General features: G+C 47.0%; 4 protein-coding genes and 1 pseudogene across 9 annotated transcripts in view; 2 read left to right on the forward strand and 3 right to left on the reverse strand.

Annotated features, from left to right (window-relative positions):
* The first annotated feature begins 2,477 nt into the window (after nucleotides 1-2,477).
* Nucleotides 2,478-84,556, forward strand: RFFL (ring finger and FYVE like domain containing E3 ubiquitin protein ligase). Of its 3 annotated transcripts, none has more exons than XM_062215946.1 (7): nucleotides 2,478-2,592; nucleotides 63,545-63,732; nucleotides 70,577-70,981; nucleotides 75,434-75,517; nucleotides 76,433-76,643; nucleotides 78,863-78,886; nucleotides 81,964-84,556. In XM_062215946.1, exons 2-7 carry the CDS (start codon nucleotides 63,553-63,555, stop codon nucleotides 82,143-82,145), a joined length of 1,086 nt encoding a protein of 361 aa, XP_062071930.1. In that variant the 5' UTR covers nucleotides 2,478-2,592; nucleotides 63,545-63,552; the 3' UTR covers nucleotides 82,146-84,556. The 3 variants fall into 3 exon arrangements, with proteins under 3 accessions (XP_062071930.1, XP_062071929.1, XP_062071931.1); XM_062215945.1 differs by lacking the exon at nucleotides 2,478-2,592 and adding an exon at nucleotides 25,563-25,693; XM_062215947.1 differs by lacking the exons at nucleotides 2,478-2,592; nucleotides 75,434-75,517 and adding an exon at nucleotides 25,563-25,693.
* On the reverse strand, nucleotides 73,441-73,961 carry LOC133777385 (large ribosomal subunit protein eL21-like; annotated as a pseudogene).
* Nucleotides 84,557-86,626: 2,070 nt separating the features above from the next.
* Nucleotides 86,627-114,089, reverse strand: LIG3 (DNA ligase 3). 3 transcript variants are annotated; one of them, XM_062215943.1, is made up of 20 exons: nucleotides 113,996-114,089; nucleotides 111,801-112,357; nucleotides 104,725-104,868; nucleotides 99,186-99,386; nucleotides 98,355-98,506; nucleotides 97,468-97,634; nucleotides 97,298-97,375; nucleotides 96,679-96,847; nucleotides 95,092-95,247; nucleotides 93,445-93,576; nucleotides 93,066-93,145; nucleotides 91,453-91,540; nucleotides 91,091-91,168; nucleotides 90,745-90,868; nucleotides 90,034-90,176; nucleotides 89,667-89,741; nucleotides 89,186-89,332; nucleotides 88,610-88,805; nucleotides 88,126-88,247; nucleotides 86,627-87,041 (listed from the first exon to the last, which is right to left on the reverse strand). In XM_062215943.1, the coding sequence occupies exons 2-20, from the start codon at nucleotides 112,351-112,353 to the stop codon at nucleotides 86,808-86,810; spliced, it is 3,039 nt and encodes a 1,012-aa protein (XP_062071927.1). In that variant the 5' UTR covers nucleotides 112,354-112,357; nucleotides 113,996-114,089; the 3' UTR covers nucleotides 86,627-86,807. The 3 variants fall into 3 exon arrangements, with proteins under 3 accessions (XP_062071927.1, XP_062071926.1, XP_062071928.1); XM_062215942.1 differs by lacking the exon at nucleotides 113,996-114,089 and having other exon boundaries at nucleotides 111,801-113,502; XM_062215944.1 differs by lacking the exons at nucleotides 86,627-87,041; nucleotides 113,996-114,089 and adding an exon at nucleotides 87,048-87,931 and having other exon boundaries at nucleotides 111,801-113,503.
* An 11,800-nt stretch (nucleotides 114,090-125,889) lies between these two features.
* On the reverse strand, nucleotides 125,890-127,364 carry ZNF830 (zinc finger protein 830). Its single transcript, XM_062216924.1, has one exon. It carries the CDS (start codon nucleotides 127,333-127,335, stop codon nucleotides 126,217-126,219), a length of 1,119 nt encoding a protein of 372 aa, XP_062072908.1. The 5' UTR covers nucleotides 127,336-127,364; the 3' UTR covers nucleotides 125,890-126,216.
* A 136-nt stretch (nucleotides 127,365-127,500) lies between these two features.
* Nucleotides 127,501-141,053, forward strand: part of CCT6B (chaperonin containing TCP1 subunit 6B) — a 42,573-nt gene continuing 29,020 nt past the window's right edge. The window contains exons 1-4 of one of the 2 annotated variants that reach the window (XM_062216392.1): nucleotides 127,501-127,637; nucleotides 129,439-129,502; nucleotides 130,044-130,178; nucleotides 137,466-137,639. In XM_062216392.1, the coding sequence (XP_062072376.1) occupies nucleotides 127,501-127,637; nucleotides 129,439-129,502; nucleotides 130,044-130,178; nucleotides 137,466-137,639 (510 nt within the window). The remainder of the gene's footprint in view (nucleotides 127,638-129,438; nucleotides 129,503-130,043; nucleotides 130,179-137,465; nucleotides 137,640-141,053) is intronic. The other variant, XM_062216393.1, reaches the window with a different exon arrangement.

The raw sequence follows: 141,053 nt of genomic DNA on the forward strand, positions 1-141,053 counted from the left end.
AGGCCTCCCTGCTCCAGTGATAGGCACATTATTTAGCAGCACTCCAATGATTTAGCTGTAATATGAACCAGAAGGCCCAGAAAAAAATTATTTTCATGGGGCGCCATGAATCCAGAGTCCAATTATTGGGTCCCAAAGTGGAGGCAGTGCACTCCCTCTCAGCAGTGGGCACTCACCTGGCCAAACTAAGTTCACAGAAAGACATTTCTGGGTTTCACCTCACACTCGTGGCTGGATTTATTAGTTCTCTGTGGCTAGCATTTGTATCGGGAGGAGAGACGGTGGAGAACGCCGTGCCTTAATCACAGCCGCTGAGCCCTCCGCAGAAATGCGAGAGGGTGGACGTGGTCCAGCACCGTGAAAGGGACCCGGAGAAGAAGAGACTGCAAATGCCTCTGAGGGAGGAAATAAAGCTCTGGAAACAGACGGGAGATTGCATCAAGGAAAAGTACAAAAATAGCCAAGTAGGAGAAAGGTTCAGGTGCAGGACTGGAAGGCCAGTCTGTCTGGGCTGCCCAAGCAGTGGGAAGAAATGGCTTCCCATTCCAGCTCTGCTCTTTCCTAACTGTGGCTTTGGGTAAACGACTTCACGTGTAGATTCTCAGAACATGGGAATAACAGCACTCAGTTTGCTGCGTGGTTTGGAGGTTGGACATAACAGTATTTGTAAACTGACAAAGCTTTTATTTTAGTTTTAAGGTTTATTTATTTGAAAGGCAGAGTGACAGAGAGAGAGATTATCCATCTGCTGGTTCACTCCCCCAAGTGGCCACAACACCCTGGGCTGGGCCAAGCTGAAGTCAGTAGCCAGGAACTCCATCCAGGTCTCCCACAAGGGTGCAGGGGCTTCCCAGGGGCATTAGCAGGGAGCTGGGTTGCGAGATGAGCAGCCAGGACTCTACTGAGCCACAGTGCGAGGCAGGGAGGGGGGGGTGAGTGGTTGTGATATTCCTTGTTCAAAATACAGATTGCTTACAGGAATTCTGGGAGGAACCTGTAGGGACTGAAAGCACAAGAAAACTCCGTGTCACTGGACCCCAGGCAGGGAATGGGGGTGTGTGTCTCCTCCCAGCTGGCACCTTCGCCCCTGCTGGTTCCTGCCCCACTCCTCCAGCGCTTTACAGTTTATAATGCACTTCTGTCTATTTGATCCTCGGGCCGACCTGCACGGCCAGGGTGAGAAAACTGGAGCTCTGAAGTAAGGTACACAGCTGATGAGTGGCCAGAGTGGCTCCTCTTTTCATTCTAGACAGCCTTCCTCAGCGTCTCCTCACCTTCCCACAGGCAAGTAGCAAAGCCTGGGGGTTAGACCAGGAAATGCAAGAGGCAGGAGGAGTCACAGTGAGAGGGGTAAACCCACTGACTTACACTCATCTTGTTTGATAGGCAGAGAGAGAGAGAGACATCTTCCATCTGCTGGTTCACTCCCCAGACGCCCACAACAGCAGAGGCTGGGAGCCTGGAACCCCGTCCAGGTGGTGGTAGGGGCCCAACTATGTGAGCCATCACCAAGGTCTGCAGGAAGCTGGGAATCAGGAGCCCACCTGGGACTCCAGCCTAGGCACTCCCTGACCAGACCGAGTCTTATGTTAACCATTGCCCAAAGGTCTGGCCCAAGCCCAGGTTCTGACGTCTCATAGGCTTGGCTCCTAATGCCTGCCACCTTGAGTAAGCTAAGCCAGTAAACCCTAATGAGCCCGATGTCCACAGAGATAAAAGTGAGGCAACTTTCTTTTTTCTAAAATATCTATTTATTTATTTGAAAGAATTACAAGGTGGGGGGTGGGGAGAGATTCCATCTGCTGGCTCACTCCCCAGATGGTCTCAACTGCAGGGGCTGGGCCAGGCAGAAGCCCGGAGCTCCATCTGGGCCTCCCACGTGGGCACTTGGGCCATACTCCGCTGCTTTCCCAGGCCTTTGGCAGGGAGCTGGATTGGAAGTGGAGCAACAGGGACTTGAACCTGAGTCCATATGGGATCCGGCATCCAAGGTGGTGGCTTTACCGGCTCACCACAAGGTAGGAAACTTTCAAACTTTTATCTTGGAACAAGTTCAGAGATGTTAAGGGACTCGCTCAAGGTCACCAGGCTAGGTCTTGGCTCAGCTGAGACCCCCCAACCTGAACCCTGCAGCCGCCCCCACATTGTTGCCGGACCAGTGAGAAGGGCAGAGACCCACGCCCCGACATGGGGGAACAGACGCCCCTCCCGGCTCCGCCTCCGGGAGCCTCGACTCCGCCAGGGGGCGCGCGTGGAGGCCACGCTCTAGCCCGCCGCGCGCCTCGCTCCTCTCTATGGTGGCTCGGGCGCCGCGGGAGCCGCGGCGCGCACTCTCTCGAGGGGGCGGGGCCGGCCCGGGGGCGGGGCCGCGCGAGGGGCGGGAGCGGCCGGGCTGGGCCGCCAGGGGGATGGGTGGGGGGGCCGACTTCCTGGGGCCGCCGGCGAGGATGTCGCGACCGCCCCCCGGTGCCCCTGCGCCCTGGAGACGCCGCCGCGGCGAAGCCCGCAGCCCCCCTGCCTGAGGCGTCCGCGGCCCGGATCCGGCCCCTCCCCTCCCCTCCCAGGTGCGGGCCAGGCAGGCGGCCGCGGCAGGTGAGGAGGCGGCGGCGGCGGCGCTGGGGTCCGTGGGCGCCCAGCCTGGGGTGGGGTCCCGAGGGAGGATGGGGGGCGCTCCTCGGCGTCCAGCGCCCACAGACTGTGGTCTGAGGGTGCCTCCTTTGGGGGCACGGCCTGGGACTCTCCCTGCCCTACAGGGGGTGGCTGAAGCCCCTTCCTCACAGGGAGCCTCGGCGTTCAGGGCCACCCCACCTGTCTCTTGAAAAGTCCTAACGAAGAAAGCGTTTCGCGTGAGGGGATGGTCACTGGGGACGTGTTTCTCCACTGAGCCCCAGCGCCTCGCAGCCCGCAGGTCCTGCCGGCTGGTGGTGGTGGTGGGGGGTGTCCGTTCATACGGCCGGGGAAACTGAGGCAGTCCTTCCTGGAGGAAGACGGAGGGAGGCTGGATGGAGAAGTTTGAGAGTGCGCCCCCCCCCCCCCCAGGGGCCACCAGTCGCTCTCGTGGGAGTGGTCCTCTGTCCACGACGGTGCGAGGTCGCCCCTGGGCGGCAGTGGCCGAGACGGAGAGGGAAGTGGGGCCTCCCTCTCTTCAGCTGGCTGCCCGGGAGACATTGGACCGGGCGCGGGGCAGTCTGGCTGGACCAGGGCGGCCGGGAGCCTGGCTGGCATGTGTGTGCCCGGAGCTGCATTTCAGGCTTGGCAGACGAGAGCAGCGCACTTTTCTCCTCTCTGTTGATCTGTCGTTTGTTCCAGGGGAAAAAACTCCTCGTGTAATCAAGGGAGAGCGGACCACGCTCCTCCCAGTCTGCCACGGGGAAGGGTTATTGCTGGCTTGGAGACAGGGCTTTCCCTACCACTGTGTCTTTGCTCCCTGCTTAAAGGCCCGAGTAAGGAGGTGATCAAACAGCCCGGGGTGCATGTGGTCTAATAAGTAAGTGCCTTCTGTGTCCCTTTGGCGGCTGGCAGGACAGGGACTTCCTGTCACCACTGTTGATACAACTGTTTGAATTCTTGTGGTTCTCCCTGTGACAGTTCCATCTGCTGAAATGGAGCCAAGGCTCTCCCTCTGTAGCACCGTTTTTCTAGGAATGGGAGTGAGCCGGGGACCGCGGTGCTGGGCTGTGAGTTTATAGACAAGAATTCCAGGGCTGGAAGCTGGCACTGATGCTGCCTTTCTCTTCAGGGAATTTTCATTAATGACTTAAAAAAAAAAAATCCCTTCCCCTGATTGCCTTCTGTTTCACATTCAAGGAGATAGATGATAACAGGTGTTTCTGAAACTTTATTGCCTACTTCCTAATTCTGGATGTCAGCGTACAATTCATAAAATTACAGTTTCTGTAAAGGTGTTGTTTAAGTCTGAAAAGGTTTGGTTATTATGTGTAATAAGTACACAGTGATATGACAGGGTTAAATAACTTGATTGTGCCAAGAGAGGCTTTCCATGTAATTTGGGGTGCTTGCATGCAATGTGTATCTAATTATTATTTTTTATTTTATTTATTTTTATTTTTGACAGGCAGAGTGGACAGTGAGAGAGAGAGAGGCAGAGAGAAAGGTCTTCCTTTGCCGTTGGTTCACCCTCCAATGGCTGCCGCGGTTGGCGCGCTGCGACCGGCGCACCGCGCTGATCCGAAGCCAGGAGCCTGGTGCTTCTCCTGGTCTCCCATGGGGTGCAGGGCCCAAGCACTTGGGCCATCCTCCACTGCACTCCCTGGCCACAGCAGAGAGTTGGCCTGGAAGAGGGGCAACCGGGACAGAATCCTGCGCCCCGACCGGGACTAGAACCCGGTGTGCCGGCACCGCAAGGCGGAGGATTAGCCTAGTGAGCCGCGGCGCCGGCAACAATGTGTATCTAATTAACCCACTACAAACTTCCATATTGATCAGGTGGACAGCTGATAACCCTGATTGTTTACATAGGATTCAGGGGTTGTAAGACCTTTATACAGACCAGTTTAACTGCGAAAATGATATGCACAAGAGAAAGCTGCCCTCAGAAAACTTAAAAATTAGTTTTTAAACTTTCTGCCAAGGCAGTTGACATAGCTCTGCTTAGTTCCCTCTGATACCCTCAAGGGCTCCTAAGTAAAATGGGATGGAAACGTTGTTTTCATCGACTGTCTTTTAAGAAGACAAACAGCAATAACAGAAAAGAGCCCAGTCTCTTTTCTAATGACAAGTGTATTGTGCAGCCACATCCTGAAATTACCTGCATACACCTGGAGAGAGGGGGACTACTTCCACCTTGATTTTTGTTCTTTTAATAGAATATTTAATTAGAAGATTAAAGACCATTACTGAGCTTGAACTGGCCATAGTGTTTATGTTTGGGGGAGGACTTGGCATCTAGACCTTGGACTATTATAACTTTCAATACAGAGTTAAAATGTAATTTAGAGTTTAGTGAGAATACTTAAGTTTCAGTTGATGGTGAAGTCTTGGGAGGAGCTCATTCATTATTACTGTTGTTTGGTAGCGGTTACTAGTTATTTTTGTTTAGATACTGGTTGTCAGTACTTGGTGTTTATGGAAAATTTTGGTAATTATAAGGACTGTCTTTACAAATGCAAACATGTAGACTTCCCATTTCTTTAAAAGGGAAATAGTCTGGTCCGCTTTCTTAAAGTTTTGTGACTTTGTGGAGTTTTAAAATCTTCAAACTAGCTGGGTTCTTAGTGGGGTGTCCTCGTATGTCTCACATAGAAGCCATCTCAGGTGGGTAGCATGAGGCTCCAGTGTTCTCAGCACTCTGTTTCCAGGATTTAGAGGTTGCTGTTGTCAGGACAGTGGTCATCTTTAATCTTGTTACTCCAGTCTTAGTTTAAACCTATTATCTTTCTTCTTGATGAAGACGGTCATCAAGTTCCTCCTGTGCTTTGCTTATTCGGTTGAATATTCTACATTATTGATGCATCTGGGCCTGTTAACATTCTGAAATGGAGCTAAGCAGTTGGTTAAGAGCCTTGCATGTTTTTAAACATTTTCCTTTTATGAAATCTGTGTTTTCTCTAGGAGAAAACTAGCTCTTTGAATCTGATAGTAAAACAAAGCTGTCTTTTCCTGCTTTCTACCAGTGGGCAATCTGTGTTAACTCTTCCTTTTTGATTTTGCCCGGACCCTGACTGCTAGTGAATGATGGCCCAGTGACATTGGGAGATCCTAGTCTCCTGAATCATCAAAGGAAGGTCACAGTGTGTCCCTGCAGCCTCAGCCTGCTTAGCTTGTTTTACTGCAAGGAATTCCCCCAATCCAGTCTTTCCTTGAAAGATTCAGTTCTTGGTGGTTTGCTACTGAGTCACCTGGGCATTCTTTAAAAATGCAGATTTCTCAGTCCCACCTCCTGGAGATTTGATTAATTGGTGACTCTGAACCTGCATTTAAAAAAATCCTCTCTTAGGCCGGCGCTGCGGCTTACTAGGCTAATCCTCTGCCTAGCGGCGCCAGCACACCAGGTTCTAGTCCTGGTCGGGGCGCCAGATTCTGTCCCGGTTGCCCCTCTTCCAGGCCAGCTCTCTGCTGTGGCCAGGGAGTGCAGTGGAGGATGGCCCAAGTGCTTGGGCCCTGCACCCCACGGGAGACCAGGAGAAGCACCTGGCTCCTGCCATCAGATCAGCACGGTGCGCCGGCCACAGCGCGCCAACCGCGGCGGCCATTGGAGGGTGAACCAACGGCAAAGGAAGACCTTTCTCTCCATCTCTCTCTCTCACTGTCCACTCTGCCTGTTAAAAAAAAAAATCCTCTCTTTTATTTCCAAAAAGGTCGCCAAGTGCTTGAGATAGACAACCAAGTTTGTGAACCATGCTTTTGCATGTGTGTATGTGTGTGTATATATATACACACACATACACAAGTATATGCTTTATCTCCTGTACATCAAGTCTTACGGAACCTTGAAAATTGGGGTTTGCGTATCTTCCCCTTTTCTTTTTAAAACCTTAAAATGGCCGGCGCTGCAGCTCACGTGGCTAATCTTCCACCTAAGGCGCCCGGCACCCCGGGTTCTAGTCTCACTTGGGACGCAGGATTCTGACCTGGTTGCTCCTCTTCCAGTGCAGCTCTCTGCTGTGGCCCAGGAAGGCAGTGGAGGATGGCCCAAGTGCTTGGGCCCTGCACCCCACGGGAGACCAGGAGAAGCACCTGGCTCCTGGCTTCAGATCAGCGCAGCACGCCAGCTGTAGCTGGCCATTTGGGGGATGAACCAACCGAAGGAAGGCCTTTCTTTCTTTCTCTCTCTAACTCTGCCTGTCAAAAAAAACAAAACAAAAACACCAAAAATTTAAAATAGAAGTTGTATGCATTGAAATTCTTTATAAATTGGTAACCCCCTTACAGCATCATTATGCTGTCCAGATGTTTGATTTGCTAGAATAGCCCATTTCCTGGTCATGACAGAAAACAACTTTTATTTATAACTTTCATGTAAGTAGCTGCCCGTGAGGCCCCCTCTGCTGTATATCTATCCTGAGTCATGAGGGAGGGTTTTGGTAGAAGTGGCTTCCCTTATCTCATGAGTGGACAAGTGAATGATAATGTGGAAACAACTGGAGGCTTGAAAAGTAGTGGAATCTAGTTAGGATTGGTGTTGGGTAAGAGAAATGCCTGGGAATTCTCCATGTAGGATTTAAAAGTAAAGCCAACTTGTCAGTTTCATTTTTGCACATCGGAGACTGTTATTGGAAATAATAGGTACTTAATAAACACTCCATTACTTTAGTCACTGGCCCTTTGCTGAATTCATGGAAATAAGTAAAATTACTGAAATGCAGAACCATCTGAGTTAAAACAGAAGTAGGCACTTGGTATGTTAGGAGTTTAAATTAGATTAAATTTAGGAAGAGCTTGATAATTTGAGAACTAGACAAACATGGTTTTGAATCCAGGTGTCACCACTTCTGCTTGTGCTATCTAGGAAAGTTACTTAACCTCTGAGCTTCATTTTCTTCAGCTGCAGGATGGAAGTAGTATCTGGTGGGATTGTTATGTGGATCAAAATAGGCAAAATATGCATTTGAGTATTAAAAGAAAAATATGTTCTTTATATATATATATATTGTCAAATCAATAAATGTCCCTTCTTCCACTTCCTCATAGGACTTTTTTTTTTTTAAGATTTATTTATTTATTTGAAAGTCAGAATTACACAGAGATCTTGAGAAGGAGAGGCAGAGAGACAGAGAGATCCGCTGGTTCACTCCCCAGTTGGCCGCAACGGCTGGAGCTGTGCCGGTCCAAAGCCAGGAACCAGGAGCCTCCTCTGGGTCTCCCACGTGGGTGCAGGGGCCCGAGGACTTGGGCCATCTTCTGCTTTCCCAGGCCATAGCCGAGAGCTGGATGGGAAGTGGAGCAAGCTGGGACTCGAACCAGCACCCACATGGGATGCCGACACTGCAGGTTTCAACTTTACTGGCACAGCGCCAGCCCCCTCATAGGACTTTTATTCCATAGGTTTAAGATATCTTTCTAAATCCAGCCTTCTGCATATCTCCTTCCAGGAATATCTACTTAGCCCTTTTAGAAAGAGCATGAAAGACTGAGGACTAAAGAACCAGAGATTATGGGTAAGAAGAGTGAGTCATAGGAAAATTAGCAATTCTTCAATTTTTTTTTTTTTTTCAGAATGACTGGAGTGTGGGCATCTGCCCAGAGTTACTGTCTGCAGGAATAAATAACATACAAATTCTGCTGTATGTATTTGGGCCCAGGAACTCAGATTAGGGGAAGCAGCTTTGAGGGTGGCCCTATTAGAAGCACCTGACATCTATTGTTTCTTTCTCACTTTTGGTCTCCCTCTTTGTTTTCCTTTCCCTCGCTCCTCCTCTGCTCTTTTCCAAGCTGACCTTGCTTTGGACTTCCAGTCTTGTCCTCATAATCACAGGCCAGGCCCCTGGAACAGGAGGCTAAGAGGTTGCTGGTTGCTAACACCTGTCTCCCAGCTAAATGAATAGGCTCTTTTGTGGACGGGATGTTAACGAAGCTAAGTACAATACTGGCTTAAAGGGCCTATTAATACAGTGTATGCAGATCATGGAGTGATTTAAAGCCAATTTAGCAATTTCTTATATATTTATTTCTTATCTTGAATTGTGTCAGTTGGACTTTTTATATCTAAATCAGGAGTCTGTTTATTGCCTGAACAGACTAATCTCTGTCATATTGATCGGAAATCATTGATATTCTAAAGAAGTTTCTACCCTTAAGGGCCTTTGTATTGTTCAGTAAATGTCTAACTAGTGTGTAATACAATTAAAGTTTTGTTCACTGTGTTGCTGACATAATTAGTTTAATTTCTGCTCTTTTATATATTTCTGTTGGCAGCTGGAAAATTAAAATACTAGATATTGAATAAAACTGCTTTTTTGAGTGGTGATTTTACTGTCAGGCCCTCGGGTACATTTTTTAAGATGTCTTATTCAACTTTCCTGTAATACTCTATGTATAGAATTAATGTATTAAGACACATAATTGGCTATTTAAGCATTCAGAAGAGACAGTGTTTGGCCTTTTACCCTGTGATTATACTTCTTCCTAAATCTCTTTTGAGGAAATGTGTGTAATTTTTGGAACCTCCTAAGTGTATTACAGTTACACGAGCATGTGAACTTTTGCAAAGACGGGGGAATGGAGTGGCTTTCTGTGATAAGCAGTACTATTTAATTCCCTCCCCAAATCGTTCTGTTCTTTTTTAGATCATAGCATTTGCAGGCCTGATGTGAAAGTTAGGCTGTGATGCCTGGCAAATCCTCCTCACAATTTTTCTATGATAGATTTCACAGAAATGGCTTTGGTCTTCAGGAGCTATAAGTAGCTCTCAAGGAGACTTGACATTTAATTACTGTAATCCCTTCTTAATTTCCTACAGGATTCTTGGAGAGATTCTCACCAGGCTGCTGATTTTATGGAGTTGTGACCTACATGGGTTTTTCATCTCTGTTAAGTCTCTGTAACATTTTTTTTTTTTTAATGGAAAGTGACCTTGTTCTGGTAATTTCCCTATTGTTGTCTCTAAAAAGATACAGCCAAACCTTGTTGCTCTCTCAGCAGCCTTTTCCAGCCATTATCCCCATGTGCTGCCTTTGTGCATATTTGAATTTTTGATTTTGTTGAGCTCATGGTAGTTGACTTTTTAAAACTGCCCCCTCTCCAGTGCAACAGGTTAAGCCTACATCTCCTATTATCATGTTCACATGCCTTTCTAAAACTACATATAAAGATATGGCTTCATTGTCTCTGGGTTGCGGAGTCTCCCTGGGACAGCCATTTGTTTCCAGCAGGCTGGTTTTAAAGAGTGGGGAAACCCATCTAAATTTGAACTACTTGAAGCCAGTGTGATTTGCTGAAACATTATAACTGTCATGAGCCTCTAAAGAAAGGCTGCTGTGTCATCCTGAAACTTACAGCAAGTCAGGTCAACTGGAGGCTCTCTGCTGGCCTCTGAGAAGTTCAATGCGACTCATTAGTAATCAGCACCATTGTTTATTTGCAACTGCTGGATTATGTTTAAAGATTTGAATGGGGAAAAAAAAAATCCTTAAATGGAGCATCCTCCTCTCCCACCCCATCCTTTGCTTTGCTCTTTTAATTTGCTTTGGAAAATCTTTTCAATCATGGTGTTGATCACACATGTCCAGACAGTGGCACATGAATCAGTGTGTTTTATATTAAAATACATAGGAAAATGTGTCTTCCTCATCCCCTAATTTTCTGAAGATTTTTATTTTGCTTCTTTTATTTTCATGGTGATTAAGATACCTGCTTGAGAAATAACCAACTTTTTTTTTTTTTTTTAAGATTTATTTATGTATTTGAAAGAGATACACAAAGAGAGGAGAGTCAGAGAGAGGTTTCCATCCGATGGTTCACTCCCCAACTGGCCGCAGTGGCCGGAGTTGTGCTGATCGAAGCCAAGAACCAGGAACAACTTCTGGGTCTCCAATGAGGGTGCAGGGGCCTAAGGACTTGGGACTTGGGCCATCTTCTTACTGCTATCCCAGGCCATAGCAGAGAGCTGGATCAGAAGAGGAGCAGCCGGGTCTCCAACCGGTACCTATATGGGATGCCGATGCTTCAGGCCAGGGTGTTAACCTGCTGCGCCACAGCTCCGGCCCCCCCAACCTTCTTTTAGATCTTAACTGGGCGGGTCCATAGCCAGTTACAGTTAGGTTGGATTATACCCTCTCTTAACCATGCCAGATTATTTTACATAATGTGGAAGATTAGCCAGGGTACAAACTTTATTCCAAAATGCTGGGCAAAGGAGTATTCTACTTTGGTGAAAGAGGGCAGAATGTTTTGGAGGGTTAAATTTAGTGGGGTCAGCTGAAGTTCATCTAGTTTGAGAAGTGCATGGTCAAGGATGGCTGGCAGAGGAAGGAGGTCAGCTGTGTCACTTTAGGCAGTTTGTGTTCTGATGGAGAGGTGGAGAGGAACAACTCGGGGCTAAAGTTACTTGAGGGGTGGGAAGGGGTGATCCTGGGGGACAAGGTTGTACCCAGTCTGTAGTAATTCAAGCTGTGGTGTTTGTCTACTTCTGTCTCTACCTTTTGGGCATGAGATTCAAGTATCATTTTTGGCTGTTCAATCATAGCCAAGGGAAGAATTTGCAAAGTCATTCCATGCCAGAGCTGAAGGATACCTCAGCTAGTGTTTACCGAGTGGGTGGGGAGAGGGTGTCAGAATGTTCCTGGAGAGCTTGGCCAAGGGCACTCTACCTTCCTGCTGTGCCCTTGGCTGTATGCTTGGCCTGAGCACTCCAGACTCTGAACCATCACCCCCACTCCCGCTGGTGTAGTTCAGTGTTGTCCAATCCTCTGGACTGTTGACACAGTTGTAGACCAGCTGCTTGAGGAGTAGCAATTGTGAATTCACCTATTAATGGGGGACATAAAAATGATAGTGGTCCTGCAGCTTCACCTCCAGATGGTTTTCATCAAATTTCTAAATTGTGTGTACATGATAAAATCTTTCATATAGGACACCAAGAAGTCTTATACAACCAAAATTAATACTTGAAATGAAAATATGTTGACAATTAGATCTAATTTGGTATAATTTGAGGTACAGGCTATCCACACTGTTACTTGTGGAAATGCTTACCAGTTGCAGCCTGAAATCTTTCTCCTTGTCTCATCTTGTTAGAAACAACACAAGCATCATAAAAATAAGCATTTCGTTTTGTTTGAGAGGAATTAGTACAGAATTCAAATGTTATGGATATCATGTCAGGAAAGCAGTTTTTGATGCCAAAATATTCATGTGTATTTCAATATACTGATTTTAGAACTATTTTTTTTTTTTACTTCTTTATCAGAGATAACACACAGATTGTGGCTTTTTTTTTTTTTTTTTTTCTTAAAGATTTGTTTCAAAGGAAGAAATACAGAGAGGCGAGGCAGAGACAGAGATCTTCCATCTGCTGGTTCACTATCCAAATGGCTACAACAGCCAGGGCTAGGGCAGGCCAAAGCCAGGAGCTTCCTCCAGGTCTTCCATGTGGGTGCAGAAACTCAAACACTTGGGCCATCTTCCTCTGTTTCCTAGGCACATTAGCAGGGAGTTGGATTGGTGCTCCATGGGATACTAGCACTGCAGGCAGAGGCTTAGCCTTATATACCACAGTGCTGGCCCCCAAATTGTGACTTTTTAAAAATAATTCCTAAGGGCCAGCATTGTGGTTAATGGGTTAAGTTGCTGCCAGCAGTGCCATCATCCCATATGGGTACCTCTGCAAGTCCCAGCTGCTCCACTTCTGATCCAACTCCCTGCTAATGTGCCTGGGAAAGCAGCAGAAGCTTGCCCAAGTACTCGGGTTCTGTACCCATGGAGGAGACCTGGATGAAACTCCTGAGTTTGACCCGGGCCAGTCTTGGCTATTGCAGCTGTTTGGAGAGTGAACTAGCAGATGGAAGATATCTGTCTCTGTCTCTCTCTTTCTGTAACTCTGCCTTTCAAATTAATCTCTAAAAAATTCCTAAAGGCTTTACTGAAACTATATAATATCGCAGTAGGTCTCAAGTTTTAGTGTGCAGATTTCTGGTTCCTAGCTCAGAGCTGTAGAATCAAAGTGCTTAGGAATGAGATACTTTATCTGCAGACTCCACTTGGAGAAGGAATTTGTGTGAAAAGGAATCATTATTTTTTAAAAAAGAAAGGTTGAGAAATGCTGAGGTTAGTCAGCTGCCTTTATTTTGTAGAGGAGGAATTTAAGGCACAGAGATAAAGAGGCACACTCACTTAGGGTCTCCAGCTGGCTGGTTGGCTCTTGGCAGACCAGATTCTACCTTAGTACCTCTTTCTTGGTTTCTCTAGTAGCCTCTAAAGCAGAAATTCTTTGATAATGGGGGCACTGGGGCTTTGATTCCTTTGAACAGTAATGATTGGATTGGCCCTTAATAGCATGAAAGGTAGGTGAAGGACCAGCTCTAAAGATTTTTTTTTCACCCCTAGCGTGTTGCTAACCAGTATTTTGGTAAAGTATAACAAAAAAAGAATTAGCAGAAATATCATGCGCCTCAATTGTCACAACAATGCCAAAGTGCTATAAACATTTCTAAATGTGTGCTATGATTCTGTTTAACTTGACTTGGGCCTTCAGCAGACTGACACACTTTGAATGGAGTTGTGGCCTTGTTTTAGGTGCTTCTGAGCACATCTTGGGAACCTACTATCAGAGGTCCTTAATAGTTTCTTCTTCCTGCCACCTATAGCTGAAGCAACCAACTGAGAACTCCTATTCTTGCCTAAGGGGGAACTTCTGTCACTTGATCTTGTCCTAGGTCAGAACCCCATTTTTCTTTCTTTTTTTTTTTTTATTTTTGACAGGCAGAGTGGACAGTGAGAGAGAGAGACAGAGAGAAAGGTCTTCCTTTTGCCGTTGGTTCACCCTCCAATGGCCGCCACGGTAGGCGCGCTGCGGCCGGCGCACCGCGCTGATCCGATGGCAGGAGCCAGGTACTTATCCTGGTCTCCCATGGGGTGCAGGACCCAAGGACTTGGGCCATCCTCCACTGCACTCCCTGGCCACAGCAGAGAGCTGGCCTGGAAGAGGGGCAACCGGGACTAGAACCCGGTGTGCCGGCGCCGCAAGGCGGAGGATTAGCCTAGTGAGCCGCGGCGCCGGCCTTATTTCTTTCTTAAAAGATTTATTTATTTGAAAGGCAGAGTTACACAGAGAGAGAGAGGGAGAAAGACAGGTGTTCCATCCATCTGCTAGTTCACCCCCCAAATAACCACAGCAGCAGGAGGTGGGTTGGGCTGAAGCCAGGAGCCTGGAACTTCATCCGGATCTCTCACATGGTTGACAGGGGCCAAGGACTTGGGCCATCCTCCACTGCTTTTCACAGGTGCATTAGTGGAGAGCCAGATGGGAAGTGGAGCCGCCAGGAATTGAACTGGCACCCATATGGGATGCCAGTGGTATAGCAGGCAGCAGCTTAACCCGCTGTGCCACAGCAACAGCCCTAGAATTCTGATTTAATAGTACTTGAGAGATATTTACCTTTAGTATATTGAAGGGTAAATTGATGGGGCCAGTGTTTTGCTGCAGGGGGTTAAGCTGCTACCTGTGATACTGGCATCCCATATAAGTACCGATTCGAGTCCTGGCTGTTCCACATCCCATCCAGTTCCTTGTTAATGTGTTTGGAAAAGCAGCAGAGGATGGCCAGAGTGCTTAGGTCCCTGCCACCTATGTGGGAGACCTGGTTGAAGTTCCAGGCGCCTGACTTTGCCTTAACCTAGCCGTGGCCATTGTGGCTGTTTGGGGAGTGAACTGGAGAATGGAAGATCTCTCTCTCCCTGTAACTCTGCCTTTCAAATAAATAAATGAACAAATAAATCTTTTAAAAGAAGAAGTTAAAGGGGCCGGCGCTGTGGCGTAGCAGGTTAACGCCCTGGCCTGAAGTGCTGGCGTCCCATATGAGCGCCGGTTCAAGACCTGGCTGTTCCACTTCCGATCCGACTCTGCTGTGACCCGGAAAAGCAGTAGAAGATGGCCCAAGTCCTTGGGTCCCTGCGCCTGTGTGGGAGACCAGGAGGAGGCTCCTAGCTCCTGGCTTCGGATCAGCGCAGCTCCAGCAGTTGCGGCCAGTTGGGAAGTGAACTATCGGATGGAAGACACCTTTCTCTCTCTCTCTTTAACTCTGACTTTCAAATAAATAAATAAATCTTTAAAAAATTTAAAAAAAGTAAATTGATAGACCTTGGATTTTGTGCTGGGTCAGTAGGTGTATTCATGTCTTTTGACAGAACAGTGTAAAGGGGAGGCTTGCACTGTGCGTAGTGAGTTAAGCTGCTGCCTGCAGTGCCAGCATCCCACATTGGTGCCCGTTCAAGTTCTGGGTGCTCCACTTCCAAACCAGTTTCCTGCTAGTGTGCCTGGGAAAGCAGCAGAAGATAGCCCAAGTGCTTGGGCTCCTGTACCCATGTGGGAGACCTGGAAGAAGTTCTTGGCTCCTGGCTTCAGTCTGGCCCAGCTCTGTTGTGGCCATTTGGGAAGTGAACCAGCAGATGGAAGAAATCACTCTCTCTGCCTCTCCCTTCCTCTATAACTTTGGAATAAATAAATCTTCAAAACAACAGCAAAAAACTAGAAAGGAGTTTCCAACTTGTTCTGGTAACAGCTCACAGTCAACAATGATGCTTAAAGACGGGAGAAAGAAAATACAGTTCAAGGGTGTGCAGTGTCTTTGATGCATTTGTTTGCTTTTTTAGAAGCTTTTTATAAGTGGCCGAGCAAGAAACATTATTTGCGTGGCTATAATGTAAAAATTAGTGTTGATTTAAAGCAGGAGTTAGGGGATGGAGGGATCTCTCTGTGCATGCTTTTCATCATAGTTTAGTTGCTTAGTTGGATGAAATGTCAAACTTGATAGATTATTGGAGCTGTTCTTTTGGTAGTTAAACAATAATGAAACTGTTTGGATGTTTGCAGGGAACACAGCTTCCTGTGTCTGGACTTTGCACCAGGAAGGTTTCAATTGTTGTGAAGCAGTCCTGGTGAGGAAATGCAGCTTCTGTGGCTCCTCATCTCCTCATGCAGCTGTCTAAATTACAGGCTATGCTGGGGCCTTTGGACAGCAAGCATCGCCCAGCACTTTTGGAAACAATTTACGTTTCTGATTCCAGAAACGTCTATGGTTGTTCCCTGAATAGTTTAGACAGCTAGAAATGGAAGAAAGGTGTTGCCCGCATCTAGGTTATTCAAGTCAAGCTTTCCCTGCCACTTTGCCTCCTTTCTTTTCTTTTCTTTTTTTTTTTTTTTTTTAGTTTATTTGAAAGGCAGAATGACAGAGAGCAAGGGACACACACACACACACACCTTCCATCTGTTGGTTCTCTCTCCCCAAGTGTCCGCAACAGGCAAGGCTGGCTCAGGCTGAAGCCAGGATTCAGGAACTTCATCCTAGTCTTCCATGTGGGTAGCAGGAAGCCATCTGCCATCTCCCAGGCATATTGTCAGGGAGCTGGATCAGAAGTGAAGAGCAGGGGTCGGCGCTGTGCACAGTTCAATCCTCCACCTGCAGTGCTGGCATCCCATTGGGTGCTGGTTCTAGTCCCAGATGCTCCTCTTCCAGTCCAGCTCTCTGCTGTGGCCTGGGAAAGCAGTAGAAGATGGCTCAAGTCCTTGGGTCCCTGCACCTGCATGGGAGACCGGGAGGAAGCTCCTGGCTTCTGGCTTTGGCTAGGCGCAGCTCTGGCCGTTGCAGCCATTTGGGGAATGAACCGGCAGATGGAGGAGCTCTGTCTCTCCCTCTCACTGTCTGTAACTCTACCTCTCAAATAAATAAATAAAATCTTTATTAAAAAAAAAAAGTGGAGGAGCCACTCTATCCCAGGCACTCCAGTATGAGATACTGGTGTCCCAGGCAGCAGTTTAACCTGTTGTGTCACAGTGTGGGCCCCAGGCCCTTTTCCTTTACGCATTTTGGAACAAACTCCATCCTTTTAACCTAGAAGGCAGTGTTTATGGGGCTCTTGTTGACTCCCGGGCCTTCCTTTCCTGGTTAGTGACTAGGCAGTAGCATTACATCAGCCTGCAAAGGGCTTTGGTTATTGTAACCTTGATTAGGAAAGAGGAATGGGGACCATGAGTGAGGATACAGATGTTTTTGAAAGACTGTTATGTGAAGCCTTGAATTTTCACTTTGAGCATTTCATTTGGTGATGGATGTTATAAAACTCTTCACAGTCTCCTTTCCTAGTGAAGTCATGTTGGCCACAGGGGCTCGGGAGGCATGGGGCATGCTCTGCAGGGTGTATTTTGCTCACTCCATTGTATAAGGTGATATTTTTTCTGAATGAAATTGTATGCATTCTTGGGCAGGAGTTAAGGGAAGACTTATTGTTGTTTAAAAGTGCGAGAATTTTGTGTAGGATTGATCAAAATATTTACATTTCTTTTTCCTTTGTGATACTTCTCAGTTTTACTTTCATGAAAATTATTGACAGTTGCTGTGTGTGTTCCTTGTGCCAGAGGCTTTTTACTCTGTCACCTCATTTAATCCTCCCTGTGAGGTGTGTAGGTACTATTATCTGTGTTCCGCGTATGTGAAAATGCCGCACAGATGACATAGAGGGCCTCAGGCCACACTGTGTTGAACCCAAGTTGTGCTGTAAAGGTAGTGCTCAACTGCTCAGTTGCCTCCAACTATCAGTTCATGTAGTGATTTGGAATGCAGACTTAAGTTCCATGTCATAGAATGTGGGCTTAAAACTACTGTTTTATGTACAGACCTCCTTGTGTGGAATGTGATTGACAAACATAAGCAGTATTTGTTACTTATGTTACTTCTGTTAGCACTGAAGGATTATCTTATAGTTTATTCCTAGTTCAAAAAAGGTAAGTGTATTTGGTATGTCAGTCAGTCACCTCTGAAAGCACATTTGGCTAAATAGCTACAGCATCGGGTTAGAGAAGAGTTTGGGTTTTGGAGACTGCTGCTCCGGATGTTTTTGATGTTGAGCTCTGTACTTGCGGCTACCCACTGAGCTGAAGTTGCAGTGAGAGCTCTGCATGGCTCATTTCTGCTGCCTTCTCTTCGTAATATTTCATTTTCCCAATTTTTTGGAGTGTCTTCCTGTTTGGCAATACACCTTTCCAACAGATGGAGTTCTACATAAGTTAGTTACACATTCATGTGTATAATTGGTTATAGTTATAACACACATTTGTGTGTTACAGTTGATATTAGTGGAATAAATGGTGACAAACTTTTCATTAAGGGTTCCTGCTCAGGATAGAAAGTAAAACTTGGTTATCTGCTTGAGGCACATGTTCTGCTTTCTGTTCGCTGAAATCCCAAGGATGGGCTCAGAGAGGCACAATTTTAATTTTTTCCACCAGCCTCCACGCCTTCAGAATTGGAGATTGCCACTGCGACTTCTGTAAGAAAAACTATTGCAGTAAGAAGTCTGTCACATATGAGGTGTGTCTTACCTGTGACCACATCTTTCACAATTCGTGTGTCTAATTGCTGTGGTTTTCAGATGTCTGTGATACCAAGCACTGTACTTCTGACTGCCTGCTGAGCCGAAATCGCAGTGAGAATTCCGCATGGGTTAAACCTTCTGCCTTCTGACCCCTTGCTTACGGCTTTTGGAGGAAGCTCAGATAAAAGTACCAGGAGGGATAGTGCACAGATAACGCCCGAGTGTGTTTCAGGCAGTTGGGCCCGCAATGATTCATGCTTCAAAGAATCTCTTATTGCCGTAGTAGAGGTTGCAAACTAGTGTGAAACATGCTGTGCTTTCTTTTATGCTTTTCACCTTTTTTAGTTCCCCATAGTGGCTGGACAGTTGACTGGATAATTGTTCTTTTTGTTAACTTCTTGTTTTGAGATAATAAAATTGCATAACATAAAGTTGCAAAGATAGTACTGAGTTCCCATGTGCCCTTCACCTGGTTTTCCCCTGTAGTTACTTCTTTTTAACCACAGCACAACATCAAAACTAGGAGATTGACACTGTCCTCAGTGTGTGTGTGTAGATAGTTCTCTGCCATTTGATCATGGAGGTTCCTGTAAGTACTACTGCAGTCAAGACACAGAACTGTGCCATCACCACAAAGATCTCCCCTGTGCTACGCCTTTTATTGTTATATACTTCTGTTTCCCCAACCCATTCCTAATCCCTGGCAGGCAGTTATCTGTTCTCTGCCCCTGTTATTTTGCTATTTCCAAAATATTATGGAAATGGAATAGTAAGAGTATGTCACCTTTACAGGTTGGCTTTTTTCACTTAACGTGATACCTCTGTTCAAGTTATGTTTAGCAACTGTTCTTTTTTTGCTGAATATAAGCTCGTGGTATAGGTACATATCTCATGGTGTGGCCACACCAGGATTTTTTTTAACTTTTCACTCATCCAAGGGCATTTTTTTTTTTTTTTCAGTTTGGAAGTATTGCGAATAAACCCATATAAACATTGTGTACAGGTGTTTGGATGGACACAAATTTTAATTTCTCTGAGTTAAGTGGGCAGGAACCCAGTTGTTAAAGAAATTGTCAAACTCACTTCCAGGTTATTCCATGCATTTGTACATGATTTTGCCAGCAATGTACAAGATCAATTTCTCTGTATCCTCACCAGCATTTGGTATTGTATGTGTGTGTGTGTGTGTGTGTATTTATATATGTATAAATGTATATTTAAAGTCAGAGATACAGAGTGACAGGGATAGACAGATTTTTTTTAAAGATTCATTTATTTATTTGAAAGGGAGAGTTGGAGAGGGAGTTAGGGAAAAGAAAGATCTTCCATCTACTGGTTCACTCCCCAAATAGCTGCAATGGCTGGAGTTGGGCTGGTCTGCAGCCAGGAGCTAGCAGCTATTTCCTGGTCTCCCATGTGGATGCAGGGGCCCAGGCACTTGGGGCCATCTTCCACTGCTGTCCCAGGTGCATTAGCAGGGAACTGGGGTTTTGTTTTACTTTGTCAAGTATTTTGAGTACTATATTTCTGATAGTTTAATTAACTTAAACCGTTCATTTAAAAATACTAAAATAGGGTATGGTGTCGTGACATAGCAGGCTAAGCTTTCAGCTGTGATGCCAACATCCCATATGGACAATGGTTTGAGTCCCAGTTGCTCCAAGTTGATCCATCTAATCTGCCTGGGGAAGCAGTGGAAAATGGCCCAAGTGTTCAGGCCCCTGCACCCATGTGGGAGGCCCTGGGTGAAGTTCCAGGCTCCTGGCTTTGGCCTGGCCCAGCCCTAGCTGTTGTAGCCATTTGGGGAAGAACTAGTGGATGGAAGATCTCTATTTGTCTCTCCCTCTGTAACTCTACCTTTAAATAAATAAGTAAATCGTTAAGAATAAATACGAAAGTAGCACTAAAGTATATATGCAAAGTAGAGAGTAACCCCCCATTCTTACCACAGCTACTATTAAAATGGTTCTAGACTTTCTAATATATGTGTTTTGTGTGTCTCTGTATTGAGGAAATGTCAAAAAGTTTATGGAAAATGGAATTAAAAGCTTTGAAATCTGTGCATAATTTTTTCAAAAGACACTTTTCCATGAACTTTTTGAAGGACCTGTGTGTCTATTATATAAATCTAAGTATTTATGTGTTCTCCACCTGCTGTTCACAGTGCTTATTTTCAGTTGGGTAATGCATTATGAACATTTCTCCCTGTGAAATTTATTTTAAGCACTTAATTCCTGGGTCAGAGCTTTGAGTTCCTTTCTCTTTAAACCTTGTTTGTTATAAAAGGAATGAGACTGGTACTTTTGAAAGGCCTAAATAAATAAATTTTATTCCCATTGCATAGATCTGGGTTGAAACAAGTTTGTAGTTTTATTTGCAACTGCACCGGTAGAATCTTGGATGTTAGGAGTTATCTACCCACTTTTCTATAACTAATGCAGGTGTGATTTCCTGCTGGGATCTTTTTCAGAGCCTTGGAGCAAGTGAGCATTGTGAGCACAATAATCTTCAGTAAATACACCATCCTTTGGGGATGCATCTGCTCATGGGCCACTTAGGGTGTTTTCTTAAGTGCCACTGAAATGCACAGTGCAGTCTTCATTTTGAAGTCTCTCCTTCTGTCTCCTCTTCCTCTCCCATTACTTTGATTACTTTGATGGGACATTCAAGCTATGCAGTCCTATCCTTCTATTTCCATAGCCTACCAAAGCCAGTTTGAAGATTAACCATAGGTGAACAGGTAATCTTATCTACTTGACTAGAAATCACTCTTCATGGTGAAACACATATCGACAAAGGCCCCCCTAGACTAGGGGACTGAACAAAGGTAACTTAATCCTGTGGCATTTTTAGTGGAAACCAGAGTGAAAGTTTAGGAAGTTTTGACTTACTGAAGGCAAGGCAGGTATGTGAGGGACAGATAATGTGAGTATATGTATTTGAGGAGAAGAATCCAGAGATATACGAATTATGAATTTAGGAAACCTTGAGAATTGAATGGTAGAATCTTTGCTCAGCGAGACAAAGTAAGTAAGGAAACTTGAGCCCGCAGTCACCTTGTGATGAAGCTATTAGAGTGGTTTCTTTGATGGAGTTTGATGGCAGGGGCCCTATCTGTGCCTTTCTTCTATATTAGCAGCTTCAGGGTAAAAACTAAGAAAGAGCCTTGTATAGAAAATTACTCCCCTCAAATGGTTCCAAGATTTCCATTGCCAGGTTTCAGAAATGAGCTGCTTGAGATAGCAATTTGACCACATTGCTGACTTCCTTTTTCTCAGTCTTGTCATCAGGTCCTCAGCCTGGATTCTTCCTCTTCCTGTGTGCTTGCTACTTTTTGAGTTCCTGCCACACAGTTAGCCTGATCTTTCTTGGTGCCTGAGGTAGGCAGTGGCTAGACTTTAGATAGCTTTCCTGAGCTAGGAGGGATTATACCATAGTGGGTAACAAAGTGCCCGCAATGACATGGATCAGAGTCCTGTCGCTGCACCAATGGCGACAGCCTAGGTTGACCTGCCCTCGTGAGGCTCAGGGGTTGTTTTGCAGCAAACTGCTGTGAAGCAGGTTGAGCCTCAGCAGTGCCAGTTCCTGTATCTGAACATGAAAGTGGCTCGTTAAAGATTAAAGGGACTGCCTGGTCCTTCTGGCCCCAAGATACAGTGATCTCTGCCATGGCGACGGCCTTTGTCTCCCAGGAGAGGCCATTTTATACAGCAGGTCTGTGCTTCCAAATGTTACAGTAAGCCTGTGCTGGCTGATGCTGTGGCGATAAGTTGACATCTGGGCACTCTCAAGACATATGAGCTATATTGCATCCCATGGTTAGAATTTCTGGGCAAAAGTGCCTCATCAGGAAGTCAAAAGCCTCTACTTTCAACCTGTGCCTTTGGGGGGAGGTTTTCTTCTTTAGTTCGTTTGACTGTTCTGTTGAGTCAAGTGAACTTTAATTTTCACAGCCATAAAAATTCCATTAAGCCCCTTGTATTGCATCCCAGGTGTGAAAATGTCTCAGTATAGCAAGACTGTGGGTGACAGCTAAAATCCTTAATAGTAGTTAGGATAATTATCTCTGGAGGCTTGAAGAAAATAATGATCCAGCCAGCAAAATAAATACAATTCAGTTGTTCATTGCGGTTCTTGTGGGTGAGGCGAGTGACATCTGGCACCTGCTCAGTGTGACTACTGGGCCTGCCTGATGGCTTTTGAAAAAAAATTTTGCATTTTATTCTGAAGAGTGCTCAGGGAGCACAGTTGTAATGGGTTTCTTAAAACAGGGCCCAATGCCTGTGTGCATCAGAATCGCTCAGGAGAGGGAGCTGCTTATTACAAATTTAGATTCTGGGGCTTCCCTCCACTTCTGGAATTCAGAGTGAGGAACTGGGATGCGAAATGATTGTTTTCAGTGAGTACTCTGCTGATTCTCAAGTACTCTTAGAGTTGATTCTTGAGTATCCTAAAGTTTACTTCATTTTTTTTTTTTTGTGGTTAATTTCTGTGTTATTAGATGATAGATGTTTGGCACTCATATTATCTTTCTTAAATAGTAGGTACTCTAGTTTAAAAAAATACAAGATTGCAGGGGCAGGTATTTGGCGTGGCAGATAAAGGGGCTGCCTGGGACCCCTGCATCCAGTGTGACTGGGTTCTAGTCCCAGCTCTACTCTCCACTCCAGCTTCCTGCTGATGTGCTCCCTGGGAGGCAGCAGCTGATGGCTCAAGGACTTGGGTCCCTGGCACCAAACATGGGAGATCTGGATTGAGCTCTTGGCTTTGGCCTGGCCCAGCCCTGGCCCTTGTGGCCATTGTGGCCCTTTGGGGGAGTGAACCAGATCTCCCTCTCTTTTTCTGTCACTCTGCCTTTCAAATAAATAGATGTTAAAAATAAAGTTTTGAGATTTCTGAACATGGCAGATTAGAATTTAGCAAGATCCTTAATGATGGTTCCAATTTTTTTTAGTATATGTGCTACCGAAGTGAGAAGATCCTTAATAATCAACAAGGTGAGGCAGCTGCTGATTACTGGAAATTTGATTTTGTCAATTCACTGTCTTCTCAATCAGAAAAAGAATGTGGATTAATTTGGTAAAAAAAAAGAATACTTAGTGTCATCTAGGGTGATGGGGTGGGAAAGTAGATAAAAAGTAGAAGCTGAGAGGAAAAAGTGTGAAGGGAAAAAGATTAAAGTAGTTTATATATATATATTTTAAAAAGTACAACTTTAACAAATTTTAAATTACCGAGTATTATTTGGATATTTGCTTGTTTAAAAAAATGAAATACTCATAAAGCTGGAAGTGCTCCTTGACCCCTGCTCCCACTACAGTTTCCTCTCTAGTGTGTGTATGGTTTGGAAGACTAGAGAATCCTGAGAAGTAGTTTTATTTTTTTTTGTCACTTTTTGTTTATAATGTTAAGATCTGCAGGAAAAAATGTTGGCTATAAATGTCATTGCATATTTTTGTCCGAATAAGACTGGGTGTGGATGTGTGCAAGTTATAAATATGTATACACACATGCACAGTTATTAAAAATCTGTTGTGACCGCCCATAAAAATATAAATGTGAATAGCTTTGGGTGGTAAATTACTTGAATCAGTGTATTGAAAGAACTTAATCACAAAGCTATAGATATTTTTATTTCTCACATAGCTTTATATTGTCAATATAACCTCACAAAACATCAAGTGTTATAGCATTTGTTCAGATTTAGCATCTTTTATAAGCTCTAAATGTGTAATTCTCAACCTAGTCTGAAAGAAGGAATTAGGATGGAGTGTTATCTGTATTTTGGGGAAACTGATTAATCGTATCTGATACTCCTTGTATTTTTCAAGAGCTATTTTGTAAACAGATGATGTATTTCTCCATTGAAAATACAATAAAAACAGCAAAACAGCAACAGCAACAACAACTGTATCCAAGTCCCCAAGAGGGATACAAGCTGTGCTAACCATCCTCATCTGCCCCGTTGTCTCTCCTGGCCTAGTGATGGAGTTCTAGTGCTTTTGCCCCCATGTTGCTCTTCACAGAATTCACATTTGCTTCCTGGACACAGTGCTGCCTGGATTTTCCTTATTTCAAGTTTAGTGATGTAGAATGGGTGGGAAGCTTTTCTAACAATAGTGTGTGTGTGTGTGTGTGTGTGTTCAAAGCAGCTTTCATATTTGTACCTTGAAAGTTATTTCATAGAATATTTGTGTAATCATCTACTACAGAAATAGTCTTTAAAGTGTGGTCCATGAGATAATGGTTGTCAGCTGCCATTAAGGTGCTTTTATCATTTGGAAAGGACCAATTAACACAGCTACAGGGAAACTTCTTTAATCTCAGCCATTTTCTGAAAAGGAAAACACTGAAGAGGGGGAATAAAACAGAATATTTTATAATATCTTATAAAAGCTCAATGTGGCTATCCTACTAGAATAATGTAATTAAGGAGAATTGAATGAATTGGAAAAAAATTTTTTTTGAAAGCCCCTTGAAAAGGAGTAGCATAGTTTTTGTTAAGGCCAAATTCTGTCTACAGGTATATTTTCATTAAGCTAACACTGAATGACAAGTTGGGTTGGCAGGAGGGCGGAGGTTAGGTGTGGTGGCCTCCTAATGCCTGTGCTAAGAAACAGCTGATGGCAGTGGGGAACCTTCACAAGCGGGGAGCTTCTGTTTCTCCTTCCCCAACTTAAGGCGCATGGAAAGCAACAGCTTGCTCTCTTGTTTTCTTTGTATAACACCAACGCCAATTCCAGCCTATCAGGGCAAATTCAATAATAATGAATAGTTGTTGATAAGCTAGTCATTTCAGAATTGATTTTTCAATAAGCAGGCTAATAAATGAGAATTGACATAAATTAAGGGACTTTTCTTTAAAGAGCAAGTGCTGGGATGATTTTCACAGGTTTTTATGTTTCTCAAGCATCCAGTAGGGTTGATGGTGGCTGATTTAGCTTTGGCATAGGAAGTGTGGCAGCTGATAATAGCAACAACAAAAAACACACAAAACGCCAAACTCATCCAGTTCCTTTGCCTTAATGTGAGAAGTTCAGTTGTCTAAGGAGGTAGAGAGGTCAGAGAAAGCCTAATGGGAAAAGAGAACTGTGACCCTGGTTAGAGCCAACAAAAATTCACCCTAATGATCCATCTGACCAATTAGAGATGACAGGGCAGGTTCCAGGAGTTCTGATCTGTGAATGCAAAATGGCTTTTCTATTAGCTTCCTGGGGAAATCTTCAGAGCTGTGAACTTGCTGCCTGCAGTAATCTTGCTGTCCCAAGTCCCAGGCTGTTCTCAGATGAAATTTCAGAAACTGGCCGCTGGAGCTTTCCTGGTAATTGCTCCGAGGCTGCCAGTTTCCAGCAGTAGGGGAATGAGGTTCACCTGCCCCCAGTAATCAGCACTTGATTTAAAACAATCAGTGGGGTGCCTCTTCTTTTCTGGGTTGCAGTTGATTGCGGTTGGCTCAGGCTGAGTTGTTTGGCAAGTATGAGTTTTGCCTAGCATGAGTCAGCACTGCCCTGGGTAAACTGCCGGCTCTGTTGCAATCTTGCTTACCAAAGATACGTCCCCAGGCGGCACCATTCACTTTGCCTGAAAGCTGCTGCTGTTGGTTCCTGAAATGATCTCATCTGAACATGGCTCCAGCGACCTCAGCCGCAGGAACTGGAGGCAGCTTGCTTTCTGCGGTGACAATGTTTTGAGACAGGCAAAAAATCAGGTAACTCCAACCGTTTTCTTAGTTTTGTTAGCTGGACTAAGTTGGGGTAGAAACTGGGAGAAATCCTTAGCTGTCAGGGGTGAGTCCATACTTTATCAATTTGGGGATCTTAAAGTCAGTCCTTCAGCTCTCTGAAGGGTGCTTAAGGGGAAAAGTTTCATTTCATTTGGGATCTGGTTGTGACTTTAGACCTAGTTAGACCATGGATTACATAAACTCCAGAGAAGTCAAATACGTTAAGTTTATAGCTTTATGCATCTTTTGCTCCTTTATTTTCTGTTCCTTTTGTGCCTGATGAGAGATCGCTTTCTCAAGCTAAGCTGTAAAGGAAAAGAGGTGAGTGCATTTGCTTGCCCACCAGGTGTTGAATTGTAGAGAACAACGTCTACCAGTGAGTTTGTGCTCATGCTCGATTCAGGCTGCTGCTCTATATTCCTCCTGCTTTTCATCACTAAACTTTGCAGCTCTTCAACTAAAGAGACTGTAGCGTAAGGGAGTCGCCCCCCTCAAAATTATGCTTCTGCTCCTTACAATTACCCCACACGGCCCACGTTCTCTGTCACCTCAGACCTTTACTCCTGTGGGCTTTCTCTGAACCGTCTTCCCCCAACGTAGCTTGGCCAGCTGGTTTTGAGCTAGAAGTCACTCCTTCCACAGAGCTGCTTATTTACCAAGACTGGATGAGTACTCAGGAGACTCCCTATTTTATCCAATCATAGGGGATATTGGGAATTGGGGTCTTTCTCCCCCTTTATTTTTTTTGCTACATTAAAAAAAATTTTTTTTTAAATTTTTTGAAAGGCAGAGTGGACAGTGAGAGAGAGAGAGAGAGAGAGAGAGAGAGAGAGAAAGGTCTTTTGCCATTGGTTCACCCTCCAATGGCCGCCGTGGCCGGCGCGCTGCGGCCGGTGCATCGCACTGATCCGAAGCCAGGAGCCAGGTGCTTCTCCTGATCTCCCATGCGGGTGCAGGGCCCAAGGACATGGGCCGTCTTCCACTGCCTTCCCGGGCCATAGCAGAGAGCTGGCCTGGAAGAGGGGCAACCGGGACTAGAACCCGGTGTGCCGGTGCCGCAGGCGGAGGATTAGCCTATTGAGCTGCGGTGCCCCCTTTATTTTATATATTATTTGAGGGTAATAAAGGTAGAGATATCTTTGATTTGCTGGTTCACTCCACAAATGCCTGTAACAGTTGGAGCTAGGACTGGGCCAGAGGGAAGCCAGGAGCCTGGAACTCAGTCTAGTTCTCCTAGGTAGGTGGGAGGGACCCAACCGCTTGAGCTGTTGTCTGCTGTCTCCCCAGGTGTGCATTAGCAGGAATTTAGATGGGAAGCTGAGCTGAATGCAAACCCAAGAACTCCAGTGTGGGCTATGGGTGTCCAAGTGGCAGCTTAACTGCTATGTCAAATGCCTGCCCATGGAGTCTATTAGAATTGTATCCATGGTACTTGGCACATAGTAGGTTTCCAATAAGGGTAGAATGCAAATAAGCCTGTACAGTACTTTTTCAACTCTAATCTTTTATCAACTTTTTGCCATTTTATCTTTTACTCCTATCACTATACTCATGTTTGGTTTTTTTTTGTTTTGTTTTTTAAGATTGATTTATTTATTTGAAAGTCAGAGTTACACAGAGAGAGGAGAGGCAGAGAGAGAGAGGTCTTCCATCTGCTGGTTCACTCCCCAATTGGCCACAACGGCTGGAGCTGTGCCGATCCGGAGCCAGGAGCCAGGAGCTTCTTCAGGTCTCCCACGTGGGTGCAGGGGCCCAAGGACTTGGGCCATCTTCTACTGCTTTCCCAGGCCATAGAAAGCTGGATCGGAAGTGGAGCAGCTGGGTCTCAAACCGGTGCCCATATGGGATGCTTGCACTTCAGCCAGGGCATTAACCTGCTGCGCCACAACGCTGGCCCCACTCATGCTTTTCTAAACATCACTCCTAATTATCAAACCCAGTGTCCTGGTTCAGTCTTCATCTTACTCAATCTCTGCAAAGATTTTTTTTTTAAGATTTACTTTTTTTTTTTTTTGACAGGCAGAGTGGATAGAGAGACAGAGAGAAAGGTCTTCCTTTTTTGCTGTTGGTTCACCCTCCAATGGCCGCTGCGGCCAGCTCATCGCGCTGATCCGAAGCCAAGAGCCAGGTACTTCTCCTGGTCTCCCATGCGGGTGCAGGGCCCAAGGACTTGGGCCATCCTCCGCTGCCTTCCCGGGCCATAGCAGAGAGCTGGCCTGGAAGAGGGGCAACCGGGATAGAATCTGGCGCCCCGACCGGGACTAGAACCCGGTGTGCCGGCGCCGCAAGGCGGAGGATTAGCCTGTTAAGCCACGGCGCCAGCAAGATTTACTTATTTACTTGAAAGGCAGAGTTTCAGAGAGAGACAGACAGATCTTCCACCTGCTGGTTTGCTCCCCAAATGGCTGGGCCAGGTCGAAACAAGGAGCCAGGAGCTACTTCCAGGTCTCCCACGTGGGTGGCAGGGGCCCAATAATTGGGCCACCCTCTACTGCTTTCCCAGTTACATCAGCAGAGAGCTGGATCAGAAGTGGAGCAGCTTGGAACCAGAGTCCATAAGGGATACCTGCACTGCAAGAGGCTTCTTAACCTGCTGTGTTACAGCACTGGCCCTTTAGCCTAGCATTTAACACTGTTTTTGATCAGTTTTTACCCCCAGCATTCCTCATCTCTTCTCTCCTGAGATTCTGGGGTTCATTTCTGTTCTTCTCTTTTAAGTATCCCGTAACTTTTAAGATGCTCCCACCCGTACCTTGGTACCACACAAGAGTCACAAATATGCCCATAAATAAAAGTTACCCTCATGTATTACTAGCCCAGTGATCTCCCAAATATCAGATCCTTATTTCCAACTGGACGGATCTACCAGGGTACTCAAAAGGCATCTTAAATTCAGCGTATACATATCTGAATGTATTGTCTTACCTATCGTTGTATCTGTTTGTATTATGGTATGTTTGAAGTCTGTTAATTATATCCACCAAGTCTTTTTTTTATTCTTTTTATACTCATATCCTCTAAGCATACTAAATTCATGGTTCCCAAACCCTGTTGATTTTATTGGAATACTGCTGTGGCTGTTCTTCATCTCCCTTTATTGCCTTAATTTACCAGAGTTTCAAAACTACATTTTGTTTAAACAACCAAAGGCTTAAAGTTTTGCTTGTGAATACTTTTAAGCAGTACTTGTACCCTTTAAAGATTTAGAGACTACCATTCTCCAGGATCTTAAATAAGAAAGACTTGACATGTTACCTACTTTTCTCCAGGAACTTGAGTTGGTGGCTCCTGTTTTCAGACCCTTATCAAATGGACTTCTACCACTCCTGTCTTCCCCATCTTATTGCTCTAGTATCTTCCTAAAAGCCAAAACTCATCTTTTCATTATTGGGTTTTCAGGATGCTGTTGATTCTCTATGTCTTACTAATCTTGATGTGTGAAGCCATTCAAATTAGACTATATCCCACCTGTTACTCATCTCATCTCTCCCAACCATTTCTCTCCTCTCCAACCTCACTAAATATCTTGTTTTTCCATTCCCTCTATAGGTCCTTCCAGGACTCTGGGCCTTTCCCTAATAGCCTCCCCTTCTCTGACTGGCAAAGTATTCATCTCCCATAGAACTTATATATGAAATAGTCTCTGACTTCCCCAAGTATAGTGATTCTTTATTTGAACTTTCACAGCACTGCTTATATGGTTTAGTTATTTGATTCAACTTAGTCCCTGGATTAAAGCCTGGTTCCATTCTAAATGTCTATGAATCTTTACAGCATTAGCAAATCCTTATGCTCTCCTGTTAAATGGCATCTTTTTAAAGAATTTTTTAAGCTATTATAAATAGGAAATAGACAAAGAAGACTTTTTTTTTTTAAACAAAATTTGCTTATTTGAGAGAGAGAGAGAGGAGGAGGGAGGGAGGGAGGGAGAATCTTCCATCTATCCACTGGTTTATCCCTGAAATGGCCCCAGTGGCCAGAGTTGGGCCAGACCAGAGCCAGGAGCTAGGAGCTTCCTCTGGGTCTCTCATGTGGGTGCAGGGGCACAAGCACTTGGGACATTTTCCATTGCTTTTCCAGGTGCTTTAGCAGGGAGCTGGATCAGAAGTGGAGCAGCCAGGTCTCAAGCTGGCACCCATGTGGGATGCTGGCATCACAGGCAGCAGCCTAACCCACTATGCCACAGCACTGGCCCCAAATGGCATCTTTTTGATCCCTGTTTGGTGTTTAGAGACCATGGCTGCCTATTCTGTATGTGTCACCTGAGACCAACAGGTAATCATTCAAAGTTGATTGGAGGATTTTTAAAGGGATTGCTGAAATCTAGTTCCACAATACCACCTCATATTTTTATAGTGCTTTTTGTAAAAGTATTTCCATGTATTTTACTTGGCACACACAAGACCCTGTGTTGGGTAGTCTTTTTTTTTTATTATTAAATTTTTGTCTTAAATTTATTTGACAGGTAGAGTTATAGACAGAGACAGAGAGGTCTTCCTTCTGTTGGTTCATCCCCAAATGGCTGCTATGGCCGGTGCTGCGCCGATCCAAAGTCAGGAGCCAGGTGCTTCTTCCTGATCTCCCATGCAGGTGCAGGGCCTAAGCACTTGGGTCATCCTCCACTGCCCTCCCGGGTCACAGCAGAGAGCTGGCCTGGAAGAGGAGCAGCTGAGACAGAATCCGGCACCCATATGGGATGCTGGCCCCACAGGCAGAGGATTAACCAAGTGAGCCAATGCGCCGGCCCCCAGTCTTTATTGTCTTATTTTACCAGTGGTTGTAGAGCTAGTTCTGCCATTGAAGCATACATTCAGATGAGTCTCAGAAAGAAAATACATTCTGCTGTCTCTCCTTCTCTACCTGTAATTGCTTTCAAATAAATATTTAAAAAAAATAGAATGCCATAATTCAGGTGAGGTAAATTTTGATTATAGAAATCAGGACTAGGAAATGATTTGTGTTAGATACTCAGGACATTCAATTTTTTTGTCCTCTTGTACTTTTTTTTTTAAATTAAAGATTTATTTTATTTGCTTCAAAGGCAGAGTGACAGAGGAAAAGATCTTCCATCCACTGGTTCACTCTCCAAATAGCTGCAACAGCCAGGGCTGGGCCAGGAGCCTGGAATTCCATGTGGGTCTCCATGTGGGTGGCAGGGGCCCAAGCACTTGCTGCTTTTCCAGAGGTGGCTTAACCATAGCGCCAGTTCCTTTGCTGGTTTCTTGATGATGCCAGATTTTCAGCCCCTTGCATGTTCAACAGCAATGCTTGTGTTTGTAGAAGACTATGGAGAACTGCGAAGGACAAGCTCTTGAACTTTGCCTCAGAATCAGGAAGTCTGCATGGTCGGGAGAGGCCTGTGGCTCTGGTGACATCATTAAGTCTGGCTCTGCCCCTCTTAACTCTGCAGCTGCACAACAGGACTGTCCTCTTATACTTGAGAGGATAATCTAACATGCTTAAAAGGTTGAAAAATAAGTCTTATCATTACAAATTTTTTTTAGGAAAGATTTTTGCCTAGAGAGGAAAAAACTAAGGAATAGCTTGATTACTATCTTCAAGTATAAGAATAGTTGCCAGGGGGATTTTGATTAATTGTTTTTCTTCAGGAACTTCAAAGATTTAAGAGGAAATGGGCATAAATTGAAGGAGGAGTAACTTTGATGAATATGAAGAAGAGTTTTTTTGATCATCAAAATTGGGAAACATTTAAATGACTGCTAGAGAGAGTGTTGAATTTCTGACTCTCGTTATCTATCACTGTGTAACAAATTATCCTAAAACTTGTGGCAGCACAAAATGACAACTATTTTATATTGCTCCAATTTCTGTGGGTTAGTGAAGACACATTTCGCTTCCTTCTGTGGTACTGATTGTATTGGAGGATCCAATATATTTTTTTTTTCTCACAAGTCTATGGTCTTGGTACTAGCTGGGACTCGGTTCTTCAGGTCTGTTTATCTTGTTTATTAATTTAAACTGGGCGGCCCCTTTTACATGGTTGCTGGCCCATAGTGGAATCTGCAGGGACTCTGAAGACCTGGGTCTGGGAGTCAATATCATCATTGTTGCTCCATTCTTTTGGTCAATGCAAATCACAAGTGTAGCCCAGATTCTAGGGACGGGGACGTGGACTTTGCCTCTTGAAGGGTAGAGAATCAGTGTCACATGGCTGGTTGTATGGGATTATTATTGCCTGTTTTGGAAATAGTTTACCATACTTGCCTCAGAGTTTTTTTGTGGGAATAATTAATACATGTTTATTAAATGTATACATTGGGCATTTGATATACAAATATGGCTACATTAGTCATCTGAGAGTTTTTTATAGCATAGACTCCTAGGTGCCAGACATGTGACTCAATATCTCCTGGGGGTGTTAGCATGGAAGAAGACAGTCTGTGTCCTTTCTCTCGGGTAACTATCAGTAAAAGGAGTGTGGAGGTGGGGAGCAGGTCCAGATAGGTATGATTTACAAGGCAGAATGGTAGATGCCCCAGGCCTGCTGGTTTCCTGCTTCCAGGACTTGGTGAAGCCTCTACCTGGTGAGCTCCTCCCTCTGGTTTGCCTTGTGTAATCCATGTCTCATCCATTCACCACATCATCAGAGCAGAGTTTCTTGATGCCTCATTTTTTTTTCCTCCTCATAGTTTTTAGTAGTTTGCCTTCATAACATTTTTAGTTTATACAAATAGTCACATGAATATTTAATTATAATAGACAAAAATACGTCTACTTTGCTTTCCAATATCTAATAGTATCTGTCTCATAAAAGGCACTCAGTAAGTATATGTTAAATGAGTAAATGGTTGATTGAATGCATAAATGAATGAAGTGATATTTGAATTCAGTTCCAAAGGGTACTTAGAATGTAGGACAGGTGGAGCCAATGGGTAGAGACTCCATTGTTCTGAAGTGGGACGTGTGGATCATACAGCTTGCATAGTTTCAGAAGACTAGAGGGATTGTTTTGGGAAAAGCTGAAGGGTTTGGTTTTGAGTGTATTTACTATGGTACGTTTCAGGTGTGGCTGTCAAGCAGGCATTTATAAATGAGGCACTGAAGAGTGAGGCTGATGCCAGATACTGAGATTTGGGAGTTGCCTGACTGAAGGTTATGTAATCTATGCCTTTGCATGTTCTCAATGAGCTCCCACTATGTGTTAAACAACTGCCTTATATAAAAGGTGAACTGAAGTCAGCCTGATACTTAGCCAGCTCCATGAAGAGTAGGGTGGGAGTGGGGCAGAATGTTCCAGACAAGTAAGGAACCCCAAGAATGCAGGCATTGGGGCCATAAACACTGTTATTTTTGAGGAGTTGACAGGAGGTCTCTGAGGGCTAGAATGAGGTGTAAGAGGGCAAGAGTGGCATGAGGTGAAGGAGCAGGCAGAGTGCACATCACGTGCGGCCCTTGTAGGTCATCTAGGAGGTCTAGATTGTACCCAAAAGCATGGTGGGAAACCATTGACATAGAACAGCAACAAGCAGAGATTTAATTTTTTGAACCAAAGGTTACCCTAACTACTCTAGAGAACAGAGTGGCAAATACGGGACCAGGAAAGAAGTGTTTGCCCTACTTCTTGGAAAAGATCATGGTAGATAGGGCAGAGTGTGGCTGTGTGCATAGCAAGGATGGGATAGTTTATATATTTAAACAGTAGGGGGGCTGGTGCTGTGGTGCCGTGGGTTGATGCCCTGGCCTGAGGTGCGGGCATTCCATGTGGGCGCCGGTTCGAGACCCGGCTACTCCACTTCCAATCTGGCTCTCTGCTATGGCCTGGGAATGCAGTGGAAGATGGCCCAGGTCCTTGGGCCCCTGTACCCATGTGGGAGACCCAGAAGAGGCTCCTGGCTCCTGGCTTTGGGTTGGTGCAGCTCTGGCCGTTGCGGCCTTTTGGGGAGTAAACCAGTGGATAGAAGACCTCTCTCTCTGTGTAACTTTGACTTTCAAATAAAAAACAACAACAGTAGGACCAATTAAAGTCAATGGAGGAGAAAAGAAAAAGTTGGGAGGAGAGGATCCTAGATGATTTTTAGGGAGTAATATGAGGATCAGAGAAGGGGGAAGATTGGCCATGTAAGTCAAAGGAGAGTCCTTTCAGTGGGAGCCAGTGGGGAAGAAGGAACCTGTAAGAGAGATTGAAGGAAGACCATGGGTAGGTGTGCGGGGCTACTGGGAAGTCATAAAGTTTGAATACTTAGGGAACAGCTATGTATTCATGCATCAGCTCGATGATGACCTTGGAGAAAGAGCCTTCTTTAGAGTAAAGTGCAGCTAATTAGTGTGTGATGGGGAAGTGAGGAGTATCGGCTGCTTTATTGAGGAAGTTGGGAACTGAAGAAAAAAGAGACTGCAGAGAACTTGCTTTCCACAAACTTGCCTGTGTGTAAAGAAGTTTTTCAAAAACTATATTGGACCGATATTTAATAAGCACTTTCTCTGTACAGTACTGTGCTAAGTACTGTATAAAGTCTATTCTATTTACTTCTGTCCTCAAACAGTTTGCTAGATAGTGTGGTGACTGCCAGAATGTTTTTCCAAATCCTAGGGATGCCTGAGACCTACCTTTGGGGTATAGAAAGGAAATACTAGAACTAAGTTTTCTATATTTTTATCTTATCCTTTTGAAATTTCTTTTTAGCGTTGTATTTTAGATAGAACATATTACATTTGTGTAGGAATACTTGTCTAATTTGCTGTTAAACATAGATATATCATGGGGGCAGGCCTTTAGGCACAGTGGGTGAAACTGCTGCTTGGGGCACCTTTATCCCAGCTCTGAATGCCTGCTTCAAGTCCCAGCTGCTCTGCTTTGGATCTAGCTTCCTGCTGATGCATCTGCATAAGAAGCAGGTGATGGTTCAGTTGAGTTCCTACCACTTATGTGGGAAACCTGGATGGAATTTTGGCTCCTGGCTTCAGTCTGGCACACCCCCTGCCTGTTGTGGCCATTTGGGGAGTAAACCAGCAGGTGGAATGTTTATCTGACTGTGCCTTTCAAAATTTTTAAAACATAGATATATTGGAGATGTGCTATATTTTAAACTGCTGATAAAAAAATCGCATGCTGTACTGGTCTAAGTGAGTACGGTGTGTGTGTCTGGGTGGGTAATAAACTTTCTAAATTCACTTACTTGAAAGGCGGAGAGACAGAGCACATACACACGTGCTCTCATCCTCTGGTCCAGTCCCTAAAGGCCCACAACAGCTAGAGCTGGGCTACACTGAAGCCAGGGAGCTAAAAAATGCAATGCAGGTCTCCCACGTGGGTGGCAGGAACCCAATAGTTTGATCCATCACTGCTGCCTTCCATGGTCTGCATTTGTAAGATGCTGGAATCAGGAGCAAGGGAAGGAAGTAAATTCAGATACTCAGATGTGAAATGTGGCTATTTTGGCTAGACTAAACATCCATAAGGGAGTTTTTTTTTTTTTTTTTTTTAGTTTTATTTATTTGAAAGGCAGAGAGGGTGAGTGAACACTCTCATTAACTGATGCTCCCCAAATTCCTAAAGCAGCTGGGCCTTTGCCATGCTGAACTAGGAGCTGGGAATTCCTCTGTATCTTTCATGCTGGTGTCAAGGACAGAATTACTTGAGTGATCACCTGCTGCTTCCCAGGGTGCATATTAGCAGGAAATTGGAATCAGGAGTAGAGCTGAGGCTCAAACCCAGACATTCCATGTAGGATGCAGGCATCCGAAGTAGCTTGCTAACTGCTATGCCAAATACCCATCCCCACAAGGGGAATTTTTTTTAAGGAAGAAAAGAGACAAAGAGAAGGAATCAGCATGCCATGATCTACATATTTTACAAATCCTCAAGTGGCAGATGTTTAGCCTAGTGGTTAAGATGCCCATGTGCCCTAATTGGAGAACCTGGGTTCAATGCCCATGCCTGGCCCTGGCTCCTGACTCTGGCTTCCTGCTAATGCAGACCAGTTCCAGCAGTTTTGGGCATTTGAGGAGTAAACCTGCAGATAGGAGTGTTATCTCTTTCTCACTCTCTCAAAAAAAAAAAAAAAAAGTAAAAACACAAAACCCCCTTTTAGAACCCTGTTAAGTCATTTTCCCTCTTTTACAGACAAGAAACTTAGGACTGGAGACTGGAGATTTTTATTTGCCTGAGGTCACACAGCTAGTTAGGTGATAGAACTGGAATTTTAAAAAAAATTTTTACATGATAGATTAGTTATACCTTATTTTCATTTTCCTCCTCCTCCTTTTTTAAAAAAAAAAAAAGATTTATTTATTTATTTGAAAGGCAGAGAGTTACAGAGAGGCAGAGGCAGAGAGATCGATCTTCCAACTGCTGGTTCACTCCCCAATGGCCCCAATGGCTAGAGTTTAGCCAGTCTGAAGCCAGGAGCTTCTTCTGGGTCTCCCACACAGGTACAGGAGCCCAAAGCACTTGGGCCATCCTCCACTGCTTTCCCAGGCCATAGCAGAAAACTGGATCGGAAGTGGAGCAGCCAGGACCCAAACTGGTATCCGTATGAGACGCCGGCACTGCAGGCGGTGGCTTCACCCATAATTGACATTTTAAGCCAGGTCTGTTTTCCTCAAAAGCTTATTGCCTCAATTACTTCTTTTTCACCTCATTAATGCTTTTTCATATTTTTCCATTTAATTCTTAGGGACTCTTTAAGAAACTTAATAAAATAACCGTGTGGCAGCTAAGCAATCTGAGGTGTGGATGAAATGATCAGGACCTGGTAACATAGCTAATATGTGGCACCGGATGCACTCCTGATTCCAGTTCTTTTTTCATGGCCCATAACTGCCTCTTAAAAAACTAAACAAACCCTTGGCCGGCGCGGGCCGTGGCTTAACAGGCTAATCCTCCGCCTTGCGGCGCCGGCACACCGGTTTCTAGTCCCGGTCGAGGCGCCGGATTCTATCCCGGTTGCCCCTCTTCCAGGCCAGCTCTCTGCTATGGCTCGGGAAGGCAGTGGAGGATGGCCCAAGTGCTTGGGCCCTGCACCCGCATGGGAGACCAGGAGAAGCACCTGGCTCCTGGCTTCAGATCAGCGTGATGCGCCGGCCACAGCGGCCATTGGAGGGTGAACCAACGGCAAAAGGAAGACCTTTCTCTCTGTCTCTCTCTCTCACTATCCACTCTGCCTGTCAAAAACAAACAAACAAACAAAAACACAACAACAACTAAACAGACCCATCTTCAACCCAGGTTGAATTGTTTTGTGGAGAAGTTTCTAGTAGCTGACAAAGAAGGAGTGTAAGGAGGGGATTGGAGTTATGGTTGGAGGGTTACTCAGAAAACAGCCACTGTTTCCATATGGGGTGGGGGCCCTTGTTCTTGTTAAGAGTTTGCATGAAGGGCCTCATTTAGGTACTCCATTTACAGAGAGGAAAATGCAACTTTAGAAAGTGAGTCACCTTGACTGAGGTCACACAGGAGGAAGGCTGAGTTGTAACTCCATGCCCCAGCTCCTAAATCCTGCACAATACTGCTTTTTGGGAAGTTGCTGTGGGACATCCCATCAAGTAGAGATGAATAAAAGGTTTTCACAGCCCAGTGATGGCTTGACCCTAGTTGTACACATTTGTTGGGAACCCAATTTAGTGAAGTCTTCCGACTTTTCTGTAATACTTGGTTGCTCAGGAGTGGAGAGGTAGAGGAAGGAAGTGTGGAGGAGAGTGGAGGAAAGGTGTAGAGCAAGAGTTCTAGAGGAAACTATAATCTTAATAAATCATAGGAGCCTAGGGTAGCAGCGTGGTGGACTGCAATGGATTGTTTTGTTAAGGAATATTGTGTTTGAAATTCATTTTTGGGGCCATTGCTGTGGCATAGTGGGTAAAGCTGCCGCCTGTAGTTCCAGCATCCCATATGGGTGCTGTTTTGAGTCTGGCTGCTCCACTTCCAATCCAGCTCCCTGCTAATGTGCTTGGGAAAACAGTAGAAGATGGCCCAAGTGCTTGAGCCCCTGCACCCATGTGGGAGACCCGGAAGAAGCTCCTGGCTTCAGATTGGCTCAGCTCTGGCCGTTGGGGCCATTTGAGGAGTGAACTAGATCTCTCTGCCTCTCTGCCTTTCAAATAAGTAAATCTTTAAAAAAGAATCATTCTCATAGTTAATCCTCATTATGGTTCAACTTGAGGCAAGGAATATTGTGATAATGGAGAAAGAAATGCAGAAGTGGGTAAGATGGGATCTTTGACCTCTAAAAGGTTAGAGAGGGAGAGGTACTTCACCATAGTGCATTGATTGAAGGGTAAGGGAGAAGCAGAGGATGGAAGAGAAGTGTGGGTAAATGTTAGACAACATTGCTGTGGATTGAGAGGGTGGCACAGTAGGCTGGGTAGGGGGTGCCAATCCATCTTCTCAGGAAGGTTTTCCAGGGTTTGATCTCCATCACAAAATGTATTTTGTTGAGTACCTGGAAATAGTCTTTCAGAGACAGGATTATATTTAGACTTGAGTGAGCTCAGGATGGAATGCTGATTTATTGCTTCAGAGTGAAGAATTCCTTTCTGTCAACAGGATTTTGCGAATATATTGTTTTTCAATATCCAGGGATCTGGAAAATCAAATTTAATAATATCAAGGTTGCTTGGTGGGCATGGAATAATAAGATAGAATGGTTTGTGGGAGAGAATATAGTTACAAAAAAGCTGATTATTGATTGCTTAATATCTGCTGAACATTTTATTAACTACTTTGCATACAGTAGAGCATTGAATTCCCTCAGTGTTCCTCCTGCAAAGTAGGCATAGTTATCCTCAATTTATAAATGGGGAAACTAAGGCTATGTTCAAGCTGTTAAGAGGCTGAGCTGAGATTTGAACTAAGTCCCATCTGTCTCTACAATTGAGAGCCTATGTTCGCAGCTGCTACTGTATGCTGTTTGCGTTTAAGCTTCATGACAGAACCATGTTCCACTGCAGAGAAGGCTGTGACACCTAGCTCAGCGTTTCTCTGCCTTGAGCAGTTCTGGAGTCAAAATACCCGTCTGTCTAGATTGTTCCAAGTTTCTTTGTTGGCCACTCTTGCTATAAAGTCACATTTCTTTGTTTAAATGTATGAATGCCACCTTCCAAGCTTTCGTGTCCTCTCTTCTTGCCTTTGATTTGGAAGATGATCTCTCTTTGGAGGGACTTGACATACTGTACACATTGATTTTATGTTGATTTTACTATCTTATGGAGCAAGTTTTTCAGGTTCTTCTGGTTTCTGGCTTGTCAACTTCTCTTCTCTTCCTCCTGCACTGGACTTAAATTCAGATTCTAAGGGTGATTTCTGGATACTCAGTCTGGCTCCAGTCTAGCTATCCAACTTAGCCATAGCTCTCTGGATTGCTGCTGCTGCTGCTGCTGCTTCTTAATACCATCCCTCCCTTGGTGCTTGTCTGTGTCTCAAATCAAATCCAGTTTCTTGCTGTATTTAATGTGTCCTTGTTTCTGCTATGCTTTCTGCCTGGAATGTCGTTCTTTGAATGAAGTTGTCAGTGTTTGATACCTCACTGGGAGTAATCACTTCCTCCTGAGTCTCTTGGCAGAGCGTTGTCTTTTATGTGCCCTTTATGGCATGGTACATTTTGTGCCCTAGATTCCAGCTGTTTGTGTGTACAGGCCTTTATCTGTACTGCTGGCCATAACCTCATTGAGCAAATCTGTCTGTTGGTTCAGTTTCCTGCACATAGTATGAATGAATGGATGAACAGGGTGTGAGGTTTAAGTTTGTTCGTTGCTTTCTATTTTCCCCCTTCTTTGCTGGTCTCCTTCCTTCCCTGTTCCCTTTTCTTTCTTTTCTATTAAATTTGTGTTTTTCTGTGCACTGACTCAGAATTTGTCTTCACCTCTCCCTTCCCTTACCCCGCATTTGCTTCATTCTTTCCCCATTAGCCATCACTGTGTGGGTGTGCCACATGCTGCTGCTCAGATTTTCTCCATCCTTTTGTGACTCTGTCCTCGTCAGGAGTCACATGATCAATGTGGGAATCAAGTGTTGATTGCATTATGATCTGAATAAAAAGAGCCTGGTTAAAGAACAGTTCTAAAGGTTTGTCAATATATATTTCTTTCAAGTGGGAAATTCTGTGATCCACATTTCAAGGGGAAGAAAAAAAAAAGATCCTTGAGTATTTGGGAAATAGATTAAGGCATCCATTTCCTCTGTGAATGTGCTATATCAAAGGCATCTAATTTGACCAAAGAAGTAACGCAGGAAGCCACAGAAACTTCTGCTAACGGTTAATATTGAGTCCCTGAATTTTTTTCTGCAGCTGGAAGAAACATTAGAAATTAGTCCAGCCTCCTGTTTTCCAGACAAGGAAACAGACCCAAAGAGGCTAAATGATTTGTCTGTAACTTGGTTATTTGTTGTCCAGCATTTGCTCCTAACACTGAATGTGGCCTGGGGAGCCATCTGCTCTTTGAATGCAGTGGAAATTATGTCTGAACTGGAGGCTTCAAGTCTCTGAAACTGTTGAGGGCTTTTGCAGTGCTGGAAAACAGACTGTGTTAGGTTGATAGCAGGTTGGATTTAAGACAGTGATGGCTAGAAAGGAGCCTCAATCCCTTCCTTCTGGGAGTTTTCTCCTGGGGACTGGCTGACAGATATCTGTTCCTTCTGCATTTGAAAAGGGGCCAACATTTAATTATAAAAACATTTTCAGTTTTTCTTGCTCTTTTTTTCTCCCGTCCCTTATATTCCAAAGTTTGTTTCAGACTGAATTTCCTTATCTGAGCACTATTTGTATTAAGTTTTTATTGCGTACTTTAGGTCAGATGTCACTAGGAAGCATGGGGTATCCAGAAAGTGTCTTACAGCTCAGGATGGCTTTTTGGTGCTTGTTAGCTGAATGTTTTATCTGATTCATAGAATAATGTATTTTACTGTCACTGAAACTGTCATGATAGATATGAAAGGTGACCTGTTTGTCTTGGCCTGGAGGGCAGCAGTGTGGAGAGGTGGGGCAGCCCCCCAAACAGGAAGTCAAGTACAAACAGGATGCACTTGTCTTTACTGTAGCTTGTGTGCCTGCATTTTGAAACTTGATGTGGTTAAAAAAAGTTAAGACTTCTATGTGAGCTTGCTGAAGAAGTCTCCATTTATATTTTGAAAAGAAGCTAACGGGGCCGGTGCTATCACACCGTAGGTTAAACCTTTGCCTGCAGTGCCAGTTCTAGTCCCAGCTGCTCCTCTTCTGATCCAACTCTGCTGTAGCCTGGGAAAGTAGTAGAAGATGGCCCAAGTCCTTGGGCCCCTGCACTCATGTTGGAGACCTGGAGGAAGCTCCTGGCTCCTGGCTTCAGATCAGCTCAGCTCCAGCCGATGCAGCCATTTGAGGAGTGAACCAGTGGATGGAAGACCCTCCTCTCTATCTCTCTCACTGTAACTCTGCCTCTCAAATAAATAAATAAAATCTTCTTAAAAAAATTTAAAAAAAGAAAAAGAAGCTAACATAACAAATCCTTTAGTGTCCTTGCCTTTATACTTAGACATGTGCATGTCTTTTAGGGAATGGGTCATTTTTCTTCCTGTGGCATGGTTATTTTTCCTAGCTTGCACCATACTGCATCCATATGGTTTGTAAAATGAAACCACCTGAATCAACTGCTGATCTGTTCCTTTTGGTAGATAGACAGTCTGCTTGGCTGTTATTATATTTTTAAGATTTATTTTATTTTAAGATTTTATTTTTATTTTCTAAGATTTATTTTGGGGCGCCGGATTCTATCCCAGTTGCCCCTCTTCCAGGCCAGCTCTCTGCTATGGCCCGGGAAGGCAGTGGAGGATGGCCCAAGTGCTTGGGCCCTGCACCCGCATGGGAGACCAGGAGAAGCACCTGGCTCCTGGCTTCAGATCAGCACGATGCGCCAGGCGCAGCGGCCATTGGAAGGTGAACCAACGGCAAAAAGGAAGACCTTTCTGTCTCTCTCTCACTATCCACTCTGCCTGTCAAAAAATAAATAAATAAAAATAAAAAAAAAGATTTATTTATTTGACAGAAGAGGAGCAGCCAAGACTAGAACCAGCACCCATATGGGATGCTGGTGCTTCAGGCCAGGGCATTAACCCGCTGTGCCACAGCGCCGGCCCCTTTGCTGTTATTTTTTAATAGTAGTAGGCAATTTTAACCTATAATTCATGAGACCTTTTACTTTTTTTAAAGATTTGTTTTATTCATTTGAAAGACAGAGAGGTAGAAACAGAGTGAGAAAGAGGTCTTCCGTCTGCTTGTTCACTCCCCAAATGGCTACAATGGCCGGAGCTAAGCCAATCCAGAGCCAGGAGCTTTTATGTCTCCCACATGGGTGCAGGGGCCCAAGGACTTGGGCCATCCTCCGCCGCTGTCCCAGGGGCATTAGCAGGAAGTGGAGCAGCCAGGACTCAAACCGGCATCACTGCAAGCCGGGGCTTTAACCTGCTGTGCCACAGCACTGGCTCCTGTGAACCTTTTTAAAAAACAGATTCCTTTTGTTGGGTTCTAGAATTTCTAGCATATTTTTTGAGTGTGGTAGTTGACAAATTACTTCAGGGCGCTTGTGATTTATTTATTTACTTTGAGTTCTTGAAAATGTCCAGGAGGCTGGATCTAGTGCTATCTGATAAATTATTTCACCCTCAGGCAAGTCTCTGGAGAACACATTAGATGTGTAATTTGCTTTGGGTCTCTCAGTTGCTAAACAATCTTAGCACCTTCTATTTTCTTTTTAAAGATTTATTTATTTATTTGAAAGCCAGAGTTACAGAGAGAGAGAGAGAGGTCTTCCATCTGCTGGTTCACACCCCAATTGGCAAAATGGCTGGAGATGCGCCAATCTGAAGCCAGGAGCCAGGAGCTTCCTCCAGGTCTTCCCATGTGGGTGCAGGGGCCCAAGTCCTTGGGCCATCTTTTACTGCTTTCCCAAGCCATAGCAGAGAGTTGGATTGGAAGTGGAGTAGCCGGGACTTGAACTGGTGCCCATGTGGGATGGTGGCATTGCAGGCGGCAGCTTTACTCACTATGCTTCAGCGCCAGCCCCAGCACCTTCTATTTTATGATCCCCCACCCACCCCGCTCCTCATATTGCCCATTTCTCCCTACTGTGAAATCTGCCTTATTATATTCTTTAAGGGACTGGATTGGCTATAGAATAACTACTTGCAGGGAATCATCTTTGGAACTTTCTAGATTATTACAACTGCTTGAGTTATTTCAAAACAGATACATTCTGCTAATCTCCAACCATAATACAAGGGAGGGAAAGGTCTTGGTAATATTTGTGTGTGTGTGTGCATTTCATATCCCTGCCAGTTGCAGAGACTGTGGTATGCATCTATCTGTAATCCAGCAAGTAGGCAAAGTAGCATGTCTAGTAACATGGTCTAGTAACTGCATATGGAAGTAGTGAGAACAACATCCTGACCTGATACCAACGCAGGTGTCTTTTCCTTGAGTCTGTCCAGTGGTGAGGAGCATGGGGCATTATGTACTTTGTTGTAGATTAGAAGCAACAAATAAGACCGAAAGACCAAATTAAACACAGATGTTCTTTGTAAGGAATGAGTATGGTCAGAAAGCAAAGTTGTTTTTTTTTTTTTTTTAATTGCACTAGGCTAACTAGAAATCTCCATTTGTTTCTGTTTCTTGGGATAGATACTGGGTATATCACATCCTGGCAGAAGAATACATTTCAGAGAGTCAGCATAATTTTCAGATTGAGATCAAACAAAGCTGAGGGTCTGTGGGGGAGGGAGGTGTTGAGTTTGAATTCTTCCTGGCTTTATCACAGAATCCTATCTGACTCCAGTGCAGTGCAAGCAGTTGTGGTGCACCAAGTTGGGGCCAACGGTGTATATGTCCCTGCTTTTGAATTTGGCAGAGAAGGATTTTTTGATTGCAGAAATTCCAAATTAGCTGGTGTGCTAGGGAGGTGGGTAACTAACTCATTAACAGCCGGTAGAATTGGGAAGAAATTAAACAGCCTGGGGTTGCAAGGAGAATAAAGCATGCCTGACTCCCTCCACTTTTCCAGATTATGTAACTAATTAAGAGCTGGTCGGAGGGGCCTGAAGTCAATTCTGGGGGAGAGGTTTGAAAGGGAGATCGACCCTGATTAAAGGTCTTTGGCTCACATAAAGAAAATAAAAAGCAAATAGGGGATATAACAGATAAGTGTGTCTCTTTAAAGAACCTAAAAAATTCTTTTGGTGATTTTTAGCCAACTTTTATTGAATGTCCATTATGTGCTAAGCTCTCAGTTAAATGCTTGGCATGTATTATTTTATTTTTAAAGATTATTTATTTGAAAGGCAGAGTCACAGAGAAAGAGGAGAAGATAAAGATCTTCCATCTGTTGGTTTACTCCCCAAGTGGCCATAATGGCCAGGGTGGGCCAGGCTGAAGCCAGGAGCCCAGAACTCCATCTGGATCTCCCACGCAGATGGCAGGGGCCCAAGCATTTGGGTCTCATCCTCTGCTGCTTTCCCAGGCACATTAACAGGGCTCTGTATCAGAAGTGGGGCAGCTGGGACTTGAACTGGTGTCCATATGGTATGTTGGCACTGCAGATGATGGTTTAACTTGCTGCACCACATAGCCAACCCCTGGCAACCATTATTTTACTCCTCTCGTTTATTTCAATGTAACAGGTTCTGTTATTTTGAGGAAATTAAGGTTAATGGGGTTATGCCAGATTCCAGACCGTAACACATTGGTCTGCAGTAACTTGTGCAGTCTACTTTGTAGGGCAAATTGCATAATTTTGATTCTAGACAGAATTCCTGTCCATCAGTACTGCCTTTTCCCAGGGCATAGGATCCCAGAAAACAGCTTTCATTGTCCCTGGCTTTGGTTTTTAAAAATGTTTTCTCCTGGTTACCCGTTGCTCAGTCAGAGAAAGTATCTCGTGAAAGCGGCTTCTTTGGGCAGACGGTCCAGAAAGGCTTATCTGGTAAATCCTGTTACCTGCACAGAAGTACCAGAGAGGGATCAGGGTCTCCTTATTCCTGATGAGCTTTGTCATCAGTTTTGATGAGAGAAGGATCTGCAGTAGTTAAACTGCAGGTCCGTTTATTCTGTTTTCAGCATTGTTAGAAGACTTTACTCCAAACTGCTTTCTTTCCTAATTGACTCACCCTTTGGGGCAGAATGCCTGGGCTTGAAATGAAACGTGTAGGTTTCTCTGCTACAGTGTTCAATCTGTCATCTCTCCTAAATTCCACACTAAGAAGCAGCCATTTAATTGGTCAGACCCCGGGGGTGATATTTTGGCACAGCTCCACTGGTTAGAATTACTTTTCCCTGAACTTCGTAGCAGATGCTGAGGTCCCTCTGCAGATATTTGTCATAGACTAGTTGAAACCAGGGAGTTTCTGAGAACATTTATAACCTGTGATTATTATGTATGTTTTTCAGTTGCTTACAGCAGTTATCACTTCAGGAGAAGAACTCACTCACTGCTAAAGGGGAGCAAAATTGCTCTCCTTTCCCCTTGTTCATGTTGTCATTTTAACACTTTGTGCTCCAAGATCCTCTGGTCCTATTCTTAGATCCTTTCATTATATTTCTCCCTGACAAAGTGCCACCCCGATTCGCATGTATCTGGTAGAGGCCGGTGTCTGGATTTCCAGCATATCTGTCCTTTACTTGTGTTTGTTATTTTCTTGTTAATCTATTTTTGCTGTTCTCAGCACAGTACAATTCCAAAGCAGAATGCTGGGAAGGCACTGGAGCCTTCCATGCCTTCTGATTCAGGGAGAAGGGAGGGATGAGCTTATCCCTCTGCCTGGGCTCTCCCTTTCTGGATTTCTATTGCTGAAATACAATTTTAACACTTTTCCATTACTTCTTAAAAGGTCAGTCTGTTACCATGTTCTCCCCTTGTTTTTCAAGTAATCTTAGCAGGCACTGAAAGAGTGTCTTCAGTAAGTCTGATGCTACCCTTAAATTTTTTCTTAGAAATATCACTGTGATGATGCATATTTAATACCCTTACTTTACTGATAATCTTGGAATCATAGTTGTGGGATTTTCAAGCAGAATTTCTGTCCTTTCAAAAAAAAATTCTATTACTGTTATCATTAGCTAAAAATTCAACAGATAGCATGGTTATTACATTTGCCTGGCACTAAGGCTGAGGATAAAGATGTGAAATAAACTCACCCTTGTTTCCTATTTCACTTTCTACACCCTAACATCAAGAAAAATACAGTCAGCTCTCCCTATCCATGGGTTGTGCAACCAACTTAAATTGAAGATGCTTGGGGTGGTGGTGGGGGAATTTCATCTCTACTGAATGTGTAGAAACTTGTTTTCTTGTTATGTCCTAAACAATATGCACCATTTTATATAAGGGGACCGAGCACCCACAGATTTTGTTTTGGGGGGTGGGGGTGAAGGATGTCCTGGAATCAATTTCTATGGATCCTGAGGGACAGTTATTCTTTTTTTTTTTTTTTTGGACAGGCAGAGTGGACAGTAGAGGGAGACAGAGAGAAAGGTCTTCCTTTTGCCGTTGGTTCACCCTCCAATGGCCGCCGCGGTAGACGCGCTGCGGCCGGCGCACCGCGCTGTTCCGATGGCAGGAGCCAGGTGCTTCTCCTGGTCTCCCATGGGGTGCAGGGCCCAAGCACTTGGGCCATCCTCCACTGCACTCCCTGGCCACAGCAGAGAGCTGGCCTGGAAGAGGGGCAACCGGGACAGGATCGGTGCCCCGACCGGGACTAGAACCCGGTGTGCCGGCGCCACAAGGCGGAGGATTAGCCTGTTAAGCCACAGCGCCGGCCTACAAAGAATTATACAGGGTGAGAATTTGGCACAGCTTCGTTGCCATGTGGGATGCCTGTATCTTTTATCAGAGTGCCAGGATGGGAGTCCTAGCTCTACTGATTCCAGCTTCTTGCTAATGTGAACCTGGGAGGCAGCAGGTGATGGCTTAGGCAGGTGGGGACTTGGGAGACCTGGGTTGTGATCTTCGTCCCTGGCTTCAGCCTAGCTCAGTCTTGGCTATTGCAGGCATTTGGGGAGTGAACTAGCACATGAGAGAGATCTCTCAAATAAACCAGAATTGAAAAGAATTATACATATTGCTAGCCAGTGGATTAGATGTAGTGCTTCTAGGATGCTCATTCTCTCAGAGTGTAATCAACATGAGATGCAAGGGCCATGCCTGTTTCTCTTGGCATCCCCAGAGATATTGACAGAGAACGGTGCTAAGTATTGTAGATAATGTGATGAACTAGAGTTATAGGGAGATGTGTGAAATGCTGAGAGAGCTCAGACAGAGGCAGAGAAGATTTCTCTGGGGAAATAAAGGTTGCAGTAAGGGAGGTAGGGTAGGAACAGTGGTCAGGCTGAGGGAGATTCTGAAAGCCAAAGAGGCTTGGCATTTAAGGGACTAGAAGAATAATAGAGTAGCTCAAGCTAGCAGCAAGGAGTAAGGCCCTGAATGCTAAGGATTTACTTTCACTATTATTTAATAGTTACCCAGTGAAAACACTTAATAAGAGGAAGGTCATAGAGCATTAGTTGTATTTGAAACATTAAAGTCAGAAATCTCCCCTGAACAGGAACAAAAGTGGGGAAGAACAGAAACAGAGATACATTGGAAATACCAATCAAAAGCATTATCTTTAGAAAGTTGGGGAGTCTGTCTTGCTAGTACCCTTCAGTTGTAGAAAGTAGGAAATATAGATGACTTGTTGGATGTTTAAATGAAAGTTCTAGATTCCCAGGAATAGCATCTCTTTTTCTTTACAATGTACTCGAGTGTTGACAGGTTATGTTGGTAAGTTGGTACCCCTTTTTGGTATTTTCAGAAGGGGTAATAACTAGTATTAAATATTTCCCTCTTATGGGCTGCTGTAGGTGATTTCCACTGTCTTCTCTCATAGTGAAGCCCTTGAATGACTACTGCCAAGAGTAAGCCATGTGGATGATGCAAGCAACCCTTTCTTTCTGTAGGACCTCAAGTTAGTCAAAGCTGTTGAACTCAAATCTGTCAGCCACTTGCTGGGTATCCCTGGTTCAGTTATTGAACCCTCAGGGCCCAGCCTCTTCATTCAAAAAAATAGCGTTTTAATTCTGATTTTCATACGATTGTTGTGTTAAATGAGACCATAGATGGAGACATATTTCACTTGGCATGTTTTTGATGTTTTGTAGTATTTTTGTTTTGACCTTAAAAAATGAAAATTTCTATGGTCATGTGAGAAGGGACTTCAGGAACCTAGAGTCTGAAAAACTGCCTCTGATGTCTTTCTCTTTGCTGCCTGAAGTAACAGCACAGGAGAGATTATATTGCCCATAAAGCTTCCCTCGTTTTTACTAAATACACCTTGGGGAGTGGAGGAGAGAGGAGTTGACCTCTCAGCCTGTGCGTGGAGGTTCTGGAAAGTGGATTGGAGAGAGGCAGATGTCAGATCCCCGTTAGGTCCAGCCCAGCATTCCCTGAATGTCTAGCTTTGCCCTCCTCCTTTATATGAGATTGAGAAGCCCAGTAAAGCTGTGAGCCCTCTGCATACTCAGCACCCCTCAATGTCAGCTTTGCAGAGTGCAGGTAAGTTTCTTCCTGGGATTCTGAAGCTCAGGGAGGCAACTTACACAACCTCATTCAGTTATTCAATGCTGCAGCCTGGATTTAAGGTCAAATCTGATTCTAAAACCAAGTAACACATATCTGGGAGCAGCTTTTTTAAAACAAAACTGTTCTGACTTTAAAAAATGTAGCCCTAAAGTAAAATTCATATCTGGGAAGTATGTATTGCACATTATTAGTATCCAGAGGATTGCCCTGGAGGGTGAAAAGGGTCCATTAGGAATTAAAGCCTTTGGTTTCAGTCTTGTGAATCATCCCTTGTTTATGTTCAGCCCATGCAATGCTTGAGCAGGGCTGTACATTTTTTTTTTTAAAGATTTATTTTATTTATTTGAAAGAGAGTTACAGAAAGGTAGAGACAGAGAGAAAGGTCTTCCACCCACTGGTTCACTCCCCAAATGGCTGCAATGGCTACATCTGAGCCGACCGGAAGCCAGGAGCCAGGAGCTTCTTCCAGGTCTTCCACATGGGTTCAGGGGCCCAAGCACTTGGGCCATCATTTGCTGCTTTCCCAGGTGCATCAGAGGGAAGCTGGATTAGAAGTGGAGCAGCCGGGACTCAAACCAGCACCTATATGGGATGTGGGCACCACAGGCCAGAGCTTTAACTCCCTGTACCACAGTGCTGGCCCCTGGACATTCTCATTCAGTCCTGGGTTCCAGTGTTCTACCATGTGCTTGTCTCCTCTGTGACTTAGGTGTTCTGAATTCTCTTCTGAAATATCTCAGAGATCATCTCAGTGTCACAGAGAATGTGCATCGTTGTCCTGTACCCAGCCAGTGGGACCAGGTGGTAATATGGTTTACTCTACAGGCTGTTTACTTACAAGTGTAACAGTGGTCCCACTTTCTGCTCATTATTTTGTCACCAGCATTTTAAATCCTCCCAAGCCAGAGTGGATATCTCAGGCAGGTTTACTGGAAGGTTGTAGTTGCTGCTCTGAGATTCTGTTTTAAGAAACCTAAATTTCTTGCCAGGCCAACTTATTTTTAAAAGTAAGCAGCCGTCACAGTTGAGAGATGATTTTCAATTTCAGGTGAGTTCTCAAGATGCAGATGATACTTTATGTATGGTGACATAATCAGCTGTGTCAGATTCCTGCCCTACCCGGGGCCCAGGCTTAGGTGGTAGGAAACCAACCCTTAGATTACCAGAGAGGAGAGGGACCTTGGGCATTAATATATGGTCACTATTAAACATGTAGGCCACTGCTGCTTTAGAACTGTAATATTTTAAAAATCATTTTAATCATTTTGAATATGCTGCTTATGAAATGCTTGCTATAGGTGAGATATTTTATGTATGTTATTTCTCATCCCTGCAATTACCCTCCAGCATGGGAGCTATTACCCCTTTTATACAAATGAGGAAACAGACTCAAAAAATCTGGGGTAACCTGGGGTAGGGGAGGTGATTGGCTCAGTGCTTAAGTCACCACAGGAGAAGCCACGTTGCATGTTGGAGTGTCTGGCTCAAACCCTTGTTCCTCTACTTCCCGTCCAGCTTCCTGCTGAGAGGCAGCTGGTGATGGCTCAAGTGCTTGGGTCCGTGCCACCTGTATGGGAAACCTGAATGAAGTTCCAGGCTCCTGGCTTCGGCCTGGCCCAGCCCTGACTGTTGTGGACATTTTAGGGAGTGAACTAATGGAAGAAAGATCTCTCTATATGTCTCTCTGCCTTTTAAATAAAATGAAAATAAATTTAAAACATGTTTAAAAAGCTTAATTAACTTAATGTTAGCTGTTCTTTGATTTTCTTCTTCATTCCTTTTGTCACTATAAATATTGAGAAAATGCTTTTGGCCTTAAGGAGAAAGAACTAGTACTTACCTCATCAGCTATATTGATAAAATGTTGAATGTTCTCTGACCTCTGTTCGTTCCACAAATCTAGGTACCTACTATGAGGTAGCACTGTGCTGGATGCTGTAGGTTAAAGAAAAAAAAGACACAGGAGTTTCCTGCCCTTGGAGATAGCCTGTAAATCAGCAAACAAATATAATTGCAGCTTTTGGTAGTTATTATGAAGGAAACCAAAAGGCGGTGAGTGAGTACGTGTGACTAGGGAGGACTCCTCTAGGGAGATTTGAGTTGAGACCTAAGGGATGGGCAGGAGCAGTAGACGTAGAAGGGAACAGGTGTGAGAATTGCAGGCAGGCAGGAGGCCAGGGTGCTTGGAGAGCTGAAAGTCACCATGGCTTGAAGCTCAGTGGGTGAGAAAAAGGAGTGCAATATGAACTGCAGAAGTGATCAGGATCTTTTTACTGTGTAAGAGTGATTTTTTTTTAAAAGATTTATTTATTTATTTGAAAGTCAGAGTTACACAGAGAGAGGAGAGGCAGAGAGAGAGGTCTTCCATCCGATGGTTCACTCCCCAGATGGCTGCAACGGCCAGAGCTGCGCTGATCTGAAGCCAGGAGCCAGGATCTTCCTCCGGGTTTCCCATGTGGGTGCCATATACAAATGAGGAAACAGACTCACTGGACTTGGGCCATCGTCTACTGCTTTCCCAGGCCATAGCAGAGAGCTGGATAGGAAGTGGAGCAGCCAGGACTCGAACTGGTGCCCATATGGGATGCCAGCACTTCAGGCCAGGGCATTAACCTGCTGTGCCACAGCGCCGGCCCCATAAGGGTGATTTTTTAAAAAATTTTAAATTTTTAAAATTTATTTGAGAGACAGCAGGCAATTCAATCTGCTGGATTACTCCCCTAATGGCCACAACAACTAAGGTTAGGCCAGGCCAAAGCCAGGAGCTGGAAACTCAATCTAGGTCTCCCAAGTGGGTAACAGAACCCAAATGCTTGGACTATCACCTGCTGCCTCCCAGGGTATGCATTATCAGGATGCTGGAATTGGGAGCAAAGCTGGCACTCAAACCCAGGTACTGTATATGGAATGTGGGCATCTCGTTAGGTGTCTCAACCAGTAGGCCAAAATCTGTTCCAAGAATGAGGGTTTTTTATTCTAAAATGCAATGGGAATCCACTGAAGAGCTTTTAATAATGTGTGTACTGGGGAAAGGATGGGAGTGATAATACCTTATGACGAAGGAATTGGGAAAACGAAAGTTGAAGGCTCCTTTTTCAAGAAGCCATTCTAGACTCTGGATGTTCCCTGCCCTTCCAGGTTTTCTAATCATAGTTAGGAAAGGCAATTCACAAGTAAGCAAATAATATCAACCAATATGAAGTGTTATATATGAGATTAGAAAGTGACACAGAAGCTGAGGGTTGGATGACAAGAACGAGCCAAACATGAAGTTCTGGGGAGAGCAGTCCAGGAAGAAGGAATAAACAGCAAATCCAGAGGGCCTGGGGAGGGAGGTAAAAGCACTAGGTGAAACTTGGTGACTTAGCCTACTGTTGGGTGCAAGAGAGATGGAGAGGGGCTAGTGTTGTGGCACAGTGGTTTAAGCTCCTGCTTGAGACACCAACATCCCATATCAGAGTGCTAGTCTGAGTCCCAGGTATTTCACATCTGACCCAGCCTGCTGCTAATGTGCCTAAGAGGCTGTAGGTGATGGCCCAAGTCTTTAGGCCACTGACACTCATGTAGGAGACCAGAATGGAGTTCCTTACTGCTGACTTTGGCCTTGTCCAAACCTGACTGTTTTGGGGCTGTTTGGGAATAAACTAGTGTATGGAAGGTCTCTCTGTGTCCTCCTTTCTCACTTTCCTTCCTTCCTTCCTTCCTTTTTTTTTTTTAAAGTTTATTTTATTTATTTGAAAGAGTTGCAGAAAGAGGTAGAGACAGAGAGGTCTTCCATCTACTGGTTCACTCCCCAGATGGCCGCAATGGCTGGAACTGCGCTGATCCAAAGCCAGGAGCCAGGAGCTTCCTCTGGGTCCCCCATGTGAGTGCAGGGGCCCAGGGACTTGGGCCATCCTCTGCTGCTATCCCAGGCCATAGCAGAGAGCTGGATCGGAAGAGGAGCAGCCGGAACTAGAACCGGTGCTTCAGGCCAGGGCTTTAACCCGCTGTGCCATAGCACCAGCCCCTCACTTCCCTTTCAAATACAATAAATTTTAAAATACTTTAAAAATTTGTTTTTTTGAATGTCAGAGATGGAGAGACAGAGAGAGAGGTATCTATCCACTGGTTCACTCTGGACATGGCTACAACAGCCAGAGTACTGGCTGAAGCCAGGAGCCTGGGACACCCACACGTAGGTGGCAGGGATTCCCAACATTTAAGAATGGGAGGCAGGGGGCGGCATTGCAATATAGTAGGTTAAGTCTGCACCTGCAGCAATGGCATCCCACATGGGTACCTGTTTGTGTCCTGGCTGCTCCTCTTCTGATGCAGCTCTCTTCTATGACCTGGGAAAGCAGCAGAAGATGGCTCAAGTGCTTGGACCCCTGCACCTGCGTGGGAGACCCAAAAGAAGCTCCTGGCTTTGGATCAGCCCAGCCCTGGTCATTGTGACCATTTGGGGAGTGAACCAGCTGATGGGAGACCTTTCTCTCTGCCTCTCTTTTTCTGTAACTCTACCTCTCAAATAAATAAATAAATCTTTAAAAAATAAGAGGAAGAAGAAGAAAAAGAACAGAGGGAAGGGGAGAAACAGCAGTAGAGGCTTTGAGGTGGGAGGAAGGCCAATGCTGCAGAGTTATGGAAGCTAAGAGGTGGTTAGGGAGGAGAGTGTTTTGAGGAGGGAAGAGCTGCTTGCTTGTGTTCCGTACTGCAGAGAGGTTGAGTAAGAGGAAGACAGAGAAGTGTCCATTAGATCTGACCATGTAGAAGTCCTTGGTGACCTTGGAAAGAAGATAAGGTGGAATGCTTGGGTCAAATTAGATTGGAAAAGGCTGAAGGAATTAGAGTCTGAGGATTTCTAGTCAAATTAGCTTTGATATAAAGGATAATGAAGAGTTTTTCTGGGAATGAATACGGAGGTCAAAACATTTTTTGTTATTTGAAAGCTATTAGGTACTTTTAAAAAAACTTAGAGGCCGGCGCCGCGGCTCACTAGGCTAATCCTCCGCCTTGCGGCGCCGGCACACCGGGTTCTAGTCCCGGTCGGGGCACCGATCCTGTCCCGGTTGCCCCTCTTCCAGGCCAGCTCTCTGCTGTGGCCAGGGAGTGCAGTGGAGGATGGCCCAAGTGCTTGGGCCCTGCACCCCATGGGAGACCAGGAGAAGCACCTGGCTCCTGCCATCAGATCAGTGTGGTGCGCCGGCCTCAGCACGCTACCGCGGCGGCCATTGGAGGGTGAACCAACGGCAAAGGAAGACCTTTCTCTCTGTCTCTCTCTCACTGTCCACTCTGCCTGTCAAAAAACAAAAAACAAAAAAACAAACTTAGAGAAGTACATATGTTAGTATACAGTTTGAATTTCCACAAAAATAAACATCTGTTTGATCATTTGATCAAACATCTATTTGATCATTTCCACAAAAATAATCATCTATATGATCAGTACCCAAGTTAAGAAACAGAATAGTACTAGAGGCCTGCTTGTGTTCCCATCTATGGCCCTACCCCAAGGATAGCCACCATCCTGTTTCCTAGCACTATGGAGTAGTTTGCCTGTTTCTGAATTTTATATAAGTGGAATCATTTGTTATGTATTTTTTTTTTTTAATTTTTTGACAGGCAGAGTGGACAGTGAGAGAGAGACAGAAAGGTCTTCCTTTGCCGTTGGTTCACCCTCCAATGGCCGCCACGGCTGGCGCGCTGTGGCCGACGCACCATGCTGCTCCGATGGCAGGCGCCAGGTGCTTCTCCTGGTCTCCCATGGGGTGCAGGGCCCAAGCACTTGGGCCATCCTCCACTGCACTCCTGGGCCACAGCAGAGAGCTGGCCCGGAATAGGGGCAACCAGGACAGAATCCAGTGCCCTGACCGGGACTAGAACCTGGTGTGCCGGTGCCGCAAGGCGGAGGATTAGCCTATTGAGCCACGGTGCCGGCCCATTTGTTATGTATTTATTTCCTCCTTCTTTCACTTGATATTTTAAGATTCACCTGTTCCACGTATCAATAGTTTACTCATGCTTATGTGAACATAGTATCATTTACTTCCCATTTCTGTTGTCGGTGGACAGATTGTTTCTGGCTTGTGACTATTACAATAGTACTTCCTTAAATGTTCTTGTAGACATCTTCTGGTGAGCATAGTTCTATTAGGATTATACCCAGAAATGGAATGGCAAAGCCAAGGAAATAAATGTGTGTTTCTCTCTCTCTGTTTGTATAGTATACATCTTGTACTAATTTGCACTTCCACCAGCAATGTGACAGTTCCAGTTGCTCTGTATTCTTTTTTTTTTCATTTGACAGAGAGAGAGAGAGAGAGAGAGAGAGAGAGAGAGAGAGAGAGAGAGGTCTTTCTTCCATTGGTTCACCCCCCAAATGGCCGCCACGTCCTGAGCTACGCCGATCCGAAGCCAGGAGCCAGGTGCTTCTCCTGGTCTCCCATGCGGGTGCAGGTGCCTAAGCACTTGGGCCATCCTCCACTGCCTTCCCGGGCCACAGCAGAGACCAATTGCTCTGTATTCCAACCAACAATTGTTAGAATCCCTTTTCCATTTTAGCCATTCTAGTCATTTTAGTGGATGTTTGATGATGACACATTGTGGTTGTAATTTGTATTTCCCTCATGACATGCAAGAGAGACCCTAGAACATGCTTGTATGCTGGTGGGAGAGTTCTAATTGAGACAGAGCCAAAGGCCAGCGGTGGGTAGGCTGCAGAGGTAAATCAGTCGATTGATCATTCTTGTTATTAAAGCAGGTATCTCTTGTAACCTGCAGAGCATAGGCTTCGGGGTCTAAGTAACCTGGTAAAATCTGGGGTTTTCTAGCCTCTAGCTGTGACCTTTAGCCACTTCTCTGAATCTTGGTGTTCTCCCTGGAAATAGAAAGAAGTAATCTGCCTTCCAGAATTGAGAGTCACATGAGATAACACTCATGCAGTGAAGTACCTAGCTCAGGGCCTGGTGGCTGAGAAGCATCCTTCTGGTAGACAATGGCTGCTTTCTTCTTTGCTTATCAAAGTATATAATTATCAATAATTTCAGAGAGGCTTAGGTAAGCCATATTGATAGGCTTTTCATAGCCCTTCCTTTCAAAGCCATTGCAACTGTACTTTAATTGCTTTTTGAGGATAACATGTAAGATGAAGCTCAGCCCATTCTGCTTTAATGATCCACAACACAGGATATTTTCCTTTGTGGACTTAACAGCACAGATGCTTTTTAGCCATTACAGGAATGTGTTAGAGACAGCAGGTGTACCACTTTCCATGAGCCAGGGATGATTCTGTAGTACTTACCATCCGGCCACAGTCATGGTCAGAAAGGTACACTTTTTGAGGTTTGGGCATTGCAGTGAGCATTTTTAAAGGATTTTTGTAGGTTGTAGCTGCCTCTGCATCCATGTGAAGCCTGTTGTTGCAGAGCAGTTAATTAAAATCAGAACAGCTTGGATGAGAACCTTGGGGACTTTCCTGCATTAGTTCTTAGTGGTTAGCAAGGTGGTTTTGGAATTATATTGCATGCAAGGCTGCATGACCCTTCTGTTCCCCTCTCCCCTTTGTGGGAAAGCCCACAGCAACCACTGATCCGCTTTTAAAATTACTTGCCTCAGGCAGGTGAACAAGTAAAGAGTGTTTTAAAATTACTTAGGAATCTAGGAGTTGATAGGGAGAAATCACATTACCCTCTTGCTTCTGTGACCGTACTCAATCCACCGAGAGTAGATTATGTATGTTATGCTGTGTTATTAGTACTGTAATTTGCAGTGTCTCCCAAGAACTACAGCATACCCGTCAAGCGGACTCAATCTTATGGCCATTCTTGCCGCATTCCTTATTCTGCGTGGCTTGTCCACAGGCAGTTTTGTGGTTCATCATTAGCCCCACGTCTTCCATCTTTCTTTGATTTAGGCAAACAGGAAGAGGAGAGCCTAGCAGGTCCCAAATAAACTCAGTAGGGTAGCAGTCAGAGACTGTTTTCAAGGATTAAATTGTTCAAGTCCTCTTTTCAGAAGAGGGTGAGGGGTGTTTGGGAAGGAATTTGCGAGCCCTTAGTGAAGATGTGATTTTTTTTCCCAAGATTAGAAGGAGTTTTGTAGTTCAGAGAATGGTTTTTCAAAGTTCCCATCCTAGGAGAAGTGTGTACTACACAATGTTTGTGCTTTCAGTCTTTTAGTAACCTAATCAGATGCCGTGTGTGTATGTGTGTGTGTATGTATGTATGTGTATTTAGGGCTGAGGGGTGAAAAAACATTTGAAAGAGAAAAGTGTTTCATTTGTATGGCATTGTTAAAATCACAATCTTTTGCCTTCCACCCCATGAAGGAAATGCTGTATATAATCACTATATAGGCTGAAGGAAGTTTGGCAAGAGAGACCTTTTAACTATGTTTCTTTTTAGTATTTAAATATCTGTCAAAAAGAGTAAAAGTCTCATCTATTGACTTTGGTAAACCTGTTCTGTTGGACTGAACAGGTCTAAGGTAGGTTGGTAAGGGAGACTTGCCACCTTCCCCCTTCTCCCCATAGTAACCACCTTTCTTTCCCACATTGATTTATCCCAGGATAGGAATTCATTCTCCACTCAAACATGGAATCGGTGGGATAACAGAATGACAAATTTCAGGTCTTCTCGCAGTACCAAGTCCTCTTTTTTAGAGCAGCCAAATACTTGAATAGACTTGTGTCAGAGATGTTCAAAGGAGGCACTTAAGGTTAGAGACAATGAAAATAGTGTGAAAAAGATGGGTTCTGTGTACTCCCAGCCAAGGAAAAGCTTTCGAAGACTACGTTAACAAGATGGCTCAGTTGGTGGGCCGATGTTGCACAGTGAGCCAAGCTACTGCTTGAGCTGCCCACATCCCCCACTGGAGTGCCAGGGATCAAGTTCCCCCTCTGCTTCTGATCCAGCTTCCTGCTAATGTGTATCAGCAAGTGATAGCTCAAGTACTTGAGTGTCTGTCACCCATGTGGGAGACCCTGATGGAGTTACTGATTCCTGGTTTTGGCCTGGCTGAGTAGTGACTCTTGTGGGTATCTGGGGAAGGAATCAGTGGATGCAAGATCTATTTTTCTCTCTCTCTCGTGCTGACTTTCAAATAAATCAATCTTTGTTTTGTTTTGTTTTTTTAAAAAGACCCCATCTTGCTACACTGCTTTTCTAGGTGCAAAGGCCTAATTGAAATCCATACGCTAGGGATCTGGTTGGAAGCACTTTTCGTGGCATATGGATTTAAGCAATATACACCTTTCCAGTCTTATTCCTACTGATTGGCTTTATCAACTGGGTTCTGCTCACTTTATGCAAAGTCCTTACCTCTTAGGAAAAATTTACAACATGTAGATTCTTTATGTGGAAGGAAAGTTAATGTCCATCATGTGGTTAAATCTAGCCCCTCTCCATTTAATTTCATTCTTTTGCCTTCTCTTGCTAATGCTATAAACTTATCTGAGTTACCTCTGCCTCCCTCTAGTCTGGTAAAAGAGGTGACCTCCTGCCTTGGAGTGGTCCACCACCCAGTCTCATCACTCGGTCACTTTTCTTTCTACCCCTGGGTCTTATTCCCATCGTTCTTTGCCAGCTTCCCTTCCTCCACAATCTCTTAGTCTTTTGGGGTTTCCTCCGTAGTCGGTGACTATGTCCACATTTCTCTTAGTGAGCCTGGATACTCGTTAGCTACTGCCATCTCTCTTCCTTTCCTTGACAAGTTTCTTGTATGAATAACTTATTCTTGAGATCTTGCACATTCTGAATTCTCATTGGTTTCCACCCTATAGTTACTAGCTTGTTTCTTCCTCACTGCTCAGGCAAAGAACGCAGTCAGCTTTCCTAAAACCAGGTGTGGAAGGTGTTTCCCACTTCTTGTATCAGTATCTTGTATCTGCTTCAGTCATCACTGTAGTGGTCACTTCACTTCCACTTGGCCTCAGAGGCCAGCTGTTCTCCTCTGCTTTCTGCAGGTGTGGTGCTCTCAAGGGCTTTCACAGACCCTCCCTCTTCTCTTCTAGCCCAGACCTTCTCACCAGCCTTCTGCCCCACTCTGGCTTGATAGTCTTCTAGTAGGCCGGGGACCTGGGGCCTCTGTGTGCCCCCAAGATGTGTATGGTTAGCTGTCCCTTGGTGTCTGAGGAGACTGGCTCTGAGAATTTTCCCTTCCCTCTCCCACATACCAAAGGACACAGATCCCAAATCCATTATATAAAAATGGCTTAGTGTCTACATATAACCTAGCATATCCTCCTCTATATTTTAAATAAACATCACTGTATTACTTATAATACCTGAGATAACGTAAATGCTATGTAAATAGTTGTTAATGCTATCTTGGTTAGGGAATAATGACAAGAAAAAAGCTCTTTAAATGTTCAAATCCACTGCAGATGTGGATACCACTGACTGACTGGCTTTGTGTGTATCAGCATGTCACGTATCTTTTTATTTTTTTAAAGACTTATTTATTATTTGAAAGAGTTACACAGACAGAGGAGAGGCAGAGAGAGAGAGAGAGAGAGAGAGGTTTTCCATCTGCTGGTTCACTCCCCAATTGGCCGCAACGGCCAGAACTGCGCTGATCCGAAGCCAGGAGCCAGGGGCTTCTTCTGGGTTTCCCATGTGGATGCAAGGGCCCAAGGACTTGTGCCATCTTCTGCTTTCCTAGGCCATAGCAGAGAGCTGGATAGGAAGTGGAGCAGTCAGGTCTTAAACCGTTGCCCATATGGGATGCCAGCGCTTCAGGCCAGGGTGTTAACCCACTGCGCCACAGCGCTGGCCCCAGCGTGTCACATATCTTAACCTCCATATGCAGACACATGCCTCCTCCTGAGGGCTGTGTACAGTAAATGATTCCACTACCCTGTTGTGTAAAATCAGAGTCCCCAGGATTTATCCTAGACTTCCTCTTCTCTCTGCCCTCAGTCAGGTCGTTGACACATATTGGCAAGTGTCAAAGTTGTGTTCTCTTACGGGTGTATCCACTTAGCCTTGCTCTTTGCCAATTTGTTCTCCACACTACTCGCTGCCCTAAGTGTGTGCTCCAGCATGCAAACAAATCACAAAACCTGACCACCTAAAATCCTGGTTTTGTCCTTTTTAGGTATAGGATAAAGTTCAGATTCCATACGTTGGAATACAAGATGTTTCATGGTTCCTTGTGTTCTTTTTGTACCCTCGTCTACCCCCCACCCCACCTTTTATCCAACCAAGCATTTTATAGTTTCTTCTTCTTCTTCTTCTTCTTCTTCTTCTTCTTCTTTTTTTTTTTGACAGGCAGAGTTAGACAGTGAGAGAGAGAGAAAGGTCTTCCTTTTCCGTTGGTTCACTCCCCAAATGGCCACTACAGCTGTTGTGCTGCGGCCGCTGCGCTGCGCTGATCCGAAGCCAGGAGCTAGGAGCTTCCTTTTGATCTCCCATGCGGGTGCAGGGCCCAAGCACTTGGGCCATCCTCCACTGCCTTCTCGGGCCACAGCAGAGAGCTGGACTGGAAGAGGAGCAACTGGGACAGAATGTGGTGCTCCAACTGGGATTAGAACCTGGGATGCCAGCACGGCAGGCAGAGGATTAGCCAAGTGAGCTGCACTGCTGGCCTCTTCTTTCTTTAAGAGTCAAGCCTTTTAAAACTTGCTGTCACTTTCTACTTTAATTAATTAATTATTTAAAAGGCAAATTTACAGAGAGAGGAGGAGAGACAGAGAGGTCTTCTATCTGCTGGTTCACTCCCCAAATGGATACAGAAGTCAGGACAGGGCCAGGCGGAAGCCAGGAGCCCAGAGCTTCATCTGGGTCTCCCACATGTGTGCAGGGGCCCAAGGACTTGGGCCATCTTCTGCTGCTCTCCCAGGTACATTAGCAGGAAGCTGGATCAGCAGTGGAGCAGCCAAGTCTTGAACTGGTGCCCATATGGGATGCTGGCATCGAAGGAAGAGGCTTAACCCGCTACACTACAGTGCTGGCCTCTATAGTTTCTTGTCATGGTGCATGCTGTTTGTTTTTTCTTGAAAACTCTTTGTAGTAAATGTCCATTCATTCCTATCTCAAGGTAGGGTATGTGACACCTCATTTAAGAAGTCTGTGGCCATACTGTGCCTCTGTGGAGCTGGTCACTTCTGTCTTAGTAGTCCATCTCCACCCATGTCTACTGTGCAAACCAGTGTTAAAGCATTGAACAACCTGAAATTTCAACTTTTTGTTTGACATTTCGAGTTCTCCTGTTAGACCATGAACTCCTTGAGGGTATATACTTTAACTTAGTCACCTAGCACTGAAGCCACTGGCTAGGCGTTGGCTTCAATAAAGATTGCATGTGAAGGTGAGTGAATAGAGGTTTTAACAGGAGTTAGTCAGTCCTTACAGCCTAAAGAGCCAAGTGGTAATTGTGATGAAATCCATAGGTTTGCTTTCTACCTTTGCATACCTTTGTAGTTAAGAACTTTATTATGGTGTGATAGCAACAACTAATGTCTATTTGGTGCTTTATGGCCTACATAATGTCCATAGGAGAAAAATGAAGTACAGAAGGGGTATGACTTGTAAGATGTAAATTATAAAGCCAAGAAGTAGTAGAGCAGGACTGGCAACTCAGGCCTTCTGATGCCAGAGCCTATGTTCTTTTTATTGTTGCATACTGTCTCAGAGGGGTTTGTCAACATGTGATTTAAAGAATTACAAAGTTCCTTTTTCAGAAGCTACCACTCCTTTCTTTTCCCATTGTTTTGCCAACAAAGAGCTCATTTATTTATCATGCACACACACACAAACGCGCTGTGTGAAGAACTTTTTAGAATTCATTAGAACTGTCAATAGTGAGTAAGGCAGATTAGATCCCGGTCTTTGGGTATTTAGATTCTCTTCAGATGGTACTTTCACTGAGTCAGAGAAAAGATTTTTTGGTGTGTAGAAAATTGCCATTGTATGGTTAGTTAAGTTTTAACTATTGTGTATGCTTCATTATTCAATACTCCTTGTTGAGCCACCTGTCTAATTGGGCACTATAAGACTGTCACATTCTTTTTCATGAGGTTCACAGGCAGGTGGGGGAGATAGGTGTTAATCAGAGGTTCCCCTAAAAGAGAATGAATTATATCACAGGTGCACTGGAAGCAGTGTTAGAAAGGTAAAAAAGCCCCAGAAAAGTCAACAGACCTATGATTATAACCTGTATGACCCAGGATGTCACTTCCCCATGCCAGGCCTCATTCTTTCCCCTTACAAAATGACCAAGGTTGGACCAGTTCACTTCTTTGTTCCTTCTAACTTACCATGCCTTTGAACTATGAAAATGCTTTTGTTAGAACAATGAGTCAGGAGACAGAGAAGAAAGTACCATTATTTTGTGTAGACTGATTATTGAATGATAACACTAAATGTTTCACCTATTGTTTCTTGAGCAAAGAGTACAGGCTCAGAATATCCAAACTGACTGCATTAGTCTACTGGAAAAAACACTCCTCGTGTACTACAGCAGTGCTCCGCATTTTTCTGGGCCCTGTTGCAATCTTTAGGTTATTTTGACATTTGAAGGATTGGATACTCTTTGCCCTGTCATCATAAAAATCATCAGCCCCCTTGTTCCCAATACCTATATATTTGATATGTAAAATGAAGTTAATAATCCCAGACTTCTTAATAAATCCACAGAAGCACTGATTCAGCAAGGAAGCAAGCATTTGTTGAGCATCTGCTACACGTACAAGGTACAGAATGGACGTGAAAAATAAGTAGCACCTGCCCTAGAGGAATTTATGGCTTAGTGGTAGAAAAGAAAGGGTAAACAGATCTGCAAAAAACTGTTACAGATGTAGTGATACAAGTTTATCTGAGGTTAGGGATACAGATGGAAGAATAGTTCTGTTGTCTCGTGGAAGGAGATATCAAGGAAAAGAAGGTTAGGTTTGGAGCTAGATGACCTGGAATTTTGGAATGTCAGCTCTGTACAAGAGTATTTCAAAAAGTTCATGGAAATGGAGTTAAAAGATGTTTATTTTAGGAACTGATGTTATGGTGAATCAATTTAAGCTGTCGCTTGCAATGACAAGATTTCATGTCAGACATCTGGTTTGTATCCTGGCAACTCTACTTCCTACTAATGTGCCTGTGACAGCAGAAGATGGTCCAAGTGTTTGGGCCCCTGCCACCCATGTGGGAGACCAGGATGGAGTTCCTGGCTCCTTGCTTTGGCCTGGCCCAGCCTTGGCTATTGTGGCCATTTGGAGAGGGAACCAGCAGATGAAAGATCTCTCTTCCCCAACCCCTATGGCCTCTCCCCTTCTCTGTTGCTCTGCCTTTTAAACATAAATATTAAATTCCTTTTAACAAATATTTATTTATTTATTTGAAAGTCAGAGTTATAGAAAGAGGGAGAGACAGATCTTCCATCTGCTGGTTCACTCCCCAGATGGCCACAGTGGGTGGGACTGGGCCAGGCCAAAGCCAGGAGCTAGGAGCTTCCTCCAGGTCTCCCATGTGGTTAGCAGAGACCCAAACACTTGGGCCAGTCTCCTCTGCCTTTCCCAGGCCATTAGCAGGGAGCTGGATCATAAGGGGAGTGGTTGGGACATGAACTGGTACCCATATGGGATGCTGTATTACAGGCAGTGGCTTTACCTGCTACGCCACAATGCTGGCTCCAAATATTTAAAATTTTTGGAAGGTGTTTATTTTAGTACAAGAATTTTTAAACCTGTGCATTTTTTTCATAATGTGTATTTTCTGTGTCCCTTTTGAAGGCCCCCCAGTACAAGGATGTCAGTATTTTTCCACCACTGTAAACTTATTTCTTAATTCCATTTTCCATGAACTTTTTGAAATCCCTTTGTATGTATTGGCTTCCTTCTATACATACTAGTTGTATATTTAACTTCTTGTAGGATCAGTTGCCTTAGCTATATAAAAGAACTAATATATCTTCCTTATAGTCTATCTGAGTGTAGAATTGTATGTGTGTGTATGTGTGTGTGTGTATGATAAAGTTCTATTTGAGCTCTAGGGACAAGGCCATGTTCTTGAGTAAAGTTGTTAAGCCAGTTGTAATTGCTAAGGTAAGAAAAGATTTTATTTGAAGTTAGATCTCAGATTAGAGCCACTCATGGATCAGCATTGTTTCAAAGGTAATGTGCCAGCTTGACAGCCGGTCTTGTCTTGGCAGGTCAGGAGTTTGTCCTCACTTCTCAGGTGGAACAGCAGCCGTGGTAATAGAAGAGGTGGCCAGAAGTCCATGGCCCCTGAGAACTTGCCCTCCCCTCAACCCTGCAAGTGTGTATTGCTCACCTGGGCAGTAGAGCCGTGTCTTAACTCTGACCTTTTTTCCCTTCCTCCCTTGTACCAGATTTTATCATGTGGGCAACCTGCTGCAACTGGTTCTGCCTGGATGGACAGCCTGAGGAGGTACCACAGTCCCAGGGAGCCAGGACGCAAGCCTATTCCAACCCTGGGTACAGCTCCTTCCCTTCCCCAACAGGCTCAGAACCAAGCTGCAAGGCCTGTGGGGCCCACTTCGCAAACATGGCCAGGAAGGTAAGTGCTAACTTTTCAGCCTGCCCCTGCCATTATAGCCTCAGGACCTCAGGCAGGCCCACCGACCTCTCTCTGAATGCCTGCCACCTTGCCTCTGCCTGTGGAATGCTGATGTCCCGGGCTTGTCCCTTTCATTAAAATGTTCAAGAAAAACCAACCAAGAGAAAGCTAAGTATCACAGCATAGGTTGGGTGTCAGAAGAACTAAATTCAAATATCAGCTTTGCCACTTACTAGCTGGATGGTTTAATCTCTCTTGAGATATGGTTTCCTCATGTATAAAATGGAAATGAGAGTAGTAGCCGTCTCTCAGTGTTGTGAGAGTAAAAGTCGAGAAGCCAGGTTCTAAGCACGCTGCTGGAACATAGCAGGCACTCGATGTTACTGCCTTTGTTAGCTGCCATCATAAAAGGCCTGACTGCAGGTAACTTGTTCTCTTTATTGAAAGCAATGCCTAGGGTGCCCCGGGTGCATCAAGTCTGGAGCTTGTTTACTCTAGTGGATTCATTTGAAATACTTGGGAGCCATGCTACCCACGTCAGCGGGCAGGAAGTAAAGCTATTGGCTGGTGCTAGTCTGTGGACTGGGCCATCCTTTTCACAGTGCGCAGAGGCAGCCAGTTTTCTGTGGTCAAGCATGGAGGGGGCAGAAGGTAAACTTGGCCTGTGTAAGGAACTCCTGCAGTCAGCCTTCTTCACAGAATGAGGTTTGTAGCCCAAAGCTAGCAGTAGGATGTGATTTTACAAAGATAATCATGGGAAATTGGAGAGGAAATAGTACTTTTAAAGCTACCTGCTATATGGAAGGGATTCTTTTCAGGAATTAGTCTTTTAAAAATATTTTTTTTTGGTTAATTGGAAAAGCAGAGAGAGAGTGTATCTTTCATCCACTGGCTTACTCTCCAAATGTCCACAAAGCCAGGAGCCAGGAACTCCATCCTGGTCTCCCATGTGGGTAGCAGGGATTATCTTGGGCTATCTTCTGCTGCTCTCCCAGAAACATTAGCAGGGAGCCATATCAGAAGCTGGTATGGGATGCCAGCATCACAAGAGGCGGCTTAACCCTCTGTGCCACAATGCTGGGCCTGAATTTAGATTTTTAATTTCATTTAATCATCTTAACAGGTTTCAGAATCCCCCAAGGGCAGGTGTTCGGCCTGCTGGTTAAGATGCTTGTTAGGACTCCCATGTCCCATATCAGAGTGTTTGGATTCGACCCCCAGCTCTGGCTCCTGATTCGAGCTTCATGCTGATGTAACCCTGGGAAGATAGTGGTAGTGGCTCAAGTTTTTGGATTCCTGTCACGTGGAAGATACAGATTGAGTTCCCAGCTCCAGGCTTTGACCCTACTTAGCTCTAGCTGTTGCAGGCATTTGGGAAGTGAACCAACAGATGGGAGCTCTCTATGTCAGCCTCTCAAAAAATGTGGAGAGGGCCAGAAATGTGGCACAGTGGGTTGTGGTACAGCAGGTTAAGCTATCAGTGCTGGCACCCTACATTGGGGTGTGGGTTCAGGTGCCAGTGTGAGTCCTAGCTGCTCTGCTTCCAGTCCGCCTCCCTGCTATGGGTCTGGGAAAGCAGTGGAAGATGGCCCAAATGCTTGGGCCCTTTGTCCCCGATGCGGGAGACCCAGGATGGAGTTCCCTGGTTTCTGATTTCTGCCTGGCCAAGTCCAGGCTGTTGTGGCTTTCTGGGGAGTGAACCAGCAGATGGAAGATCGTTTTCTGTCTCAATTTCTTTGTCTATTGCTCTGCCTTTCAAATAAAAAGCAGATGGAAGATCTTTTTCTCTTTGTTTCACCCTATCTATTGCTCTTTCTTTCTTTCATTTTTTCTAAGGAATTATTTATTTGAAAGGCAGAGTTACAGAGAAGCAGAGGCAGAGAGAGCGAGAGAGGTCTTCCATCCACTGGTTTACTCCCTAGAGAGCTGTAACTGCCAGAGCTGTGCCAATCCGAAGCCATGAGTTTCTTCCAGGTCTCCCACTTGGATGCAGGGGCCCAAGCACGTGTGCCATCTTCTACTGCTTTCCCAGGCCACAGCAGAGCTGGATCAGAAGTGGAGCAGCCAGGACTTGAACTGGAGCCCATATGGGATGCCAGCACTGTAGGCAGCGGCCTTACCTGCTACGCCACAGTGCTGGCCCCATGCTCTGCCTTTCAGATAAATAAATAAATAAATAACCTCTGAAAAAGAGTCCATCAAATCACATTTTTCCCTATGAGAATCTGAGTAGGAATGGGGAACTTCTGACCTCCGGGTTATATAAGGTCCCTGAAATAATTTGGTTTGGTCCTGACACAGCATTCGCAGGCAGGACTTGAAATTCAATAATCTTTAGCAGGCTGATTTAAAAAAAAAAAAAAAGATGTATTTAATTGAAAGAGTTACACAGAAAGAGGAGAGGCAGAGAGAGAGAGAGGTCTTCCATCTGATGGTTCACTCCCCAATTGGCCACAATGGCTGGAACTGTGCCGATCTGAAGCAAGGAGCCAGGAACTAGGAACTTCCTCCAGGTCTCTCATGCAGGTGCAGGGGCCTAAGGACTTGGGCCATAGCAGAGAGCTGGATCGGAAGTGGAGCAGCCGGGACTCTAACTGGCACCCATATGGGATGCTGGTGCTTCAGGCGAGAGCATTAACTGCTGTGCCACAGCATCGGCCCCATCAAGCTGATTTTTAAGTTGATAATTTTGTGTGGCCTGCGAGTCATATTATAAATATCCAAATGACCCTTGGTAGAAAAAAGGTTCTCCAACCCTAGATTAAGACTTAAGGTTTAGGGGCCGGCGCTGTGGTGTAGTGGGTGGAGCTGCCTCCTGCAGTACCAGCATCCCATGTGGGCACCGGTTTGAGACCCGGCTGCTCTACTTTCAGTCCAGCTCTCTGCTATGGCCTGGGAAAGCAGTGAAGGATGGCCCAGGTGCTTGGGCCCCTGCACCCGCATGGGAGACCTGGAAGAAACTCCTGGCTCCTGGCTTCAGATCTGCCCAGCCATTGGGGAGTGAACCAACTGATGGAAGACCTTTCTCTGCCTCTGCCTCTCTGTAACTCTGCCTTTCAAATAAATAACCAAATCTTAAAAAAAAAAAAAAGACTTAAGGTTTAAAATTTAAGAGAAAATGATGGTGTCAAGTTTCTGACAGATAGTGTAAGATACATTAAAAACTCATTCTTTTACCTCTGCTTAAGTAGTGCTTCAGGATCTCATAGCTACTGAATGGCAGAGCTGGAGTTCAAACTGAGGTCTCTGACTCCAGAGCTGCCTCCTGGAGGACACTGAGCGTGTCAGGTGCAGATAACAGATTCTAGGCCTGGGTACCTAAGAGCATGACAATGATTAAAATCAGCCCCCCACAATTGATTGGAAAATAAATTATTGACTATCTGCTGTGTGTCAGGCATTGCCTGGGCTAGGAAGCAGAGATGCTTAAAAGGGAGCTTGCAGTAGAACAGGGAAACTGGGACAGTTTACACCATTCTATGAGAAAAGAAAGCATAGCAAGAAGAGCTTTTGAGGAGGTAAGAAAACTTGCGATTTGAATAGTGAGGGATGGCTACTGCTTCCATATTTCCTTGTTACAAAGGTATGAATTAATTTTGAGCACTCCACAATGAATGTTGTGAATGCTAAGGATGTTTTCGCATATGAGGATTTTTCATTTGTAATTTCATGCTCAAGTGGATCAGCCTTCTTATCTTAAGGGTTTGGCATTTAACATTTAACAGCCAGAGGCTTTTAAAATGTCTTTTCTGGAAGTGGTTGAACTGAAACGATTACATGATCCCCCCGTCTTTTTCTTTTTTTCATTATGGTCAGTATTTTCTGAATGCTCATTGAGTGTAAACCACAGATAACATTAAGGACTTTGTAGAGAGAACATAAGTAAGGTATGTCCCCTGTGTTCCCTGAGTTTCCAGGCTTGGAGAGAAATGGCAAGCTGTCGTTTTGCCCCAAGCCAATATGCCATCTGAATTGAGCTCTCCCCCCGTGGTTTAGCAGGGATCTTGGCACCTAGCTTCTTGAGTTGGCCCAGCCTGTGAAGGGAGGAGAGGTTGTGCTTGGAAACATGGAAGTAACACTCAAATCTCAGAGTGGAAAGAGGCGTGGCTTTAGGTATTGGCAAAGCTCAGAGCTGAGACAAAGGAAAGGGAATGAAAGGCGATCATGTTACCTTTTTGTGAGTATTCACTGCGTGCTAAAGTTTTATAATTCTTTATCTCATGTCAGACTTCCAGTAGTGCTTCCACTGGTGGGATGAGGAGGTGGGCCTGACCAGTGCCGGGAAATAGGGGCGAGGCATGGGTGGGAGTTGGGGAAGGGCACAGTGGCAAAGAGAAGCAAGTCAAGCACCCCGTGTGATAGCCCTGAAGGCCGTGCCTGCCTTGGGTGCTGCTTCCAGATCTCCATGTTTGATGCTTGAGTATACGCTGGGTATTTCTGCAAACACGTTGCTTCCAGGAACTCATCTCTTTTATTTATGTATTTTGCATTTTAAGGATTTATTTATTTATTTGAAAGTCAGAGTTACACAGAGAAAGGAAGAGACAGAGAGAAAGAAAGGTCTTCCACCCACTGATTCACTCCCCAAATGGCTACAACAGCTGGGGCCGGGCTGGGCTATAGACAGGAGTCAGGAACTTATTCCTGGGTCTCCCACGCGGGTACAGGAGCTCAAACACTTGGGCTATCCTCCTCTGCTTTCCCAGACACATTAGCAGGGAGCTGGATCAGAAGTGGAGCAGCCAGGTCTCTAACTGGCACCATATGGGATGCCAGTGTCGCAGGAGTCGGCTTTACCTGCTATACCACAGCACCGGCCCCACACATTCATCTCTCAACTACCTTGTTAGGCAGTTGGTCTGCACCATTTGCTGGAATTATACCCAGGCATTTGCTTTGCTCCTGCCCATCAGCAGTCATCTTGTCCCACCTTGTGTGTCTCCTGCCACTGCAGGCTGGGATTTTAGCCTGGAGCAATACCCCACTCCTTCAGGGAGTATTTCAGATGCCCCATTGCTGCACAGTCCGGGTGAGCAGGGGTCTACAGATGCTGGGTTGCTCTTTACATTCTGATCTCGCATTCAACAAGCTACATACATCTGAAGAAAGAACAGGGAGTTGTGTAGATCTGACTGGCTGAGCTACTCAGGCTTTATAACTGTCATGGGCTTGAGTGGTGTCCTGTGTCAGGACCACAGCTTCATGCCATTGGGGCCCCTCTGTGTCACTGTCAGTCATCCTAAACACATTTCCAAGTAGAAAAGCTTTAGATAGGAATGAACCCCCAAATGCCCCCAAACACCCATTTTCCAGCTGCGTGGCTGCTAGTCCCAGAAGTGTTAATGAAGCTGTGTGTCCTTGTGAGTGGTCTCTGAACAATCCGTTGTGTGGCATGAACTGTGTAGGGAAGGAGGGCGCTCCATAGGTGTCTCTGTGCAATGCTTTCCAAGCCTTCCCAGCCCTCACTGGGTGGTACACAGTGTGCCCTCTTCCCGTTACTATGTGATGATGCATAAATGGAAGTGAAATAGAACTCTCTGAACTGTGCAGACTTGGTTCAGGCTCCACTTTGCTGTGTCTGTGATCTTGACTGAGAATCTGAGTCTCTTGGGCATTCTCTAGCTTGAACAGTCTTCTATATTTAGAATGGAGGGAGCAGAAATATTTAGGTTAATCCTTAAGTCACCACAGGATGAAAAGTTTTCAACTTATTTAGAGGATTAGTGAGGGTGCCCTTCAGGATGATCCTGGCATGCTTGGGAATTACCTCTTCGTGGGAGTGTGACCTGCACTTGGCTGGAGCAGAGCTCAGCCAGCTGTCACTCGCTCAGCCTGTGGGCCAGGAGGCCAAGGATTCGTACCCTGTGGGTTGAGCGAGCCTCGTGGGTTGTCTGTGACTGCGGGAGGAGCTCCTGCCAGGCAGTACCAGCTTGCCTGGCGGGCGCTCCTGTCGCCTGACTCAGACACTCTGTACTTTCACAAGCGAGAGCACGCTGATGTCCAGAGGGCCTCCAGAGCTGTCTAAATATTTGCCTTGGACAAGGTCGTATGTATCACTGAGTTCCCAGTACTCTGAGTGGGCCTTTCTGGAGCAGAGAAACCTGGCACCAGCTTCTTAATCTTCCCTGTGTTTCTGCCCCCATTACAGATGTGGAAACTGTCAGAGAGGCTAAGTTACACACTATGAAAAAGATGGGGCAAGAAGAGTTAATAAAAAGGCAGAGCTTTTCAGTTCTAAGGAATTAACACAGCTTTAGGTCCTGTGTCAATAAAATGAAGAAAGTAAACCTTGAATGAGCTGACTAGAGTAGCACCGTGTGCACAGGCACACAGGCGGTCTGTTTTTGACCTGCAGAGCAGTTCGCACCCTCACCCACTCGCCTAGGAGACAGTCAAGAGTGACTAGAGGGCCTGCGCTGTGGCTCAATAGGCTAAACCTCCGCCTTGTGGCGCCGGCACACCAGGTTCTAGTCCCATTCGGAGCGCCAGATTCTGTCCCGGTTGCCCCTCTTCCAGGCCAGCTCTCTGCTGTGGCCTGGGAAGGCAGTGGAGGATGGCCCAAGTGCTTGGGCCCTGCACCCCATGGGAGACCAGGAGAAGCCCCTGGCTCCTGGCTTCGGATCAGCGCGATGTGCCGGCCGCAGCGGCCATTGGAGGGTGAACCAACGGCAAAAAGGAAGACCTTTCTGTCTCTCTCTCTCACTGTCCACTCTGCCTGTCAAAAAAAAAAAAAAAAAGAGTGACTAGAGGAGACCCACGAAGCTTGGGAACCCCAAAGCTCCTGTCCATTCCCTGTCCTGTCCTGTGCGCCTGACAGCTTTCCTCTGCCCTTTGCCCTAAACAGCAGACCTGCTTGGACTGTAAGAAAAGCTTCTGCCTGAGCTGTTCGAGCCAAGTGGGGAACGGGCCCCGCCTCTGCCTCCTCTGCCAGCGCTTCCGGGCCACAGCCTTTCAGCGAGAAGAGCTCATGAAGATGAAGGTGAAGGAGCTGCGGGACTACCTGAGCCTCCACGACGTCTCCACGGAGATGTGCCGCGAGAAAGAGGAGCTGGTGTTCCTGGTGCTTGGCCAGCAGCCTGCAGTCCCGCAGGAGGGCAGGACTCGTGCCTTGTCCCCAGACTTGCTGGAGCAGCAGACCTTCCTGAGCCAGCCACACGCCAGCACGGTCCCTCCTCCCTCGGCCGGCCTCCCTGCGTCACCTGCACAGGCCACCTCTGTCCCCCCGACCCAGGCACAGGAACGGCAGCAGGTACGGGCTCTTGGCGGGCTCATTTTCCTCTCCCGCCTGCCTGGTGGGAGTGGGGTGTGAGGTTGGAGCTGCTCCGCCTGCTGACTCGAGGTGATGTTTTCCAGCGTCAGGTTCCTGCTCTGGCTTTCTCCAGAGGTGATTTGCATGGTACTAGATGGTTTGTGGTTTTTGTTTGTTTTTAATGCATATAATACCCCATCAGGCTTTTTTTTTTTTATGTGTTGTTCCAGAAATATTTTGAAAAAACTCACCATTAACTTTGCAAATTCAGTTCTGTTCACATTTGCCCTCTGGTTTACCTTTGTTGTGGTCTTCCCTGGCTGGATTGGGAGTGCTGATCACCACAGGCATGTGGGAAAACAAGGTCTGTGTGGAGGGAAGGGGCACTTCCCTCACCGCTTCCCTTGCTGGCCGCATCGGGGAGTGGGCATGCCTGGCATGCCCTTGGATTGTAGCTACTTTATTGTTGGACAGTGAGGCTGAGAGACGGTACGCAAAGGGCAGCACGTTGACTGAAATATGGTCCAGGCCCGAAGAGGAGGCACGTGGGGCATACACGGCCTTTGTCCTCTGACAGTCCCTGGGAGAGGGAAAGAGCACAAGCAGACCAACTCTGGAGTGTAGTGAAGCCAGGGGGCATAACTATGGTGTCACGAGTGGTGGTGTCAACAGACCCACCCGGGGGCCTTAGTGACCCTGATATCCGTGTGGCTTGAGCAGCAGTGGGGGAACCCCAGCCGGGAAGACCTGGTTTCCATATCCATTTTTGTCCCTGACTCTTTGGTCACTTAGGGCAAACTTCGAGCCTAGAATATGAGCTGGAGTTAGGAATCCCAGAGTGCACTTGATCTCGCAGGACGTCGGGAGGCTTGAGCAGCGCACTGCCATGTCTGAAGAGCTCTGAGCCACTTAGGGCTGCTCTCCTGCTGGGCGGGGGTGTCAGTTCCCACCATGCTGTGGACAGCTGCTGCCTCTTACTTATGGTCCCCTCCTTTGCCAGGCTGGAGCCCCCTGATTCAGCTCTGGACAAGCACTGAGGCATAAAGGCCAATACGACAGCATAATGTAATCATAGTAGCATCATTTAACACCCTGGTTGGCTTGAGCATGTTTTTCTCTCCAGCTCTGGCTCTTAGTCTGCTGGGCAGGCTTGACCTCATGCTGCACATTCCTCCCTTCACTGATTTTAAGGGCAGTCCTCTTTGTCGGGAGCCAGGAGAGGAACTGGAGGAATTATTCTCCCCTCCAGTGGCTTCAGGATAGGCTTTTCAGTGAAATACTGTAAGCTTGTCATTAAAAAGAAATTTCTCACAGCCCCTGTTCTGGTGAGATCTGCATGTTACAAGCAGGAAAAATAGGCCTGGGGAAGTAAGTGAGTTGTGTGGTGCCGTCTGACAAGTCCTCAAGCCGGCTGCACCATGGATCAGATCCCCTAAGATCACATGCTCTGTCAGGGTTCAGCCCCGTGCCCTTATTGCCCTAGCAGTGGTTTCTGGAGAAGAAAATGAGTACGATAAATGCAGGAGATCTTGGTTTAGCAGTGGGCAAACTGGAAAGCTAAGAGCACACTTCACAGCATGAGATGCAGTTCATCTTTCTAGGAAACAAAGGATATGCAGAAGCTGACCGCTTAGGTAGACATTAGGCACAGAACGGCTCCATTTGGAAACTCCAGGGTGACACCAGCCAGTGAGTACATCTGCACAGTGCTGAGAGAGAGCCAAAGGTGCTGATGAAGATGTTGTTTCAGATACATCCCCTTACATGGTACCAGGTGGATGATCTTGTCATTGCTTGGTGTTTTGTTGCTGCTGTTTCTACTTTTCATTTTATTGTTTGCCTCTTCTTCCTCTTGTTTTAAAGATTTATTTGTTTCAAAGGCAGAATTAGAGAGGCAGAGAGAGAGAGAGAGATCTTCCATCTGCTGGTTCATTCCACAAATGGTTGCACTGGCCAGAGCTGTGCCAATCTGAAGCTAGGAGCCAGGAGCTTCTTTCCCACGTGGGTTTAGGGACCCACGGACTTGGGCCATCTTCCATTGCTTTCCCAGGCACAACATCAGGGAGCTGGATCAGAAGTGGAGCAGCCAGGAGTTGAACTGTGTGTGGTAGCTTTACCCACTATGCCACATGCCAGCTCCTGTTTGCCTCTTCTTGATTAGTTCCCTGTTATATACACATCCTAAGCTGGGCTGAGTGACGAGGTCCAGCAGGTGACTTTGGTTTCCCACATTGTGCCTTTACTGGTACTCCAGGGTCTTTTGGAAAGACCTGTGAACTCAGACACCTCTTTGCTCTGAGCTCACCTCAGGCCCTTGGATAGGAGGGAGCAGGGGCCAAGAGGATCTAGGTAAGGGATTTGTGGTTTAATTGGTGATGGAATTAGGAGGCACACACTTCTGGGTACTCTTTGACAAAACCTAGCAGTGGAATACCCAGGGAGGAATCTTTTTTCTTATTTATTTATTTATTTTACATTTATTACGCCATGAATTCATAAGGAATGGGTTCCAGCAGCTCAGGCTCCTTTCCATTGGTTCTGACAAAGTGGGCTTCTCTGGGTGGAGCAGGCTGACGCTTTAGTTGAACCCAGGTGCCCTTCTCTTTGGCTTCCTTCTTTTTCTGATCATTTTCCTTCACACGTTTCAAGAAGCTATCTCGGCTCTTAGAGTGGTTAATGTGTTCAATACGCACATTTACTCTCTTGGCAAGAATCTTGCCCTTGTTTGTTTACAACCATGCCAACAGCATGCTGGGTAACGTTGTAGACTCTTCCAGTTTTTCCATGGTAACATTTATGGGCATTCCTTTTTGAACAGTACCCATTCCCTTGATGTCCACAATATCACCTTTCTTGTAAATGTGCATGTATGTGGCCAAAGGAACAACTCCATGTTTTCTGAAAGGCCTGGAGAACATGTACCGGGTGCCTCGCCTCTTTCCCTTTGTGTTCGTCATCTTGGCGAATTACTGGAAGATGGCGGCTCCAGCCTAAAGGCCAGGGAGGAATCTTGTAAGAAGCTGGAAGTTTTATTTGGAACGCAACCTCCCCAAGCAGAGGCATTTGTCTTTAGGTTAATAGCAATAGATTTTTAAAAAGATTTATTTATTTTATTTGAAAGGTAGAGTTACAGAGAGGCAGAGGCAGAAGGGGGGCGGTTCCTCTATCTGTTGGTTCACTCCCTAAATGGCCGCAATGGCCAGAGCTGCTCCTATCCAAAGCCAGGAGCCAAGAGCTTTCTCTGGGTCCCTCACATCGGGGCAGAGGCCCAAGAACTTGGTCCATCTTCCACTGCTTTCCCAGGCCATAGCAGAAAGCTGGACGGGAAGTAGAGCAGCCGGGACACAAACTGGCACCCACATGGGATGCTGACACTGCAGGCAACGGCTTTACCCGCTATGCCACAGCACTAGCCCCAACAGCAATAGATTCTTAAAGATTTATTTGTTTATATGAAAGGCAGAGTTACAGAGAAGCAGAGGCAGAGGCAGAGGCAGAGGCAGAGGCAGAGAGAGAGAGAGAGAGAATGAGAATGAGAATGAGAATGAATGAGAGGTCTTCCATCCGCTGGTTCACTCCCCAGATGTCCACTATGGCTGGAGCTGTGCCAACCGAAAGCCAGGAGCTAGGAGCTTCCCCCAGGCCTCCCACATGGGTGCAGGGGCCCAAGTATTTGGGTTGCTTGCTGCTGCTTTCCAAGGCCATAGCAGAGAGCTGGATCAGCAGTGGAGCAGCTGGGACTTGAATCAGCGTCCATATGGGATGCCGGCACTGCAGGTGGCGACTTTACCTGCTACACCCCAGTGCCGGACCCTTTCAGCAATAGATTTTTAGATGCACTGAAATAATGATGGACCAGGTTTGGAGGCAGCTGTTAGCCACGGTGTGTGCACATTTCTAGAATGTGAGAGCAGTGGCAAGACAGAAGAGAGGGACTTGGGTAGTGAGGGTCTGGGAACTGTCTCATTAGGGTCAGATGAGGAAGCCAGGGAGATGTAGTGTGAAGGAGTGAATAGTTTGAAATAAATAATGGGCATTGGTCTAGGGACAAAACCAAGGACAGTGGGTAGAAGTCTTAAAGAGAACACTTTTTGATCAGTGTCAAGAGGCACATCTGATGGCCATTAGGGAGCAGTCCAGCAGTGGACGGGACACGGTGATTCTCTCAGTGTTGTAAGCTCAGGTTGAGTTGACAGTGGAGATGGACGTCATCCAGGTGGTGGGCGGGACTGATGCACTCGTGTTCTAGAGGGCAGGTTTATGTCTGTTGAAATTTGTATTGTCTGTCTCACAAAATATTAGAGAACAGGCTTGTGTATACTGTTGTGAGAGACAAAAGTTTCTCGGGGAGATGGGAACCCATTTTGGAAGTTGTGTGAGCTGGAAAGAGGCGTGTGCTATGCAGGTCTCCGGGACATCTCTGGATGTGATGGCACCTTTCTCTTCCCACAGGCCAATGGCCATGTGTCTCAGGACCAAGAGGAGCCCGTCTGCCTGGAGAGCACAGCCATAGCACCTGCTGAGGATGAGACCCAGGTGGGCCTCTGCTCGGGTCTGTGTCTTTGCCTTTGCTCTTTCCCTGGTGTTCTTAGAAGCCTTCTGTCAGACTCAGAAGTGGAGAGAGAAGATGATTCTGTTTGGGACGATAGCCATTCTGTTTTCAGGGTAGAGTTTAGTGGCAGTATTCCAGGTTAACCTTGGAGGCTGTCACTGTGTTCAGATGGAATGCTAGGTCACAGTGCAGACTGCAGAGCCTGCTGGCCTATTATGTTTCCAGTTTTCTGATTTTCTAAGGGCTTCCAGAGGGCAGGCTCCTAGTGCTGCCATGAAAATCTTGTTCTTTGCTCCTGCTTCTAGCACATAGTGGCTATTGTTAGGGGAAGAGGTCAGATAATCAGGAGTGCAGATCTTAGCCAGGCAGGGGGCCGGTCCAGGGAACACAACCACTAGGGCCACTGGGCTGTGGCTGATGCTGTGTACAGAGTGCTTGCCAGGGAGATGGCCTCTTCGGGGAGAGAGACCGGCCAGCACCCTGCTCTGTGGACTCACATGCTGCTACACTGAATCTTTATGGGAACCGTGTGGTAGAACTGCTCTCCTTTACGGGGGAGCAGACAGGTTCAGAGGGAAGCAACGTGCCAGATACTACTTAACTCAATCAGCAGAGGAGTCAGTTTTCTAATTTAGGTCCATCAAGTCAAACCAGTGCTCCTTGTACTTTATCACAGTGATTGGTTGGTTTTTGGTTGCCTGTGCCCGAGTGCAGACCTGTGGGCCAGGAAGAGCCTGGAGTCTGTTTTGCAATGCCAAGAGCAGCCAGCCTCTTACTGTCTCTGTTCCTACTCGTCTTGAGGTCAGTCACAAACCGTGGTGTCTAAGTGCTCTGGGGCCTGTGACAAGGCACTTGGGGAGGTAAGCGCTGAGCCCACCAATCTCATCTTGTCCTTGCAGTCCGTTGACTCAGAGGACAGCTTCGTCCCGGGCCGGAGGGCCTCTCTGTCTGACCTGACCCACCTGGAGGACATCGAAGGCCTGACAGTGCGGCAGCTGAAGGAGATCCTGGCTCGCAACTTTGTCAACTACAAGGGCTGCTGTGAGAAGTGGGAGCTGATGGAGAGGGTGACACGCCTGTACAAAGATCAGAAAGGACTCCAGCACCTGGGTGAGGGGCTTTCTGGGTGGCAGCTGCAGAGCCCCATAGCGTTTGCTGTCACTTGAGCATGACGGCATTGACCTGACAGTTTCCACATCTTTGCCACAGAGGGAGTCATCTTAAACATAGGCACATCTAACAGTAGCTGTCATTTGTGGTTGAGTGCCAAGACTGGGGTAGGCACTGTATACCTTTATTTAATCCCCAACAACCACTGGGGTAATCTTTTATTGTGGAACTCATATGTGAACTGAGGATTTTCTGGTCTACGTCCATGGCCTTCCCTGCTCTGTGCTATCCCTTCCGTACCCAGATGCTGCTTCCAGTCATGCTTATTCTAAATAGCTGGGAGATGAGAAAGCAAATCGTTGCACACATGAATACAAAGTTCAAAAAGTTCATGGACAATGCATATCATGGAAAAACTGCATGGATTTCAAAATTTTTTTGCCCCAAAATAAACTTAATTTCATTTTTCCACAAACTTTTAAAAGATTTATGTATTTGTTTGCAAGGCTGAGTGACAGGGAGAGGCACAGATCTTTTTTTTTTTCCCTTAACATTATTTATTTGAAAGGCAGAGTTAGAGAGAAGCACAGGCAGAGAGAGAGAGAGAGAGAGGTCTTCCATCTGCTGGTTCACTCCCCAAATGGCTGCAACGGCTGGAGCTGTGCGGATCTGAAGCCAGGGGCCAGGAGCTTCCTCTGGATCTCCCAAGCAGGTGCAGGGGCCCAAAGACTTGGGCCATCTTCTACTGCTTTCCCAGGCCATAGCAGAGAGCTGGATGGGAAGTGGAGCAGCTGGGACTTGAACAGGTACCCATATGGGATGCCAGCACTGCAGGTGGCGGCTTTACCTGCTATGCCACAGTGCTGGCCCCAACGCAGAGATCTTCCAACTGCTAGTTCACTTCCCAGCTGGGCTCAACAGCTGGAGCTGGCCCATCCTGACCTCCCACGAGAGTGGCAGAGGCTTAACTACTTAGGCCGTCTTACGCTGTCTTCCCGGGAACGTTAACAGGAAGCTGAACTGGAAGCAGAACAGCTGGGAACGAGGAGTCGACTGGCACTGTGATATGGGATGCCAGCACCACAGGCTGTGGTTTAACCTGCTCCACCACAACACTGGCCTCAACCACAAACTTTTTGAAGTCCGTATCTCTTCTGCCTGAACTTGGGCTTTTCCTTCTGTCTCCCAAAATGTTTTACATGGTATCATTTCCTGGAGCTGCCCAGAAAAATATCTGGATCTGGGTTTAAATGAGTCTGGGAAAAATATACTTTGTCCCCATTATCGTTATGGTAGACGTATTTTTTGTTTTACCTGAAAGGCAAATGGAGAGAGGAAGAGAGGGGGAGAAAAAGACAGTGAGAGAGGGCGCTATCTTCCTTCTGCTGGTTCTCTGCCCAAACGCCTACAACAGCCAAGGCTGGGCTGGGCTGCAGCCAGCAGTCCAGAACTCAGTCTGGATGTCCCACGTGGGTGGCAGGGACCCATTAACTTGAGACATCACCTGCTGCCTCCCATGGAAACTGGATTGGAAGCAGAGCCAGGAATCAAACCCAGCCACTGGACTATGGGATGCAGATGTCTTACCCACTGTGCCGAACGCCTGCTCCTGTTTGGCTGTTCTGAACTCAGCATTTCCTGGAATCATTGCACCACAGAACTCTCACCTTCCCTCCCGTTCCCAATTGTTCTAGCTCCTGCAGAGCAACATTTTGATTCCTTGCATAATAATGATTGAAGTCAGATTTCAAACTTTCCTCCACCAGTAGCTCCGTTGCATCAGAGTTAGATGACATCCATCTGTTTACCTGATTATGATCAGGTGGAATACCACCCCATCTTCCCTTTGCAAAGACCCAGGGGAACAGAACATAGGTCCACGTGGAAACTTTATCCAAACCTCGTGGCTGACTGAAATAGATGGTTTATTCTTTCTCGACTTTAGTCCTGGCTTCAGAGGCAATAGAAAAGCATGTTGTGCTTATACAGTAGCCTTCTACTTGGCGGTTTTGTTCACGTAGACCAGGTACACCAGCAGAAGCTTCAGGGGAATACTCAGCACGCAGAGGGAGGAAAGAGGGCGGATGTCTGGGCTTATGGCAAGCCTGGTGCTTAGCAGGGAGGTGGTCAGCATTCAGAAACGACGGCAGGGTGGTGGGAGACCTCCCTCGGGCCACCTCGCCATCACATGTTCACATGCCTTTCTCTTTGCTTTTCAGTGTGTGGTGCTGAAGACCAAAACGGTATGTAGTTGATTCTGTTTGGGAATGGGCTTAGCCTCTCCCTCTCCTTCCACCCTGGTCCCTGCTAGCAGTCTAGGAAGTGTGAACCTGTGTTTTTCCAGAGAGGGGGTGAGTGGGGAAGTCACTGAGAACCAGGGCTTCTCCGCCTCTGTAGTTCTTGTTCACCTCACCCCGTGAAGGAAGCAGAGTGGCAGCACACCTAGGGACACACTGACTTGTGTCTCTGGCCTGCCAGAGCTTAGAAGCCAACATCTGTAAAATATTTAACAAAGTGAATAGTGGCCAGTGTCACACTCAGCCCATTTTTCTTTTTTGTGTGTATTTTCTCTTATTCATCATTTGATTTTCTTAAAAAAAAATCTATGAAAAACTTTGCACATCTTTCAAACAACTTATTTGCAAGTAATATTTCATCAAGAAACTGTCCTAAAAAATTTGTTGTCTCTATCTCTGAAGCGGCAGGTAACAAAACACGTGAATGGACTACGGGAGATGAAATGCCAGCCAGTGTAGCTGTTAAAGATGACTGTGATTAGGCAATCCGATACCCAGTACTGCAGCTCAGTTCACTTTTCATAATCCTGGTGACACAAGGAGGGTCTCTGCCTTCTAGATCACTGGTGATACCAGCTTCTGGTATCAACCAAAAAGCATGGGTGGGGATGTGAAGGAGCCCTGTGGTTCAACTGCCCTGAGACAGGTCAGGAAAAGTGTGCCGTGTGAGGCTGAGGACAAGCTACTTCTCCTTGCTCAGCTACCCTGCACTCGCTGTGTGTCAAAGACTACGCCAGGGCCTCTGGGTGCCCCCAGAACTCAGAGCAGCACTCCTGACGGTCTGGGGGAACATCCTGAAGCACGCTTCAGAAAGTTCAAGGCTGCACGGTTGTGAGCGCATTCATCTTCCTGAGAACATTCTCGGAGCCTACGAAACATCCTCACACTTTCTCTGAAGATGTCTCACATTGTTACTAAAATGGCCTTTTGCTCCAGATGAGGCAAGATGATGTTTTCTCATCAGACTTAAGAGTTGAGCTTTTCTCAGTTCCTCAAAACCATTTGGAGTTCAAGGTTCACTCCCTTATTTGGTACCAAGATCAGGCTAAACCACATGGGGCTCGCCTTTCTTTTTGTGACAACTGTGTTGGTACGTTTGTTGTCATCCTGAAAGGAGTAGTAAGTAACTGAAATGCCATAAATGACTCAGGTTCATCTGAGCTATCTGTACGCCTTCCAAGCCTTCCTGTTAGGGCGACAGCTCCCAAAGGAGGCGAACAGCTTTTACTCCCTCTCACAGCTAGCCCCCTCCTAGTGTTTCTTTTTGAATAGTCCAGAAGAGAAGAGAATGTAGAATCAGCAGAGTAAGGATTTCCCTCTGTGAGACCTGTTCCCCACTTATGGCTACCTAGTTCAGGCTACAATTTAAGACACTTTGAAGATGGCTAAGCTTTTGAACATGAAGATTTTTCTTTTTTGTAGCTGAACTGTGACACAGGTCATGCCCACTGTATCCCACCACTGGTACAAGCCAGTTGCATTTATTGGGAACTCAGTGCACTGGGCAGCTAACGCTGTCTCGGAGCACTTACACAGATGGCCCTACTGCCCATGAGCCGGACGAGTCCTGGCTCTGCTGTTAACAGCTGTGTGCTTTTGGGCAGGCCACTTAGCTCTTTGGCCCCAGTTACCTCATCAGTAAAATGAGTAGCAAGAGTACCTACTTCATAGTTTTTGTGAGGATTCCATGAGTTAAAAGGTGCAAAGCTCTCGAGACCCTGGCAGGCATAAGGCAGGCATGCAGTGGGCGTCCCTAGGGAGATGTTAATTTATCAGACATTCAGAGAACTGCCACTATTATTTTGGGGATTTAAAGGTGCCTGTCTGATGTGGGAGCACAGCAGGCACCAAGCATATGATTGTGGAAACTGAATGTCTTGAATTAAAGGAGTTCATTGTCTACTGAGGGAGCTAAGCAGGCAAACCAGCACTATGAAAGTTTTTTTTTTTTTAAAGATTTTATTTGAAAGGCAGAGTTACAGAGAAGCAGAGAGAGAGGTCTTCCATCTGCTGGTTCACTCCCCAAATGGCCACAATGGTTGGAGCTGCGCTGATCTGAAGCCAGGAGCTCCTTGCGGGTCTCCCATGCGGGTACAGGGGCCCAAGGACTTGAGCCATCTTCCACTGCTTTCCTAGGCCATAGCAGAGAGCTGGATTGGAAGTGGAGCAGTCGGGACTTGAACCCGTGCCCACGCAGGCAGCAGCTTTAAAACGCTGGACCCCACTATGAAAGTTCTATGGGATGGCACAGGAGAGGGAGCAGTCACCTCTGCCACGCTCCTCCCCCTAGACTCCTCAGAGGAAGCCCCCAGGAGTTTGTGGGAGGCCCCATCGACAGTGGCTTTATTAAATTGGGGATATGTTTATAGATAAGCTTCAGCATCATCGTTATAGTTCCATTTCTAATCTTTTCTGAACCAATTTTTTTTAAGAATTATTTATTTGAAAGGCAGAGTTGGCAGAGGCAGAGAGGGAGGGGGGAAGAGATCTTCCATTCATTGGTTCACTCCCCAAATGGGCACAATAGCTAAAGATAGGCCAGTCTGAAGCCAGGAGCTTCTTCTGGGTCTCCTCTGTGGGCCATTTGCTACCTGCTTTCCCAGGTCATGGCAGAGAGCTGATTCAGAAGTGGAGCAGTCTGGACTTGAAGCAGCGTCCACATGGAATGTCAGCAGCACAGGCAGCAGCTTTACCCACTATGCCACAGCGCCGGCCGTGAACCAGTTTTATCTTACCAGCACATTCTGCCTCAGGGGATAATGAGCCCTAAGTGCCACTCACTCTGTGTAATAGCCTAAATTATTTCTGCCAAATTTGAGGACTCAAATTTGCCTTAGTCCTCATGTTCTGGGATTTATCCAGTCCACGAGATGGCACTTTGGGAGGAAGTTTGCTGGGAGAACTCTGCTTGAGGGCTGCCTGTGGATCGGGGAGCTTGGTCACAGTGTGCTCTTCTCTCTCCCACTTCACCCTCAGCCTCTTCACTCTCTCCTCTTCCCTTTTTTTGCTGTGTGTTTTTACAGGGGGAGTGGTGCCATCAGGCCTAGAGGAGAACCTGTGTAAGATCTGCATGGACTCACCCATTGACTGTGTTTTGCTGGAGTGTGGCCACATGGTTACCTGTACCAAGTGTGGCAAGCGCATGAATGAATGTCCCATCTGCCGGCAGTATGTGATCCGAGCTGTGCACGTCTTCCGGTCCTGAGGGCTTGCATCGGCTTCTTCAGTGCCTTACAGGGACATAGCCCAGGACGTGTGGGCTCAGGGTTGGCCAGCTCACAGAGGGGCAGGCTAACAGAAGAAAATCTGCGTGTTCCCAAGACCAGGGCAAGCAAAGATGTCGTATCACCCTGGGCATGCCCGTCTTGCGCTGGGGGTGTACCTTACGGCTGGCAGAGCTCCAGACCAGCAGGAACTGGTACAAATGACACGGTGAGTCCCTGTTTCAGCAGTCTCGGGTTGGTGATGGTAACAGATGAACAGAGGACTTTCCAGAACTTGGACCATGTCTTCTTCCCTTCCTGAGATCCGGGTTTCACCTCCTGTACCCCACCCCCTCCTGGAAATGCTCGCCTCTGTTTCATTAGTCAGAAGTCCTGCTAGGAATGGTTGCCTTCTGCCCCAGCACATTTGGGTTTAAATTTCTGGTCTCTGGCTTTCTGCGCTTTAACTTACCTTTGCTGCAGTCTCTTGCTACATTGCCTAAACGCCATTTGTTTCTTTGGACCAAAAATATGTTAGTTTACCAGACCAATAATTGTCCTCAGGACAGAATTTGGACCACTAAACTTACCTCTGGGGAGAAATGAAGCACAAATGCTATAGGAAATGTCAGAGTTGTTAAGAGTTGCTTAAGTGCTGGATGGGATTGGAAGCTAGGTGTCCTGACCTGGATGCTGTGAGCCAACAAAGCATCTGGCTTGCAAACCTCTGGTCAATCCCAGTGTGTATGAAAGGGATGGCGCATGCCTCTTCTGGGGCCTGACTTTGCACCACCCAGCATTTCAGATGATGAGGAAAGAGGGGCAGTGTTAGGTGGAGGTAGCAGCTCTCTGCTTCCCTTTGATTTCTGACCCTCCTCGTCCAGCAGGCAGGAATCTTAAACCACTTTGAAGTTCCTGTCTTTCCTGTGAAGTTTGTAAACTTGGTCTCACTGAAAATGAGAGACTCAGGGAGAGCTCCGCTCTCCTTTAGCCACACTTCTCATGCCATTCTTGGGGACCAGACGTGGAAGAGCACCTCAGTAGCACTGGGAGGCGCTAGATGACGCTGGGTTCTGCCTGTGCACAGACAGGTTAGTCCCTCTGGGTGCCTCTCCCAGCCTGCTGATCTGGGACAAGTCAGGGAGGACACGAGTAGGCGAGTCCTCACAGTCCACTGAGGCTGATGGAAGGGCTTAAGAAAAGCACAACACCTCTGCTAACAGAAGAGCTGTGTGAGCCTCCATCCCCAGGGAATGAGCTAGGCAAACTACACAGCAGAGGGCCTCGGGAGCCCCCTCACCCCACGTACCGGATACGCACCCTGTGCAGCCGAGACAGAGAACTAGCTAACTCGGAGTGGAAGGCAGTGGGACGCCTCTGAGGGGACCTGTTACACTGGTACATACTCATGCTGCCCTCCATCAACCACTAGCCCCTTTGTGGGGATGAAATGTCGTCATAAAGCAGCTGTCAAACACTAGGCTACTTCCCTTAACATCATACAGAGTTCTGGAATACATTGACTCGGCCACAGCCTTGCACATTTTCCCATGAAAATATCATCTTTCCCTCACGTTGGACAGTAAATAATGTAGTTTACAATGCCTACCAGTTTAGCAAAGGGTCACTTATTCAGCCACTCCTCGATTCTACTGTGAAACAGGTCTATATGTGCAACTCGGTTCAGATCTAGCAATAACTTCAGGGCAGAAGCTGGCTCTCTCCCATATAACTTCCTTTTCCTGCTGAGGCCTTAACTCCCCTACCTCCCAGCTTCCCTCCCAGCTACAAGTGGAAGGTAAGATGGGTACTGATAGCTGGGTAATAACCAGTCAGAACTAGGTCATTCCCTCATTGTGTAGAAAGAACTTGCCTTTTGATCTTTTATCCTCTACTGGTGAAGGGTCTCGTTTAGGAAAAAAGGTGTCAAATAACTCTGGTTTTTAAATATTTTTTTTTGTATTTATTATTATACCAAATAAAAGTTGGGAATTCCAAGATCCCATTCCAGTTAATATCCAATCCAGGTAGAAAACTTTTATTAATTTTTTCTAATCCTTGAATCTTTGATCCTGCCCCTCTTGGATCCTTGGTCTTAATTATTATGGAAACATCTAATTCTTCCAATAATTCCATGGCTTTTGCTCTGACTGCACTGAGATTTCGGTTGAGACATGAGTGGTTCATAATGCATTGGACTAGTTGGATCCAAATTATTAAGAGTAAGCTGTACAGAAATTAATGCTCAATATATATTGTAAAATTTGTTGAAATCTCTTGGATGTGAATGTGTTACTTCAAGTGGCTTATATTAAGAATCTCAGACTGACTTGGGTGTTAAAGCAAACCCAAATATGTATTTTTTTGTTACAGAGCTCAGCTTTATAATTTTGTAATAAAGTGTCAACATAGATGCCTGTCCAATCCTGTGTGAGGGTGATCCCAGAAGTCTGCTGGCTCAGACCGACAGACCCCAGGCCCTGCATACACGGGCATGCTCTTCAGACACTGCATTGCTTTTGGAGATGCTTGGCTATGTGGACTTGGTCAAGAGATCCTTGCTCAGTCTCGTGATGGCTTGCCCAAGATCTCACAGAGAAGTATGTGGGAAAGGCCATGCAACAGCGTGTAAGAGTGGGAGCTGATGGGAAGATCAAGTGGGAAGAAGCACCAAGCGAGTTGAGACATTTACATTGGTCTAGCAGAGGTGGGCCTTAAACTCTAGGTAGGAAGGAGTCTGAGGACAGCTACTGTGTCCGTTTTCGTCTGCAGGCTACTCTGAGCTTTTGGATAGCTGTGCTATAGCTGGTGTGTGGCTCAGGTCCAGCTGCATGGGCAACTGCTGTGTGTGCATAGGCTTGTATGTATCTCCCTGAACAGGGATCTAGGGGAAAGCAGAGTGGTATCTGTGCTGTGATGGGGAGGAGGAAGGGGAGTTGGGGGGAGCTGACCTGTTCAGTAGCCAGTGATGACCTCTGCCTGTCGCCAGCTTTAAGGCAGCACTTCTGGAAGGGTTCAGAGGAGGGCAGGCCTCCATCATTCTGCTGGGGAGGTTTAAGATGACGTTGCTTAGGATCGTGTGGAAATACATGAAAGACTACAAAATTGTATAGTTTCAGCAGCAGAGTAAAGCATGCATCAGCCTGGTAAGAAACACGCATAGCAAACCTGTTGACAGTGAACTGGAACTAACAGGCAGAGAAGGGCCAAGGGGCCGAGCTAGCTGGTTAGTGAGGTGACGGTCTGTAGCTGGCAGAGCCCCTCTGCCGTGCTGGTGCACCCTGAGTGAGCAGCCAGGGACAGGTGGAGCTGGGACTAGGTCAGCTAGGCTGACTGGAGAGCCCTGTTCTGCGGCCCCGTCCGGTTGTTTGGCCTGAGGAGGCTGGAAGGGGGGAGGGGAATCTATGTAGGTCAGTGCTCAAAGGAACAGTTCTTTTGTTTCCAAAGGATGGAATAAAAAGAATGTCTCCATCCCAATACTGAAGCCAGACTGAATGGTGCCTATTTAAAAACACCAGTTGTTCTGAGCTGGTTGGGAGTCCTCACCCTCTGTCCCCCCCAGCATATTTTCAACAGTAGGTAAAAGACAAGGCCACTGAGATTAAAACTGGCCTCCCTGCAGAGTGCTGCCTTAGTTGAATACATGAGGGATGGAGGGTGAGACGTGGCCCTTGAGCTCACAGGAGCTGCACGAGAACTAGCCTGTTTAATGAGGAGAGAGCTGGCAGGACTGGGACGTGGACCAGGGTGGACACGTGCACAGTGGTGATGTCCCGACTCTAGGGGACTGTCTATACTGCACTGAGTGCTTCATATAACGCGTGTGAGGCCATCTATAGTCACCCCATGTTTAAGCATCACTGGAGTTCCTCAGCTGTGCCGTGTTAACAGGATACTTCTGAGGCTGCAGCACATTCTGGTGAAAAGCACTTGTCTACGCTAAACTGTCTTCCTTTGTTCTTCGGATAAGCAGCCACAGGTGGCACAGAAGCCCTTCTTTCTAAGCGAGTGGTATAGCTTTGCTCTTGGGTGTGGGTTTTATTCTGAAAGAGCAGCCAGTCTTGTTTTCAGATTTGGAGAGGCAGGTAGTAGCCTTAAGAACCTCCCTTTGCTACACACAGGCCTCATTGTCCTACCTGCTCCTAGTCCCATCCCCTCACACTGGGAACTTGCACCCTGTAACAGAACCAGAGAATAAGGTCATCAAAGTTCATTTTTGTTTTCTTTAAAAAGAGGGTTTGTCCCTGGCCAAAAAGGGGGACGAGGCTGAATGCAGGTTGTGCCAAGCAGCAGCAGTGCCCCTGAGGGCAGTCTGCAGCGTGACGTAGCGAGGAGCCGGCAAGGAGCAGACTCCGCAGCCCAGCCTTCGCTCCTTACCTGCTAGGGGGTGGGGAAGGGACAGAGCTACTGAAGGCATTTGATTTATAAAAAACAAACACCAAACTTCTTCTTAAAGAAAACAAAAAGATGACAAAGCCAGCACCCAGATCTGAAAGATCTATTTAAGCCAGCAAGAGAAACTGACTGCACTCGGGGTACCCAAGTGCAGAAGAGACCATGAATAGTCAGTGGGTTTGGAAGACGCACTGCTTGCAGGAGAAAGCCCATCCCCCCACCCCCCTCCCTCGGCTCCTCGGTCTGCTGCCTCCAGCCTGAGTGCAGTCCTAGCAGGGAGCTACCAGCCTCCGTTTCCGGATGCATGTCCAAATCCACTCTGGGGAGACCAGCTGGGCCTCAGAATTCTTGTCCCTGCTACCCAGCACGTGTGTGGCTGAGGCCATGTCAAATTCCTGTACCAGGTCTCCATTGAATGCCACAAAATAGCGTCTGAGACGGCTGAAGTCTGGCGTGGAGGGTGGCAAGTAGAGCCGCACCCCAGTGAAGATGTCCAGCAGCACCTGCAAACGCACAGGGGTCAGGGTGGGGTTGAACCTGCACTGGGCGCAGATGGGGCTTTACCCAACGAGTACGGGACAGCATAAAGATGTGCGAATGCAAGCCAGACATGGAGGGAGCCAAGTTTAGGACACTGGCAGAGTTCCCAAGAGAAAAGGCAAGGCATCATTTGGCGCCATCCTTCAGTCATTCCAGGTGACATGCCATTCATCCCTGCCTAGAGGTAAAAGATGGGGACCACGTCTCCAGGAGCCATCCAGTGGCTCTTGGCCTCAGTGCCCACAGATGCCGTGATAGCCCCCAAAGATCAAGCAAGTGCCTCTGCACGACTACCCAGGCTGTGAGGTCAGGACTCCTGTCTGTCAACTGTGCCTGGGCTCCAGGGTTCTGGGCAGGGGAGGGATGGGAAAGGTTCCCCCAGCCTGTGCTCGGACTGTGTGCTTCATTTGGGTGGAGGCAGGGCAGTGGGGAGCACAAATCACACCGTGGAGTGATCCCAGATTTACTTCTCTATCTGCTCTTTGGGCCACCAGCTCCCCCAGGCTTGAGCTGGCACTGAACCTAGTTTCTGGCCTCAGTGGGTGCTCAATCGACATTGCCAAACCAAAGATTGACAGTTGTACGCGGAGAAAGGCTCCTCAGCTGGGAGGAGTCACCAAGCCAGTGCCTTCTCCCAGGCTCCCTGATGGCTGCACCTGCTCCCGCCCTCGCCACAAACTCACACCACTACACTCCCATGCCCAGACTGGGCTTGCTCCCCTTTATTGGACACTGTGACTTGGGACCAGCAGCTGTGGGCCTCTGCAGCCTCTCCTGGCTAGGCCGGGCTCTATCTCCTGCCTGCGGGCACAGCTCTCCTTCCTCTCTGCTGTCTGGCTGGCCGCCTCTGCCTCTGCAAGGCAACAAGAGGGTACAGGGTGCAGCAGCAGCACTGCTGGCCCTGCCCATCCCGAGAAGCAGATTAGGAGGGCAAGGGGCTTAGCCAGTGGTTTTCAAACCCTTGCTCAGTTTCAGAGTTCACACACAGGTTGGGAACACTACCCTGGACCCAGCTGGCCCGCCTGGGGTTGCTATGTCTGTTCTTACCTTGGCTTGGCACGGGGGCTCCTCAGTAGCTTTCCGCTTCTCCCCTACTTTCACCGGGGAAGACTTCCTGGCTAGCTTCTCCTCCAGTTTCACAGGGGAATGCTTTGTGCTAAGCTTGTTGCCTGCAGGACAGAGCTTGGGATAAGAACTAGGAGGATAGGGACTGTTGATAAGCAAAGGGAAGGGCCAGACCCTTCTGCTGCTAGGAGAGGAGGAGAGGAGGAAAGACTATCAGCTAAGCCCTTTAGCTTCAAAGTGGCTTAGCCCCTGCTCAGATTGGTTCCCCCAGGAAGGCGTCTTTCAAGTTTCCCGAGCAGATGGAATGCCCAGCAGGACCGCTTCTGGCCCACGGCTGGACACAACAGCAGGAATGCAGTCAAGGTCAGCTTCAGTGGACACAGAGAATCACATGACCTCAAAGCTGGACCCTGAGGCCAGGCCCCTGCCCTTCAGTCCCCGCCTCACAGCACCCTCTCCTGCTTACCGCCTTTGCCGTTGGCATTACTCTGCTTCCCTTCAGCCTTCCTGGCACTCGCAGAGGGCTTGCTGGGGGCTTTGCGGGACACAGCAGGCCCGGAGGCACCCTCATTCTCACCACTGCTGCCCCCTGTAGTGGAGCTCCCCTCATCTCCAGCCACTACGGTGAAGTCTGCCTTCTCCTTGGACAGCTGATACAGTTCCTGAGGAGTGCAGAACGACATGGGCTTCACTCCCCTCCCAGACACAGGCCTCAAGTGGTGGGTGTGGTGTTGTAGGCACGTGTGGCTGGGAAGAGGAGCTGGCTTCCCTGGTTCTTAGTGTGGCCCTGTAACTGAGTGCTCAGGATGCCCACCACTGGTATCTGCCCCAGTTCCTAATCAACACAGCAGGGAGCCTATGGAGAATGCCAGGCTGGTCTCCACTGGGAGCTGGTGGAAGAAAGGTGCCAGAGCTGTTCCTGCCAGCTGGGTGTCCCTCTCTGTCTTCCCACTGTCTCCCTGGAAAGGGGGAAGGAGATGAGAGGCTGGGTGAACAGGCCAGATGTCCACACAGGGACACCCGTGGGGCCCGGCGCTGGCACCTTGAGTTGTGGGAGGTTAGTGGCAGATTTCCAGTCCTTATCGTCCCGGATCCGTGTGCAGCGAGGGAATCGGATGGAGATCCCGTCAGCTGTGTGAGCTTCAGACTTGGAGAATTCAGCCCCTGTGATCTCCCACACAGCAGCTCTCTGTCAGGAGCAAGGCAGACAGGTTGACACTGGTGAGGAGGAAGACAATTCCCACCCAGCTAGAAGCAAAGTTAAAACCCACCAAGTCTGGCTAAGAGCTGGGAGCCTGGGCTTTTAGGAAGCCTTGTCTTCTTGTGAGCCAGATGCTTCTAGAACAGAGTGGTGGGTATTGGTGTTCTTCTTCCCTGTTGAAGATGACTCCTCAGGACCCCACCCTGCCTGGTACTGGCTGAACTCTCTAGACCCTACCCTAGGCGGACTTGCATTATGGCTGAGATGGCTCCTCTGTGGCACCAGAGCACTTGCAATTTGATTTTTGTGGGCAGGGCGATACCTTTGGGTCTGGAACAATGAAGTCAGGATAGTAGATCTTGTTGATTTTCAGCCAGCTGGGTATTTTGCTGGGATCCTGGAGGAGAAAAGATGTTGTTCTGGGCTGTCAAGCTTCAAGCCTCTCTAGGTATTAGGATTGTGAGAAGACTGATTTCATTACAAAGGCTGACCCTCAAGCCATGTGGTCCTCCCTGTCATGAGGTATGTGGCCCAGAGGGCCCACAAGGCCAATTTCCACTCTGGTTTTAGGCCTAACCTGCCCCAAGGCCAATCAGTGTTTTCCTTTGTCGGGGAGAGAGAGAAACAACATGTGCAGCCTCTGCCCCATAATGACAGCCAGTCCAGAGTCAACCAGGTCCCTTCCTCACCTTGCTTATCTTTACCATGTCCAGTTCCTTCTGCAGGCGGGCGAGTGTCGCGTCATCATGGCCTCCCGCACACTTGGTGACTGTGCACCACTTCTGGCTGCTGGGGTCATAACAACCCATGAGGAAGATTGACATCATGCCACCTGGGAGAGGAGTATGGCCGAGTGTGGGTGGGAAAGACCTCTGCCATCCCCGTGAGCCTGGCGAGTGGCAGCTTGGCAGAGAGGAACAGGCTGGGCTGTGGTGTCACAGGACCAGAGTTCACCTCTTCTGTGCTCTGTAACTTTATGAGCCCCCATGTCTTCAGTCACTCAGGATAGTCCCCTCCCAGCTGTGGGGTTGTGGGGAGTGCAACAGTGTCTGGGACGTAACAGACTGCCTCAAGTGTCAGCTTTGTCTTTGGGCAGGAAGAGATTTTCTGTAGGAGAAAGCTGTCAGGCCCTGACGTAGGTCATTTAAAAACAAGGAAGGAAGCTCACCACTATGTGAGCAATTGTTTGACCTTTTCTAGTAGTTTTACATCACTACTTTCCTTAGTTTGGGTTCACTGGTGAGCTTCCTTATGCCACGCTAGCACAGGGTCTCGCCCACCCTCTCCCTGCCCGCGTCTCTGAGATGTTCGGTCCTAGCCCAGATCCTAGTGCTGGCTGTGCTGGTAAAAAGGCCAGCCTGAAGGTCAATGGCCCCTTTTGAGAGTACCATCCCGCTGACCTTTGCTCCCTTGCCCATAGAAGGCCCCAAGGACGACCAGGTCAGCCGTGTCGGCCATGGCACCCTCGTTCAAATAGTCTTTCTTCACTTTCAGCCAGTGCCGCTTCCCAGGCTCGTATGTACCCTGAGGAGAAGGAAGAGACACCACAAACTAGAGGAGCAGTTCCCCCAGGAGAGCGGGCTTTGCCCCCTCACTACCATGTCCCACAGCCGTCACGGTGCCCAGCTCACCCTGGGGAAGACCTCAGGCCCAGCTTGCAGAGCCAGCCCCCAGCTGCTACCCCTGGGGTGGCAGGGATGGAAGGGATCAGGGAGCAGGCTGAAGCAAAGGCTGCAACCACCTTACCTTCACATCCTTCAGCACCAGCCCTTCCAAGCCCTCCCGGATCACCCGGTTTATCATGTCGGCCAAGTCCGAAGCTTTCTGAGGGACAACAGGAGAGAGGCTGAGGGTGGCATGGGAGTGGGGCGGTGGCGTGGCGTGGGAGTGCCCGCTGGAAATGCTGAACTGGACAGAAGGCACACTGGGTTTGCAAAGCAGGGGCCTCCGCTAGAGCGCCGCTGCAGGTGTGAGGCACGGGCTGCTAGCCCAGGCAGGACTTTCATGCCCTGCCCTCTTGGGGGAGACCGGCAAACACCCCAGCAGCTCCCTCTCCCCCTTGACCGTCGGCATCTCTAGGATCCGCTCAGGGAAGGGCCTTTCCTTACTGTGACTCGCTTCATTTCTGAGAACATGATCCTGTTGGGAATTTCAACCATGTTGTCATGAAGAAGCTTCCGCCGCTCACACAGAGGTCTAAGAGGAAGAGGAGAGCCGAGGTCAGATCAGGGTCCTCCCGCCCCTAGCAGGAGTTCTGAGGGAAGGGGCGCAGTGATAATGCTTCATGAGAGGGTCTGCTTTACACGAAAGCTCTCGTGTGAGAGCTCAGCTGCAAGGGGAGGGGCCAGCATGTGGTGCAGTGCTGGCATCCCATATGGGCACTTGTTCAAGTCCCAGCTGCTCCACTTCCAATCCAGCTCTCTGCTGCGGCCTGGGAAAGCAGTGGAACATGGCCCAAGTGTTTGGGTCCCTGCACCCACGTGGGACACATGGATGAAGCTCCCAGCTCCGGCCTGGCCCAGTCCTGGCCATTGCAGCCATTTGGGGACATGAACCAGTGGATGTAAGACCTCTGTTTCTCCCTTCCTCTCTGTAACTCTTTCAAATAAATAAATCTTTAAAAAAAAAAAAGGCTGTTGGGGCTCCACTGTGACTGAAGAAGAGCAACTGGGAACTCTGACTGTAGTTCCTATTGTTACATTATTAAACAGGGGAGCACTGGCCTCTAGCTCAGATTGTACAAATCCTGGTCCTACTTGAAAAGTGACTTCAACCCCCAGTAGCCTGTTTCCCCCCCAGGCTGGCTGGAGACAGGCTGTAGGACCAAAACCCCAGGGCCTACACCACTAGATCGTTCTCCCTTCTGCTTCCTTCTGCGTGGACGTGGCTGATGCAGAAGTAGGGGTTGGGGTACATTTCTAGGCATGGACAGGGCTAACACCCAGGCCCTCCATGAAGCTAAGTAAAAACTGCCAATTCACCCCAAGATGGTCCCACCCATAGCTGCCCCTGCAATCAGGAGCTTCCTGTTGTCAAAACCATTTGCTTTAAGCCCCCATGGGTGCTACTGCAGAAATAACCTTTGCTGTGCTCCCAATTTCTCTGCAACAGAACATTCTGCCCAGGAAAAAAAAAAAAAACTTTGGGGCCAGTGTTGTGGTGCAGTGGGTTAAGCTGCAGCCTGCAATGCCAGCATCTCACATCAGAGTGGCTGGTTTGAGTCCTGGCTGATCTGCTTCTGATCCAGCATTCCTGCTAACGTGCCTGGGAAAGGCAGAGGAAGATGGCCCAAGAACTTGGGCCCCTTGACCCATGTGGGATACCTAGATGGAGTTCAAGGCTCTTGGCTTTGTCCTAGCCCAGCCATGGCTTTTTTAGCTGTTTGGGGAGGGGACCAGCAGAAAGATATACCACCCTCCCCCTCTCTCATTCTGTCACTCTGCCTTTCAAATAATCTTTTTAAAAAAGCAAAGAACCAAAAAGACAAACCCCTCCTCTGGAGGTTTGGCTTTGCTCTGTGGCTGAAGCTCCCAGAGATGAGAGCTATGTAGTAGCTGTGCTGGCTCTCAGCTCCCTCCTGCCACTGCTTCTGTCTAGCTCCTGGGCACAAAGATACACACACACATGGGCCAACCCCTTCTCCCTCCCTTCTGACTGAAGCCCTCACACCCCAAAAATCGAGTCCCAACAGTTCTGAATTAAAAGATGCTCGCCAACTCACCGATCCATCAAACTGACATCATTGAAGTAGATACAGTCAAAAACAAACAGGCACACATTAGCATCTTGGAAGGCGGCTTTCTGTAAGCAGAAACGAGGTGGTAGGTACATAAGGGACAAGAGTCAGGGGCATTAAGAGTACGGAGCACCAGTCCCCCTTCTGATTTGTGTGCTGAATTCCTGGGCTACCAGATGCTAAATGGAAACCAATCCAGTTATAAGTTGGTTCCTTTATGAGAGAAAAAAATCTAAGCTGAAGGTTAAATTCAGAAATGGTTCACAAGCAAAGACTAAACCCTCAGTGACATATTCTCTGTGCAGAATGACAGCGCGCACACATGCACACCTTCGTTCTCACACATACGGCCCCACACCAATACCTTGTGCACTCCCAGAGTCCCAAAAGGCAGTGGTTTCCCTGTGTTGTTGTCAATCAGGAGCACCTCAGAGTCCAAGATCATGCTGTGGCCCCCAGGGAAAGCCTGAGGGATGTAGTCCTTAAAGTGAGCCACCTGGAAGCAGGAAGGCAGCCCTGGTGAGGGGTGAACAGTGACAGGGACCCGGAGCCAAGCCCCAGAAGGAACACAGAACAAGGGATGGAAGCCCAGCCACGGGGACAAGAGCGAGAGAGGTCATCTCAGTCACTTTGTCCAGACCTAGGAAAAGCTCAGCTCACATGGAGTCACCTTCTGTGGGCTGCAGAACAGGAAGGGTTTTGGAGAAAAATGGAAGAAGCTGGGAATGTGGAAAGAGGAGGAGGAGGAGCAGGCAGAGATCAGTGCCTTGCAGAGGACAGAGCTCAGGATGAGGAATGGGACAGGGAGAACAGACTGGTTAGACAAAGGACAACAAAAGCAGAGCAGGGTCTTTAAGTGGGAACTCTGAATACATAGGGTCTTTAGAATGAAAAAGATTATCTGGAACTGGACTTTTCTTGACAGTGGCACAGTCCTCATTCATGACAACATCAGACAGGAGAGGTCCCACTGTAAGCCCAGGTAGTCCCTGCCAAGTGAGACCAGCAAGAGGGTCCGGTCCCGAGTCCAAACCTGGCCACAGCAATCAGGCTGTCACCGCCAGGAGGCTTGAATAGGACCAGCAAAGGCCTGCCCTTCCACCCCACTCCCTTCAGTCCCCAGCCCAGCCCTTTAAAAACCCAAAACCTAGGCGAGGATGTGAATCTTCCTGAGTCACAGGAGGTACCCGTTTAACACCAGCCTCTCCAGAGCAGCTCCCGAGCAACTGCGGCGTTGCACAGACAACTGAACCTGAACTCACGTTCCACGTGAGGCCACTGCTCAGCTCCCTCTGGAAGCCCTGCTTTGTTCTAGCACTCCAGCACAAATCAAGGCTGAAGTAAGCACCTACCCACACAACACATCCTGCCAAAGGCCAGCGGTCTGAAAACCCGAGCTGGAGCTGGCAAAGAAGGAGGTAGCAGAGTCAGGAATCCCCCCCACCCTAAGCCGGTCTGGGAAGGACTGAGGAATGAGCTGCTCAACCTCTTCCTGCTGCCACAGCAGCAGGTGGTGTCCGTAGATGTCCCCATGGTTACGTGCTTCTATCAGAATATATGCTTCGTGAGGGCTGGAACTCTTGTCCATTTCCTTCAGTGCTACCTTGTCCTCTAGCTACAACAGTGCCTAAACATTGGAGAAATATTTGCTGAGCACGTTAATGAATGCCAGCCCAACAGCTCCTCGGACACAATCCTCATCTAGCCCAGGAACAGCACACAGGTCATGGAAAGGCCAAAGACGTGCACAGCGACTCGCCAGCTGAGCTCCCTGTCCCAGCAGCACTGAGGGCAAGATCCCTGTCCCAGTGAGCTCTCCTGACAGCCAAGTTTGGGCTGTGGCTCTCCATACCGAGCAGCTCTCTCTGTTATGGGAAGAGTCCAAAGAGGAATTCACTCACTCAATAACAAACCCTAACGTGTCCCACAGCTGGAATGCCTGTGGAACTCTGGCCCTGAGATTCTCAAAGGCAGATGGGCAGCGTCCTGGCGAGAAGGGAGAGACTCCTACCTTGTGAGGCAGGACGGGTTTGAGACTGCGGCTGAAGTAGCTGAAGTGGTCGCCGTTCTTATGCACCTGGACTCGCTCGCCATCGTACTTGATCTCGGAGAACATGCCGTTGGGACACTTCTTCATTGCATACTCGATGGACTTGCAGGCCTCAGCCTTGGGGTAGGGAAAGCAAAGCTTGGAGCCTCTGAGCAACGGGCTGCTCAGCAAGGACAGCCAAAGGGCGAGGAAAGGGCCGTCCAGACCCTGGGACCACATGGCCCAGTGCAGGATCAGACAGGCTGCTGACGAGGTGATGGGAACCCGAGGGGCTGGGCACTGTTCTATTCTGACTGCAAAGTCCTCACCAGAGTTGACATCGACCTTGCATTTTAAAAAATGTGAATGCTACTCGTTGTAGAACAAAATTCCATGGCAACAGGCCTATTTTTCTCAGTAATTTAGGCTCTTGCCTGCCTCTGGCTTGTTACTGGAGCCATCAGTTCTCAGCACAAGAGGGAAACAGAGGTGAGGTGGCTGGTGGGGAACAGCAGTTAGGGATCCCCCGGATAAGGCACTCAGACACAGAGGTGCTCACGTACCTGTGCCAGGTACTCAAACAACAGCACTACAACAGCAGCTACCACTGGGATCACAGCCCCCTCGTATTTCCTCCCTGCTGTGACACCTTATGTGACAAACATGGTTTCTGTTTTATGGATGAGAAACTACAGGTCAGTTACAGGGCTAGTGAATAGCAGCAGTAAGATCTGAATCAAGGCCTAACTCCAAAGCCTGTGTGGTTAACAGCACTAAGCTGTACAACCTATGCTAGTGCTTCAAATGTCAGGCCACAGAGACTCTGGGAGGAATTCTTGCAGCAGCCCTTGGCAGCGAGATCTCACTAATTTGGTGATGGCTATTCTCACATTCCTAGTGGGGAGAGAACATTTTCCTCCCCCAAACACAGAACCTTATGCTGGAGCTTTAATGTAACGTTAAGGCAGTTCCAGAAAAAGCATTGTACGCTTGGGAAACCCACATGATCTCACAGCAGACAGGGCAGTGGACAGGGTGGGTGCCGATGCACAGGGGAGCCACTGCCAGAAAGGACCTGGACTTCTCATGAAAGGAACAGACCCCCAGGAGGCTGTCAGAGTCAGCCTCGCTCCTTAAGCGTCCTCTCTCCCCAGGCCACCCCGTTACAGGAAGCCTCTGCCGCCAATTCCCAGCAGGACACAGAGCCTCAGAGGTTACTTACGTATCCACCTGTCTTCAGGTAAGATAAAGCACCTGAGACGATGCTTCAGAGAATCATACGTGCCACTCACACAAGAAAACTAGTCTGAGGAGGATACACAACTCATCTGACAGTCCATAGCTCGGTGGTGGCAGAGCTGGGACTGGGTTCAGGTCTTCCCACAGGATCGCCTGTCTTCTGCTTTGCTTCCACACTCCCACCAAGAAATGCTCCCTCACATCTCCACTCTCCTCAGACCTCTCCAGTCAACTCACACGAGCTCAACATTCACAGCCAGGCAGACCTCACTGCAAGGGATGTGCAGCTTGGAGAGGCGTGGACAGCAGGGGCAGGGGAGTGCTCCTCACCAGCATGGGCTGCACAGGCGTCATCAGAGAGGCCTGGACGCTCAGAGCCCGTTTGCAGCCTGGCTCCTTCTCCACCTCCTGCTCATTGCGCAGGACCCGCTCCACCACGTCCTGCAGGTTGCGTGAGGCTTTGAAGGCTTCATAGGCATTGGGATCGAGGGCATCTAACCTGCCAGTGGGGACAGGAGCAAGGAAACAAAACCACTGCCTTTGACCTGATGGCTTTGGATAGCAATCTGTCCTCACAGAGAGGAAAGCCCGATCTAGAGGGGAGACACTGTGCTTTCTTGTCCAAAAACATTTATAGGAAGGGGGAAACACTCTTGGAAGATTGTCTTTAGTGACCCTGTGACTATCTGGATGCCAGCTCAGCAGCGAAGGGGCCTGGGTTGGGCCAACTACACTTAGTACATTCCACACGCAATTTTAACAACTCTGTGATGAAGGTACTGTGAGCTCTTCTTTACATATAAGAAAATGGAGGTAAGGATAGAATCGTTACCCTGCAGGAAGAAAAATGGAACAAGGATTCAAATCCACATCAAGACTCCAAATATCTGACACCAGCTGGGGACAAAGCAAGCTGACAGCTCAGGTTGTCGCAGGAACTGGCACTTACACATGCTTGGCACCCGAGTTCATCTTCAGATCATGTTTGATCAGCCGGATGATGCACTTAAGGTCATTGGCTGTGCACCTAAGGAGAGGAAGCACATTCAACAGGACCTCTGAAGAGCTCCCAAGGGATCCAGCCCCAGCAGGTGTGGCTTGACGGGGCAACTCCCCCACCTGGAGGCGATGTCCTGTAGGGCCTGTTGTTGTTCATCTTCTTTGGTGAGCTTGGAGAGCCACAGGAGGAATTCATCCACTTCCTGGATGGTAAGGAGGCTCTTGGCAGCTGGGGGGAAAGACTTGCTCTGCTCAAAGAAGACTCTGATTGTCTCTGACACGTCACCCTGTCTCCAAAAACCAAAATGCCACTGCTACAACCCCAGGGTGGCCAAGTGTGTCCCCCAAGACCTTAGGACTAAAATGAGTCAAGAGTTTGAAAACTCAGTGCATGTGGGAGCTTCAAAAAGCACACAGAAAATCGCATTATCCAGTAATTTCCCTTTTCCAACTAACCTTCTGAAGCCCCCTCATATTTACCTAACTTAGAGACTCTGGCCCAGCCACTACTCCTAGAAAGGGCACAGCTATCACACAGGACCTGCCCACCTGCTTTGGCTGACAATAGACCCAGGAACTAATCCAGGGCTGAGTCAATTTGATTCCTGCTTCAAGAACTCTTAACAACTAACAGACAGATATTAGTTATCAGATAAGGGGGGCACTTGGATGGAAACTTTCTATGGTACCAGCTGGCATTACAAACAAACCAAAGCTGAATGGCAAGGCCAAAGTTACAGGGGCAAGTCCAGAATGAGAATCCCAGGTGAGACAGGAAAAGCTCAGATCCTGACTTTTGAAAGTCTTTGCCCTCTGTGGCTCAGCAGTAGCGTAGTTTTAGTCCTTGGGAGCTCATGAAGTAAACAGCTGTAGCCTCACATTCAGCTCCTCCCATAATGCTTTCAGTTTCCTAACACAGGAAGTGCCCCACCCAGAAAAAAAGTGGCTGCAGTGCCTGGCCTGGCAGAACCCCACCTAGAACAGGGCCTATTCTCCCTTCCTCTGACCTGCTCTAGGTCCCGCGCCATATCGTCTGGGTTGCAGTTAAAAATGCGGCTGAAGAGCTTCACAATCTGCTTGTCATTCAAGTTGTAAACACTCTTAATGACCCCCGGCAACAGGAGCTTCACTGTTAGGTACGTATCACCACGGAAACCATCTGGAGACACAAGAAAGGAACCCTACATGAGAAATGCAGCTTAAATGAATACAAAAACTCCAAGAAGCAGAGACCTGCCTGTCTATCGATCCCCGCTCCCATGGTGCCCTGTGCCTATCTCTATGGTAGGAGGGGCCACAAAGTTCAGTGGCTCCTGTGTCTGCCTCACCTTTAGCCCCTGGATGAACTCCCATGGGGCAGAGCAAGGACCTGCACTTCACATCCTGAGTGACAAGCAGGTTTCAGATGCTCGGTGTGACAATGTTTATGAATGAACAAGGCAGAGTTGAAGGCTGCATTCCAAGCCGTCACATGCTCACATAAACCTAACCCAAGGTGCAAGATAAGGAATTTTCACAGGCAGAGGCTCAGCCTACTATGCCACAGCGCCGGCCCCTCCTTTGGGTCCAGTGGGGTGGGTTGTTCTTCTGGGCTCCTTAGGGTGGAATAAGGGCAAAGGAAGAAAGGTCCAAGCACTCTGAGCACTCTGGATACATCACTGTGGGGCCTGGTGCCAAATGTAAACATGAGCCCCTTGTTCAGAATTACTAACTTCCAGACTACAACAGTGGAGCACTAAACCACACAGGGAGCCTATGCGACAGTTCCCATGCCCAGCAGCCGGCCATGGCCTGGAGCTCTGCAGAGGAAGAGCCCATTCAGGATGCTCGTGGCCCACCTCCTGTTGAGCCTCTCCGCAGGAAGTTCTGGATGATCTGGGTCTTTGTGTTGTAGCTAGGGTTATCGGCCACCATGGCACACAACTTGCGAAATTCCCGCAGCAGACAATCCTTGTGTTTGGGGTCACATTTGCTTGAGGACAAACTTGTTGTAGGGGCAGGGCTTGAGGGTGGGTTCTGCCCAGAGTTGTTGGGCTTAGCTGTGGAGAAAGAAACAACAGACATCATGCTCTGCCATTCTGAGAAGGGAGGACGCGAAGAGGCGTTCTGCTCGTGCTTTCCAGGCAGCTTTCCTGAATTGCCTCCAAGTGCCTGAGCGGTGCCCACCACTGCACTCCCCTCACAGGTAGAGAAGTGGAGCTCAAGTGATTGCCCCAAACCTCAAAGTTTGTTTTTTATTAAAAAAAAAAACAAAAAAAAACCCACCTATTTATTTGAAAGCCAGAGTTACAGAGAAAGAGAGGGAGACATCCACACACACTCACACAGGGAGGGAGGGAAGGGTTTTCCATCCACTGGTTCATTTCCTGGATGGCTGTAACAGCCATGACTGGGCCAGGCCAGAGCCAGGAGCTTCACTGGGGTCTCCTAAGTGGGTGGCAGGGGCCATCTGCACTGCTTTCCCAGGTGCATTAGCAGGGGGCTGGATTGGAACTGGTACTCACATGGGATGCTGGTGTTACCAGTGGCAGCCTAATCCACTGCACCACAATGCTTGCCCCGATTTTTTCTGTTTTTTCTTTTTTAAAAAAATCTTAATTTATTTATTTGAGGGGGGAAGAGGGTGAGCAAGCATCCACTGGTTTATTCTTCAAATGCCTGCATTGACTCTGGGCCAGGCTGGGAGCCAAAGCAAGCAACGAGGAACTCAGCTGAGGTCTTCCATGTGGGCAGCAGGAATCCAATCACTTAAGTCATCACAGCTGGTTCCCAGGGTCTACACCAGTAGGACCCAGAGCTGGTTATCATGTCCAGGCACTCCCACCCTGCTGTCTTAGCTAGACCAAACGCCTGTCTCTCATAATTATGCATGGTAAAGGAACAGTGGGCCCCTCACGCTGAAGCGGAGGACCAGACTGACGTGGATCTGTAGGAGAGCCCTTCCCAGAAGAACAGAGGCCATCTCCGTGTCAGGAATGCTCAGGGAGATCTCAGATAAGCTGGGGTGAGAAAGGGGAAGAAACCAAAGGACATGCTAACCGATGTGAAATTATTGCCGCTTGCCAGAGCGCGAAGCAGCCTTAATGATCTACTGCAGTGTTCTCTCACAGATGAGGAACCGAGGCCTGGAACAGAGAGGACTTCCAGGATCACACACTTCCCCGACAAGGGCAGCACCATGAAAGCCAGGGCTCACTACGATACTCCCAACCTGCCCGCCTCTCAACACGCCAGCACAGTCAGCAATCACCTACAAATAATTATGTAAAACTCTTTAGTGACTCACGACCATTTACAAAGCAAATTTTATTCTGCAAGCTGGTAGCAGAGCCATTTTTAACAAGCTGGCTGCTGTTGCTAGCTTCTTGTCTGGGCTTTATAAATTATAAATATGTCCTCATCTCTGACCTGGAATCTAAACAGGATTTTAGGAGACAAAATCTCCAAAGCATCAATGTTCAGTCAGGCTGCAAGAACCAGAACACCCTGTTTCTTTCAGCTCCTCATCAATTCCACTTCCAAGACCAGGCCCTTCCAGAAACATGCTGTCCTTATCCTCGTCTGGGCTCCTGTATTTCTGTCTTGGGCCTTTCATCAGACCAAGGACCAATCAACCTCAGGGTTTTTAAATAAAAATCTGGAGTCATGCCCCATTTCTGCAATGTTGTCTCTGACGGTAGGCAAAGCTAGTACTGTCCCTTCTGATTCACAGAGGAGGCCACAGAAGTTCAGAGAGGTGGAGACTTGCTCGGGGCTCTAAACCCAAGCCTTCTGACCTCAGGGGTAGGCTTCTTTCATTCACATAAAGCCTCTATCTCTTTCTCTTTTTTTAAAGACATTTATTTGTGGCCGGCATTGTGGTATAGTTGGTAAAGCCGCCGCCTGCAGTGCTGGCATCCCATATGGGCGCCAGTTCTAGTCCCGACTGCTCCACTTCCGATCCAGCTCTCTGTTATGGCCTGGGAAAGCAGTAGAAGATGGCCCAAGTCCTTGGGCCCCTGCACCCATGTGGGAGACCTGGAAGAAGCTCCCGACTTCTGGCTTCAGATTGACGAAGCTCCGGCCGTTGAGGCCACCTGGGGAGTGAACCAGCGGATGGAAGACTTCCCCCTCTTTCTCTGCCTCTGCCTCTCTAATAAATAAATCTTAAAGGATCGGGCCGGTGTTGCTGCATAGCAGGTAAAGTCACTGCCTGCAGTGCCTGTAAACCATATGGGCGCCGGTTTGAGTCTCAGCTGCTCTATTTTGGATCTGGCTCTCTGCTGTGGCCTGGGAAAGCAGTAGAAGATGGCCCAAGTCCTTGGGCCCCTGCACCTGCGTGGGAGACCCAGAAGAAGCTCCTGGTGCTGGCTTCAGATCAGCCCAGCTTCAGGTGTTGCGGCCAGTTAGGGAGTGAAACAGCAGATGGAAAACTTCTCTCTCTCTCTCTCTCTCTCTCTCTCTCTGCCTTTCCTTCTCTGTGTGACTCTTTCAAGTAAATAAATAAATCTGTTTTTTTAAAAAATCTATACCTTAAGTTTTCTTAAAGAAAAAAAAAAAAATGAGAGATGAACCAGCGGGTGGAAGACTTCTCTCTCTCTGCCTCTCTTTCTGTGTAACTCTTTCAAGTAAATAAATAATATATTTTTAAAAAAATCTATACCTTAATCTTTCTTAAAGAAAAAAAAAGAGATAATTTTTCATCTACTGGTTTATTCCTCAAATGGCAGCAATGGCCTGGCCCAGTCCTGGACTTCTATCTGGGTCTTCCATGTGTGTGCCAGGGGTCTAAGCACTTGGATCATCTTCCACTGTTTTCCCTGGTGCACCACCAGGGAGCTGGATTGAAAGCCAAGCAGCCAGAACTTGAATTGGTGCTTATATGGAATGCCAGTGTTGCAGGTGGAGGCTTAACCCACTGTGCCACTACATCAGGCCTAACGCCTCTTTCTTTCTTTCTTTCTTTCTTTTTTTCAAAGCCTCTTTCAATCCCCAAACAGCTTGAGTCCAGGCAGTCTGGCCTTATATTTTCTTCGATGGAGTCAAATCACAAGAACATTTCAAACAGTAAGAGAAGCAAGGTATAGGGTAAAAGAAGTTAGTGAAGTCAAATAGACTTCAGTGCAAAGATTAACTCCACAATGAACCTGAACTTCAGCTTTCACATTCATAACTAGGCCTGGTACAAGTACTTCCTAGGATTACTGAAGAACAAATTAAATTCCCTAGCCCAATACTCCCTGTTATGTAAGATTAACAAATGATCCTAATCTTTTTTGTTTGTTTGTTTTTTAAAGATTTACTTGGGGCCAGCGTTGTGGCATAGATGGTAAAGCCACCACCTGTGATGCCAGCATCCTATTATCGGTGCTGGTTTAATTCCCAGCTGCTCCACTTCCGATCCAGCTCTGGGCTAATGTCCTGGGAAAAGCAGCGGAAGATAGCCCAAGTGCTTGGGCCCCTGCACCCACTTGGGAGACCTGGAAGAAGCTCCTGGCTCCTGGCTTCAGCCCAGCCAGCCCTGGCCAGTGTGGCCATCTGGAAGTGGATGGAAGATCTAACTCTTTCAAATAAACAAATAAATCTTTAAAAAGAAAAAAAAAAAAAGATTTACTTATTTATTTGAAAGGCAGACAGAGAGATCTCCCATCTGCTGGTTCACTCCTCAAATGGCAATAGCCAGGGCTGGGCCAGGCCAAAGTCTGAAGCCAGGAACTCTACTCAGATCTCCTACAGAGGCAGCAGGGGCTCAAGCACTTGGGCCACCATCTGCTGCCTTCCCAGGTGCATTAGCAAGAAGCTGGTTTGGAAGCAGAGCAGCTGGGACTTGAACTGGCATTGGTTTATGGGATCCCAGCATCACAAGTGCATGCTTAACCCCTGTGCCACAACACAGGCCCTGATCCTGATCTTTTCAACTCCCATTTATAGCCTATGCTCCAGCAAAATTTTCTTAAATTCCTGTCTGTGAAACAGAAACTCCGTATTTTATATAAAAGAAATCGTATGTTCATGGGTATGAGTATAAATTCACTTGTGTGAAGAGAAAGAAAATGTCAGACATTACTGTTACCCAATTGTCAAGACGACACAAAAGGGATGGGCACTGGGCTCAGCTGTTAAGACATCCTGTAGGATGCCCGCAGTCCCAACACCAGAGTGCCTGGGTTCGGGTCTCGGCTTCACTTTCAATTCCAACTTCCTTCTAATGTGTACCTTGGGAGGCAGCAGGGGATGGTTCAAGTACTTGGGTCCCTGCCACCTACATAGGAGACTCAGGTTGAGTTCCTGGCTCCTGGCTTTAGCCTGGCTCAGTCTTGGCTGTTAGAGGCCTTTGGGAAGTGAACTAGGGGATGCATGATCTTTCTCTGTTTCTACTTCTCTGTCATTCTGCCATTTATTTACTTATTTTTAATATTACACTCTTTAAGATTCATTTATTTGAAAGGCGGGGTTTTAGAGAGAGAGAGAGAGACAAAGAGTGCTTTGTTGGTTCACTCTTCAGATGGCTGCAATGGCTGGAGATGAGCTGGACTGAAGTCAGGAGCTTCTTCTGGGTCCCTCATGTGGGTGGCAGGGCCCCAAAGACTTTGGCCATCTTCCACTGCTTTCCCAGGCACATTAGCAGGGAGCTGGATTGAGAAGTGGAGCAGGGAGGAGTCGAATTGACACCCATATGGGGTGCCAGCACTACAGGTGGTGGCTTTATCCACTATGCCACAATGCCAGCCCCTCTGCTATTTATTTATAAATAAGTAAGTCTTTTTAAAACAAAATCTCAGTCTGGCCCAGGAAATGACTTCGAGGGCAAAAAGTCATTTTAAAAAAATGTTTAAATTGCATTTATTCTCACTTATTTGAAAGGCGGAGACAGAGAGATCTTCCATCTGCTGGTTCACTCCCCAAATATTCATAACAGCTGGGGCTGGGTCAGGCAGGAACAAGGAGCCCCGAACCAAATCCAGGTCTCCCATGAGGGAAGGAGGGACTATCGCTTCTCGGCCTTTTGGCTAAGATCAAGTGTGGAAGGAGGGACCAAAGTACTTGAACCATCACGTGCTGTCTCCAAGGGTGCTTATGAGCAAGAAGTTGAAAGCAAAGTGGAGCCAGGATTCAAACTCAGGTGCTCCAATATAGGATGTGGGGGTTCCAGGTGATGTTTTAACCACTGAGCCTACCCCTAGGGCAAAAAGTCTAATACAGCAAACATCCTTCTGCTATGAGAGAGATTAAGGTGTACAAAGAAATGTTGTACAAGTGTGATGCTGATAATTAGCCATCACCTGTCTATACTCAGACAAAAGCCAATTATTGGGACTAGAAAGCACAGAATTTCCAGTCAGCAAGATCCCCACGTCAAAGAGCTGTAACAGCTCTAGTGTCCCTAACCTATCTTACCTGAAAAGCCAGAAAATTTCCGTGGATTGGTGCTGGTGACAAGCGAGGCTCCTTTCACTGGGGATGTCACCTGGCCAGTGGATGTCAACTTTGCCTGGACGACGGCTTTCTTCTTTGGTGTGCTTGCTGCCTTGGAAGACAGATCTGCAGAAACCCAAAAGACAAAATATCCTTTAGCGAGAGCTCTCTGAGGCCGCTTCCCCACAACCCTTCGGCCGCTCTTAGGGCCTTGCTGGGCAAGCACCGCTGCAGCCCCCCCAGCCTGGCTGGGCTCTCTCCGTGAAGGCACCAGGGCTCTGTGTGGAGGGCAGGGACCCACGTCACCAGACACCTACATTAACAAGACTGTCATTTGAGGAGTGAACCAGTGGATGGGAGAGCTCTGTCTCCCCCTAACTTTGACTTTCAAATAAATAAACCTTAGATGTGACAAGATTTGGGGAAAATCAGAAATTATAACTTTTTTTTAAAAAGATTTATTTATTTATTTGAAAGGCAGATTTAGCAAGGGGGGAGAGAGAGGGAGAGAGAGAGAGAGAGAGAGAGATAGAGAGAGAGAGATAGAGAGATTTCAAATGTCTGCAATAGCCACGGCTGGGCCAGGTGGAAACCAGGAGTTTGGAACTCCATCCAGGCCTCCTTTGTGGGGGCAGGAACCCAAGTACTTGGGTCATCCTCCACTGCTTTCTCAAGCACATTAGCAGAGAGCTGGACCAGCCCTGGATTGGAAGTGGAGCAGCCAGGACCTGAACTTGTACCCACATGGGATGCGGATGTTGCAGGCAGTGGCTTAACCCTGTCATGACCAAGGCTTTGAAGAGGAAATGCCTGAGGAAGTTTCAACACAGTCCTCCAGCACGACCAAGCTCCCACTCATCAAACAAGGGCAAATCTCAGCATGTTTTAATGGGAATCATTAGGCATCCATCCTGCACTGGCTCCTTCTTTTTGTTCCCTTAAAGGGGACTCTTTTTCTTAGCTAATAATGTAAAAAAGATGGCACTGATCTGGTTAAACTCCCAGGACCCCTGAGTTTTTGAGATGGACTCAGTGGTTGCTATCACTGCTTATAAGTTTCTTGAATTTGGTGAGCTTAAAATTTGAACAATAAAATTTACACGGAAGAGGCAGGTGTTGTGTTACAGATGGGTTAAGCTGTGTCTTGGGATGCCTACATTCCATACTGGAGTGCTGGCTTAAGTCCCGGCTACACTGCTTCTGATCCAGCTCTCTGCTAATGCATTCTTGAGTTCCTGTTACACATGTCAGAGACCTGGCTCCTAGTTTGGGCCTGGCCCAGCCAGGCTGCTGTAACCATTTGGGGAGTGAAGCAGCAGATGGAGAATCTGTCACTCCTCTTTTCAAATAAATTAAAAAAAATTTTTTTTTAAGTTTTAGATTTCTTTATACTACCATGAACTTTTGAATCCTTTTCATAGATGTAGACACTATTTAAAACTACCTGAAAAAGGATCCAGAATGTATTTTTAAAAATCTTTGAAATAGTAAGACACAAAATCTTTTTGGCAGAAAGACAGATACACATCAGAGAGAGGTATCTCCTATCCTCTGGTTCACTCCCCAAATGCCTGTAAAAGTAAGGCTGGGCCAGGGAAGGCGAGGCCAAAGCCAAGAACTCCGACCAGGTCTCCCTTGTGTTTGGGCCATCTCCTGCTGCCTCCCAGATTGCACGTTAGTGGGAAGCTGGATTGGAAGCCGTGACAGAATTTGATCCCAGGCACTCTGATATGGGAGTCATCCCAAGTGGTGCTTCTTTGTCCCTGTTTTTCAAATAAAAACAAAAATTTTTAAAAACATACAATAGACATCAGTATAATATTTAAGATTTAAAAAAAATACTGACAAAACCTACTCAGAACTCGGAGGGAGCAGTCATCACTCTCACGTGCTGGTGGGAGTGCAGACTGGTAAAAAGACTTTGAAAAACAGTTTCAAAGACTCAACCAAAACCCGTCCAGCAATTCCACTCCTAGATATGGACTCAGCAGAAAGACCCGACAAGATGCACCAAAACCGAGGCCCAGTGTGTTCACAGCAGCACTGTTTGTAGCTGGACATAAACCAAGTATTCATCAACAGAAGAATAAGCTGTGAACTTATCCACTACAATGAATAAAGCACAACAAAATGCAACCTAATCTTGAAAAGAAGCCAGAGAAAGCAGAGTTTAAGTTTAGAATGGGCGGCACTATGTTAACAGTGTTAGGAGTAATGGTCGCTTCTGGGGACCAGGGCGGGGTGGAGGTGAGGGGGTGGTTAGGGAGGAGGGGAGCAATAGCTGGGGGGCTGCCATGTTTTATTCCTCAGCCCTATCCTGTCTTAGCCATTGGCCTCTGCCTCTGTTACTTCTTGACCCATCTCCCATTCAGAAGAAGAGAAGTACAGATAGAATTAAACTCTCCCATGACTCAGGTAAGTCAGCAACTGGACATTTTCCTACCCACACCAAGCCAGCATGCTCTGGGATCAGGCTTCACTTTTCGTTATTGTTCATCTGTAAATTGGGGCACAGGTATCCTCCACCATGCTGTTCACTTATGACTTGTGTGTTTCATTTTTTAAAAAGATTTAGGTTGGGTCCAGGGTTGGGGCACAGTGGGTAAAGTCACTGCCTGCAATGCCAGCATCCCATACAGGCACTGACTGGTTGGAGTCTCAACTTTTCCTCTTCCAATCCAGTTCTCTGCCAATGAGCATGGGAAAGCAGTAGAGGATGGCCCAGAACTTGGGCTCCTGCTCCCACATGGGAGACCGGATAAAGCTCCTGCTCCTGGCTTCAGCCTGGCCCAGCCCCAGCCATTTCGGCCATCTGGGGAATGAACCAAAGAATGAAGATCTGTCTCTGTCCCTCTAACTCTGCCTTTCAAATAAATAAAATAAAACTTTAAAAAAAATTTTAGAAATATTTGGAACACAGAGCAACAGACAGGGAGAGACAAAGACTGATCTTCTTTGTGCTGGTTCACTCCTCAAATGGTCACAAGAGTCAGGGATGGGTCAGGCTGAAGCCAGGAGCCAGGAACTCCATCCAGGTTCCATATCAGGAGCCGTATCACTCCATCCTGCACCTGGGTGCAGGAGCCTAAAGTACTTTGACCATCTTCTGCTGCCTCCCAGGTACACTGGCAGGCAGCTGGACCAGAATTGGAGCAGCCAGGACTCAAACGGGCACTCCAACATGAGATGCCAGCATCAGAAGCAGGCGTGTAACTCGCCGTACCACCACACCAGCCTGGACTTGTGTATCCCTGTTACGCTTCCAGAGAAGTTTACAGGACTGGTGAATGAATGAGCGCACACTGTGCACTTTGAAAGATTCCGGCAGGCTGCAGTTCACGGATGGTATAAATGCCCTACAGGGGACGACAGCACTCTCTGCTCCACAGCTGCCTGGCAGCCACGGTTATCAGTTATTTTAAAGAGACCCAACTGGTGTGGGGCAAATGATGTTGGTTTCATGTGGGGCCTGGGAATACTAGGGCCACGCCTGTCTACAGCTGACGGTTCAAGTCATTCTGGCTGAGGGAGGTCTTGCAGGATGACACTCAAGTTTACAAGGACAGGCCCACCCAGTACCACCCCTTCTCACCACTTACCCATCATTAGCCACAGGTGACAGTATTTCCCCAGGGAACTAATGGACACTTAATGGATATCAGCACTTCTGGTACTCGGACAGGCCACAGTACATTCCAGAGGGGCCGTGCCTGGGCTCCTCACATGTGACTGATGTGCTGATGACCGTCTCTGGACAGCTAGAGTCTCCCATTTTCCCAGAAGCCAGTTTGACATGACCAGCCCCAATTTACAGACGAAAAACAAGGAAAAGTAAAGCCCGATCCCACAGCATGCTGGCTTGGTATGGGTAGGAAAATGTCCGGCTGCTAACTTACCTGATTTATGGAAGAGTTTAATTCTATCTGTACTTTTCTTCTGAATGAGACGTGGGTCAAGAGATAACAAAGGCAGAGGCCAATGGCTAAGGCTAAGTTGTGGCTGGATGGGGAGCTTGAGCACGAAGCATACAGGAAAGAAAGTCCTCTCTCCTGAAAATCCTTTTCCTTCTCAAAGGACAAGGATAGATGTTCCCTTTGAGAACCACATTAGTCTTCCTATAGTGACCAGACTATAACGAATTGAAGGCATTAATATTACTTTACCCAGACTGAAGATCAAAGAGGATTAGTTGACATTATTGGTTTAAGGATTCTAAAACCATTCCTCACTCACTGGAACTTGGGGATCTGTCAAAAGTGGATGATTCTAGGGTTGAGGTAGGACACATACAAGGTAAGCTTTGTTATACCTGAGAGAAAGGAAGTACTTTAAAACATCTGTTTGGGGGCTGGCGCTATGGTGCAGCAGGTAGTCACTGTCTGCAGCGCCAGCATCCCATATGGGCACCAGTTTGAGTCCTGGCTGCTCCACTTCTGATCCAGCTCCCTGCTAATACACCTGGGAAAGCAGCGCAAGATGGGCCCTTGCACCCACGTGGGAGATTTCCAGAGGAAGCTCCTGGCTCCTGGGTTCAGATTGGCCCAGCTCCAGCTGTTGCAGCCATTTGGAGAGTGAACCAGCAAATGGACGCTCACTCTATCTCTCCCTAACTCTGCCTGTCAAATAATCAAAGTGAATCTTTAAAAAAAATTTTTTTGTTTGTTTCTAAATAATGAGGGTATATGGGACACAGAAGCCAGCTTGAAGGGGTCCCTAACTGGCCAAATATGGAACAATTAGGTATCAAATTAATCAAGTATAGTAATGACTTATAAGTCACTTGGAAAAAGTAGTAATCTATGAATCCATACAGATAATAAACTTATGGATAAAGGGGGTAGAAGTGGGACTGGTGTTGGGGTGTAATAGATAAAGCTGGGGCGGGCAATGCTGGCATCCCATATGGGCACCAGTTCAAGTCCCAAGCCCCGGCTGCTCCACTTCCAATCCGGCTCCCAGGAAATGGGAAAAGCAGCAAAGGACAGCGCGAGTGATGGTCCCCTGCCACCCATGCGGGAAACTCGGATAATGCTCCTGGCTCCTGCCAGGCTCAGCCATGGCCATTGTGGCCACTTGGGGAGTGAACCAGTGAATGGAAGATCTCTTTCCTCTCTTTCTGTAACTCTTTCAAATAAATAAATAAACCTTAGAAAAATAAATAAATAAAAAGGGGCAGTAGTAGATATTCTACTCTTCAAAAATGTCAATGCTGAAGGTCCACGTTGTGGTGCAGTGGATTAAGCCACCACCTATGATGCCAGCTTCCCACATAAACATGGGTTGAAGTCCCAGCTGCTCCACTTCTGATCCAGCACCTGCTGATGTGCCTGGGAAAGCAGTGCATGATGGTCCAAGTACTTGGACTCCTGCCACCAACGTGGGAGACCCAGATGGAGTTCTAGGCTTTGGCCTGGCTTTGGCCTGGCCTAGACCTGGCCATTATGGCCATCTGGGGAGTGAACCAGCAGATGGAAGACCTCTTCCTCCTACCCCATCACTCTTTCTCCCTCCCTCTCTTTCTCTGTAACTCTACCTTTCAGGTAAATAAATAAATCTTTTAAAAAAAAAAAAAAAGTTAACGCTATAAAAAAAATACTATGGAAATGTTCTAGATTAAAGGAGGCCAAAGAGACATGACAAATAAATGTAATACCTGCTTTGATCCTAGATTAGAGGAAAAATAAAAGCTATTAAAAATATAATTCACTCAATAGATAAAATAGTATGGAATGTATTAAAGCATTTTATCAAGGATAAATTGATTGAAATTGATAGCTATGTTATGGTCATGTGAGATATTCTTGAGGTAGGTACACTGAAGAGCTTAAAGGTAAATGGTCATGGTGTAAGCAGCTTACACTCAAATGATTCAGAGAAAAATGTGTGCGTACACATGTGTGTAAGCAGCGTATATGCACACAAGGGACAGAGTGAAATGTTAGTAAGGAAATATGGCTAAAAGGAACAGAACTAGTCTTTGTAATTCTTCCTTACAACTTTACTACTTATAACTATTCTTTTTTTTTTTTTTTTAATTTTTTTGACAGGCAGAGTGGACAGTGAGAGAGACAGACAGAGAGAAAGGTCTTCCTTTTTGCCGTTGGTTCACCCTCCAATGGCCGCTGTGGCCGACACGCTGCAGCCGGCGCATCTCGCTGATCCGAAGCTAGGTGCCAGGTGCTTCTCCTGGTCTCCCATGGGGTGCAGGGCCCAAGCACTTGGGCCATCCTCCACTGCACTCCCGGGCCATAGCAGAGAGTTGGCCTGGAAGAGGGGCAACCAGGACAGAATCCAGCGCCCTAACAGGGACTAGAACCCGGTGTGCCGGCGCCGCAGGTGGAGGATTAGCCTAGTGAGCCATGGCGCCGGCCTATAACTATTCTTATGACCCTTCTGAGAGTTTCAATTTATTTCCAAATAAACAGTTAAATAAAGAAAAAGTCTCGATTCTGGGGCTGGCATTGTGGCATAGTGGGTTAAGCTGCCGCCTGCATCCCTTATGGGTGCCAATTAGAATCCCAGCTGCTCCACTTTCAATTAGCTCCCTGCTAAAACATGCCTGGAAAGCACAGTAAGATAGCCCAAGTGCTTGGGCCCCTGCCATTCACATGGGAATCTTTTTTTTAAAAAAGATTCATTTATTTATTTGTAAGGCAGTGTTACAGAGAGACAGAGGAAGAGAGAGAGGTATCATATCCGCTGGTTCACTCCCCAAATGGCCACAATGGCCAAAGCTGGGCCAATCCAAAGCCAGGAGCCAGGATCCTCTTGCAGGTCTCCCACATGGGTGCAGGGGCCCAAGGACTTGGGCCATCTTCTACTACTTTCTCAGGCACATTAGCAGGGAGCTGAATTGGAAGCGGAGGAACCAGGACTTAAGCCAGCACTTACAGGGGATGCCAGCCCTGCAGGCCACGGCTTTACCTGCTATGTTATGCCACAGCGCTGGCCCCAAATAAATCAATCTTAAAAAAAACAAAAAAAGTCTGGACTCTAGGCTTCTCTCCCCTTTTCCTTTTTGCCCCATTAAGCCCAGAAAGCAGTGTTCTCCATCCCACCTGTAATGTGCTGGGTTATCTGCTCCTTCTCATTATCTTCCAGCTCTTCCCAGCCTTCCAGCTCTGTGAGGTCCTCGATTTTTTTCGTGGTGGCCCGGGCCCGCTCCAGCTTCTCAAACATGCATTTAATGTGGTACCACTCTTTCATATCACCTCCGGACTCTGAAAAGGGATTGGGCACCACTTTGCCAATTCGGCAAACGCCCTTTACAATCTTTTCCTTGCATTTTTTGCAGCCAGCTGTGCCACGCTTGGCGTAGTCCACACAGAACCGTTGCTCAGCCATCTCACAGGGGCCACTGCAGAGTCCCACATGCGACCCTGGCAGGAAAACAAGGCAGGTGGCACGTGCCCTTAGACGACCTTCGCCAAATGATGGAACAGGCTTTCTTCTTCTCTGGAGGAGGCAGCACCCACGGAGCACATCTGTTTCCGACCACCAGCTGAACAGTTTTAGGTCAGGCCAGCGATGCTGTTCTTGGAACAGGCACAGTTCTTTTCGGCCAAGGGCTCGGAGACTTTGTGGGAAGAGGATCTTGAAAGCCAAAGTCATGCAGCTGCATGAAAAGGTGAGACACACACACATACACACACGGATATAAACGGGCACCAATGGGGGACGAGGCTTCCGACGTGTCAGAGGCCAGAGTCTTACACAGGCCGTGCTGACTAACCACTTTGCCAAGTATTAAAGATTCACCACCTACAGAATAAAGAGTTCTAACTCAGGAAAATCCAGTTTCCTAAAGGGTGTTCAATGACCTATGCACATCTAGTAAACCACGAGGAAGAGAATCCAAGCAACATAAAAGCTTTTCTCAAGCCGTCAGCAAAATGCGATAATCCTAATGGATGATGACCTTTAAGTATCGCAGGATTCTCAAGTTTTTCTAATTACCAAGGAAAATACACTACATTCATAACATTTTCAATGCTACGTGTAACAGACGTGCCATCCTCAGGAAACAACAAGGCCACTACAGAGACCCTTGCTTTAATCAGAGGCTCTATTTTGAGAGGCAAGGAAGCTGAGGCTAGAAGCGGCCTGCCTGGGTCCAGATGCTAGCTCAGCCACCCATTAGCTGTGTGCCCTCGGTGGGGAACTTAAACTTTCAGTTCCTCAATTTTCTTATCTGTAAACCGTGGCCAATAACTGTCCTTAACTGAAGGAGCTCCCGTGCTGAGCCCTCGGATCCGCTCTTCTGAGAACCAGGACAGCGGCTGCCCGGCACCTCCGCCAGGGAAGCCAGAGGGGACTGCACAGCAGGAATCACGGCCAGAATGCGGACGGCCGCTGCACCTGCTCCTTCTACAGCGGTCGGATTTCCCGAAGCGCCGCGGCAGGGCTGCTCCAGGACACCGGGGGCGGCCTTCCGGGAGCGCGGCGCTGGGCTTTCTCCGCCCTTCCCTGTCGCCTCTCAGCAGTCCCTTACCTCCCCTGACTCTGGCCTTTATTACTTCTCAAACAGGGAAGGGAACTCCTAGCTTCCGGGGAGGCTGGGAGAGTCACAAAGACCGGCTGCTGCTGGCGCCGGTTCCGAAACCCCTGCCCATCTCTCTACGCAAACTCGGAGCTGTTTTGGGGTCGAGGTCCCTCCGTCTCATGCCTCCCTAGGTGCCCGCGAGCACCCCAGAGTTTAAGCAGCGCAGCCCCGCGAGAGGAGCGCAGCAGCGGCTGGGTCTCCACCATGTCGGCGCACAGAGCCGCCTGCAGCCGCCGAATCACCGCTCGGGCGAGGCGCGCTCCGGAGGCGCCAGGCCACGAGGAGGCACAATGCAGCCAAGAGGGACACCAGCCCCGCTCCCGCTCTCCACGGCCGGCTTTGGGGAAGTGGACAGGGGCTGCGGGGAGCCGGGCCCCGCGGGGTGGCGGCGGAGAGCGCTCCTCCCCAGGGGCCGGGGTCGGCAGAGGCGGCCGAACTCCCGCGCCCGCGTCAGCGCCGGGAGCTTGCACAAGCGGCCCGGGTCTCAGGGGGTCCCAGGGCTGAAGGGCAGGCGCCTCTAGCCCGTAGTGGGGGGGGGGGGTGTCCCGGGGGCCGCGAGCCTCCCCGTGGGCTCCCGGGGGGCCGCCACGTCACGGAGGGTGTGCCCCCGGGCTCCGCCGGCGGGCGGGGGAGGAGCCGGGGGCTGGCTCCCGGGCCGCGCCGAGCTCGGGCCCCGGCCCGCTTCCCACACCGCGCTGCGCCGATCCTCACCTGCCTCCCCGGCTCCGGCGCTCACCGCAGGCCTCGGGACTGGGAGCGTCCAGGCCGCGAGCCGCTCACGACGGTTGGAGTGCCTGTCTCTTTAAATCCGGGTCCTCAAGCTGGAGGCAGCGCGCAGGCGCAAAAGCCCGGGCCCGAGAGCGACGCAACCGGGCCCCGCCCCCGCGTGCCACGTGCGTGGCGGCCAGGTTCCCCGGGCTGCGGGGGGGGGGGGGGGTCTGGTGACGAGCCTCAACCAACCTCTTTTTTAATGAAAAAATTTTTTTGAATTTAGTTCTTATTTGAAAGGTAGACAAACGCACACACAGAGGGAGAGAGGTCAGAATTTCATCTACTTGATTCACTCCCCCCCCCCCCCCCCCAAAAGCCTGCAACAGCTGTGGCTGGGCCAGGCTGAAGCCAAGAGCCAGGTACTCAGTCCAGATCTCCCTAGTGGGTGGCAGGGACCCAAGCACTTGGGCCATCATCCCTTGCCTTTCCAGGGGGTGCATTAGCAGGAAGTTGGATGGGAAGCCCAGCCAGGGTTCCACCAGGCACTAGGATATGGAATGCAGCTGTCCCAAGCTGTATCTTAAGCACAGTGCCAGATGCCCACCCCAACCCCTTTTGTCTTTTCTCTGATGTGCAGCAGAGTGGACAAGGCTCAAGTCGCAGGAGTTGAGTTGCTCTGAGCATATCTCTACAACTGCATTTACTACATTGTTTTGCAAATCTTGACTGTGTCTCTTGTGAAGCCCAGTGCTGGAGTCGCTGACTACATGTGGCTATTGAGCACTTGAAATATGGCTTAGGCGGGCGCCATGGCTCACTAGGCTAATCCTCCACCTGCGGCGCTGGCACACCGGATTCTAGTCCCGGTCGGGGTGCTGGATTCTGTCCTGGTTGCCCCTCTTCCAGTCCAGCTCTCTGCTGTGGCCCGGGAGTGCAGTGGAGGATGGCCCAGGTCCTTGGGCCCTGCACCCGCATGGGAGACCAGGAGGAAGCACCTGGCTCCTGGCTTCGGATCGGCGCCGTGTGCCGGCTGTGGCAGCCATTTGGGGGGTGAACCAACAGAAAAAGGAAGGAAGACCCTTCTCTCCCTCTCTTTCTCTCACTAACTCTGCCTGTCAAAAAAAAAAAAAAAAAAAAAAAAAAGGGAAGGCCTGTTTGGAGTTCTGTCCTGCACCTGAGCTGAAAAAAAAAAAAAAAATGTGGCTTCAAATTGAGATGAGCTGTTAAGTGAAATACATACCAGAATCTCATGTTAATTACACGTTGGCTATATTGGTTTAAATAAAATATATTATTTTTACCTGTTTTGTTTTTATGTTGTTAAAAAACGGGGTAAGCATTGTAGCACAGCAGGTTAAAGCCCCAGCCTGCGGGGCCAGCACTGTGGCGTAATAGGTGAAGCCTCCACCTGCAGTGCCAGCATCCCATATGGGCACCATTTCTAGTCCTGGCTGCTCCTCTTCTGATCCAGCTCTCTGCTATGGCCTGGGAAAGCAGTAGAAGATGGCCCAAGTGCTTGGGCCCCTGCACCCATGTGGGAGACCTGGAAGAAGCTCCTGACTCCGGATAGGCCAAGCTCCACCTGTTGCCATTTGGGGAGTGAACCAGTAGATAGAAGCCTCCCCACTCCTGCCCTGTAACTCTTTCAAATGAATAAATAAATCTTAAATTAAAAAAAAAAAGTCCCAGCCTGCAGTGCCGGCATCCCATAGGGCCCTGGTTCAAGTCCTGGCTGCACCTCTTCTGGTCCAGCACCCTGCTAATGTGCCTGGGAAAGCAGTAGAAGGTGGCCCAAATGCTTGAGCCTCTGCATTCTGTGTGGGAGACACTGAAGAAGCTCTTGGTTCCTGGCTTCTGATCAGCCCAGCTCTGGCCGTTGCAGCTATTTGTGGAGTGAACCAGTGAATGGAAGACCTCTCTCTCGGCCTCTGCCTTTCAAATAAATAAATATTTTTAAAAAAGTTCTGGGTGGTGAGTACAGGATGTTTGTTACTTTTTGTACTTTTCTGTATGCTTATATATGCTAATTAAACTTTTTGAAAATTAAAAGACAACAACCAGGAAAAAGCATGAGACCACTTTCCACAGTGAAGGAGTAAAATTTAGTCTTTGCCTTGAGAATATTAGGTAGAGAAGTAAAACCCATACTAAAAAAAAAAAAAAAAAAAATAGAAGAACAGGTGTTCTAAAAATAAGAGGGCTTCTCTATTCCTGCCCTCTCTGGAGGATCTAAAAGCTGGGCTGAGGAGCCATCCCGTAAGTGCAAGGGAAATCCAGATGGAAAGAGAGTTGGGCAGTTTCGTCCATCGTCTGTCTGCAGAATTACAGAAGAGAAGGCTTTCCCAGAAACGAGTTTGCTCTTCCCCCTTCTTTCCCACACTGGATTTCTGCTTTGAAAGGAGTCTAAACTCCCTAAGGCCATTGGTCCCTGGTCCTTTATAATACAGTCCCAGTGGATTTCCTGGCCCACTCTCACCGCTTCCTTCCACGTGCTTAAAGCTACTATTGCCCCAGTACTCTGCAGTTTCCCTCTTTGTCTTTGCACTCCCACCCCCTTAGTCCACAGTACTTTTCCCGCCTTCAGTGCTCGGTGAAGTCTTCCACAGTCTTCAAGGCCTAGCTCAGATTTTGTCTCCCTGGACGTGGCAACAGCACTCCCTGGGTCACTCCCTCTGACACATTCCCATCCAACATTTTACACAAACACATGGACCTTATCATGCTCTAGTTAGCCGTGTACCTTTAGACCGAGGCTCTCAGCCAGGGCCACCTTTGTGCCCAGTGGGGACACTTGGCAACATCTGGAGTCACTTTTGGGTTCCAGAGGGGTGGTAGTGATGCCATTGCCATTTTGGAGGTGAGGCCAGGGATGTTGCTAAACATCCTACAATGCCCAGGACAGGCCCCTGCCTCTAAAGAATCATCTAGCTCCAAGGGTCAGTAGTGCAGAGGCCGACAACTGTGATCTAGAATGAGGTCCCTTGGTTCAGGACGACATCTTACTCATCTTTTTAAAAAACATTTGGGGGGCGCGATGGCATAGCAGGTAAAGCTGCCAACTGTGGTGCTGGCATCCCATATGGGCGTCAGTTTGAGTCCCGACTGCTCTACTTCCCATCCAGCTCTCTGCTATGGCCTGGGAAAGCAGTACAAGATGGCCAAAGGTCTTGGGCCCCTGCACCCATGTGGGAGACCTGGAAGAAGCTCTTGGCTCCTGGCTTTGGATCAGCTCAGCTTTGGCCATTGCGGTCATTTGGGGGAGTGAACCAACGGATGGAAGGCTTATGTGTGTCTCTCTTTCTTTCTCTGCCTCTCAAATAAATAAGTCTTTGAAAAAACAAAAACACACACAAAACCCATTTTATTCACTTGAGAGGCCGAGAGCACGAGTATGCCCATCTGCTGGTTCACTCTCCAAATGCCCACAATGGCCCAGGCTTAGCCAAGGCCGAAAGCAGGGAGCTAGGGACATAACCCAGGTCTTCCATGTGGGTGGCAGGAACTCAATTTATTGAGCCATCTCCTGCTGCCTCCTAGAGTCAACATCTGTGGGTAGCTGGATTCAGGAGCTGGAGCTGAAAATTGATCTCAGGCCCTGTGATGTGGGATGCAGGCATGTTGACCTGTGAGCTAACTGCCCACTCCCAATTTACCTTTGAATCTTCAGGACTTCTCGTACAGTAGGATCTCAGCAACACCAAATAGTCAAATAAGGGGAGAGAGAGAAAGAGAGGGAAAGAATGAATGGAACCAAATGGGTCTAAGCCTTCCTGGAGAATATCTCCACTTAATCCAGGCCCTCTGCCACTTCTAGATGAGTTCACACAGAGCAAACCACTGTATGGCCACTCCCACCACCCTTGGTATTTTCCTTAGATACCCTGTGAGGATGATGTCGTAGAAGAAGGGCAGTGCCTTAGGAAACAGAACTATGTACAACAACAAACCTTGAGGCCAACTGGTTAAGCTGCTGCCTGCAACACCAGCATTCCATGTGAGCACTGGTTCAAGTCCTGGCTGCTCCCTGATATTGTACCTGGGAAAGCAGTGGATAATGGCCCAAGTCCTTGGGTCCCTGCACCCATGTGGGAGACCTGGATGGAGTTCCAGGCTCTTGGCTTTGGTTTGGCCCAGCCCTGGTCATTGTGGCCACTTGGGGAGTGAATGAGCAGATGGAAGCTCGCTCGCTTGCTCTCTCCCTCTAACTCTGCCTTTCAATTAATAAATGTTAAAAAATAGTTAACAGTGTTTACTATATAGGTCAGAGGCTGTAGGATAAGCTTTTATATGCATTTAACTTACTTCTCTCAGTTTTAGAATATAGGAACTGTAACGCTCCCAGTTTTGTAGCTGAGGAAACTAAGCATCAAGGAGCTTGCCCAAGGTTACTTTACTAAAAAGTGATGGCTCCCAGGCACTGGGTGTCACAGCTGGAATTCTGGGAACTAATGTCAGCATTCTTCTTCCCATCAGAGACCACTGAGGAGTAAACTTTATGTTGCTGAAATGGGATCAGGCTGGGCCCTGCGGGAGTGTGTGAAGAGAATCAGATAACAAACTTCAAAATAGAGGGTTGCCCAGCCCAGTCCAGGTTTCTGAAGAGCACTGAGCTCCTTTAACCTTGGCCACAAACTTCTTTAATTCTTGCTATTTTGGGGGATCCTCTCCCATTTCCTGCATTCCATTGTTAAATACAGAGCAATTAACATGCTGAGTGACCTTGGATGAGTCATTAGACATCTAAAATGGAAGTTGTAACAGCAAATTTACCTCTCTAGGGGGTGTGACATTTGAAGAAAACGGATGAGAAGGTTGGTGAGGAGAAAGTCTCAGTATGCACACATACATTCATATTAAATAGTAATAGGAACAGTGGGAAGAACAGGGACTTTAGGGTTTTTGCCTTGAGCAGGTTGTTTCACTTGGAAGCCTGCTTCCTTGTTATGTACTTTATAGGATCAGAGGCGCTGCATGTCAAGCCCTAACAGTACAGACACATGGACTACCCAGCGTGACACTCGCTGTAACCACACTTGGCAAAATAAGCAAACATAGACACAGGAAAACAAGCATGACCGCCCTCCCCCACCCCCACCATTTCTCCTAAAGGTGACCGTTGGCTCCTGAGTGTGCATGAAGCCTGCCAAAAACTGTTAGCAAAATGGAGGTGCAGCCAGATGGAACTCCCTTCCTCCTCCGGGAGATCGAGAGCTTTCAGTGAAGGATGGCTGAGTGCAGGCTCACTCTGGAATGGCTCTGCCTGCCAAGTGAGCCGGTGAGGGCGGAGAGCAGCTGAGAGGCAGGTGTACTTGCTGGCTCCTTGATCTCACCCAGCTACTGAATCGCCTTCTTCCTCCTGTTCTCCACTTAAGAGGCCTCGAGGCAACAGGCAATCAGGACTGCCCACAAGCTCCTGCCACATGGACACCCTGGACTTGTTTGGTGCCATGAATTCCTGCCAAATGCGGAGGTGCACTCTAGAGGTTGTGTTGTGTGGCCCTCCTGTGCTGCGGTGTGCTCTGAAGAGCTAAGGGCTGCATGTGCGAGCCTAGGAAGGGGAACACATACCTGATTCTTAGCCCTTCGTTCTCCCATTGTCAGCCCGGTGTTTCCCTTCTCCAAGCCAACTTGAGTTGTGTGGGTATTACTCATCCAGCGGGTATCTATGGAAGCCTATGATGTGGCTGGCATTATTTTAGGGTAAGACTAAGACAAGCTCCCTCCCTCATGGAGCTTACATTCTGGTGGAGCGGGACATCAACTCAGTACAAATAAACAAGCCAAATGTAGACAATGGTCAGTTTAATGAATTCCTAAAATCCTGTGAGGGTGACAGGAGGTACAGCACGGCTGTTTGTGACACTTGGGGAAGGGATGTTAGTACTGAATGAGGAAGACTGTTGTGCCACCTGAAGTCAGGTTCCAGGCAGAGGACGGAAAGGACATAAACATTGAAGTGGCACACGTGAGGACCAGAGAGCTTGCCAGTGAGCAAGCCCAGCAGATGAAGTTAGCAAGTCACTCCCAAAGGGGCGGCCTACGGATAACATTCAGCCCACTAAGAAGCAATCTTAGCTGGCAACTGCTATTGGAAATTTAAGAAAGCTTGGTCACGCTCGGCCATTATTCCTAACGATAACAACTGCTTCCAACACGGAGCACTTATGGTCTTCTGTCCCCTTCTGTTGCCCTTAACGGGGCTTGTGTCATCAGTTCATAACTTGTAGCCATTTGAATTAGCAACCCCTGAGCACCATGTAGACTTAATAAGGGCTTGTGTTTTTATCTCAGTGAGACAGAAGCATATAATGAAGGGTTTTCAGTGACAGTGACTTGATCTAAAACTTTTAAAGATCACTCTACTTTGTTGATAACGGGTTGTCCCTGCGGTTCAACGACAGGTAACAATGAATGAGGGGGCAGACAGGGCCAGTGGGGACAGAAGAGGGTAGATTCTGGGCACACTTCAGAGGCAGAGCAGACAGGACCCAGCTAATGCACCAGATCTGGGGGATAAGGAAGGAAAGGATGACTCCCAGGGTTTGCTTTAAGCACCTGGGTGAGTGGTCACACCATTTACTCTAACAGGGAAAGCCAATTTTAGGAAGAAAAATCAAAGTCTATTTGATTCACCAAATTCAGGACATCAGTTCAACACTGAGAATATTAGGTAGACAGGTGAGCCAAAGCTTAGCAGGAAAGTCAAGTTTGGGATATAACCTGTGTATACAGATTTTATATATGTACACACATACACACTGAGAGAGTAAGACAGAATTATTGAGATTGCGATCTCTCATTCATCTATGCATTGGTTCACTCCTGGGCCAGACTGAAAGCAGGAGTCAGGAACTAGTCAGGCCTCCGCTGTGGGTGCCAAGGACCCAACTAGCTGAGCCACCACCTGCTGCCTCCCAGGGTGCAGACTTGCAGGAAACGGAAACAAAAAACAAAGCCCGGGGGCTGGTGCTGTGGCATAGTGGGCTAAGCCTCCGCCTGCAGCGCTGGCATCCACATGGGCACCAGTTTGTGTCCCAGCTGCTCCTCTTCCTATCTAACTCTGTTTATGGCCTGGGAGAGCTGTGGAAAATGGCCCAGGTGCTTGGGCCCTTGCACCTGTGTGGGAGACCCAGAAGCTCCTGGCTCCCGGCAGCAGATGGAAGACTTTTTTTGTCTCTTTTTCTGTCTGTAGCTCTACCTCTCAAATAATCAATAGATGCATCTTAAAAACAACAACAAAAAAAAAGCCATTTCTGGAACCCGAGCACTCTGATATGGGATGCGAGCATCCCAAGTGGCATCTTAGCCACTGTATCAAACACTCACACCCACAGTTGATATTTAAAACCATGGAATGGATGAGATCACTGAAAAAGGAAATCTAGATAGAAAATAGAATGCAGTAAGCTCTGGGATTTTTTTTTTCCCTGTTCAAATTAAAATCTTTTAAGCTCCTAGTAGCATACAGGCTAGTAGATATTTACTATATATATATATATTTTTTTATTTGACAGGTAGAGTTATAGACAGTGAGAGGCAGAGAGAGGTCTTCCTTCCGTTGGTTCACCCCCCAAATGGCTGCTATGCCAATCCGAAGCCTGGAGCCAGGTGCTTCCTCCTGGCCTCCCATGCGGGTGCAGGTGCCCAAGCACCTGGGCCATCCTCCACTGCACTCCCGGGCCACAGCAGAGAGCTGGACTGGAAGAGGAGCAACTGGGACTAGAACCCGGCACCCGTATGGGATGCTGGCGCCGCAGGCGGAGGATTAACCAAGTGAGCCACAGCGCTGGCCCCAGATATTTACTATTAAAAGCAATTCAAGGTCATCTATCTAGCCATCATTCCTAACCCACTTATTTACTCAACCCCCTTGCACAACATCCAGCCAAAGAGCTAGCCAATGGATGCTGCATCCACACATTAAAACCTTTCATTAGAATGAGGCCACATCATGGCCAGCGCCACGGCTCAACAGGCTAATCCTCTGCCTTGCGGCGCCGGCACCCCAGGTTCTAGTCCCGGTTGCTCCTCTTCCAGTCCAGCTCTCTGCTGTGGCCCGGGAGTGCAGTGGAGGATGGCCAGAGTGCTTGGGTCCTGCACCCGCATGGGAGACCAGGAGAAGAACCTGGCTCCTGGCTTCGGATCAGTGCAGCCATTGGGGGGTGAAGCAATGGAAAAGGAAGACCTTTCTCTCTGTCCACTTTGCCTGTCAAAAAAAAAAAAAAAAAAAGAACGAGTCCACATCTCACTGGACTCTCACCCTCTCATCACAGCCCCTGTGAGAAATCATATATACTCAGAGTGGAGCAAACTCCGATTCAGAGGTGACGTGCTCAAGATCACGGAGCATTAAAAGGTGGAGCAGGAACTGGAACCTGAGTCTTCTGTTGCCAATTCCCTTGTTTTCATAGTACTCCGTACTATTAGTGTTTGTTACTAGGCCTATAGTATTCTTGTTCCTGAAAATTTCATTCTTTAACCTTCTTTTGTCCTTTAGTATGTAGAAAGTAGTAATCACTTCTATTATTAAATGAAATATATGTGAAGGCATTTTGTAAGTTTTCAGGCACTGAACAAATGTACATTTGAAGTTTAGTTGGACTTCTTTTTTTAAAGATTGATTTATTTATTTGAAAGTCAGAGTTACACACAGAGAGAGGAGGAGAGGGAGAGAGAGGGAGTGAATCTGCTGGTTCACTCCCCAATTAGCCCCCATGGTTGGAGCTGCACCGGTCTGAAACCAGGAGCCAGGAGCTTCTTCTTAGTCTCCCACGCAAGGTGCAGGGGCCCAAGGATTTGGGCCATCTTCTGCTTTCCCAGGCCAGAGCAGAGAGCTGGATCGGAAGTGGAGCAGCCAGGACTTGAACTGGCACCAATACAGGATGCCAGCACTGCAGGCAGTGGCTTTACCCACTACGCCACAGCGCCAGCCTCTGGAACATTTTTATTTTCCAAGTTATGGGGTCTGATTCAAAATTGATAGGTCAATGGGGCTGGTGCTGTGGTACAGTGGGTTAAGCTGCTGCCTGCAATGCCAGCATCTCATATGGGCACTAGTTTTTTTTTTTTTTTTCTTTTTATTAAAGATTTTTTTATTTATTTGAGAGGCAGAATTACAGACAGTGAGAGGGAGAGACAGAGAAAGGTCTTCCTTCCATTGGTTCACCCCCCAAATGGCCGCTACAGCTGGAGTCACGCCGATCCGAAGCCAGGAGTCAGGTGGTTCTTCCTGGTCTCCCATGCGGGCACAGGCGCCCAAGCACTCTGGCCATCCTCCACTGCCTTCCCGGGCCACAGCAGAGAGCTGGACTGGAAGAGGAGCAACCAGGACCAGAACCCGGCACCCATATGGGATTCCAGTGCCACAGGCAGAGGATTAGCCAAATGAGTCACGGTGCCGGCCTTCATATGGGCACTAGTTTTAGTTCAAGCTCCCTGCTAATGTGCCTGGGAATGTAGCAGAGGATGGCTACAGAGTTTGGGCCCCTGCCATCCACGTGGGAGACCAGAAAGAAGCTCCTGGCCTCCACCTGGCCTAGCACCAACCATTGCAGCCATCTGGGGAGGTGAACCAGTGGATAAATATGTCTCTGTTTCTCCCTCTGTGTAACTTTCAAATAAATAAATAAATCTTCATAATTTTTAGCTAATACTAAAATTTTATTATTTTGGATATATTAAAATTAATTTTACTTTCTAAAAACTTTTTAACTGGCTACTAGAAAATTCTTAAAAGATATATGGCTTGCATTGTATCATTAATGGACTGTACTCTGCATTAGCCAAGGTAGAATTGGGCCCATCATTCAAACCCATCTTTGTGCTATTTTTTAAAAAAACTTTATTTGAAAGGTTGAGTTAGATAATCTTGCATCTGCTGGTTACTCCACAAATAGCTGTAATGGCTAGGGCTGGGCCAGGCCAAAGCCAGGAGACTGGAACTCAATCCATGTCTCTCACATGAGTGGCAGAGAACCAAGCACTTGGGCCATCTTCTGCTGGTTTCCCAGCTGTATGTAGCAGCCAGGACTTGAACCAGCGGTCATATGGGATGCCACATGCGAGATTCACACGTTTGAGGCAGGCATGTCTTCTGTATTTAACTTAAGTTACTGTCACTGATCAATTGGTAACTCAATAGCAAAGACTTGGGGCCAGCATTGTGGCATACTGGGTAAAGCTATGGCTTGCAATGTTGGCATCCCACCAGTCCAGTCCCAGCTGCTCTACTTCCAATCTAGCTCCCTGCTAATAATTCACCTGGGAAAATAGCAGAGGATGGCCCAAGTGCTTGGGCCCCTGCACCTATATGGGAGACCCAGCTCCTGGTTTTTGAGGCATTTGGAGAGTGACCCACTGGATGCAAAATCTCTCCCTCTCTAACTCTGCCTTTCAAATTTAAAAAAAAAAAAAATCTTAAAAGAAAGAAAAAAAAAAGAGCAAAGACTTTGTGTCAAAGGCTACAGGACTAGTGATAATGTAAGCACACTGCCTCTATGTTGTTAGATAACGTCTTCCAGATACCCACACTAAAAACAAATAAACCTTGCATCTCATCTTTATCCCTTCCATTTTTCTCTTCCTCTTCTGTTAGTTCAAATGTCAGCTCTTTCTGTGCAACTCCTCCAATTCTCTAATTTTCTCCCAATCTATATCTAATCAAAGTCTCAGTCACCTTGGTTTTGAAAATGTAGTTTCCATATAGTCAGCTTCCTTCTCCCTTCTGTTTTATTCCATTCTAAGTGCTGCAACTAGAAGACTCCTCCATATTTCTTTGTGGATATAATTCTTTGATTAAAAACCTCCATTTAGTTCCACGTTGCCCGCAAGAATTCTTCTGGCTAGCATTCAAGGTTTTTCAACCTTATGTCTTGGTACTTCCCTCCATAAAACCTGGTCTCGTAGATTTGATACATGTAAAGCACTTAGAACCCTGCCTGATCCATACTAGGAACTCTGTAAATTTAAGCTATTATTACTGCTCACCTCTGTGAATATGCCATATGTGGCTCTATTCCACAACACCATTTTCCTATTTGAATACCACAATATCCAAAGGAAGGAGTGATTTAAACTACCCATGACCATGACAAGGCAACTGTTACTGCTGGGAAAAGAACTTAAACATCCTTACAGCTGACAGAATCTGTAACCATGAGCCCTAGTTTACCATGGAATAAAATAACCAAACCCCCCAAAATATGAGCAGGTTCTACATTTAGGACAATTGCTCTTCAATGACAGTATATATTAACATACCTTAGGAGTCTTCAAAAATAATAGCTGCCTGGGCCCTCAACATTTACTGAACGTAAGCGTAAGGATTAGGCACTTCTCTTTTAAAGTTCTGCAAGTGATGCTCAGGCATCTACACCTGACAATCATTAGTCTGGTCAAGAGAAACTTTAAGGAGCTATACCTGTCTGGCATCTGTTTTTCTTGATAAATCCCTAAAGCAGGGGAGAGGAACATCTTGCCACGAGGCCATATGGACAAGGCTGGGGAAATAATTCGATCTGGCCCTGCCAAAGCAAATGAAGGGAGCGACTTGAAATTCAATTCATCTGTAGTAAACTAATTTTTAAGTTGATAATTTTGTATGGTTTGCAAATGATGTTATAAATATCCAAATGGCCCTTTGCAGAAAAAAGGTTCCCTATTTCTGTGATCTAAATCAAGTCTGTGAAAATAGAATATATCAAGCTAGAGAAAGGATTAACCTAGAATGACTGATGTGTTTATGATCAGAGTTCTACAAAAACAGAACAAAGAACACCAACCCTCTGAGTTTGATTTAGGGGTCAGAAAAAGACATAGACATCCTAAACAGCAACTGAGTATTCATGTAAACGCTTGTCTGCTGTTCTGGCTCCTATTTTATAAACTTGAAACAATTACTTAAGTAAATATATATTTAACTATGTACAACATTTACAACTTACAGATTTTACAACTCAAAATTATACGGTTAAACCAGGAATGTGTGAAAACGTTGGCATCTTGGTATATAATTTTCAAAAATGTCCAAAAAAAGGCCCTTTTCTTCTAAAATATTTTACACCAATTTCCTAAAGTGTTGTTGCTCACTGGTTCAGTTTATCTCAATAACCCAATTAGGTGCCTACATCTCTAGGCACAGCATAACCAATAGTAATACTGAGACCACACTTTTCATGCCACAGCAAGAGACACCGTCGAAAAGCTTGGATCTTTTTGAAGTCTTACAACAAAGCCCCTTTCACCCTCCAATCCTGAGACAACAAATCCTGCAGTTCTCCTTCGTCGTCGCTGTCAGTGTTCTCCTCTTCCTTTTTCTGCAGTTCTTTTATGGTCAGAACCTCTTTAAGCTTATTCTTTATTTCATCCTGGCGATTCCGCAGCTTTTCCACCCGACGGTAACACTCTATCTGCTCATCGATCTCCCCAATCTGGCGGTCCAGGCGTCCCTCCTCATCCTCTTCAGCAACGATAGCTTCGGAAATAGTGTTGACCTGTCTCATGGCTTTTTGAAATTCGTCCCACTCTTTGTCCATCTGATCCTTTGGGGCATCGACTTTCCGTACCTTTGCGTCTACCTCAGGGTCGTCAAAGAAACCTTCCGGTAAGGCTTCTGCGGTGTTCTCTCTCCTTTCCACCACTCTCTCCTGTATTTCTGCTTTCTCAATTGACCCTGAGTGAGGAATTACGGGGGCCCTGGGAGGATTTGGGTGAAAGGAATCTTTTGGCCGCACAGTGTTCGCTGCCTCCTGCAAGGAGGAAAGTGCGGGTTCTTTGCCCTGTGCACCCGACGGCTGCTTGCTAGGGTCCCCCGCTTTTCCTTCTATCCCCTCCTCCTCGTCTTCCTCCTCCTCTTCCTCATCGTCATAATCAGGGAGTAAACCGAGTCCCGAAGGCTTACTGGGGGTCACTCTAGCGGTCTCCTTTCCCGTTTTGGCAAAGTTAGGGGGCAAAGCGGACGTGGAGGGCTGTACCTGCGGCCCCGAGGCGGTCTTCGCTCTCTTGGCATCTTGGTCGTCCGTGTCCGGCCCCTTCCTCTTGGCGGACTGCAGTGCTGCGCTGGCCGACGCACTCGGAGTGGCTTCCTTGGCGCCTTTCAGCCTGGCCACTTTCTCTCGGTGCTGCTTTCCCAGGACGTGAGTCTGCCACAGGAGCTCGCTCTTCACCGGGGTGTTACACAGGGCACAACTCAGCTGCCCCAAACGGTTATACTTTGCGAATGGAGATTCTATCCGTTTCCGGTTGGTGCTCAGACGCTGTTTCTCCTTCATCAACCGCCGCAGTTCGTCCTGATTCACCACTCGCTTGCCCGGGGGAGCACGGGAGGAGGCGGAGGACGCCATCTTGGCGACCAGACCCCAGCCGATTCTGGTTTCCGTCCCGGCGAGGCCTGAGAACGTCACTTCCTGCCAGGGCGCTGATTGGCCGAGGTTCTGGCGAGGGGGCGTGGCGCCAGGGCTTCGCTTCGGAATCGAGAGGAAACTGTTTTTGCTCTCAGCCGGCTGGCGATGGCTTCGATAAAGGCCGTTAACACCAAGGCTGAGGTGGCTCGGGCCCAGGCTGCCTTGGCTGTCAACATATGTGCTGCGCGAGGGCTGCAGGATGTGCTGCGGACCAACTTGGGTCCCAAGGGCACCATGAAAATGTGAGACGGCGCTTGGAGCGGCGGTTAGGGCGCCCGCGAAGCCCTCTGAACAAGGAGGGTGCACCTGTGGTCTTGGTGGCTCGAAGTCTCGCTCCTGCCCTGAGCAATCTCTAGCTTGGGCGGGGGGAGGAGGAGAAAAACCTCCCTCAGGAGGGGGCCCATGAGTGATAAAGTCATGCAAATTAAGAAGCCAGTTCAATTAGTGTCTTGTGGGAAACGTTAGGCATTGAACAAGACAACCATGCCTTTGATCTACAAATGCGAGATAGTTGCGGTTTTTTATGGCAGTGTGTTTTAGGGCAGGGGCTTTGGAGCCTGGCAAGCATGGGTTCCAGTCCAAGTTCCATAGTCTAGCAAGTTCCGTGGTCTAGCACTTAAGTTAACCTTATGCTTGGTTCCCGTATGTATTCCTCCGTTCAACATATATTTAAGTAGCGCCAATTATTGTCTTTAGACAAGAGCGAGAGAAAGTCTGATGAGGGCAGAAAAGTAGAGGGGAGAGATACACCCTCACAAGAATGAGCAAGGTAATATTAACGACGAAACAGGCATTAAATGCCAGGAACACACAGATAACCAAGAGCCAGTAGAGACAGATGTACTAATTATATATAGATGCATATGATTATATCATGCAAAGGGAGCAATTACTGATGATACAAAGAAAAACCTCTCAGAAGATGTTCAGTCTTTTTTTTTTTTTTTTTTAAAGTTGTTTAAAAGGCAGAGATCTTGTAAAAATTGAGACTGGGCCAGGCCAAAGTCAGGAACCAGGAATTCAGCCTATCTCCCGTGTGTGGGTGCCTGGGACCCAGGTATTTGAGCCATCACCTGCTGCCTCCCAGGGTGCACATTAGCAGGAATGCTGGAAGCAAGAGCAGAGCCAGAACTCCAACCCTGGCACTCCAATAGGAGATGCTGGCATCCCATGCATCATCTTACACAGTAGGCAAAACATTTAACCCTGATCAGAGTCTTGGAAGAAGGATTGGAGGAAGGAGTAAAGGCTTCTAGCTTGAGTAATTTCAGGAATAAGAATGCTCAGTAGTGTAAACTCAAAAGAAATAAAAATAAAGCATAATGTACTAAGGGAACCAAAATATTTGCTTGTTGGAAGGTGGTACATTGAAGGAAAGGTAGACATAAGCCAGACTGAGAAATATCAAATATATTTTAGCTAAGTTAGTTTGGGCTTTACCTTGAAGGTGATGGAGAACATAAAAATCATCGCAGGATTTGGGATCAGGGAATTGACTGAGTAACACCGACTTTTCAAAAGATAAATGTAGTATAGAGGGTAGATTTAAATTTGGAGACGATCAGGACACTAGTACAGGGTAGGGCTGATGATGATAGTGGAAAAGAAGAGAAGATACCAAGAGATATTCAGGTTGTAGAACTGACAGGACTCGGTCATCTAATAAATGCGAGGGATGAAGGGAACTAAGTTGAGTGGCTGAATGGCAACATTCACCAAAATTAAAAATATGCAGGAAACATTTCAAATTTGTGCTTTGTAGACATATACTCTTTGACGCAGACACTATTCATAACCCATCAACTGCTCTTATCTTTAAACTTGTAAAAGCTCCATTTGGAATGAAATCACCATAGCAGTCCACCCAGGTGGACAGGTTCTGAGAGCTGTGGATGGTAGTAATTCTGTGGTATCTCCCCATAGTACAAGGGAAGTTGTCCAAGCCTTGTTCCCTGTACTAAGGATACTGGAGTGGCAAGTCCTGGGAGTGTGGCGCTTGACTCTTGCCAAGTAAAGTGAATAACATCAGTGTTCTCTGAACAGGCTTGTTTCTGGAGCAGGTGACATCAAACTCACCAAAGACGGAAACGTGCTGCTTCACGAGATGGTGAGCTGGTGCTGCTGACTTTAATAAGCTTTAATTAATAATTAGTACAACTTGTGTATCTTGAGGGCAAGGCTGCCAGCTAAGACCTACTCTCTTGAGATTTGCTGATTGCATTAAACTTCAATGAGAAATGTTTTCTAGCTATACTCAAGTCTTTGTATAGTTCAAGTAATAGGGATTCTTACCTATTAACACCTTTTAAAGGCATTGCATTATATTCTTTGTAATCATGGAAAAATTAAAAATTCTTTGCAGTTTTCATAAATGTATTAACCTTTGAGATTGAAGGACTTAATATTTTGGAAATGTCATTGCATTCTAATTGAAAGACTTGTATACAGTGTTCAAAGCTCATTAGTTCTCAGTTTTTAAATCGTAGGCTTGACATTTATTAAGAATCTATAATGTAAAGCCTGTATACTTGTAGAATGAAGCAAGATTTTGTGTCTTGATTTTACTACTGACCCTTAGGTCATCTTGTGTTTGGTGACCTATTTATCTCCCCCCTCTCTTTTTCTAATGTGTTCGTTACTTTTCTCAGCAAATTCAACACCCAACAGCTTCCTTAATAGCAAAAGTAGCAACAGCCCAGGATGACATCACAGGAGATGGTACCACTTCCAATGTTCTAATTATTGGAGAGTTACTAAAACAAGCTGATCTGTACATTTCTGAGGTATTAGAATTTCATACAATCTATGCTTTATTTTGAATGGAAAGTTCCAGTTTTTCTCCCTAGTAAAATGCCTTAATTTTAGAGGGTAAAAGTTAATTTTACTCAACATATTCTAGGACAATTATAAACAGAAATATGAACTTTTGCTAAAAATAATTTCTGTTTGGAATTATGTGCCTCTTTTTTAAAAAAAAAAGATTTATTTATTTATTTGGGAGGCAGAGTTACATATAAAGAGAGAGAGACAGAGAGGTCTTCCATCCACTAGTTTACTCCCCAGATGGTGGATCTGGGCTAATCCAAAGCCAGGAGCCAAGAGCTTCCTCTGGGTCTCCCACATGGGTGCAAGGGCCCAAGAACTTGGGCCATCTTCTACTGCCTTCCCAGGCCATTAGCAGGGAGCTGGATCGGAAATGGAGCAGCTGGGACTTGAACTGGCACCCACATGGGATGCCTGTGCCACAGTGCCAGTCCCTATGTACCTCTTTTAAAAATCAAATGTTTAGGATATATAAAGAGGTAAAATACCCATGAGTAATGGCCTAAGAAAGAAAAAGGCACTGATAAAATTGAAACAAAATCAAATACCTTAAAAAAATAACTGTAGGAAGCCAGCGGTATCACTTCCTGGCTTTTTGGCTAAGATCAAGTGTAGGAGGCTAACATTGTGGAGCAGCAGGTTAAGCTGCTGCCTGTGACACCAGCATCCCATGTGGGCACCATGTGGGCTGTTCTACTTCTGATCCAGTGGCCATTTAAAAATGGGGAGTGGACCAGCAGTTGGAAGCAAGCCCTCTCTGTCTCTCCCTCTCTCTTTTTGTAACTCTGCCTTTCAATACATTAAATCTTAAAAACAAAACAAAAACAAAAACCTGGAGGGGCCAGCACTGTGGTGTAGTGGGTAAAGTTGCTGCCTGAAATACCAGCATCTCATCTGGGTGCTGGTTCAAATCCTGGCTGCTCCACTTCTGCTCCAGCTCCCTGATCATGTGCTTGGGAAAGCAGCAGAGTTTGGCCCAAGTCCTTGGGCCCCTGTATCCACATGGGAGACCCAGAAAAAGCTCCTGGCTCTGGACTTCAGCCTGGCTCAGCCCTGGTCATTGCGGCCATTTGAGGAATGAACCAGTGGATGGAAGATCTGTCTTTCCTCTCATTGTAACTCTGCATTTCAAATAAATAAATCTTAACAAAAAACTGGAGAAAAATTAGTGAAGGTTTTCCATGTTGTGAATAGATCCACCTAGTTTTATTTCCCTCTGTAAACCACCTACTCTAGTCGGTCTCCTCCATTCTCCAGCCTCTGAAATCATCATGCACATTTTTGCCTTTGTGCCTTTTTTCAATCTGTGTCCTTTTCTTGGCATTACTTATCTCTTTTCTCTAATTAAGTATTTGAATTTTTTCTTGCATTCAGGGATCATTTCAGTGAAGCATAATCTAGTCAAGCCACTAAAATTATTACTTCCTTGTATTTCATTTAGTATTGGGAATTGTCTATTAATTCAGTACATGCAACTTATCTCAGTTAGGACGTCTTTGACTGTAAGCAGTAGAAACTTGACTAGAACTCACTTAAACAATAAGGAAATTATTATGTCCTATAATAGAACATTGAGAGATAAGGCCGACTTCAGGGTTGGCTGATTAAAAAGTTCAATCGGTCATCAACTGCCCGGGTCCTTTTTGTCTCTTAGCTCTTCCACTGTTACTTTGTGTTACCCTAAGAGTTATTGCCATCCTGAATGTGTGACTTTTGGAGGAAATCTGGGCTAACTTGCTTCCTTTACTGATACTCAGCAGGAAAGGACAAGAGAAAGGCATTCACTCAACTGTGGGATATAAATTCTTCATTTAGTATGACTGGGTCAACTTTACCTTATGTCCAACCTCAACCAGTAACAATTTTTAGAACTGACTTAGACTGATCTGGGTCCACTCTATAAGCCAGGATAAGATTTGTTTCCTTGGAACCATGGGTAGAAGAGGAAAAACCAAGAAATATGAGAGTCAGCTTAGGAAGACAGGAGTTCAGGCAGGGTGAAATGCTGAGAGATATGTTCATAATTATGCAACTGTGGCTGTACAGTAATGAAGTTAGGCTAACACTGAGGAGGGAGGAGTAGCCTAACTTAGCCTATGGTCAGAAAGCACTCAGGAGGAAGTAAGGCCTGGGTTGAATCTTTGGGAGAGTGAGCTGTATGAAAGGGCGCGAGATGAGGAGAAAGGCATTCCAGGCAGAAGCAACAATGTGAGCAGAGGCACAGGGAATAGAAGCAGCATGGTATTGTAGGGAGCTACCTACATTTTGGTGTTGCTGGAGTTAAGGATATGGACAGTGGTGGGGCGGAGGCAGGAGCCAGATCATGGAGGGCGGTGTGGTATGTGCACCAAGCAGCTTCCACTGGTGAACAGACAAAACATAGAAATATTTTAATCACTGATGTGGTCAGATTGGCATTTTAAATGTTTGGGCAACAGTTTTAAGGGAATCAAGACTGGAAGGAAGTTTTCATAGTAGTCCAGATGCATGAATGTGAGGTCCTAGAACAAGGAAATTTTTTTAAAATTTTTATTTTTGACAGGCAGAGTGGACAGTGAGAGAGAGAGAGAGACAGAGAGAAAGGTCTTCCTTTGCTGTTGGTTCACCCCCCAATGGCCGCTGTGGCTGGTGCGCTGCGGCCAGCGCACTGCGCTGATCCGAAGCCAGGAGCCAGGTGCTTCTTCCTGGTCTCCCATGCAGGTGCAGAGCCCAAGCACTTGGGCCATCCTCCACTGCACTCCCGGGCCACAGCAGAGAGCTGGGCTGGAAGAGGAGCAACCGAGACAGAATCCGGTGCCCCGACCGGGACTAGAACCCGGGGTGCCGGTGCCACAGGCGGAGGATTAACCTATTGAGCCGCGGCACCGGCCAAGAACAAGGAAATTTTTGGAAATGGTTAATAATAAAACTCCAAGACAAATTATACCATCCCTTCAGGTTTTGGTCTCATTTGTAAAATGGGACTGATAATAATACCTACTTCATAGTGCTGTGGAAAAGATTAAAGAGTTCATGTACAACTTTTAGAGTAGTGACTAACACAAATATTCAATTACTGTCATTATTTAATGATTACTATGGGGCTGGTGCTGCCTGCAGTGCTGGCATACCATGTGGGTGCTGGTTTGAGTCCTGGCTGCTCCACTTCTGATCCAGCTCTCTGCTTATGCGCCTGGGAAAGCAGTGGAAGATGGCCCAAGTGCTTGGGCCCCTATACCCATGTGAGAGACCCGGATGAAGCGCCTGGCTTTGGTTTGGCCCAGCCCCAGACATTGCGGCCATTGGGGAGTGAAGCAGCAGATGGAAGACTTCTCTCTCCCTCTGCCTCTGCCTTCTTCTCTTTCTTTCTGTAACTCTTTCAAATAAATAAATCTTTTTAAAAAATAAGAATATTATAGGACCTAGTGCCAGCTTTCATAAAGTTTGTATATTATTTTGTAGAACAGTACTGGTTTTTAAGAAAAAATTTTCCCATAATTTCAGACCTTCTGAAAAGTTGTAAGAATATTGCAAATAATCCCTGTATGCCTTCTACTCAGATTCTCCAAGAGTTACTGTTTCTTCCCCAACTCTGCCCTACTTTCTTTGAGATATATGTGTATGTGTTATGTATGTGTGTGTGTGTGTGTACTTATGTTTTTCTGGATAGTATAAGTTGCAAGATATCTAAATATTTCAGTATATCTTTCTTTTAAAAATTTTTAAAAAGATTATTTATGTGAAATTCAGAGTTACAGAGAGGGAGGGAGGGACAGAGAGCAAGATCTGCCATCTGCAGGTTCACTTCCCAAATGTCCACAACAGCCGGGGGTGGGCCAGGCTGGAGCCAGGAGCCAGGAGCTTCTTCCAGGTCTCCCACATGGGTGCAGGGGCCCAAGGACTTGAACCATCTTCTACTGCTTTTCCAGGTGTATTAGCAAGGAGCTGGATGGGAAGTGGAACAGCCAGGTCTCTAACTGGCACCCACATGGGATGCTGGCACCGTAGGTGACAGCTTTACCAGCTACACCACAATACCAATCCCTACCCCTAAATTTTTTTTTAAATATTTACTTGTTTGAAAGGCAGAACAACAACACACACAGAGGAATAGACACACCAATTTTTTTTTTCCATTACCTATTGATTTGGAAGGCAGAGTTACAGAGAGAGAAGAGAGGGCGAGTTCTTCCATCTGCTGGTTCACTCCCCAAATGGCTGGGCCAGGCTGGGCCAGGCTGAAGCCAGAAGCTTCATCTGGGTCTCCCATGTGGGTGGCAAGGGCCCTGATACTTGGGCCATCCTCCATTGCTTTTCCAGGCCATGATCAGGGAGCTGGATCAGAGATGGAGCAGTTGGGACATGAACAGTCGTTCATATGGGATGCCAGTGTCGCAAGTGGCAGCTTAACCAGCTACACCACTACTTCTACCCCAGAGAGAGATATATTCTATCAAATGATTCACTCCCTAAATAACCATAATAGCCAAGGCTGGGCCAGGCTGAAGCCAGGAGCCAGAAACTCCATCATGGTGTTTTGCATGGGGACAAAGGCTCAAGTACTTGGGGCATCTTCCACTGTCTTCCCAGGTGTGTTAGCAGTTCCTTGATTGGAACTGTGGCAGTCAGGAGCTAGCTCTTGAACCAGCACTTCTATATGGGTTGCCACTGTTGCAAGCAGCAGCTTAACCAGCTGTGCCACAATACTGGCCCAGTGTGTATTTCTTCCTTCATTCCTTTATTTTCTTTCTTTATAAAGATTTATTTATTTATTTATTTGAGATGCAGAGTTAGGGAGAGAGAGGGAGGGAGATACACAGAGAGAAGTCTTCCATCTGCTGGTTCATTCCTGAAATGGCTGCAACAGCCAGAGCTGGGCCAATCTAAAGCCAGGAGCCAGGAGATTCCTCCAGGTCCCCTATATGGGTGCAGGGGCCCAAGCACTTAGGCTGTCTTCCGCTGCTTTCCCAGTTCATCAGCAGAGAGCTGAATTGGAAATGGAGCAGCTGGGACTCAAACCAGTGCCCATATGGGATGCCTGCACTGCAGGTGGAGGCCCAACCCACTATGCCACAGTGACAGCCCCCAGTGTGTATTTGTTGAAAGCATGGGATTCTCATATATAATCATAATATTATAACTACATAAAGCAGAACACCAATGCTAACACATTCATACAGTACTGCTACACGATCTCCAGATTTATTCACACTTTACCACATGTCCCGCTGGTGTTCTTTATTGAAAATATGGGATCATGTGTTCAGTTTTCACATCCCTTTAGTCTCCTTTAAGTTAGAATTGTTCCTGAACTGCCTTTTGTGCCTGATGATATTGCTACTTTTAAGGAGTACAGGCCAGTTATTTCTTTTTCTTTTTTTTTTTTTTGGACAGGCAGAGTGGATAGTGAGAGAGAGAGAGAGAGACAGAGAGAAAGGTCTTCCTTTGCCGTTGGTTCACCCTCCAATGGCTGCTGTGGCCGGCGCGCTGCGGCCAGCACACCACGCTGATCCGATGGCAGGAGCCAGGTGCTTCTCCTGGTCTCCCATGTGGGTGCAGGGCCCAAGCACTTGGGCCATCCTCCACTGCACTCCTGGGCCACATCAGAGCGCTGGCCTGGAAGAGGGGCAACCGGGACAGAATCTGGTGCCCTGACCAGGACTAGAACCCGGTGTGCCAGGGCCGTAAGGCGGAGGATTAGCCTACTGAGCCATGGCGCCGGCCCTCTCTCTTTTTTTTTTTAAAGATTTATTTTATTTATTTGAAAGTCAGAGTTATAGAGAGGCAGAGAGAGAGAGAGAGAGAGAAAGAGAGAGAGAGAGGTCTTCTATCTGCTGGTTCACTCCCCAGATGGCTGCAATGGCCGGAGCTATGCCGATCCAAAGCCAGGAGCCAGGAGCTTCTTCCAGGTTTCCCACGTGGGTATAGGGGCCCAAGGACTTAGGCCATCTTCCACTGCTTTCCCAGGTGCATTAGCAGGAAGCTGATTGGAAGTGGAGCAGGCAGGACTCGAACTGGTGCCCATATGGGATGCTGGCACTGCAGGCCGTGGCTTTACCTGCTACACCATAGCACCAGCCCCTAGGCCAGTTATTTCATACAAAGTCCCTCGATTTGGATTTGTCTTGTTTCCTCACAGTTGAACTCAGGTGATTAGTTTCTGGCAAGAGTATCACAGAAGAGCTGTTGTGTTCTTCTAATGCGTGTATGAGGTACGTGATATCCATCTGTCCCAGTACTGTGAGGTTAACGTCGATCACTTGGTGAAGGTAGTATCTCTCTACCACTTTTCTCTCAACCAGTACTGATTCTTTGATTAAAAGAAATCTTTTGTACCCATTCAGAAGGGTACCACCCAACAATGTAGTTAAAAAGTTTTGGAATGGCCGGCACCGCGACTCAATGGGCTAATCCTCCGCCTGCAGCGCCGGCACACCAGGTTCTAGTCCCAGAAGGGGCGCCGGATTCTGTCCCAGTTGCTCCTCTTCCTGTCCAGCTCTCTGCTGTGGCCCGGGAAGGCAGTGGAGGATGGCCCAAGTGCTTGGGCCCTGCACCCACATGGGAGACCAGGATAAGCACCTGGCTCCTGGCTTTGGATCAATGCAGTGCGCCGGCCACAGCGGCCATTGTGGGTTGAAGCAACGGCAAAGGAAGACCTTTTTCTCTGTCTCTCTCTCTCACTATCCACTCTGCCTGTCAAAAAAAAAAAAAGTTTTGGAAATAAAATTTTTGTACTAGGGGCCGGTGCTGTGGCATAGTGGGTAAAGCTGCTGTATTCAGCACAGACATCCCATATGGGCATCAGTTCGAGAGCTGGCTGCTCTACTTCAGATCCAACTCCTAGCTATGGCCTGGAAAAGCAGTAGAAGATGGCCCAAGTGCCTGGGCCTGTGCACCTGTGTGGGAGACCTGGAAGAAATCCCTGGCTCCTGGCTTTAGATCAGCCCAGCTCTGGCCATTGTGGCCATTTGGGGAGTGAATCAGTGGATAGAAAATCTCTCTGTCTCGCTTTCTCTCTCTCTCTGCCTGCCTCTCCATAACTCTGCCTTTCAAATAAGTAAATGTTAAATAAAAAAATTTTTTTTGTACTAGACTTTCAACTTTCCTGTAAGCTTGATATTATTTCAGAAATGATTTTTATAAATTATATACATAACGAATATTTAGTGGCATTAGTATGGATAATGTTATTTTTGTACATACTTATCAATAGGAGAGGATAATTACTTCGCTATGGCTAACTTTATAATTTTATATTGGTGTAATAGGGTCTGCACCCTAGAATAATAGCTGAAGGCTTTGAAGCTGCCAAGAAAAAGGCCCTAGAAGTTTTGGAGAAACTTAAAGTAGGGAAGGAGATGAAAAGAGAAATCCTTTTAGATGTGGCTAGAACATCTCTGCGGACTAAAGTTCGTGCTGACCTGGCTGATGTGTTAACAAAGGTATGTGATTAAACTCTTGCATTTAGAATGAGTGTAGCCTAACACATGGAGATAGTCTTCTTTTTCCTATAGGATAACCAAGTACTGCTTGTGATTCTTTTGAACATAAAATAAGCCACAGAAGACAAACTTTTATGGGCCTACCATAGGCAAGAGTTGTTTGGTCAGAATATTTGTAATTCTTCAAAAGTGTCCTTAAACCTTCTTTTATGGGGCCGGCACTATGGCACAGTAGGTTAATCCTCCAACTTCAACGTTGACATCCCATGTGGGTGCCGGTTCTAGTCCCGGCTGCTCCTCTTCCGATCTAGCTCTCTGCTGTGGCCTAGGAAAGCAGTAGAAGATGGCCCAAGTCCTTGGACGCCTGCACCCACGTGGGAGACTGGGAAGAAACACCTGGCTCCTGGCTTTGGATCAGTGTAGCTCCGGCCGTTGTGGCCATTTGGGGAGTGAACCAATGGAAGGAAGATCGTCCCTCTCTTTCACTGTCTGTAACTCTACCTCTCAAATAAATAAAATAAATCTTAAAAAAAAAAAAAAAACTTCTTTTACATGACTGGAAAGTTGCCAGGGGTGTGGTTGCCTATGGAGCATGTCCTGTGGAAGCCCTTGGGTGGTATACTGGGTTCCTTAAACTAGAGCTTTGTTTTCATTATATTATAACATTCTAATTTATTTATTTGGGGGAAGAGAGAGAGAGGAGAGGGGAGGAGAGAGGAGAGGAGGGCATGGGAGGGGAGAGGAGGGGAGGGGACACATCCCATCTGCTGGCTCAGAGCCAGGAGCTAGGAACTCAATCCAGGACCCCTATGTGTGGCAGGAACTCAACCACTTGAGCTATCAGCTCTGTCTCCCAGGATCTGTAGCAGCAGGAGCTTGAGGCAAGTGTGGAACTAAGGAGCTCGAAAACGGGAGACAGGCACCTTGAATCTCTCTGGTTAGGACAGCCATTCTGTTTCAGAGCTATGGAAACAATGATCGTCTATCCAGCGGACTTTGTCTTATTCCCTATAAGGCTCCAGAACCATATGTTAGGCTACCTCAGGTAAATTTTTCTAACATATAGTGGTGTTTTCTTTTCCTTTTATCTTTTTTACTTATATAGTCAGCTTTTTCATACTATTTTTTTCTGAGCTAAACAATAAGAGATGCTATGCTTTATTTTTATAAATGTTTATTTTAATACATTTATGAATTTGAAAGGCAGAGATGGAAAGAGACAGAGAACTTGCATCCACTGTTTCACTCACAACAGCCATGACTGGGCCAGGCTGAAGCCAGGAGTCTAAAACTCAGTGTAGGTCTTGCACTTCAGCCATCACTTACTACCTCCCAGGATGTGCAGTAGCAGGATGCTGGACCAGAAGCAGAGCCAAGACTTGGCCTAGGGACTCCAATACAGGATGTGGGCATCCCAGGCAGCAGCTTACTGCTGTGCCAAATACCCACCCCTGTGCTCTGCTTCTTAAATGTATATTCTTGGGGGATATGTGGCATTATTAATGAGAAAAATCTTTTTTTATAGACACTCTCAGAACTGAGAGGTCTTTTTAAATTTTTTTTGACAGAGTTAGACAGAGACAGAGACAGAGAGAGAGAGAGAGAGAGAGAGAGAGAGAGAGAGAAAGGTCTTCCTTCCATTGTTTCATCCCCCAAATGGCCACCACGGCCGGAGCTGCGCTGATCAGAAGCCAGGAGCCAGGTGCTTCTCCTGGTCTCCCATGCAGGTGCAGGGCCCAAGCACTTGGGTCATCCTCCACTGCCTTCCTGGGCCACAGCAGAGCGCTGGACTGGGAGAGGAGCAACCAGGACTAGAACCCGGTGCCCATATGGGATGCTGGCGCTGCAGGCAGAGGATTAACCAAGTGAGCCATGGCACCGGCCTCCAATACAAATCTTTTTGGAATGTTAATTTTAGCTTATGATTTTTGGGGAAAGCATATTTTCCCACTGAAACAAACATTTATAGGGGGCTGGCATTGTTATACAGTGGGTTAAATTGCCACCTGATATGCCTGCATCCCATACGAGCACCAGTTTGAGTCCCTACTGTTCCACTTCCCATCTAAATAACTCTCTGCTAATGTGCGTGGGGAGGGCGTGAATGATGGCCCATGTGCTTGGGCCCTTGCCACCCATGTGGAAGACCAGGATGGAATTCCAGGCTCTTAGCCTTGGCATGGCCCAGATCTGGCTGTTGTGGAGTGAATTTGGGGAGTCAACCAATGGAAGATCTCTCTCTCTGTCTCTGTCTCTGTCTCTGTCTGTCTGTCCATCTCTGTCTCTGTTTCTCTCTCTCTCTGTCTCTCTCTCTCCCTGTGTGTGTGTGTCCTTCTCTTTCTCTGTAACTCTACCTTTCAAATAAAAAAAAGTCTTTAGGGGCTGGTGCTGTGGTATAGTAGGCTAAGCCTCTCCCTGCAGCACCGGCATCCCATATGAGCTCCAGTTTGTGTCCCAGCTGTTCCTCTTCTGAACCAGCTCTCTGCTGTGGCCTGGGAAAGCAGTAGAAGATGGCTCAAGTGCTTGGGCCCCTGCACCTGCGTGGGAGACCTGGAGGAAGCTCCTGGCTCCTGGCTATGAATCAGCCCAACTCCAGCCATTACGGCCATTTGGAGAGTGAGCTAGTGGATAAAAGATCTTTCTCTATGTCTCTCCCTCTGTCTGTAAATCTACCTCTCAAATAAATCAATAAAATCCTTTAACAAATAAAAACTTTAAATATATATATTAAGTATGTATGTGTATGTGAAATTTTAAAAAAAGATTTATTTATTTATTTGAAAATCAGAATTAGAGAGAAGGAGGGAGGAAGTGGGGGAGAGGGAGAGGGAGAGGGAGAAAGATACCTTCTATCTACTGGATCATTCTCCAAATGGCCACAACTACCTGAGCTGGGCCAATCTGAAGCCAGGAGCCAGGAGCTTCCTCTGGAAGTCTCCCACATGGGAGCAGAGGCCCAAGTAGTTGGGCCATCTTTTATGGTCTTTACAGGTGCATTTGCAGGGTGCTGGATCGGAAGTGGAGCAGCCGGGATTCAAACTGATAATCATATGGGTTATAGGCACTGCATTTGGAGGCTTATCCCTCTGTGCCACAGTGCTGGCCCCAATATTTCTTTCTTTTTCATTAAGTGTCCTTTGGTAGAAAAGTTTTGAGTAGGGGCTGGCGCTGTGGCACCGTAGGTTAATCCTCCACTGGCATCCCATATGGGCACCAGTTCTAGTCCCAGCTGCTCCTCTTCTGAACCAGCTCTCTCTATGGCCTGGGAAAGCGGTAGAAGATGGCCCAAGTGCTTGGGCCCCTGCTCCTGCGTGGGAAAAACTGGAGGAAGCTTCTGGCTCCTGGCTTCGGATCAGTGCAGCTGCAGCTGTTGTGGCCAACTGGGGAGTGAACCATTGGAAGACCTTTCCCTCT

Source organism: Lepus europaeus, chromosome 18, assembly GCF_033115175.1.
Source record: "Lepus europaeus isolate LE1 chromosome 18, mLepTim1.pri, whole genome shotgun sequence".
In the NCBI taxonomy this organism is placed as follows: Eukaryota; Metazoa; Chordata; class Mammalia; order Lagomorpha; family Leporidae; genus Lepus; species Lepus europaeus.

What these genes read in the sequence shown, in the direction of transcription:
- LIG3 (XM_062215942.1), bottom strand. Translation starts at nt 112,386, where the DNA reads ATGTGTGTGTGTCTCACCTTTTCATGCAGCTGCATGACTTTGGCTTTC. An exon ending in CAGAAATGAAGCGAGTCACA is followed by an intron (nt 91,169 to 91,452) that starts GTAAGGAAAGGC and finishes GTTGTCCCTCAG; the next exon opens with AAAGCTTCGGACTTGGCCGA. An exon ending in CTAACCTCCCACAACTCAAG is followed by an intron (nt 88,806 to 89,185) that starts GTGCCAGCGCCG and finishes TGCACTCCTCAG; the next exon opens with GAACTGTATCAGCTGTCCAA.
- RFFL (XM_062215946.1), top strand. Translation starts at nt 63,553, where the DNA reads ATGTGGGCAACCTGCTGCAACTGGTTCTGCCTGGATGGACAGCCTGAG. An exon ending in AGGCACAGGAACGGCAGCAG is followed by an intron (nt 70,982 to 75,433) that starts GTACGGGCTCTT and finishes CTCTTCCCACAG; the next exon opens with GCCAATGGCCATGTGTCTCA. An exon ending in GAAAGGACTCCAGCACCTGG is followed by an intron (nt 76,644 to 78,862) that starts GTGAGGGGCTTT and finishes TTTGCTTTTCAG; the next exon opens with TGTGTGGTGCTGAAGACCAA.
- ZNF830 (XM_062216924.1), bottom strand. Translation starts at nt 127,335, where the DNA reads ATGGCGTCCTCCGCCTCCTCCCGTGCTCCCCCGGGCAAGCGAGTGGTG.